Genomic DNA, 142,146 nt, shown 5'->3' with positions numbered 1-142,146 from the left:
ATGTGAAGCATAACTATCCAGAAATACAGTGACTAATCAAAGATTAGTGATATTTACTTGGAAAATGTCTTTCTCGCAGCGGAGCGTGCTTTGGACACCATGAATTTTGATGTTATAAAGGGCAAGCCAGTACGCATCATGTGGTCTCAGCGTGATCCATCACTTCGCAAAAGTGGAGTAGGCAACATATTCATTAAAAATTTGGACAAATCCATTGACAATAAAGCATTGTATGATACATTTTCTGCATTTGGTAACATCCTTTCATGTAAGGTAAGCAAAGATGCAACAGATCAATATTTGTAATGTTGAGCTACTTTTTGTGAGCATCTGTGATGGCTGTGTTAATTTCCAAGATAGCCGGGTTAGGTCACTGCCATCTCTGCACCGTAGAAAAGCAATAGCAGGTAACAAAAGTGAGCGTGTCTTCCTTCCCCAGGTGGTCTGTGATGAAAATGGCTCCAAAGGCTATGGGTTTGTGCATTTTGAAACACAGGAAGCAGCTGAAAGAGCTATTGAGAAAATGAATGGGATGCTTCTAAATGACCGTAAAGTGTAAGTATAGCTTTAGTCTGTTTTTAAATAGTCCCACCATTGGTTTGAAAAGTAATAGGTTTTTACCCTTAAGATAAAATAGCTGGAGCTGGACATAGTAACACAGCTTTAATTCCAGCATTTGGAAGGTAGAGGCAGATGTAACTGTACTGTGTAGAACCTGCAGGACAGCCTAAGCTACATAGACTTGTGTCACACACAAAAAAAGGAAAGAAAGATACAGATGGCTGACATAGCTGTGCATGTAATATCACTTGAGAGAAACAGGAGCACAAGGATCCACGAGTTTAAGGCCAACCCAGGTAGGCTCCATGAGAATGTATCAACTACCAAAGTACATAATGTAGCAAAAGCACTAAACCACATTTTCTAGGTTTCATACTGGTAGTTCAGTAATGTCACTCAACATTCAGACCTAAATTGAACCAGGTGAAAAGAGCTATAAAACTTGGTCAAATCAGTGCATTGTTGAACTGGGAATCCATGCAACCTTACTACGGAACTAATTCATTGGCCAGTTTCATATTTGGGGAAACTAGCCAAAGTCATTTGAATGGTAGGTGCCCTAAGACAGTAAACTATCCAACTGTACATACCTGTGCTCTGAAGTCAGATCGTTCTTGGTGTTAGGTTTTGTGATTAATCTTCCCTGAAATAAAATTAAGGAATTAACAAACTAAGGAATAACACTGAAAAGTAATATGAAAGGCTGCTTGTTGCCAATAGACTTATTGATCTGCGAGAATTTGACTATTCTATAAAGCCTTGTAGGAAGTGATCTGAGACGGGAGTTCTTGATGTGTAGGTACCGGAGTGGCCTGCAGCTTGACTTGACATCACTTTCTGTGGGTACTGGGACTAGATGAGCCTGGTTTTGTAGCATATACCCATAATCCCTGCTCCAGAGAAACTAAAGGGTTAAAGACCAACCTGAAGTTAGAGAAACCCTGTTTCAAAAACAGAAGAAGAGAAGCGTCCCTAGGACAGGTTCTCTGTAGCCCTAGTTGTCCTGGACTCGCTCTTCCCGTTCTGGCGCCCAAGTACTGAGGTCAAAGGTGTCACCACCCACCACCGCCTGGCCTGAACACTGATCCCAAATGTAGAAATCTGAAGCCCAGGTGTTCTCTGCCATCCAGCATCTAAAGCATCAGCATGACAAATGAGATTATGCAGATTAGACTTTAAGATAGAGGTCTTAATCAGTAAAGCCTACAGATTGTGAAATCCAAGACACTTGTGGCCCCAGGAATTACTCAACTGTTATCACAGTGGAAAACTTGATAGCGGTGCTAGAATAAAAATTAAAGGAATATCTCCATTGCAGGATCCAGGTGAAGACTGATTTGTTGCTGGTTTAAGTGCATATTGAGGCGCACCGTTCTGGGGAGCAGTTTGATATTTTTTTAATAATTTGTTCCTAAGAAATATTTGAAGCACTACTTGGGAGAGCAGGAAGTTTTATCTACAATGAAATAATTCTCCCACTGAGGTTCTTCAAACTATGGAAAAGACCCATGCTTTTGAGGATAAGAGCAAATCGTGTTTTCCTTGAAGTCATTTATTTGTGTGGGGTTATAGAAGCTGGTATGGTATTTATTATGAAGTCATTTTTTATTTGTGTGGGGTTATAGAAGCTGGTATGGTAATTATTATGTTTTTGGTTAATTATACAGTTAGGCCAGACTTGTATTAGTAGAGACAATTGGAAATTCGTAAGGAGATGGCACAGTTACAGAACCACTCTGAAACAACAGTAACAGAAGCATTTATGTAGATCTCTTGGTCAGCCCTGAACAATTCTGCTCACAGGAGTTGACCCCTTTAACCTGGATTAACTGGATCACAGTGTGCATTGGAAGGAAACTTCCATTTTATAGTGCGGAGACATTGTTTTAGAAGTCCCTGTTTTCAGTGAGGACATTTTTATTTTGTGGTGCACTTTTATAAACTATTGGCCTTAATCTAAGCTTTATGAGGCAGCCTGATGATAAAGTGCTGACATTTTCTCAGGTTTGTTGGACGATTTAAATCACGGAAGGAACGAGAAGCAGAACTTGGAGCGAGGGCAAAGGAGTTCACCAACGTTTACATCAAGAACTTTGGGGAAGACATGGATGATGAGCGCCTCAAGGATCTCTTTGGCAAGTTTGGTAATGTGTCCAAGTTATATCTTTATACTTAGAGGAATTGCCTGATGTTTGGTGACTGGTGCCTGACTGGAGAATGCTACAGTATAATACAGTAGAAGCTTAGAGTTTAATACAAACATCGGGTCCAAGGATGGCCGGCTGAGGAGATCTTTAAAGGTTTTGCTTCATTAGGATGCTTTGAACACAGAGTTCTTAGAGTTGTAGGGCAGCACGGGTGAGACTGTCCTCTAGTTACAGAGTGGAAAAGCTTGTTCCTTTTAGGTTCTGTTAGTGTCAGTAACATTTGAGCAGCTTCAAAGAATGTTTTCAAAGATCCAGATTCTTCTATCATAACTCCTAGGAAGATCTTTTCAAAGTAAATTCAGCTAGGCATGAGTGGTGCACGCCTATTTGAAAGTTGTAATGTCTGCTGGGTTACAGGAAATCCTACCTCAAATTTCAAAATAAATTGATTAAGCTCAAGAAAGTACAAAAACCAGCCTCACTTTTATGATTGGAGTAAAAGATGGGTAATGAGAATCCATCTATAGGCGATTTGCTGCTGTCTTTTTGTTAAGTTTCAGAATGGACTTAAGTTGTTTTTGTAGTTCAGTTACTATACCATTGTAAGGCCAGCCTGAGTTTGCTGCCTTGATTCTTTTTTTAAGGACAGAGTCTCTTTGTGTTGCTCTAGTTGTTGGTCAGCAGCTTACAAAAGCCCCCACCTTCCTCTAGAAACTGGGGCTAAAGGCATAAAGCATGCACCACACCTGGCTGAATCTTTTTGAGCAAAGAATTTTTATTTTCTACAAAGATGTGGGATGAGGAGATAAAATAACAGTCAAGTTGTGGACCTTGTTCAAGTTTTCTAGAAGTTTCTCTTTACATATCTTACCTATGTTGCATCTGAATGTTTTAAAAACCCTTTTGTCCTTTTTTTTTTCTTGAGGGTCACTATGTAGACCAGGTTGGCCTTGAACTTAGATCTACCATCTTCTGCCTCCCAAGTGCTGAGTTTGAGCTGGTTGCTTTTAATTATACCTCCTTTCCCACATCCTGGGTTGACCACTGTCTAGTTACATTTCTATTGCTGTGTTGAGACACAGGTTTATTGGGCTTGCAATAAATGGGTGAGTCCATGACCATCATGGTAGTAGGCAGGATCTGGAGCAGCAGCAGAGATGTTAACAACCACAAGGCAATTAGAGAGTTAATTAGAATGGTGTGGGCCTTTTGAAACCTCAACCCACCCCTAGCAGCACACCTCCTGATCCTGTTCAATTCTATCCAAGTGTATGAGCCTGTGAGGGCTGTTCTAATTGAGACCACTGCTTCCCGTTCTTACAGAGTAGGTGGTCTCTTCCACTTTGGGGAAGCTTGTCCTTAGAAATAACCTGGGGTAATTCAGTTGTCTCTCTCTGCAGAGCTGGTATTCCCTTTGCTGTTCAAAAGCAGATGACCCAAGAAGGTTTTTCAAGTTCATTCTTAGTTCTGAGCAAGAAAAATCAATCATATTAGTTACCTAAAGGGCTTCTCTACTTACTGAACTAAGAAAAACTGGGTTTGTAAGACATCTCAGTGTAAGAACTTCCAGGCATATATAAAATATTTATACAAAAGATATGTGAAGAGAACCGTAAAAGTCTTTGAGCTTGAGTTTGCTCAAAGTTTAGTTTGCTCTGAAATGTGGCGGTGGGGGCAGGGTGGCACACGCCTTAATCCCGTCAGAGGCAGGCAGATCTCTGATTTCAAGAGCAACCTGATGCAGAGAAACCCTCTCAAACAAAAAAAAAAAAGTGAAATGTATACTTAATTAACTGCACTAGTTTTGATTCTTCAAACTTTTTAGGGCCTGCCTTAAGTGTGAAAGTAATGACTGATGAAAGCGGAAAGTCCAAAGGGTTTGGATTCGTCAGCTTTGAAAGACATGAAGATGCACAGAAAGTAAGTTAAAGTTTTTTGCTTGTGTAGATTATGCAACATTAATGAAAGCTTTACATGTTGTAATCAAATATTTGTATTTTACGTGTTAGAGAATTTGGAGTGTATACTGCCCTCAAATCTGGAGATTGGGCATGTTAGAAATGTTAATGTTAGAAATGAATAGTTTTCCTTGCTAGTGCCTGTACCTTTACAAGTAACTAAGGCGTTTGTTTGATTTCTGTAAGGCTGTGGATGAGATGAATGGAAAGGAGCTCAATGGAAAACAGATTTATGTTGGTCGAGCTCAGAAAAAAGTGGAGCGGCAGACGGAACTTAAGCGCAAATTTGAGCAGATGAAGCAAGACAGGATCACCAGATACCAGGTCCGTTTTTATTTGAGTGAGCAAACTAAGATAGGGATGAGGGGAGAGAAGGAACACGGGCTAATAGGTGTACTTGGGTACCACAGAGGGCTTCCTACCTCTCTTCATTTGCTGTCTTTTCAGGGTGTTAACCTTTATGTGAAAAACCTTGATGATGGTATTGATGATGAGCGTCTCCGGAAAGAGTTCTCTCCGTTTGGTACCATCACCAGTGCAAAGGTAAGAGGAGCGTGTACGATATTAGTTATTTATAAAAGATAAGGGAGGCCCCAAATACTTTCTTAAGCTAACAGGTTGCTTCTTATTTAATGTGTGCTCTTAAATGTTACTAATTGCTGACAGCAGTTTGCTCAGTATTTAATATTAATTTGCCAAGCGGCTCAAGGATAAATAAGATGGTGGAGGTCCTTTGTTCTGGTCACAGTGCAGTCCAGGCGTCTTCCCTTTGCTGGACTGGAATTCTGGGGGTGATGCTTTCAGATGGAGACAGTGGCATCTCTTGGTCTAACAGATCGGTCCATAGAGTGAGAAGTAGTCTTGTTTTAGCTGGTGTCTGTTCCTCTGCTTAGTTTTTCTGTTTTGGGTGTCCTGAAGATTTAAGAACTCGTACATTTTATTTCTTAGTTATCTCAGATAAGTTTGTAATGACACATATCCGCACCTTGCTTGGAAAGTTGCTGTTGTATAGCTCCCTCTTCCAGCTGTATTTGCCTGCAGTGATGCATGTGTGCCCTGAGTTGATTGGAAGGAAGAACTCGGTTGATGCAAGTTCGTTCTGGCACTAACAGGATTACATGGCTCAGTGACTTCACCTAAATGAGAGCTTTGGTTTATTCTACCATTGTACTAACCTTTCATTTTTCTTTATTATTTTTCTTCATAGGTTATGATGGAGGGTGGTCGCAGCAAAGGGTTTGGTTTTGTATGTTTCTCTTCCCCTGAAGAAGCCACTAAAGCAGTTACGGAAATGAATGGCAGAATTGTGGCCACGAAGCCACTGTATGTAGCTTTAGCTCAGCGCAAAGAAGAGCGCCAGGCTCACCTCACTAACCAGTACATGCAGAGAATGGCGAGTGTGAGAGCTGTGCCCAACCCCGTGATGAACCCCTACCAGCCAGCACCTCCTTCAGGTTACTTCATGGCAGCTATCCCACAGGTGAGTGAGGAGGAAAGAAGCTCGTGCTGTGGTGTTGTGCTGAGCTGTTGTGTGTGCTTTGATAATAAAGCACTAAGTTTCTAGGATTGGGGAAATGGAAGGCGATGGAGGGTATCCATTTATAGTAATAGCGTGTTATGTGGAGGTTCAGCCCACCAGAGCTGATGTGCTTGCTTTCTTCCCACAGACTCAGAACCGTGCTGCATACTATCCTCCTAGCCAAATTGCTCAACTAAGACCAAGTCCTCGCTGGACTGCTCAGGGTGCCAGACCTCATCGTAAGCCTCTTTCAATTATGACAGGGATTGGAACGTGGGATGTAACTCAGAGATACAATACAACCTACCGTCTGCTAGGCTGTGGCTTCAATATAATGTATATGAGGCAAATTTATAATTTATGTTTGGGTGATCTTCAGTGGGTAGGTTTGCTTTTCCTAGATAAGATTGGGGATTTGTTCCAAATCTTTGTTTGCCTTGGTGACTGTCTTCAAAGCTCAGATGACTACAGGGGCCTTAGGGTTGTGACATTGATCTTTGCTCGTGTCAGTCTGGATTTCAGGAGTCCTTGGTGTTTTTCATTTTGATCCTATTGCATATCTCTTGGCATTGTGCGATTTAATAAGTTTGAAACCCAATATATACCAGGGTTTCATGTAGCTTTTTATACAAACCTCAGCCTTAGAGAAGCATTAATTTTGACCTGGTAAGGTTCTCAGCTCACGTGTGTTACCTTTAAATGCAGCATTCCAGAACATGCCCGGTGCTATCCGCCCAGCTGCTCCTAGACCACCATTTAGTACTATGAGACCAGCTTCCTCACAGGTTCCACGAGTCATGTCAACACAGCGTGTTGGTGAGTCTTTCTGTTTAAAAAAAGAAATTGATCTCCAATTTGAAATAGTACAGTACTCTTAAGATATTTCTTTTTCTCTAGCTAACACTTCAACACAGACCATGGGTCCACGTCCTGCAGCTGCTGCTGCTGCAGCCACTCCTGCTGTCCGCACCGTTCCCCAGTATAAATACGCTGCGGGAGTCCGCAATCCCCAGCAACATCTTAATGCACAGCCACAAGTTACCATGCAACAGGTGCGTTTTATCATTTGTGAGGGTCGTGGTACTTAGCTGAACTCAAAGGTGATCAGCTGTGTGACCTATGAGAGCTGAGCTGTCTGGACCATCTTACTAGTTGGTTATATGTGAGGAGGTTTTAGGACTAGAATGCAGCCAGTAGTCCCTGAGTTAATGTGCTGTTTTTGTTTGACGTGGCTATAAGGAAGATGTGAAGGAAAGTTTAGTTAAATGGTTTAGATGTCACCTTTTTCCTAGTCATGGAACCAAAACTGGATTGTATGATTCCAAAGAATTTATTTAAAATGTACTGTAGCTCAGGTACAGATATGTCATGTGATGGTCTATACTTAGTGCTTAGCCAGTTTTTCCCTCTGGATTTAAGTAGCCAGATCCCTGTGATTGTATGTTGATGGGTGGCTGGGTTTTGTTCCATTACTTTGGTTTCTTGTTTCATGTCCAGCCTGCTGTTCATGTGCAAGGTCAAGAACCTCTAACTGCTTCCATGTTGGCATCTGCCCCTCCTCAAGAGCAAAAGCAAATGTTGGGTAAGTAACTTTGTTGTCTTGGCCTTTCAGAGTCTGCAGAAGACAGGGGTCAGCAGTGTTGCAGCTGAAAGCAATGATGGAGGGCAGCGGTGTGAAGGAGTTGAGGGTGGGAGCTGGAGCTGGTGGGTAGGCTCACTGATCCCCACCCAGCTCTGCAACAAGGAAACTGACGCTGACATTTGAGAAGCCAGTTCCACCAGAAGTGATTGGCTTGAGACAGATTGTGTGCAGACGGGCGTGCATTAGTAAGATTCTAAACACCAGGTTGATAATGGCCATTGCTACTTTCTGATAGAATTTTTTGTTCCTAGGTGAACGGCTGTTTCCTCTTATTCAAGCCATGCACCCTACTCTTGCTGGTAAAATCACTGGCATGCTTTTGGAGATTGATAACTCGGAATTACTTCACATGCTTGAGTCTCCAGAGTCTCTCCGCTCAAAGGTGCTTTGTCATTTGTCTCACTGACTTTAGTTTTTGTTTTTTTGTTTTTTTTTATTCTACGGAACATTTACATGGTGTATATGGAGTTTTAGGAGCTTTGCAAATGGTGATACATACACCCTCGATAACTGTAGTGCCTGCTTTCTCAAAGCTCACACTGCTGGTAGACTGTGGAGCTTTCTTGGGTCTCTCGTAGCCAGAATGGTAACCACTGCGGCTTAGAGCTCATTCCGCTCTTCTAAGAAAAGGTCTGTTTGGGCGGGGATTTATCAATTTCTTTTCTTGAGCCAGTTTGTTTTCCCTTTTCTAGGTTGATGAAGCTGTGGCTGTACTACAAGCCCACCAAGCAAAAGAGGCTGCCCAGAAGGCAGTGAACAGTGCCACCGGTGTCCCAGCCGTTTGAGTGAGTGCTCCTTCCTCCATAGCAGAGATGAGCTTTGACAAATGCTAGGTTGTCAGAGGGGTCTCCTCACTGATAACTAACTGACCGGTACTTTAAGTCAATACTGTTTTGCGAAGTAGTTTGTATGAAATGGCCCTATAACAGAAGTTGGCTTTCATAATTAATACTTCTTCTTTTTGGGGGGGGGGTGTGGATGGTGGCTTCAATGTTTTTTTTGGGCCTCCCTCTGTCCCACCATCAGGGTGCTAAGATTACAGTTTGACAGACCCTTTTCCTAAAAATGACTAGAGCCCTTGGCTTGTGGGCCATGTTGTGTCTGATGTAGATACGGATGTGAAGGAGCAGGTATGGCTGTGCCAATAAAAGCAGACAGGCAGCTTACTGACTTGCTGGATTCAGTCAAGGACTTTAATTATGTGTTCCTATTGGTCTTATTTTATTTTATTTTTTGACATTTACAGATTGATCAGGGACCACGAAAAGACACTCGTGCTTCACCGAAGAAAAAATATCTAAACATCGAAAAATTTAAATATTATGAAAAAACATTGCAAAATATAAAATAAATAAAAAAAGGAAAGGAAACTTTGAACCTTATGTACCGAGCAAATGCCAGGTCTAGCAAACAGTGCTAGTCCTAGATTACTTGATTTAAAACAACAAAAAATACAAAAAAAATAGTAAAATATAAAAACAAATTAATGTTTTATAGACCCTGGGAAAAGAATTTTCAGCAAAGTACAAAAATTTAAAGCATTCCTTTCTTTAATTTTGTAATTCTTTACCGTGGAATAGCTTGGGATGTCAGCTCTGTTTTAAGTAGCAGAACTGATAACTAAGCAAGGAAACGTAATTTGGATTATAAAATTCTTGCTTTAATAAAAATTCCTTAAACAGTGGATGGTTCTGCTTTTATTTCCTTTGGTTCTCTTGTCAGTTGGCGTGTGTAGCGGCGGGTGCTTGCTGCCTTTTAGAAGTAGAGGGCTGGAAGCAGCTACCAAGTCTGTAAAATACGGGCTGTTCTCAGGGGTGTGTGTGTGTGTGTGTGTATGTGTTGGTTTTAGACAAGACCTTGCTGTGTGAATCAGGCCATCCTTAGCCTCCCAAGATTGGGCTTATAGGTGTGTTACCACTTTGACAACACTATGTGTATTAGTTCCCCTTACTTATTGAGCTGTTGCATATATAGTTAATTGGTTTTTAACATTTACACAAATCTGTCACTACTAGGATTTTGTACTACAAAATAATTAGCTTAAGCCCTTATTGGGGACAGGTAGCACTCAGTGTATTGGAGAAAATAGAAAATAGGTATTTGAGGCACTATGACTATCACAGCACTACACCTATCTCTTTGAAAGACTTGGTGTATTTACAGAATGTGACCTAATTTTAGGATACTGTGGTGCGTTGTCACCCAGACCACCTGCAAAATAAGATGTAGAAGCTTACAGGGCTTGGTGTACGGCATTTTGAAAGACATCTTTGTTTGGAACTTCATCTACCAATGGGTGCTTTTGGGGTTTTTGGGGACTTTAAAAAATTAAGGCAGGCTCTTCTGTCTAAAAAAACTTCAGACATGGCCGTTTAACCAAGTGCTGGGATTATAGGCATGTACTACCATAGATAGCCAAACTTGACAAACTGCAAATCTCATTTCATGACAGTGTTTAAGAGTGTGAACCTGTAATACCTATTGTGTGACTTCTGTGCCCAGGATGCTCTTAACTTGGTTTTGTCTGGCCTAGACTACATTTGGTAAAGTTTGAAGGGGGGAGTTTGGGTCTTTTATTTGTACAGGGTTTCTCTGTAGTCCTGACTGTTGTGAAACTAGACCAGGCTGACTTCAGCTCAGAGATCAGCCTACCTCTGCTTTCGGAGTGCTGGGATCCCATGTATTTCTATTTTGCTTGAGATTGATTACAGATGTCACCTAACTTGTTTTCTGGGGTGTGCTTAGGGATGGCAGAGAAACATGGTACAAACAGTTTCAGGTTTTGATGTTTGAAGTAGTAGGTTCTGTTGGAAAAGGAGTATGAAGTTGAAAATTTTAGGGAAATAAGGATTGCATGGGCTGATAGCTTGTCAGGTGGTCAGAATATCTCCTGGAGTAAGAATAGATGAGCTCTTAGGTGCACTTGCAGAGTGCACGTATTATGTTGATTGTTTTTCTTGAGAGGGGTTTCTCAGGCTGGGAGATGAGCCTCTCTTTACAAGGACTAGAAAAGAGAGATGCCCCTTCAGAGGGGTGGGGACAGTGGTGTTGGCTAGTTCTGTCAGTGTGTTACCACATTTCCCCCCAGAACAGTTTCTGCTTGTTCATAACCGATAGTGATCAGGAAGTAAGTACTGAGTGTCTGGTGGCTGGTGTTTCATTTATAATTTGTGGGTTTTTTGTTTATAATTACTTTCAATTTGCGTAACTCCATGTTAGAAGTTGAGCTGGACGGCAGAGGAGACAGCTGATTTCATGGTGCTGTGCTGGGGACACTTAGGTGGAACTGGCACAGACTGGTACTGTGTAAGATGCTTGGGAAGTTGTGGCTAGACTCCATTTCAGCCTGTGTACGCAGGCATGCACGGATTAAGCGAGTTTAGTGTGCTACGTTCACCTGATGCAGCCCGATTTCCCTCCAGCTCAAGTCGTGAGATCTGTAAGGCAGTGTAAAATGAGGGTCCAGGCTCAGGCCTTAGCTTTGGACAGGTTTAATGAGCCCAGCTCTCACAGGCACAAAGGAAAATGATCGGTCAGGGAGACCTTAGAGTAGACTTGTATTGGGACAGTCACCCCTTAGGGCAGTGCTGGAGCTTCACTGAGTACAGTTTCCTTTGTTTGGGGTTTGCCCACCCTCAAAAGTAATAGTGGCAGTGGCCTTTGTTGCTGTAGGTTTGTGTATTTAAGTTTGGGCAAGAGTGGATCCTCTAAAGGGTAGAGAACCATGCAAGTTACTTAGTTTTCCAGGAAAACTTGAGGTAGCTAGGAATCTCAAATACATTCCTACTATAGTAAAAAAGATTATACAAAAAGATGACCATGGATACAGCGTGAGTTAGATGAACGTTTGGCTGCATGTGTCTAGACATGCATCACAATAAGGCAGGCAGAGTGGGGTGTTGTGCTGCAGTGATAATTGCTGCTGTGACCGCTAGCAGACTGCAACTTGATTTATTGCACGGAGAGGAGGTCCGGAACTCCTGGGACAATGTAACATTGATTACTGCAGGACAATTAATGTTTTCATATTGATTTCCAAAGAAAGGAGACACGATTAAAGAATGTCTTGCAAAATCAGTCTTAAAGCGTGGGTTCTTCATGGATTATAAAGTTAAAGGTTGTAAAAGGTATCCTACTAGTTTGTGAATCTAAATCTACACTTTCCGAAAATTTGATTTTCTATTTTAATATTCATGTGAATGTTTTACGTACATCATGTCTCCACCACATCCATTCCTGTGTCAGTGCCCTTGGGCTGAGGGGTTACATGCACTGTGAGCTGCCCTGTGGGTGCTGGGACCAGATTTTGCTCAGTAAGAACTGTGTAGTGCTCTTGGCCCTGGGTCATCCTTCCTCCCAGCCCTAAAATTTAATGTCTTAAATAATAGTTTTTAATCTTACGGTATACATTAACCACACCCACTCCAGTCAGTTCCCCTTTCCAAATGTTAGGATGTTTGCTATCCTGGGGCTTTGGAATGCTGGGGTTCTAGCTTGAGCTTCCTGCAAGAAGCAGACATAGGCGCTCACCCAGCAGGGACCAAGGTCCCTGTGTAGCAAGTCCATGGGCAGCAAATACCCCAAGTAGCAAATACTGTTTATTGTAGGTGCACGTTTGGTTTGGACTTACAGAAAGTTTTAGGGATAGTGTTGAGAATTTTTACAAATTTAAAGATGTTTACCATTTGGCCATATTTGCTATTTCACTTGCATCTTTTTCCTTTCTACTTTTTGTGGAACTAATAGGGCCAACGTGCTATCTTTTTATTCTGAGACCCTGGCTGAGTTGGCCAGGTCAGCCTCATGCTTACTCCTCCTGCCTCAGTCTCCCCAACAGCTGTGACTGCATGAATTCAGCAGTTGGTTTTGCACAATTGTAAATTGGCTGGTCAGTGCCACGTCCGCTCACATCTGTGTTTCCTTTGGAGAAGGTGAATTCTTTTACACAGCACGGTATGTGTATGTGTATTCAGCTTTGCTAACAAAGCCAGGATAATGCCCGCTTTTGCTGTCCTATGTCCACTGGCATCTTTCCTTGCCAGGCTGACTACTTTTCCATTAGACTGTCTTCTCTTGCTGCTCCTCGGCTTGTTTTTTGCTCTCATGAAGCTGACATTTTATAAATGTTCTTCAGTTTGGGTTCATTGTTACGTCCTTAAAATTAGATTTCATGTAATAACATTCACAGTCTACAGGGTGGCTGTGTCCTAGGCTGGGTGCCACAGCCAGGGTCAGACTGCTTTCTTCTGGTCCTCACTAGTGACTGACCAAGATGCAGCTGGGTTTACCAACAGGACTGTTATTTGCTAAATTAACGATTTTTCCCCCAATCAGCAGTTTGTGGAGGAACTGAAAAATATTAGTACAGAATTATCAAACCCTCCAAGCTCCCCCACCAAAACAAAACACCGACACGTGATTCTTACTTGAATCAGCTGTTGGGATGTGGTGATTTTTCCCAGTTTCACAAGTCATGTTGGTTGCTGTAAGGAAAGGTATCTTCACAGTACTGATTAATTACCCATTCAAACCCGCAATTTCCCCTTTTAAACCCCGCTTTCTATCTGTTATGTCTTTATCAGACTTCGTGCGTAGGCGCCCTGGTGTCCTGTGAGTTCACAGTGATCCCTTTGTGAGCTTAGCTCGAATTCCTTGGCTTACCAAGAGTTCCAAGATTTAACTTGTACCTAATTAAACCAGACATTATACCATTCCATATCCGTCTGTCTTAATACGTTTTAAATAGTGTGTGGTGTGTGTGTGTGTGGTGTAAGGGGGCGTGTGCGTGCATGTGTGTGTGGTGTGAGAAGGAGAGTGTGCATGTGTGTGTGGTGTGTAAGGGGGCGTGTGCACATGTATCTGTCAGAAGACAGCTTTCAGGGGTTGAATCTGGGAAGGTGACTTTGCTGGCAAGCCCCCTTTCCTCTCAGCCATTGCACTAACCCCCACCCGCTCTGTGGTAAAGAAAGACTGCTCTTTTGAGACAGGGCCTCACAATGTAGCCCAGGCTGACCTTGAACTCACTGTATAGCCCAGGCCAGCCCTCAACTTGCTACCTCAGCTTCCCAAGTGCTTGGTCTCAACCTCAGGGTCACAACCCCTTGGGGTTGAACAACCCTTTCATAGGGGTCGTATATCAAATATCCTGCATATCAGATATTTACAAAATTGCAGCTATGACGAGTGATGAAGGAACTGTCGTTGGGGTTCACAGCATGAGGATGGCGCAGGAAGGCTGAGGAGAAGGAACTGTCGTTGGGGTTCACAGCGTGAGGATGGCTCAGGAAGGCTGAGGACCACTGCTCTGGAGGCAGCTGTGGCTTGTGTCCAGAGAGTTTCACCTCAGATTCTCACTTGTTCTGTGGGACTGTGCTGGTAGAACCCTCCCATGCACTGTAAGTAGCAGACGTGCTGGAGCTCCGAGCTGCTCCTGCCCTGGATAAGAAGGCCTCTGGGTCTCCGTGTCAGGAAGAGGCTGCTGCAGGGTAGAGATAGACAGCGCCGTACAGCACACGCAATTCGTGGAGGATGTGTGTTCAGATATAATCTGTGCATATATGTGAACTTAAGGAAAATAAGTGCTGTGTGCTTATGTGTATGCATACATGTCCACCGTGAACTGTGCTCTTAATTCATTTGAATCTTTGTGAGCCTATTAAAAAATAGATCCTTTACTGGCAAGTGAGGTCCATTCACAGATACTATTTGTTTCAGTCACTGGAACAAAATGGAATGTGGCATTTTTTTAAATGAAGTACATCTTCACCACATTAAAACACTTCTTTTGCTATTTGAAGAAGCATATGTTTTGATTCTTTATACAGTTTTTCTTGTTTAAACTCCTTTCCTCTTGTTTGCCGCTTTTTGTGTTTTTGAGTGTTGGTTTCCTGTAGACCCCAGGCCTCGAGCTCATTCTGAGAGCCAGGCCAGTCTTGAACTCACAGTCCTACCTGCTCCAGCCTCCCGGGTGCTTGAAGTACAGGCCTGGACCAATTTCTCTGTAGCTTTGGAGCCTGTCATGGAACTAGCTCTTGTGAGTGCTGGGATTAAAGGCGTGTGCCGCCACCACCCAGCTGGTCTGTCCATTTTAAATAGCAACTTTTGCTTGTATTTTAGGTCTCATGTAGCCTAGGCTGGCTTCACGTTGGCTGTGTAGCCGAGGCTGACATTGAGTTTCTGATTGTGCCTTCCACTCCCAAGCACTGGAATTACAGGCATGTGTTGCCGTGTCCGGCTCTCCCACCTCTACCCAACACAGGACTGTTATTAATGTGATATGATTCTTGGCAGGCATTTTATCTTGAAAAGTATAATAACCCAATTAACCTTTATTTTTTTTCTCTTTAGACATTATAATTAGAATATGTTAATTATACATAATTATAGGCTTTATCACGACATTTTCATACATGTGCACAGTATATTTTAGCGAAATTTATCCCCTTCCCAGTGATCCCTCCTTCCCCACTAGTCACTCTTTTATTTGTAAGTCTCTTTTTTAATGACCCCATGAGTTTCATTAGGGTTGCTTCTAGGAGTTTGTTTACAGGACATGGACACCATTCCCGGCATGCCCACATCTCAGCCATGCCTTCTGAGGTCTGTATGGCAACCATCCAGCAGTTACTGAATCTTACTCTACTTCTCTTTGGGTTCTTCCTTCACTTAGAAGGGTGTGTGCGTGTGTGTGTGTGTGTGTGTGTGTGTGTGTGTGTGGCCTTCATGTATGTCTTTACACCACTTGCACGGAGTATATGAGGAAGCCTGAAGAAGGCATCAGATCCTTTGGAACTGGAGCTCCACAACCATGTGGTTGCTGGTAATCCAACCCTGGTCCTCTGGCAGAACAGCCAGTGCTCTTAACTGCTGAGCCTTCCTGTACCTGCTTCCCCCTTCTCCCAATTTTTATTTTTGTTGTTTCTTCCTTTTAATTTGATATTTGAAAATACACGAAAGTCTAGGAAGCTGTACAGGACTCTGAAACGTTCCCTCAGCCACTTTCAATAGCTGCCAATGGTTAGTTTTCTTATCCCATGACCTACGCGTGCATAGATGGGAAGCAAATTCAAACATGGCGCATGCCTTTAATCCCAGCTCAGCAGAGGCCACCATGGTCTACAGGGTGAGTTCCAGGACAGCCAGGGCTACACAGAGAAACTCTGTCTCAAAAAACTAAAGGAAAAAGATTGATTTTTGACGGAGGGCAAGGGGGTAGGAAGGTCATTTGTTGTTAGTTTTATGGGATAAAGTCTCACTACACATCCTAGGTTGGCCTTGAACTTGTAGAAATCTTACTTAAGCCTCCCAAGTGTTGGGATGTAGGCTTATGACACCAAGCCTGACTAGACACATAATCTCCAATATTAATATCCAGTAGCCATACTTCCCCAGTTGTTCATGTATGTATCTAGTTCTGTGAGGTGTGTTTATGTAAGATATGTAAGACTTGCTTTGCTTTGCTTTCTTTTCTTTTTTCTTTTGACAGGGTTTCTCGTGTGGCCTTGGCTGTCCTGGAACCCACTAGTAGACCAGACTGGCCTTGAACTCAAGAGTTCTGCTTGCCTGGCTCCTGAGTGCTGGGTTTAAAAGCATGAGCCACCATGCCTGGCTTATTTTAGTTTTTAAAATTGCCGTTTGAGTTGCCTACTTGCGTCATTATTTTTATTGAAAGATCAATAAAAAGCAACAGGTGTCAAATGGATTCGCCCTGAGATTCAGACCAGATTTCCAGCACTTTCTGAGATGGCCCCAAGTATCTCCCTTACTACCTTGACCTACACATTTATGTGAAGAGGCTTCTTAGCTCTGACGACCATAAAACCAAAATTTGATTAACTCTGCAAACACTGAAGATGCTCTGGATCCCAAGGTATTAAATATTCAGCCAAGATTTAGTTTGTTATGGGAAAGTAAACAAGCATATAATCTCATTTTTAACAACTATGATGAACATATATGTAACAATTATTTTAGGATAAATTGATGATTTACCATAAATTTATTTAGCAGTGAATGTTGTTTTGTATAGTTGGATGCGCCTGTATTCCCAGGGATGTGCAGGAGTTCCTCAGTGGGAATGGTCATGAGTGGACAAAATCTTTTTTTTTTTTGGTTTTTTGAGACAGGGTTTCTCTGTAGCTTTGGAGCCTGGAGTGGACAAAATCTTAAGCTCTGCTCTAAGTGGTGTCTTTTAATGAGAAAAGATTTCATTTTAAAGCCGGGCGGTGGTGGCGCACGCCTTTAATCCCAGCACTCGGGAGGCAGAGGCAGGCGGATCTCTGAGTTCGAGGCCAGCCTGGTCTACAAGAGCTAGTTCCAGGACAGGCTCTAGAAACTACAGGGAAACCCTGTCTCGAAAAACCAAAAAAAAAAAAAAAAGAAAAAAAAAAGATTTCATTTTAATAAAATTCAGTGCATTGATTTTGGTGTATTTGGCTCATACGATATCCCGTCAGTATTCACTAAGGTAGGAGTGTTACCCCTCCTATGCATGTGCGTCTGAAGGTGGTCCGTGGCAAGCAGGACAGCGCTGGGGTTAGCCCAGCGGCAGCTGCAGAGTCTCTGCTGCTTTTCTCTCCAACAAGTAAAGCGCTTCCTAAAAATTAGTTCAGAGTACGTAGACAGCTCCTCACAGCTGGAGCTGGCGTGAGCTCCTCACAACTGGAGCTGGCGTGAGAACAGGGAGTAGGAAAGTAACATTCAAACGGCTCTCATGTTCTCCAGCGTGATTTTAGCTTTATTTTTTCATATTTTAAAATATCACGTGTATGAGTGTTTTGCCTGCGTGTAGTATGTGCACTACATGAATGCCTGGTGCAGATCTGCTGGAACTGAGGTTATAGATGGTTGTGAGCCACCACATAGCTGCTGAGGACTGAACCTGTAAGAGTAGTATTAGGGAGAAGGAACGGGTTGGTAGGTAAAATAAATGAAAAATTCTAATTTTAAAAGAGTAATATTATATCTTAACAGCTGAGCCAACTCTCCAGCCCCCAACCCAGTCTCTTAATTTTGTGAGTGCGTGGTGTGTGTGTGTGTGTCTGTGTGTGTGTGTGTCTGTGTGTGTGCATGTCTGTGTGGGTATGTGCATGTGTTTGTGTGTGGGTATGTGCATGTATGTGTCTGTGTGGGTATGTGCATGTGTGTTTGTGTGGTATGTATATGTGGGGGGGTATGTGCATGTGTGTGTCTGTGTGGGTATGTGCATGTGTGTTTGTGTGGCATGTATATGTGTGGGGGTATGTGCATGTGTGCACGTGTGGGTATGTGCATGTGTGCGTATGTGCATGTGTGCGTATGTGCATGTGTGTGTGCGGCGCTGGTGGAGTGCAGTGGAGACCGTCGGATCCCCTGAATCTAGAGCTGCCTGTGACTGAGCCGCCCACTGCAGATGCTGAAACTGAACAGGTACAAAGCAGTGTGTGCTCTTAGCCTCTCGCCATCTCTCCGGCCCGCGACTCTTTAAAGGAGGCCAACATGGTCAGACCCAGACGGCCGCGTCTGCATCTGAGCCTCACATTCCCCTGGCAGACTCAAAACATTCGCTCCAGGACAAGCAGTGAGTGACTTTTTTAAAGTTGAATTTAATTTTTTATTTGAAGCTGTCACAAAGATGTAAAAGAAATTTAGAAATGTAATACAAAGACTTTATTTCCCTCCTTCCCTCTCTCCCTCCCTCCCTTATGTAAGAGTGCTCTGCACATGTGCCTGCATTCCAGAAGAGGGCACCAGATCTCATTACAGACGGCTGTGAGCAACCATGTGGTTGCTGGGGAATTGAACTCAGGACCTCGGGAAGAGCAGCCAGTGCTCCGAATGCCTGAGTCATCTCTCCTGTCCCCAAGAATTTATTTTTTTAACCATTTGAGAGTGAGTCGCCAGCCTTATGCTTCATGCCCTAACCATGTGAAGGACAGTCTCCCAGGCACCCATAATCCTCTGTCCTCAGCTGTCTTGTAATGTCCTCTGGAGTGAGAGGCCTGGTTCAGAACTGACACACATCTGGCTGCTGTGACCGTTCATCTGTTTCTTGTCTGGAACAGTGGTCTAGTCTCGCGTGACAGTCTTGAGCACCGAGGACCAATCATCTGTGGCAGAGCCCTCCTTTGGGCTTCTGGTGTTTCCTCACTGCTCCAGTGAGTTTACAGGTGTGTTGGCGAGAGCATCACAAACTCTATGTGATTTCTCCGTGTTAGGTCATCAGTTTCTCTCACAATTTGATTTTTCTCTATTTCTGAGGACGTTTATACTGAAACTGTCACCTGCGGAGGTAAAATTGTGATTTTTCTCTGTCATCAATGGATGCTTCTCGGGACGTATTTGAAACAGTGAAATATGTCTAGTTCAAATAACTATTTTATTAAGTCATGCTTTTTCCCAATAAGTTATCATCTGTTACTAAAGAATTTTTCTTTTGGCAGAAAAGTCATTCAGAAGCTCAGGTCTGACCGTTGTGTATTGTGCATCCAGTCCCTTTCAGGCAGACTAGAGAGGAGAGGGAGAGCATCTAGAACCTTCTGAATCAGCCAGCTTCCTGGTGCATCTCAGGCAGCCTGAGAAGCCCCGCTCTCTGACTGAGTGGCCCAAGCAGCCAGAGGAGCCCCAGATTTTGCAGTGGATTGCAGGTACCGGAGAGGAAGATGGAAGCCGAAGGGTTAGTCTCCTTCTGTTTGGGTCTTCCTTTGAGTCCTGAGTCTCGGGTCAGTCCTGGCAACAACTGTACAAGGAAGGCAGGGAATCTAGGCCGGCTTTGAGAGTGGAGAGATTGGAGACAGCTCACTGTGTAGCCCAGCCTGGCCTGGAACTCATTACACAGCCTGGCCTGGTTTTGAACTTCTCATAATCCTCCTGCCTCAGTCAGATTCTGGGGCTGTGGGACTGAGTGATTGGTGGCAGTCTGATTTCTTGGCTGGGCTCTTTGCCCCGTGGGTTGACAACATGGGTGATATCAACTTGGTACTTTATGAGAATTCGGTAGCGGCCCTTGTATCTTCTTTGTAGACTGGCAAATTGCTGGTCGCAGCAGCCATCTCTGCACCAGGAGACCATCAGAATTAAGGAGAAAAATCCCTAATCAAGTGCCCCCTTTCATGTAGACTTTCTGCCAACCACACCTTAGCCCCAGTGTGGAGCTAGGGCCAGAATTCAGAGAGCAGCAAGATCTTTTGGGAAGACAGTAAAGCATAGTAACTCAGGGTCAAGTCCCAGCACCAACCACTGCTTATTGCTGCAGCATTGCAGGAAGCGCATCTGCTCAATGCCAGAAACTGTCTACAGTGACCTCCCAGATTGTCACCATGATGTAATGGAAATAACTATTATACCAAACTTTGAGAGTTGAACATCGTTTCCTCAGCAGAGTGGAGCTCCACCGGCAGGGGCAGACCCTCCTCCTGGAGCCAGTGCAGCTCTGATGTGGGGCTTGGACCAGGGAACCTGTTCTACAGGAAGTGGGACAACCATGGACTTGAAGTATCATCAGCTTAGCGCTCTGAGGCCACTGTTTCTCCAGCTTAGCGAAGGGCACAGTGGCTATTGGCACTGTCCCTCCCTGGGGCCAGTTCCAGGGTTCCTGATTCGCTGGGCGTTTGTGGGCAGTGTCTTTCATTACCTGAGATTGCCTCCACTTCTCAGTGACTTTAAAAATAATAATAATTTAAAAAAACATTTTATTTTGAGAGCAGAAAAAAAAACAAACTAGCCCAAACCAAAACCCCATGAAACTGCCGTGATTTTTAAGGCATTCACATCGTCTCTGAGATAAAAACCTGCAGCCAACATGGTCCGTTGACAAGCCCACACGCCACCCCCATCACCGCTGTGTACAGAGCAACACTAGGTTGTCTTAGACAAACATCCGGGTAATTTGGCTGCTTTTACTGGTTTGAACACAACCTGTTGGCCTGACTACCCAGGGGATCCAGAAAGACCAGTTCTTGTGCTAAGTTTCTCCCTGGCTTCGCATTTCACTTAAAATGTTAGCATACTTGTCAAAGACTTCTAGGTACCACCGAGGAAAAATATCTAAGAGACACAAAGAATTATTTTTCTCTTTAAGATCCAGGACTCTTAGAAAGAGTGGCATCCTGGTAAAACACTTTCAGGGTGCCAAGAGTGTGTACATGCTTGCGTCTTTGTGTTTATTCAGGATGGAAACTAAATACTCCGGACTGCCCTGCTCCTCTGCCCCTCGCCAGCTTGGCCGACGCTCTTGGCAACAATCCCTCTACCTTTTCAACTTCTGTTTTAACTGGAGCCAAGATAACACTTGACAGGCCATCTCGGAGCCCGGGCTGAGAATCCTGGCAGTGCAGCACAGCTGTATGCCCGCATCAGTGAACTCAGCAGTGAAACACCTCACTTAGGGTCTCTGGAAGCAGCAGGATTGCCTGTCCTGGCATCTTGCCTGATGATAGTCAAGATTGTGGTAAATGGCATCTTGCTGGTCTTCTTGGGGGCTGGAGACTGGTCCCCTTTCTATCTCTGCAGTGGACTGTGGTATCTGAAGCTGGAGTCAGTCTGTAACCCCCTTCAGGAAAAGTTCCCCAGTTCTAAGAAAATCTCATGAATTTGATAAGTCACAGGGCCTGACTATTTCCCTGGGGGTGACAGCGTGACCCATCCAGATCTATCAGTCCCATATCCCTGTGGGAGGCATTAGCAAGTCAGAGAGTTAAGGAGCATCCCTGGTGACAGTCCCAGCCAAGCATAAAGCCCCATCCATTCTAGACTTCTTGGACTTTCGTCCTGTTTGCCTCCCCATCAGCCTGGGACCCAGGTACTGACATTTTCCTCTGAACGGTTGTGTAGCCTCCTCTGTCCAGCCACACAGCTAGGACAAGTGTGGTCACGTCACCTGCGCCCTCCATTTCCATCCTGGCTCCCCACAGGACTCCTCCCAAGCTCCACGGACCTCTCTCCGCTCTCCTCTGCTCTACTCTGTGCCACTTTCTTCTGGATCTTTCCATTTGAGCCCTTTGCAGGCTCAGGTCACAGACCCGCCCCACTGCTTTATCCCCAAGTCTCCTTCCATACGGGAAAACTGTCCCCAGCTCTTTACCTGGGGATGCTTTGTGTCAGCTCTCATTTCCCTAACTCCCACATCCAGTCTGTCATAGGGCAGGCCACACTTGCTGGTCAGTGGACTTAGGATTATGAACTCCACGAGGCTGGACATGTGTCGTAGACACTTTCCCATTGCTGTGACAAAGCACCATGGCTTTGTAAACTCCTAGAAGAAAGCCTTCAACTGGGCTGGCCATTTCAGAGAGCTAGAGTCTGTGATGGTGGTGCATAGGCATGACAGCGGGAACAGCTGAATGCTCACATCCTGATCCACAAGTCGGAGGCAGAGAGGACACACTAGGAATGGCTTTTGAAACCTCAAAGCCCACCCCTATGACACAGCTCCTTCAACAAGACCACACCTCCTAATCCTTCCCAAACAATCCCACCCTGGAATGCTTTGCTGGGGAATGTTGCCTGGACATAAATGGACAGAACATGCTCAGAACTCTGTGAGGGAGCTCAAATCAGACAGGCTGGACAGGAGTCGAGGCAGCAAGAGAACAGGAACACTGCCTTGGTCCTTGAAGACCGGAGTGTGGACTCCGGCTCCAGAGCCCACGCCACCCAGCCCCACTTAGTGTCTTCTGCTGCAGAATGAGGATCATCACACCCTGCAGGTCACTGGGAAGATTCATGAAGACGAAATACCTAAACTGCACAGTAGGGAGGCTTGCGCTAGCTTGAACTAAATGTCGTTATGTGCGCCGTGCGGAACTATGAGGGCTACCGGAGGGATCCTTGCCTAAATCACCCACCTCTCACCTCCTTGGAAGCTATTGTACTTAAATGGTCAACATTCAACATTAGGGATTGGGCTCAAGATTTATGTTTTGATTTCAAGAAGACCCATGTCAAAGGGCAAACGCACCACTTGGAAGTACAGTGAACCATTACCAAAGCCTGGTCCGGTCCAAGTGGGCCTGGTGCCACGGGTCTGCCCTTCCAGCTACTTAGGAAACAGAGGCAGGAGGATCAAAAAGTTCAAGGCCAGCTTGAACAACCTATTGGACCCCTGTCTCAAAACAAGCAGATTAAGGGGGGGGGGGGTGGCTCAGATGTGAAGTGCTTATTGTGCCCATGTGAAGATCTGATTTCGAATCCCCAGCACTAATATAAACTTCTGGGTGCACTGGTGTGTGCCTGTGATCCCAGCCCTGAGGAGGCTGGGATGGGAGGACCTCTGGGGGTCTTTTGTTCTGTGGCAGCTGTGCTAGCCATCAGTGACTTCCAGACTCAGTAAAAGACCCCCTTCTCTGCAGAGGAAGATATCTGAAGAGGAACTTTGTCCTTCCCACACGGACGAATATACACACGAACACACAAACACACACACAGCCTAGATGTACTCTCACTGGTGTGGTATTTGATTAGGCCTGGGTTCAATCCCCAATACTGGGGAAAAGAAATCAATTGATCGGCAAAGTCTAGACTTGGAGAACAAGGCAAATGACATTGTGACTCAGCTTCTGCTGTATGTGTGCCATGTGCTTGTTATGCCTATCTGACCATGGACAACCGACCTATGCTTGGCGGCTCGGACTCCTCTCCCAGTGACCCTAAGAACAGGGTTTGGGCAGTTAGCAAGAGCAGTGTGTGCAAAGGACAGCCACCTGGGCAAGCTGGAGAGAGCCCAGGCTTGTCTGGCTCACAGCCGGGGCCTATGCTGGAAGGAAGAACCCCGAAGGAGAAAGAGAGGGAGGGGCTCCGGTGTCTTGAGGCTACTCTAGCATCTGACAGGCCAGCAATTTACCTGGGTGCTGCGCCTTGGAACCCAAAAGAGGAGGGTGGCGCCAGACCTCACTCACCAGTTATGCAAATGCCCCCTTTAAGATGTGTTCTCTCCCAAACTTCCCAGGGGTCTCCAATGTGCTGGCAGAAAGCCTGAAAACAATGTGACCGCAAACCTTCCGCACTAGTCCACTGGGGGGCACCGCATGCCAGGCCGTAATCTGTTAAATGCTGCGTTCCCTTCGGAGGCAGAGGTTCTCTGCGCGGCAGAGACCGGTTTGCTGCCGCTTGCCGCAGTGGGGAGCCCTGCCGGGCTTTCCGATCAGAAGATGAGGACCGTCACCCTGTATGAGCCACAGAGTCCAGCCGCACGATCCCGCTGCGTCAAGATCTTGCAGGAAGTGTCGACACCCGCCCGGTCCTCAGGGCCAGCCTCATGGAGGGCCTGGGTTGGAAGGCATAGAGTAGGTTACAGGGGCAGAGCAGCTAGAGTTAATGAGTTTTAATTATTAACATTAATAATGTTAATCCTTCCTCTCGGATGACATTTTACTGAGTTGCTGTTTACATATGTTACTATACACCCGTTTAAAGAGTACTGTTGAGTGGGGTTTGCTGTACCTATGTGTGGTTATGTAACCACGGCCCCAGACAATTTCAGAACATTTAGCCCTCCCCCCCCCAAAACCCTCTGAGCCTGTGATCCTCACTTCCCAAAGCCCTACAGAGTCCCCTAGTCTGGGGGTTCATATAAATAAAGCCCTGGGTTTTGTGCCTTTGTTTCTGGCGTTTCACCCTGGGCTGCAGCTTCACCCACACGGCTCTTGTAGCACATCTATTTCAGTGTTGTTGGATTTTTTTTTGTTTTTTTTTTTTTTTGTTTTTTGTTTTTGTTTTTCGAGACAGGGTTTTGTTGTAGTTTTAGAGCCTGGCCTGGAACTAGCTCTTGTAGACCAGGCTGGCCTCGAACTCACAGAGATCCGCCTGCCTCTGCCTTCCGAGTGCTGGGCTATTTCAGTGTTGTTAATGGAGAATGCTGTTTCACTGTGTGAGCTTCCACGTTCTGCTTTTTGGCTCATCATTTGGTGGGTTTCGGCTTTTTCTGTGTTCTAATGTATGATGAATAATGCTGCTATGACGATTCTCTTTGAAGGAAACATTTTGTTTATTATTATAATACATGGGTGCAGGGGCCAGAGAACCCCGCAGAGCTGTTCTTTCCTTCCACCTTCCTGTGGGCTCCAGTTATTGAAGTCAGGTGTTCAGACCTGTGCAGCAAGTCCTGTTACCACTGAATGACCTCAGCAGCCCTTTTATACACACGTGCTTGTAGGGACAGGATTTATTGATGTGTGTGTGTGTGTGTGTGTGTGTGTGTGTGTGTGTGTGTGTGTAAACCGAAGGTTGCCGTCCAGTGTCTTTCCCTGACCACCTTCACTTTTTTGAGACAGAGTCTCTCAGTGAACCTCAGCTCAGGGCCGCTGCTCCACTGGCCGGCAAGAGCTTTGGAGGCCCCGCCTCTCTCTGCACCCGCAGAACTGGGGTTACAGAAATGTGTCACCATGCCCTGCTTTTCATGTGGGCTCCGGGGATCAGAACCCAGGATCAGAACTCATGCTTGCGTGGCAGGCACTTTGCTGACAGTGACCTCCCCAGTCCAACAAGATCGATTTTTGAAGTGTTCTTCTAAATGACTGGTTTTTAGCCAAGGCTGATATTATTTTTCCCTCCCACGGACATTTGGCAATGTGGGGGGACATTTTGGTTGTTACATCTGGAGGACAGACGCTGCTGATGGCACACAGGTAGAGTCTGGGACCTATTAAACATTACCAATTGCCTGAGGAAGCCACCCCAAATGTCCTGTGAACACAGCTGACGTCGCAGGAGGAAAGTGTCCACCTTCAGGGACCAGACACGCCACTGGGAGGGTGCAAGGCTCCCTGGGTCTTTATTCTTCACTGGAACTGATCTACATAATCTCTCACTTCCTGGGCTGGTGGGATAGAGCAGCAAGAAGAAGCGTCTCTTGGCAAGCTTGGCAGGATAAATTCAATCCCCAGGCCCCCATGGTGGAAGGCAAGAACTGATTCATGAAACTTAACCTCTGACCCCCCCCCAGATAAAAATGACAGCTATTTTTACTTTCAAAGCCTCTCCAAAGAAATCAGACTCATTCGCGTTTCCTCAGGACTGGCAGAGTCTGAGGCTGACCATGTACGCAGAGCTTTTCAACAAAGGATCTAGGGCTATGGCGGAGTTACAGAGCGCTCGGCACAGCCTGCGCAATTGTGAGTGTGGACGCAATTACCTGGAGACACGGTCCTGCTCCCAAGTGGCTGACCAGTAGGATTCCTCATGACTTCAGAACCAACTCCTTTTTCTGGGTTCTCCAGAGCAACTCCCCTAAGGCAGATGATTGGTCGAGACTGGGAAGACAAAGGATGCTGCCAGGTCCATGGGATGAGGATTTGTCCAAAGCTACCCAGTGGGCTGATGGCAGATACAAGCTTAGACCATCCCTTCACCCTTCACAGAGGAGGAGCCGTCCGTGGAATCTTCTGGCAGGGTGAGAGTCTTGAGCATCCGAGTCAGGTGGCCCGGAGTGGATGGTTTGCCGTTGCTGGTGGTGTAACACAAGCAAAGACATTGAAGATCTTTATAACTGCACCTCTTACCTGAAAATGGGTCTGTGGGTGACAGTTAATGAGCAGGGCTTGGCTGTGTAGATTCAGGAGGCCACGGTGATGCAGTCTCAACATTAGGGCCCCGTGAGATGGCTCGGCAGATAAACACGCCTGCTGCTCAGCCTGATGAGCTGAGTTTGACCCCCAGAGCCAATGTTTTAAAGCCAATTACATTGGCATCTGTAGTTCTAGTAATTCAACAACTCCTCCAGCAAGCTGGGAAGCAGAGATGGGGCCTGGAGGCCGGTGGACAGAACAGGAGGGACCCTGCCCTGACAAGGTGGAGAGATTGACTCCTGACATCTGTGCTCAGAGCTCTACATGGCCACCCCGTGATATTTGAACGCCCTCCCCTGACTCAGTAAGAATAAATAAAAATTATTCAAAGATTAAGGTAAACTACATAGAAAGTTCAAGGCTATCTGAGTAACTTAGGGGAGATCTTCCTCAAAACCACCAAAAATCACGAGCTGGAGAGATGGCTCAGTGGCTAAGTGCACTGGCTGCCCTTGCAGAGGATCTGGGGTTAGATCCGAGCATCCACCGGGCAGCTCACAGCTGCCTGGAACCCCAGTTCCAGGGACTCACAGACTCTTCTGGCCTCCATGGCTCCCAGGCACAGATGGTGCACATGGATGGAAGCAGGCAAAACACCCCAAAATAACTAGAATATTTTATTTTAAAAAAGCTAACAGAACAGAACAAAATCTTTAAGGGCTGGGTTTATAACTCAGTGATAAAGTGTTTGCTGGATATGGGCAGAGTCCTGGGTTTGGTCCCTATACAGCAAGAAGGAATCAGCTCGGAGAGAGCGAAGGTTGTAGATACCTAGAGCCGGCCATTTTTGTTACCCATCTGATACTACTCCACACGAATAATCAGTGTTAAATACGCAGACACCTCAACACTGGGGCCACTCTAAATGGAGGGTCATCTCTCAGTGACATATCAGTGTGGCATATTGCCATACCTTTGGAGGTGATTTTGTGACCAGTACTTGGAAAACAGTTTAACTCACTATTCATTCTGTAGCTACATAATGAGACTGTCTCACAAAAAAGAAAAAAAATGTATATAAAATCCTCGAAACAATTTAAGAAAACTAGAAACTATGGACGAAGAAGTAGCCATCTTTGCTTTCACCCCAGCAGCCATTACGTGACTATCAGATAAAGCAATATTATCTCTTCTCCAAGACATTTTGAAGGAAAATAAATCCGGTTAGGAGACTGGAGAGGTGGGAGTGAAAGAGGGTGATGGGGTGAAGGGTCGGAAGGACGCATCACATATGTTTCTGATGAAAAACATCAAAACACAGCCGGGCGGTGGTGGTGCACGCCTTTAATCCCAGCACCCGGGAGGCAGAGGCAGGCGGATCTCTGTGAGTTCGAGGCCAGCCTGGTCTACAAGAGCTAGTTCCAGGACAAGTTCTAAAAAAGCTGCAGAGAAACCCTGTCTCAAAAAAAAAAAAAGAAAAAAAAAAAGAAAAAAAGAATTTGTATACTAATAAGATGGATATATTCATTTTTCATAGAGAATTAAATCTTGGCTGACTATTTGATACAGCAGACTGTAGGTTATCATCAATATCTTTTGAATTTTGATTGTCTACAATAAGAACACCGATTAGCATAAACATAAGGCAGAAGCATGTTTGGGGCCATTACAGAAATTATTGGAAATTCTGCACTAATCCCAAGCCAAATTCACTGAACAATTTTTAAAAAATATTTATTTATTTATTATGTATACAATATTCTGTCTCTGTGTGTGCCTGAAGGCCAGAAGAGGGCACCAGACCTCATTACAGATGGTTGTGAGCCACCATGTGGTGCTGGGAATTGAACTCAGGACCTTTGGGAGAGCAGGCAATGCTCTTAACCGCTGAGCTATCTCTCCAGCCCTCACTGAACAATTTTTGTTTTTGTTTTGAGATAGGATCTCTCATAGTCCGGGCTGGTCTTCGACTTGTGTGTCAGAGAATGATGGGCTGGCCTTGAATTTGTGTGTGTCAGAAAATGACAGGCTGGCCCTAAACTTGTGTGTGTCAGAGAATCACAGGCTGGCTCTGAACTTGTGTGTGTCAGAGAATAACGGGCTGGCCTTGAACTTGTGTGTGTGTGATAATGACAGGCTGGCCTTGAACTTGTGTGTGTGTGAGAATGACAGGCTGGCCTTGAATTTGTGTGTGTGTGTGAGAATGACGGGCTGGCCCTGAACTTGTGTGTGTAAGAATGACGGGCTGGCCTTGAACTTGTGTGTGTCAGAGAATGACAGGCTGGCCTTGAACTTGTGTGTGTCAGAAAACGACAGGCTGGCCTTGAACTTGTGTGTGTCAGAGAACAACCCTGCCTTATGATGCTACTGTCTTCATTTAATGACTTTTAAAATGAAACTCAAGTCAGTGATTTACATAGTATTTCAATTTTCTTGTTTATTTTTGAGACAGGGTTTCTCTATGCACCCAGTCTGGCCAGGAACTGGAGGTAAGGCTTCTGCCTCAGCTTTGTTAGTGCTAGGATGACAGGCCAGGCTCGGCTCAACCTCAAACCTCGTCTCTGTGTCCCCTCACCAGCCACATTTTGGCAGCCAATCTTGGCTCCCACTTCAACTTCCGAACTCAGTGTCCCTGGCTCTGGTGACCCTCCCTGTCCCTAGACACAGCTGCTCTGGCTTCCTTGTAAGACTGGATGTTTGGACAATGTGTGGCAGGTCAGCTGTGGGCCCTACAGCCCAGGCCAGATTCCAGACACACGGCAGATAGATAGATATCTGCTGTATCTACCACCCCTCCCTTCCTGGCTGAAGGCCAGGCCACCTTCCCTGCCCCTCACCGAGCAACCGCCCTTCCCTATGCCCCACCACTCCCTGCCTGAAGATGCAGAGAGGCCATTTGTACACAGTCCGTGTATATTTAGCCAAAACCAGGAATGCCAGAGCTGGACGGCACACAGGCTCAGCAGGTGGGATGTACGGCACATCCTCATTACGGCATACCCTGGCATGGTTGAAGACGCTGGGCCCTGGTCCCCAGACATGGAGTCTGGCTCTCATTTCTTTCTTTTTTTTTTTTTTTTTTTTTTGGTTTTTCGAGACAGGGTTTCTCTGCAGCTTTTTTAGAGCCTGGCCTGGAACTAGCTCTTGTAGACCAGGCTCTGGCTCTCATTTCTGTTGAAGAATCAAAATCCTCTTCATGGGATCCCTTAAATGTTGGGGTGCTCACGGCAGGGAGGGCTGCTTCTACTGTTTCTTGGGATGCTGTGGCCTCCTAACCTGGGAAGAGGAGCCAGACAGAGCAGTGATCTCCGAAGCAAGGAAGACCTTCTGAGAAAGCCCTGGGCCTTTGGCAGCCCTGTGGAGGGAGAGCTATTTCTGCCCTCTACCCCTCCAATGTACATGCTATTCATGGCAAATCACGTGTTCCTGATTTTCACTAATTTCTTTTTAAAAGCCAACAATGTTCCATTTATGATATTTTTAAAAAATTAGGCCAATTATGTTCTCATCTATTGTTAGGACAGAAACCAAACTCAACCCAGAAACACTGTCAGCAGCTGGATGCTGTGGAGTGGAGACAGACACCCGGAGGGACAGAGACAGAAAGATGGCAGGTAGAGGGGGGAGCTGCAGACCCACCGGGCACAGCACCTCACCCCCACCCCTGCACACCTTGTGGAGTGGCCTAGTTTGGTTCTCTCATCCTCCTCTGCATCTGAATAGCCCGGGTCCATGTCAGGTTCCTGAACTGCACGGTACCTCAGCTGTTCCACAGAAGGAGGCAGAAGCAAGCTCCCCTCCAGTCATGGGCTGGAGTGGCGAAAGACCTGAGGTATAGGTGCTTACAATAGTTGATAGTTGGGCCTAGCTTTTTTTTTTTTTTTAAGAAGTTCACAACGATGTGAAAGTGATTTACATTCAATAGAAACGCGCGGTGATAAAATTCCTTTTTGATAATTTGTCAGTGTTTTCGTTTTAGGTTTTTCCCCCTCATTTGCTGTGGTAAAAACACTTGGAGGATAGCGACCGAAAGGAGGTGGGCCAAGGCAGCACGACGTGACGCCGCTCATCACGCACCATCACGCACGTCCGTAACCAGGAAGCAGAGGATGATGCTTGCCGTCTCAGCTTGCTTCCTACGTTTTCTAGGGAATGGCGACACCCAGAGTAGGCAGGTCTCCCAACTCAGTTCGTTCAGTCGAGATGGCACCCCACAAGCTTGCTCGGAGGTCCCTCTCCCAGATGAGTTTAGATTCTGTCAACTTGACGACTAACACTGGCCATCAATCAGTGCACAGTCCAGCCCTCCCGTGAGACTGTGGGCAGTGGATGCTTGCAGTTGACTGTTGGATCTGACACCCTACCACATGCTATCTCTCTGAGCTAAGGAACACACTTTAAATGCATTAACCACTGACTGTGCTCCCAGCTTACCACAGATTCATCAGGAGTTAATCCTATCAAAAGCTGAGGAGTATCTTCTAAGTGTAATCTTAGAAAAATTGAAGAGTGTCAAAGGCATGCCTACAGAGTGATGATTCAAATTTGATTGTTTTTAATTTTTAAAAATTATTTTATTTTATGTATATGGTGTTTTGGCTGCAAATCTGTTTGTGCACCATGTGCTTGTCTAGAGCCCAAGGAAGCCAGAAGAGGGTTCAGACCCCCTAGAACTGGGGTTACAGAGAGTTGTAGCTGCCGTGTGGGTGCTGGGACTCAAACCCAGGTCCTCTACAAGAGCAGCCAGAGCTCTTCTGCTGAGCCATCTTTCCCGATTTCCGAATGTGGTCCTTGAGGAGGCCTCTCGGGCCAGCATGCCAGGCCACTTGTGACATTTTCCTGCTTTCTCCCTTGTAAATTCTGCGGTCAGGAGGTGGCGAGGGATTGGTAATGGTGGCGCGAAGCCGGCTCTTCCGGTTCGCTCCAGGACCCAGTTGGTGGAACGGTGCCACCTAGTCCATGGCGGCTGAGTCTTTCTGGCTCAGTTAAGACAATCCATTGACAGATGACCCTTCGCAGATGTACGCAGAGGTTTGGCTCCTAGGTCATTCTAGATCCCGTCTATAGGCAATAACTAGCAAACATCATAGTTAACATGAATGAGCGTCAACAAGGAAGAACTGAGAAGTCGTTGAAAAACTCTAGGAACAAAGATTTATATGAACCCAGCTACAGGGAGAGGTAGCTACGCAAGATCAGGGTTTCTCCTGGTAAGAGAGAGCCAGGCCACCTCCGTGTTTTTGATGTCCCTAATACATTAAGGAAAAAGAAGACTTCAAAAGCAAAACAAAACACCGAAGCAGGGATAAATATATATATATATATATATATATATATATATATATATATATATATATATAGTGGTATGCCATGATACACTTTTAACTAGATAAAGATGAAAAAATCAAGCAAACAAAAACCACCCAAAATAAACAAAACCCCTGAACCTAATATAATTGTGACGCTCATAGGGCACTTCCAAGATCTCCCTTTTCTTTCTAATCTTAATCCACAGCATACTGTAGCCAGTGCTGGGGTGATGCGAAGTTCTCAAATGGTCAAAGCACCCCTGCATCTGAATGCCACCTCCTCCACCCAACTCTGGAAGTGCGTGTTCTGTCAGTCACAGACACTCTACCCGGGCCCTCAAGTGGCCCCTCGGGGAAGCTGTTTTCCTAGGCAGGCTCCTGGCTCCGCTGATTTGGGGCAGGACAGGGTGTAGCATGACTTTCTGGCAACTATATAGAATGTTCACGCAGCTAGAGCCCGGTTCTTCACTTGTGCGTTCAAGGAGTCCTCTAAAAAAGAATTCGACGCTCTCCCTCCCCGCCCCACAGAGGCAGGCTTTCCTCTTTAAAAGTCTCTAAAATTCTGGCCTCTGGTTTCCAGGGTGACCCTGGCCAGAGAGGCTCTGGCGTTCCTCAGGGTCTCTCTATACCTTGATTGCCTCACTAGTCCAACCTGGCAGCTGGGACAGTGGAGGGGGCGAGGCCGGGGCGGGGCCAGGCTTCGGACCCCGCCCACTGGCAGACCTCTAGCAGCCGGAGCTCAGGAGCAGCCCAGACTCTAGAGCAACAGGTCCAGTTCGCCACGCTGTCTCCGGCCATCGCTAGAGCCATGAAGATGCATTTCTGCATCCCGGTGTCCCAGCAGCGGCCAGACGCGATGGGGGGCAGCTACGTGGTGGGTCTGGGGCCTGGGACCTTCTGGGTAGGGAGCGGTTCGGTGACCCTGCGAACCCCCCTGACCCCTACCCCCACCCCCGCATCATCATCGTCGTCTTGTATAACCCCGGGCATGTGTCTGTGCTTTCAGCTGTACTCCGTGTACCTGGACGGGTTCCTCTTCTGCAAGGTACGCTATAGCCAGCTGCACCGTTGGAATGAACAGGTGAGCCTGGTTGAAAAAGTGTGCCCGAGGACTTGGGTGGTGCCACTCTGAAAGACATCGGACTGTGTGTGTAGAGGGGGTGGGTGGCGTGTACCCAGCCCACTAATTTGTGAACTATGGACACTCTTTAAAACCCAGAGCATCAGGGCGGTGGTGGCGCATGCCTTTAATCCCAGCAGAGGCAGAGGCAGAGGCAGAGGCAGAGGCAGAGGCAGAGGCAGAGGCAGAGGCAGAGGCAGAGGCAGAGGCAGAGGCAGAGGCAGAGGCAGAGGCAGAGGCAGAGAGGCAGAGGCAGGCAGATCTCTGTGAGTTCAAAGCCAGTCTGGTTTACAGAGTAAGTTCCAGGACAGGCTCCAAAGTTTCCAGACAGAAAAACCCTGTTGCAAAAAGCAAAAACCAAGCAAGCAAACAAACAAACGTCCCAAAGCAATCTCCTATACCAACATCTCCAACACCAGCTTATACCAGAAACAGGATCCTCCCAGCCTGCTGTGAAAGTCACCCCTTCCTCTGGCTCACTGCGCCCACAGCCCTCGAGCCTCCCAGAGTGGGGTCAATGGAACAAGAGGGATTGTGAAGGGTGTCCTTTGTGCCGTCTCTGTTTCTAGTGTTGGCTCATCAGGATCACCCCTTTCCAAGCCCTTCTGCTAGCAAACCCAAGACTCAACAGCTAAGGGGTCACACTCAAAGCAGATTGAATTGTGGCACCTAAGCAGATAGAGTCACAAGACTCAAAAGCACCTCATGCAATCCAAGAGGACTTCTGGGAGGAGGGAGGCAGGGGCTTGAGAAGGGACTGGCTCCAGACGGTCCTGGAGCAGTCTTTGAAACAGATGATATGACAGTGGCAGACAGGAGCAGGAGGTGAATGAGGAGAGGAAGGTAAAAACCAGGAGAGGAGGCACATGCCTATAAGACCAGCCCACGGGGACAGAGGCAGGGGGATAGAGAATTCAAGACCAGCTGGACAACACAGTCAGGCTTGCCTCAGCCACAAAAGGAAGGGGGTGGGTGGGTAGGAAATTAGACAAGATTAGCTCAAAATGAGGAAGGAGCCAGGTAGACTGGTCCGTGGGAGGGAGGATCACCCTAACCGTGGCAGGGAGGAGCACCTTAACCGTGGTGGGGAGGAGCACCCTAACTCACTGTTTGAGAGGTTCTCAGAGTCCCCCTCCTGTTGACTATCCCTGTGCAACCCTGGGCCCTGCAAGCTGACATTGCCTTCGCAGACTTCTCTAAAGCCGGGAAACTAGCACAGGCTAGTGAGAGGACAGAGGCAACCATCAGACTGGTGACATTTCTCTAACGGCACAGAGAGCTGGCCAGGGCATTCACACAGCAGACATTAGCAGCAGAGGGGAGGCTGCCAGCCGCTGAGGGACAGAGGTGCAGCTGACGTCAGAGAACACAGGTCACATCTCACCTCAGAGACACGCCCTTCTCTTTCCTAGACTAGCCCTCCACATGCTCCGGCTGACAAGAGCTCATGGCCTCATCACCTGGACAGGGTCTCACTATGTAGCTCTGGCTGTCCTGGAACTCACTGTGTAGACCAGGATGAGGGACCTGTCAGCCTCTGCCTCCTGAGCGCCGGGATGAAAGGGATAAAATTTAGCTATGCCTAGCTAAATTCAGTTCTTACAGCCAAAAACCATGTTGCACAATTTGTAAGCTTGATTTAACATAGTACACATAATCAAAGCTTCATACAGAGCTCTTACAGAAGAGTTTTTCATATGGGAAAGGAATCTCTACTCCCTACATACATGTACAAGGCCTTTCCTTTTTCATGGTGCTCTGTATTCGGTCATACTAGGAATTAGGGCCAACAAGACGGCTCAGCGGCACCTGCTGCAAAACCTGCTGACCTGAGTTCAAATCCAAGGACTCCTGTGGTGCAAGAAGGCCACCAGCTCCTGCATGTTGTCCTCGACCTCGCACAGGTGCCCCTCCCCCGCAATGGAGTAAATGACATAAAAAATTATAAAAGATGTTGGAACCATTTCCCATCCATTAAAAAAAAAAGTAAAAATAAAAACTAAGAGAGAAGGATCTGGGAAAACCTTTCATGGAGAAAACACACACACACACACACACACACACATGTATACACACGCGCGTGCGCTTACACACACATACACAGACACACGGAGACATGCACGCATGCGCGCGCGCACACACACAAATGCACATTCAAATTCACACACCAGGCTGAGGATATGGCTCAACTGGCAGAGTGCCTGCCCAGTACCTTTGAAGCCCTGGGTTTGATGCCTAGTATTTTGTAAACCAGGCACATTAGCACTTGGGAATCAGAGGCAGGAGGATCAGAAGTTCAAGATCGTCTTCAAGACCAGTCCAGGAAACAAAACAAACACAAACAACAACAACAACAAAGCAAAAAGAACAACTCAAACAGAAATGCTTGGCCTAATCACATCAGGAGAGCTGAGCTTCCCCTTCTGACATCTTTCATGGGGGTTTTGACGGAGACCGAACTGAACTCTGGAAGTCTTGGTATGCTAGCGGCTGCAGCAGCCAAACTCCGCTGAACCCAGGCAGGAGGCCTGGACCAGAGAGACGATGGTTGACTTTTGGCAGAATTTACTCAGCTCCCTGTATATTCCTGGTCCCACACCCCCACCCCACACCCCCTCTTGGACTGCATTCAGCCTGAAAGACCAGAGATTTCTCGAGGAACTGGTTTTTGCTGTAAAACCTGCTGGGAGGAGTTCTGCTCTGTCAGGCCGCAGATTCTCAGTCCTGTGGACCGCTCCCACTTCATGGCCTCGGGCGGGCTCCCCTAGGTTGGGAGCAGGTGCTGTGACTGCAGTCAGCTAGGGAATGTCTGTGACATCTACGAACACATATCAATGAAGACAGTTCCCTTTCTGGCATCACTTAATCAGCCGTCATCTAGCCTAGAAATGCTTGCGTGCAGAGAAGACAGACTCTGCTTCCACTGAATGGAGTGAGAGAGATGGAGATCAGAACGTCCTGGTTGGTGGAGCAGCCTGGATGCTGCCGCCGCCGCCGGACCCACAGCAGGGACATATCCTTGGGTTTAAAGGAAACCTAATTGCAGCAATACTGTTTGATACCAGGATGGATGAGAGTTGGGTCTACAGGGGTCAGGCAGACACGAGGCGACGGGGCATGGCGGGAGCCCTTGGGCAGTCTCTGAAAGATGATGGCCTGAGGATGTGACCCTGTCACTGCCCGATCTTCCTACTTTCTGAAGAGAATCCAGAACATTGTGTTTTCCGTTTTTCTTTAAAATAAGCTCAATTTTTGTAACAACAGTTGTAGTTTATAATTTTTATACAGAGTTTCCCCATGTCAGGCATTCAGTTTCCTCTATTCTTCAAAATAATTTAAAAGATTTATTTTAAAAAAAATGTGTCTGAATGTTTTTTTTTTTTTTTTTTTTTTTTTTTTTTTTTTTTTTTTTTTTTTTTTTGTTTTTTATTTTTTTTTTTTTTTTTTAAATTTTTTTTTTTTTTTTGGTTTTTCGAGACTGGGTTTCCTTGCAGTTTGTAGAGCCTGTCCTGGAGCTAGCTCTTGTAGACCAGGCTGGTCTCGAACTCACAGAGATCCGCCTGCCTCTGCCTCCTGCTCCCGAGTGCTGGGATTAAAGGCGTGCGCCACCACCACCCGGCTTGTGTCTGAATGTTTTGCCTGCATGTATGTGCATTGTGTGTGCTGTACCGGAGTTCAGATGAGTGTCAGGTCCTTTGGAGATGGAGTTACAGATGGCTGTGAGGCACTGTGTGGGTGTGCAGAATCAAGTCCTGGTCCCCTGGACAAACAGCCAGCACTCTGAACACCTCCCCAGCCTGGCGTCCTCTGTCTAACACACCTTTAGTGTACACAGCTGTTGCACAGCAGGGACACGCTGTTATAACTGCACCCATAACTCATTCAGATGTGATTAGCTTTGATCTAATGTCCGGCTTCTGTTCGGGACCCAGCATTCCATTTCATGGCTGTGTCTCCTTTCAGTTCTCTGACGGTGACCGTTCTCTCGGACTCTCCATGTTGTTAATGACCCTGATGGCTTGGAGGGGACTGGTCAGCTCTTCTGTGGACGTGACTCTGTTTGGGATCTTTGTTTTCACATGATGAAGAGTGAGCTGCAGTTTTCAAGGGTGAAGGCCTCGCAGCAAAGCACATTTTGGCTGTATTGTCTCATATGTCTGCCACGAGCACGGCCTCTCTCTCACTGTGGATGGTGCCCGTCTCTTGGCTTTCCCACAGCAAGCGGTGCCCCCACCCCGATTCTGAGAAGCACTACGGGACCCTACATCATCATGTAAAACCCACCCTTAAGGAGTGGAGATTCATCTTTTCCATTCACATAAATTACCTGGAATTCTACCCAAGAGACTGGCCTGCCCTCTCCTGTTCATTCAGTAATTTAGTCAGAGCACTGTGGGTGATGGGTATTTATTGATCAGGTTGTCTGAGCTCTGGGCACAAGAGTGCTTCCGTAGCTCCTGTGTCTCCTTTACACTCGGCCATTGGGCACTTCCACTCTTGCTGGTGCTTCAAGCTGCTCCAGGCTCTGTCTTAGAAGGAGTCATTCTCCATGGATTTGTGGTGGCTTTCGTTGAGGGATGGCGTTAGACACCAAGATGTGCTCACTGCTCCCATTGTCGCTTCCAGGCCTTCACGCGCAGAGCTGGGAGGTAGATGCCCAGGCTCGCCTCAGGGATGTCTAGCGACACCCGACACCCACTTGTATCAGTGACTTTTCTTACCTCTGTGAAGGAAGGTCTCACAGAAACAACTTCAGTGAGAAGAGGTTCGTGTTGGCTCAGTTTCTAAGGGCACAATCCATCGTGGTGGGGCAGCGCTCATGATGAGAGGCTCGTTACACGAGAGGCCACAGACCCGAGCCACACATGTGTCTAGCCTTCAGAGCCTGTTCCTGGTGACCTCTTGCTGCTGGCTAGACCCTGGACTCCACATGTCCTATAACCTCACAAAGACTATCGCCGGCTGGAGACCGAGTCCTCAGGCACAGGCGCCAACGGGGGACGTTTCGCATCGACCATGGTGCCTGCCATCCGTGTGCTTATCACACTAGTCAGGGAGTCATCGTTTAGCGCATGCGCAGGACATGCTCTTAGCGGCGAACTCACTACAGCAGTGGGAATCCGACGCCTGCCACTCACTCACTTCATGGTTGAGTTTTGAAGGGCGTCTTTACAGCGTTACAGATAAAGCTGCCATAAACATTTACAAGCAGTTTTTAAAACATTTATTGTTATTTGTTTGTGTGTGAGATAGAGGTGTGTGTGAGAGAGATGGGTGTGTGCGTGTGATATGTGTGCAGGTCCGTTGGAGGTTAGAAGAGGATGTCAGAGCTCTTGCTGCTGCAGTTACAGGCAGTTGTGAGCTGCCTGACGCGGTGCTGGGCACTGAACTCTGGTCCTAAGGAAGCACAGCAGCTGAGCCATCTCCCCAGCCCCACGTGCAGACTCCGTGAGGACATCGTCTTGAGATCAGTTCAGTAAGCTGTTCTGATTCACTGACGGCTGGGGTCTATAGTGAGACTATGCTTAACACTGTAGGAAATTACCAAGCTCTCTCCTGAAGCGGCTGTGGTAGTTTGTAGTCTCTGCAGGATATGTTTTAAAATTTAAATCACAAAAGTAAATGCTGGCATTGAATGTGGTTCTCTAAGAACTGAGCAATGCCGCACAATAAACAGCAGGAAGCCATAATTTGTTCATAGCCCGACAGTTAATAACCTCTCTATATTCAGGCCAGCATTTGGCTGGTAGAAATTTCTGCGCCAACAGAGATGCTGTATATGTGCTCAGCCAATTTGGTAGCGACTTGACACGTGTTACAAACAAGTGGAATGTGGCTGGCATGACTTAGGAACCAATTTTACAATTTTATCTTATTTAATGATTTAAGCGTGACTTTCCTTACACGTGGCTAATTGTATTCATAATGGTGTCATAGTTCTAGATATTAGAACTATTTTGCCTTTGGCTGCGCAGGGGCAGGGAGCTGAGACACCCCAGAGAATTCTGGCTGAGGGAGCGTGATGATTCCACGTACAGTTTTGAAGTATTACTTGAGAGCTGTGTTAGAAGGAGAAAGGCGGTCACAAGAGAAGCAGAGACCGCCTAGGAGGCTGCTATTACAATCCAGAAAACAGATATTAAGTAGGATTGCACCTGCACAGTGGCGCTGGGGTGGTGAGAAGTGGTCAGCCTCAGCATGTGTTCTTAAGCAGCAGCCATATGAATTGCCAGGTGGGCACTGTAATTACGGCAACGGCAACCAAAGTTAAACGGGAATGGAAGGTTGTCTGCCGTCTCCTTTCTTCTGTGACTGGTTCCCCTGTTTAAACTGAGGGCTCCGCCAACAGTCAGGTTCCAGTCTCCCAGGACGCTACCTGGTTTCCTTCACATTTAAAAATAATAATTACAATTGCATGTACACGTGTGTGTGCGTGTGTGTCCGTGTGAATGTGGGTGCCTGCCGAAGTCAGCGGCATCGGATCCTCTTGGATCCGGAGTTACAGGCAGTTGTGAGCTGCCTGACATGGGTGCTGGGAGTTAAATCTGAGTCCTTGGTAAGAACAGCGTATATTCTTAACTGACAGGCCGCCTCTCCAGCCCTTAAAAGTTATTTTTATGTATCTTCTGTGAAAGTGACTGCCACCGTAGTTCTGGGTTCTATATGGTAGGTAGGAGGAAAGGCCTGCCTGGGATTCTATTGGCCTTCATGCCAGCCTCCTAGGACCTTTGTAATTAGCACTGTCCCATGGAAATGACACGAAGGGCACACATTATGTGTAGGTGGCCACATTCATTAGAGTAAAAAGAGCCAAGAATGGTGGCACACCTTTAATCTGACTTGGAAGGCAGACTGAGGAGGATCTCTGTGAGTCTGAGGCCAGCCTGGTCTACATCGTGAGTTCTAGGACAGTCAGGGCTACATAGTGAGACAAATCAAAAATTAAAAAGAAAAAATTCTGGCTATAATCTCTGATCATTCCAGTAGAGAATGAATTTAAGGAAATATGAGCGGTGCTCTAACTGTCTTATAATGAAAATATAGGCCAGCTTCACCAGAGCACGGCTGGAGTCAGCCATCTGTGATGTAGGAGATCTGTGGAATGTATACCAAAGGCTGTTCCTCCAAAAGGAACAGGGACCAGTTTATCTTTCCTTTTAAATAAAGTGCTCAAGATGAGGCTTCGAGCCTCCTCGCCCTTGAGCTGGTGTCTCACGTTGACTTGGGGCCTTTCAGCTGAGACGAGAGTTTGGAAACTCCCTGCCGCCTTTCCCGCCAAAGCACTATCTGGCAATGACGGCCGCCATGGCTGAAGAGAGGAGGGACCAGCTGGAACGCTACCTGCAAAATGGTATGTACGCGGACTCTGCTTCACAGCTGTGTTGCAGCATAAATTCCTCGTCACAAGAGCCACCTGTTTTAAAGTCCTTATTTGTCATTGTTAGCATAGCATTGTCATCACCACATTCTAGTTTTAGGGTATTACCATCGCCCCCACAGGAGACCTCACGACCATTGGCAGTTGCTTCCCGTTTTAGCTTCCTCCCATTGGGCCCATGAAGCCACCCCTGTAGTTTTTTCTACACACCTGTGCATTCTGGATATTTCTTGTGTGCGTGACTTTACAATGGCATTCTTTTTTTTTTTTTTTTTAAATATTTATTTATTTATTATGTATACAATACTCTGTCTGTGTGTATGTCTGCAGGCCAGAAGAGGGCACCAGACCTCATTACAGATGGTTGTAAGCCACCATGTGGTTGCTGGGAATTGAACTCAGGACCTTTGGAAGAGCAGGCAATGCTCTTAACCACTGAGCCATCTCTCCAGCCCCTACAATGGCATTCTTTATACTGAGTATTTCCTCGGGAGGCAGAGGCCAGCCTGGTCAACTAAGGAAGTTTCAGGACAGCCAGAGCTGTTACACAGAGAAACCCTGACTTAAAAGAACAAAAACAAACAAACAAGCAAACAAAAGAATATTTAAAATAGTTTAAGACGTACTCTGGACTGTTGTATATAGGTTTGACTATGGAACTGAAGAGTTAAGACAAGATGATGGGCTGATCTGGACCATATGTTGGGAAGCGTTTTGAGGTAGTAGTGCTGACTAACAGTGCTGGCCTGCTGCCTCAACCTCGGTCTTCCTCAGAGTTGTGTGGTGGCGCTGTGGATACCGGGAGAGCGGCTCTGACCAAGCTGACTGCTCGGTGTCATAACTCAAGAGTTCAGGCTTCAGAGCTAGACCTAGAATCAGATTCTGTCTTTGCTGTGTGGCCTTAGACACGGTACCCACCTCCTCCGATACACTAGGGACGGATTGGAGGATAAGCTTCTCAGTAGCTTTCTATTTCCCCAAGTCTGCGCTAAGGAACACAAATCAGTTTCTCTCTACACCACAGCTACCCCTCTGTACTGTCACTCAGGATTTTGTTTTTGAGAAAAGTCTTGTTATGAAGCCCGGGCTAGCCTGAAACGTAAGACCCTGCGGTCTCTGCCTCCCAGGTGCTGAGATTACTAGCACATACCACCCTACCAGGCTAGTCATACCCTTTGTGAAGTTCCTCAGGTGGAAGGATAGTCCAGACGGCAAGAGTGCTGGCCATATAAGAACAGGGATCCACATTCAGAGCCCGGCACCCATGTAGAAGCTGCTGGTGGCTGTGAGCCTGTGGAACTGGGAGGGTGGAGACAGGAGGAAAGGGTGAGCTCCAAGTTCACTGAGAAACCCTGTCTCAGGGAGTGGGCTGGGAAATGACAGAGTGGGACACCTGCCCTACTTTCGTTCTGTTGCTGGAATGAAATACACTGAGTAAAGTGAATTAGGGCAGAAAAGGGTTAATTCCATCTAATACTCTCAGATCACAGATGACGTTTAGGGAGGTCAGGCCAAGAAGAAGAAGCAGAAACCATGGAGAAATGGTGCTTGCCGGCTCACTCACACAGCCATACTGAGCTACCTTTCCTTCCTTCCTTCCTTCCTTCCTTCCTTCCTTCCTTCCTTCCTTCCTTCCTTCCCTCCCTCCCTCCCTCCCTCCCTCCCTCCCTCCCTTCCTCCCTTCCTCCTTCCCTCCCTCCCTTCCTTTCTTTTTGTCCTGGAACTCCCTTTGTAGTCCAGGCTGGCCTCAAACTCACAGAGATCCTCCTGCCTCTTCCGCCCAAGTGTTGGGATTAAAACTGTGTGCCGTCACTGCCCAGTCTGAGCTCTCCTTCTTCTATGACCTTTAGAAACACTTGTCTTGGCATGGCACCACCTGCAGTGATCTTGATCCTCCTCCATCAACTATTAATCAAGACATTACCCCACCGTCAGGCTCACAGATCAATCTGATCAGCTGAGATTCTGCTATCACACAACTGATGATAGTTGTGTTAGTTACCAGTGTTAACTGATAGTTGTGTTAGTTAGTGTTAACCAGGACAACACTCAAAGTCCGCAAATGTGTGGACACATGCTGGAACATACATATACAACACCTAGACTCACATGCAATGAATATTTTCAAGCATGTATGCTTGCACGCATGATCACACATGTGCACACACATGAGCACACACACACACACAGGTTTCTCCCATTATCCACTCTGCCTCTTTTAGCTTGCGTGGAACACATGGCCTTGCTGAGGACAGTTCAGGTCTGTGCTAATGTCTAATGCTATGGAATGTTGTTGGGCGAACTTTGGAAAGAATGACAAAAAGAAAAGAGGCAGAGGAAGAATGTTTACAGAGCTGTAAAGATGTAGGGGTGTGTGAACTTAGCTCAGGCAGGTTCAGGAGAGGGCCTGAGGGAAGCAGACTGGTTCCTTGGTGATGTGGGGCCTCAGCCTTCATTGGCTCTGTCTGGCCCCGCATGGCTGTTGCTGTCTAGAGCATTAAGGCTAAGGGGAGGAAGGAACATTTTGTGTAAGTCAAGAATGAGACACTTTAAATCTCCCTGGGTGCTTGTCACTTAATTTGTTCAAAATGATTTGTTTTTATTCTATGCGCATTCACGCTTTGCCTATTTCGTATTTATGCACTGTATGTGTGCCTTGGAGGTCAGAAGAGGGTGTCAAATCGCCTGTAACTCAAGTTGTGCATGGTTGTGAGACACCGTGTGGGTGCTGGGAACTGAACCTGGGTACTCTACAAGAGTAACAGTGTTCTTAACCACTGAGTCATCTCTCCAGCCCCCTACCTTGACACATACACACACACACACACACACGTATTCATATATGTGTGCACATAATGGAAACTGAACCCAGAGCCTTGCACACTCTACCACTGAACTACGCTCCTGGTAGTTCATGCTGTCCCTCTGGGGTTAACCTTCTGAGAGCCACTGTGTGATGAGATACTCTCAATTGGTGCTTTGGGCAGACTTAGAAATTTCAGATTACCAAGTGTCTTACCAAACTGGTTGTCTAGACCCAGCCTGTAATATATTTTTGCTTTTTGTGATAGTTTCATTATCATCGCAGAGGGTAATAAGGTGGCTACTGAGCGATGTGGGTAGCTTGAGCGAGCGAGGGTCCCAGGAACACTGTGGTCTTGATGGGCTCATATTGCCCAGACACCTCAAGGGGGCAGACTCTGTCAATTGTCCTGCATGGAGAACTCATGCTTACATCCTGGTCAACTCACTACTAGGGCAAGATCTCAGAACTCCTGACAGAGCCGCGCGCGCTCTTGCTGACCGGGCTTGCTTTCCGTGTTTTTCAGTAACTGCTGACCCCCGCGTGATGAGAAGCGACGTCTTCACCAAGTTTTTAACGCTGGTGCAGATGGTAAGCCTCCTTCCTGAGCCATGCCATCAGCCTCTGCAGAGCCTCCCGCTTTCCGAGTGCACAGGCTTTCTGGACTTGGGTGAAGTAGAGTCTTTTCTAGTAAGTCTTTTCTGCTTCCTGTTCGGGTCCTACATGGGAGATGAAGTGTGTCACTCACATTTTGGCTTACGGTTTAAGTAGGTATTTGTTCTGTAGCCTGTGTGCTGGTCCCAGGAAAGGCAAACAAAGAGCCGGAGTTTTGGAGTTTCAGCTCTCAGGGACCCCAGACTGAGACGAGACCAAACGGCTGTAGCCAAGGTCTCGGAGAGCACCATAGTGCAGCCATTGGAACAACGGGCCCTGCCAGCTGCTGTCTGTCTGTCTGTCTTCCTAACTTTCCTGTCCGTGGAGAACATCCAGCCTGAAAGAGTAGCATAAAGCGGCCCATTTCTGTGGACCAGGGGCCACACCCACTCCCCGCCTAGGCTGAAGCTTTGGTAATCCATAGTTGTTTAGCACAGCTTTCATTCCGTTTGCGCACGTGGAGACATTTGTGCTTGGGACCTTGACTGAACAGTTTCTTTCTTCAAAGATTTAAAGTTCTTGTCATACAAGTCTTCCACTTGTTTGGTTAGAGTTACTCTGGGATATTTTTTGTTATTTGTGGCTATTGTGAAGGGTGTTGTTTCTCTGATTTCTTTCTCGGCCCATTTATCATCTGTGTACAGGAGGGCTACTGATTTTTTGTTGTTGTTGTTGTTGTTGTTGTTGTTGTTAATCTTGTATCCTGCTGTATTACTGAAAGTGTAGAAGTTTAGAAGTTTCTTGGTAGAATTTTTGGAGCCGTTTATGTAAACTATCATATCATCAACAAATAGTGACAGTTCAACTTTTTTTTCCAATTTGTATTCCCTTGATCTCCTTTTGTTGTCTCATTGCTCTAGCTAGAACCTCAAGTACTATATTGAATAGATATGGAGAGAGTGGACAACCTTGTCTTGTTCCTGATTTCAGTGGGATCACTGTGAGTTTCTCTCCATTTAGTTTAATATTGACTGTTGGCTTGCTGTATATTGCCTTTATTATGCTTAGGTATGTTCCTTGTATCCCCGCTCTCTCCAAGACCTTTATCATGAAGGGATGTCGTATTTTTAAAGATATTTATTTATTTATTATGTATACAATATTCTGTCTGTGTATATGCTTGCAGGCCAGAAGAGGGCACCAGACCTCATTACAGATGGTTGTGAGCCACCATGTGGTTGCTGGGAATTGAACTCAGGACCTTTGGAATAGCAGGCAATGCTCTTAACCTCTGAGCCATCTCTCTAGCGTGGGATGTTGTATTTTGTTGAAAGCTTTTTTAGCATCTAATGAGATAATCATGTGGTTCCTCAGAGATCCTAGACTCATGGCTAAACCTGCAGAGGTCTTTGGCTCTGGCCCACTCCCTCAGCAGTTGCTCCCCTGTACCTGCTCCTGTGGAGTTCGCTGCCTCAGGCTTGCTCTGGCCTAGGTCGCTCTCACAAATGTCCCTGGTATGGATCTGCTCCTGTTCCCATGGAGTTCACTGTCCCAGGCCTGCTCTGGTCCAGGTCTCTGATTCAGTCCTGCTCTGGCCCAGGTCACTGGCTCAGTCCTGCTCTGGCCCAGGTCGCTGGCTCAGTCCTGCTCTGGCCCAGGTCGCTGGCTCAGTCCTGCTCTGGCCCAGGTCACTGGCTCAGTGCTGCTCTGGCCTAGGTCGCTGCCTCAGGCCTGCTCCTATGTAGTTTGCCCTAAACTTGATTTTTAAAAGTTGAAGTCTGGCATTGGGGGGTTGACTTCGTGGTTGAAGACTGGTTGTTCCTCTAGCAGAGGACCCTAGTTAGGGTTGCAACACCCATGTCAGATAATAGCCTGTAACTCCAGTTCCAGGAAGATCCAGTGCTGCCTCTGGCTTCTGCACATGTGTGTGCGTGTGTGTGTGCTTGTGTGTGTGCGTGTGTGTATGCACACACACGCACACACACTCACAGAGAATTAAAAAGAAAACAATTCTTTAAGGTATTGTAAGTCTTGTGGTTCATTGAATGCCAGTACACATGAAGATAAGTTTGACAAGTTCTTACGGGAGTACATTACAGCTTTGGCTTTCATGATTTAAGAAAATATCTCTTGTGGGCTATAAGTATTGTAGAGTTTTGTTTTGTATTAATTCTTCCAGCAATTTTAAAGGATTTTGGCCTAGTTTTAGGGCCTTGGAATTTTGACTGTCTAGCTTTGTATAAAAGCTTTCTGCCTCATAACTTTGTTCTGTGGTATCTCTTTTCTGGGTTCTAATGTAGTGTTCACTTTGGTAATGACGTTATTTTTCTTTTCCATTGTTTGCCCATGAACTTTGTGAGCTCACTGTTGCATTCATTTTCCCACCTCTTAGCTGCGCTCTCTCTCTCTCTCTCTCTCTCTCTCTCTCTCTCTCTCATTGAGATCTTCATACGGAGACACGTTCCTTTATTAGCACCACCACCATCCTTACCTGCAGGGCCTAATGCTTCCTCTGCACATGTATGTCCATGCATGCATTGGTCATGCTTTCCCCTCTTTTGTAGTTGTTTTTTTATTATTGATCCACTTCTTGACAGTTCCTTGGCCCTTGCCTCCTGACACTGCTGGAGAGGGCTGGCGTTGAGTCCCTGGAATCTGAGTTATTCCTGGATCTTGGGTCTTGTCTCTGGGCCTTTTCTCATTAATCCTCCACCCTATGACCCCGCAACCTGCTCTGTCTAGCGGTGATGCTTAAGCCACAGGGCTTTTTCCAGTGAGCTGGTATTCTAAATGTTTCTATCCATTCAGACAAGCTGCTGCAGATCTGGCTTTGGTGATGGTGAATCTGACTCAGGAGCAAGAGGCGATATTTTGATTTCTGTGACTCGGGATAATGCATTCAAACTCTCCCCTCCCCCCCTCCTCCTCTCCCCTTCCCTTCCATTTTCATTGACTTTTTCCTCTCCCTCTCCTCCTCTCTTTCCCAGTTCCTGTTCTCCTTTCTTTTCTACAGCACTCACTATGTATCTCAGATTGGCCTTGAATTTGTAATCTTGTTTTCTCCAGCTGCTAGAATTATACATGGCAGTGACACTGAGTTTATTTAGTTTCTTTACATACCAGTTTCTCCGCTGGAAAATGGGGAACAGAGCTCCTGTTTCTGGCTGTTTGGAGGATTAAACCAAAACCCTTTGAGGACTGTGGCACATTGCTGCCTCGTAGGAGGTCAGCACTCTAGTGGCTGATGCCAGGCCCGTTCCCTCTTCCCAGTTCTACTGGAAGGTAGTCTTTAGTGACCACGTACCTCTTCAGATGGCTCCTGAGTCATGCTTGGCTAAGCCCTTGGGATGAACTTCCCTGAGACAGGTTATGCAGAATGGACTGAGGCCTTCGGTCGCGTCGTGACCGGGTCCATTCTGTTATGCTGGACAGACGCTCAGAGTGTCCTGGGCTTAGGCCTGGGACTATTTTTTCCAATTTCCAAAGATGGCTTCTATTTATGTTGTTTTCATCTTAGCTTCAAGAGGCAAACAGGGCAGAGGAAGTCTTACGGCGGTGTCTTTAAAAGAGGTTTATATTAGAAATTTGACAAGGAAATTCAGCTCGACTCGGGAAGGTGGTCCTGTAAGGCACATGTCCTGTCTTGTCTCGTTTTATGTTCTGCACTCAACAAGTATGCATTGAGGGGTTGCTGTCAATCAGCACTTCACGAGAGAGGCGGAAGTACCAGCAAATGATGCTCAGATTGGCTTGTGGATGCTGTTGACTTGAGGTGACAGAAAAATCTCTAGGTATATAAAGAAACGTACCAGACTGCGCACTGCAGTGTCCCATGATGAGAGACAGCCTTGCTAAACCTCAGCACGTGGGTACCCTCTCCTCAGTCCCAGCTCCCTGCACACGGTGGGGCAGGCAAGGATTGCTGGCTTTCTCTGAGATGGGTGTGAAACTGACGGCTGCCTTTTGCTCATAGCACACATTGAACGTCACCACCAAGCAAGCCACTTTGGATGTGTTTCTGCCCAATGGAAAGAGCGTTAACGTGGAGGTTCTAACGTCAGATACAGCCGAAAGGGTCCTTGAGGTAAACTCAGCTTAGCTTCAGCTCCAGGGGATGCAGAAACAGGTCTTACGAGGTGGAGACTTGAATATGATTCTTGCCTGTCGCTTACTTTGTGGATGATTTATCTGCAGAGGTGACACATAGAAATCATCCCCAAAGAGAAACTGACTGAGAAAGCCAAGGTCTAGCCCATCCTTGGTGGGACTGGCAGAGTCTGGAACAGGGCATATCCAGTGTGTATTGGCAGGCGAGCCTGGCAGAGAGTGGCTGGGCACTTCTTTTTTTGACAGGGCAGGCAGTCTTTCTTGAAGACTTCACCTCTCACACCCGGGGAAGCTCCAGAAACTGCATTCCATGGGATCTAATGCTGGGCACACCCAGAAGCTGCTTTCCATGGGGTCTAATGCTGGGCACCCCCAGGAGCTGCTTTCAGATTCAAACCATAACAAATATGAGTGAATTTTAAATTCCAGAACGTTTCTCTGAGTGTTTATTGGCCTGCAATGCACTTGCTGCCCGTGTGTACTGGTCTTTTCCAGTTCTGCTTCCACAGCCTGAAGCATGGCCATTGCTGAGTTCTCCCCTTTGCTTGTTCCTGGCGCAGGTGGTGGCGCACAAACTTGGCCTGTATCCGGAGCTCTTGGGGTACTTCGGCCTGTTCCTCATCCGGAGTTTCCCGGGGGGCAAGCTCTCTGGTAAGACGGAAAGGTGCAGCAAACAGGATGGGCAGGCGTGAGCAGGGGCTTTCTTTACTCCTTATCTTAATTACTAATATTAACTCTCATATCATACACCCAACAGAACATGGTTAATACCTCTCTGTGCGTTTTTCTATGTGTGGTTCCCATAATGAATACAGGTGAAAGAGAAAGCAGGAGAATACAGAGGTTGAAGAAATGGGTAACAAAAACGCCGTCGAGTCAGTGTCGTTAAAGATTCGACCTGAACCAGCAGAGGGAGGAGGCTTTGCTGTAGACCAGGCCTCAGGAGACAGGGCTGAGAGTAAAGATGTAGTTGGCTGCAGAGAAGGAACGGCAGAAGTGGATCCAGAACCAACACAGGAGGTCCAGATGAGCAAACAGCGTGTGGACAGACAGACAGCAGCCGAGGGGACTCCGTCGGCCTCGGGGAGCCAAAGCATGCTGATGGCTTAGGGACAGTTAGCTGGGGGTATCAGGTGACAGGTTGGTGTGGGGCATGCCATCAGTACTGAGAGACATTCATCACTTATGGGACCCAGGTGAGGGACTTCTACGCATCTATTAAGTTTCGGAGCTTTGTTTCCCCAATGTGATTTTAATATACACTTGTGCCCCTATGACCTCAATTCATCCTGATAGGGCAGCCCCCTTTCTACTATGAAGAAGTCATTTCCCAGTCTATGCTGGATGGGTGACGTAAGACAGATGGCTGTGTGTGGTCTGCCTTGACTTTGTCAATGTCCACCCTCGAAATGAAGTAGACAGCAAAACAAACAACAAAACGCTGTAAAATGGAGTTTCTAGGAGCAAGGCACGGGCTGAAAAGAACAGTTTTATACAACGCGGGGTAACTCGGAGCAGGGCATAGCCTGATCTCCACGCTGCCTTTCCCTCTCTAGTTGTGAAGAAGCTAGCTGACTTTGAGCTACCTTACATTAGCCTTCAGAGTTCCCAGGTGGAAGACTGGAAGATAGGACTCAGAAAATGGTGAGTACCTGTGAGAGAAGCCACTGTGTGAGAATCTGTCAGTCTCACTGGCTTAAGACGCAGGCAAGTGGGGGTGGAACAGCCTGAAACACGGTGGCCAGAAATTGCTGACCATGCTTTGCTGAGCAACTGGCTACTGGTTGCAGTCACGGAAGGATGTGTTGATAATCCAGGCAGATCAGATGTCTGTTAACTGTGATATTCCTTGAAGGCAGAGGGGGGTGGCTCAGCCAGTTTGGACTGAATTTGACCCTCTTAAGCATTCAGCTCACATTCCTGAAGTGTGCCAGGGCCACCCATATTTAATTCCCAGATTAGAAGGACACAGTGTCTCTGCAGAAAATGCCGTTATTTTGCGGGGAAATGGAAGTCCCACCAAGAACAAATCAACAGGAAATCTCAATAAAGGCAGAGTGCCTTCCCAGCCTCGTCCGACAACCTGCCACCCCAGCCTTCATCACCATGACTGTGTTGAGTTGCTGCTCAAGTTGACTCTTCTCATCCTAGTTATTCTGTAATCTGGGGAGACAAACTTTAAAAACAAAAAAGGCGCCTTGAAATCTAGGAATAGTGATGTATTTGACCCAATGAGACCTTGCTGGGTCTAGCTTGGGGCTTTGAATTCTAAAGGGTTAGCCCCAGCTACTCAGAAACGTTTGAGAAATCACTAAAACCTCTTGGATTGGATATTTGAGAAGGGGAAAGGACTCTGCTCCATCTAAGGGGTTAGACTATCCCGGAGCTGCTTTCAGTACTGTGCGTCTGAGTGTGGCTGTTCTTCAGTCAGAGGATACACGCTGAGACCCAGTTCTCCACGCTTTTAGCCAAGTTATTTGAGCTCCTGAAGCATCAGTTTACATTTGTGTAAAACAGGAGAACAATCCTAGGACTGTTGTCGATATTAAGGCAGCCCCACATACTCAATACATTTTGTTAATGTTTATTGTTGGCATATCGATAAGAACGATGACAGCGGCAATAACGGAAAATCCCTGCGGCTTAGACTTCCCAAGTTCACACACTTTCCTGAGAACTGACGTCAAAGGGCGGTGAGAATCCTTCCCCTCACCTAGAAGCCCGCGTTAGACATTAGGCTGTACCTCAAATCGGTCCATCTTAGATGCCCAGATGCTAATGCAAGATAAACCCACCACGTCACCAGACTGCACCCTATCCAGCAGATTGCTGTGGCTTGTGGCTGGGAGAGGAACACTGCCGTAGTGGAGCTGAGAGTCAGATCCCCACGAGGGAACAACATGGTGGAACACCCTGGGGTGTCCTGCCCACTTTCCAGTGGCAAGGGGGGAGGGGAGGGAGCAGCTCCAACAGCGGCTTGATTCTGATGGACGAGGCTTTGCAGAACGATCCAGCTGGAGTTTTAAGGATTTTTCTTCATTCTGGACTTGTCTGACAACATCTTTCTAGGGAGGATATGACAAGGTGATATTCCTTCTAGTTCAGAGGGTGCTGGCCAGGCAGCTCAGAGCCCAAGCCTGGAATGTGTCTCAGGGCTATCCAACTGCCACGCAAATCTGAGCCGCACAGGGCCTTCTGAGGAGTGTGGACACACGGCTGAAGGGAGGGAGAGTTAGCTAGAATGTTTCAGCTGCTTCTCTCTGCCAGGATGAGCTTGACCTTCAAACCCCACTCTCATCCTGCTGTGGTCTGACCAGTTCTCTCTGCAGTCACACCATGGTCTGAACGCAGTAAATGGCTTGCCTCTGCCTTCTGATGAGTTGTACGCCAACTGTATCTCCTTTTGCGTTCCTGTCCCTTCTCAGAGTGCCACTGTACTTACAGTGAGCCTCTGTTTATCTGGTGGGTCCTGTCTCACAAAGAGACATGGATCCCCCAACACCCACAAGTCACTCTCTGGGACCCAGAAGGACATCTCTAGGCTCGAGGGCCAGAGTCTTCACATCTGGTGTCAAAACAAGTTGATCAAAGCCGTGGTTGGGAAAGCCAAGTGCTGAGGAAGCACAGAGGAGGGGTGCAGGGCCCAGAGAAGAGGAGCCTGCAGAGGAGGCTGTCAGAGAAGAGATAAGTCAGGGCAGGACGGTGTAGAGGCAGCGGCCTTGTGAGAGGGGGAGGAGGGGGAGGAAGGAGAAAGCACCTTGGGTGTAGAGTTGGCACGGGGATGCTCAGGAAAAGTCACAGCAGAAGGAGCACAAAGCAGGAGGATGAATCAGAAGGCCTGGTCTGGGACTTTTCCTGAGCAGCTCCAGAGCAGGAGGAGGTGACCAGGTGCACGGTGGGCAGAGTATGGTGGACACGTGTGGGCGGGTGGATGGAGTATGATGAACACGCATGGGCGGGTGGACAGAGTATGGTGAACACGCGTGGGCAGGTGGACAGAGTATGGTGAACACGTGTGGGTGGGTGGGCGGAGTATGGTGAACACGTGTGGGTGGGTGGGCGGAGTATGGTGAACACGTGTGGGCGGGTGGGCGGAGTATGGTGGACACGTGTGGGCGGGTGGATAGAGTATGATGAACACGTGTGGGCGGGTGGAGAGAGTATGATGAACACGTGTGGGTGGGTAGACAGAGTATGGTGAACACGTGTGGGGCGGGTGGCTGGGCAGGTGTTACACAGGGGGGAATGGACTGTGGGACTTGGTGGCCAAGATAAAGTGTGAACAGGAACACACACCATTCCCTTAAAGCGCTCTCTCTCTCTCTCTCTCTCTCTCTCTCTCTCTCTCTCTCTCTCTCTCTCTCTCTCTCACACACACACACACACACACACACATACACACACACACCTTTACTCTAGAGCGTACCAGCTAAAAACTCACATTCAGAGGAAGCAGGTCAAGGACAGAGAAAGGACACAGGAATACATCAGAGGTTAGGCATGAACAGAGGTATAGGTTTATGGGAGAAGGGGACCCAGTTCCCAGGGTGGAGCATTGAACCCTGGATACAGCCCGAGGTGTTCACCCAGGATCATGTAATCGTGCAGGTACCTGGACCCGGTCCTTGACTCCATGCTGATGGACTGCAGAGCGGCTAGAGACCTGTTGTACATGCAGGTGAGGTTGGCGCTGGCCACTGGGGCTGGAACTGCACATTTCCCTAGCAGTTGGGGATCTGTGTAGAGCAGATGACTCACAGAGACACTACACAGAAGTTTCCCGGGGTTGGGAGCAGGGATGAAAGGACAGCTATTGTTTAATGGGGTGCAATGTTTCTGTTTTCTTTTGTCACCCTTGTTTGGTTTGTATTACATGAAATAGAGCCTCACTGTAGAGCCCAGGGGAACTTGATTTGTCTGCCTCACGAGTCCCTCCCTCTCCCCTCCCGTTTGGAGTCTTTATCGGGAGCCATGAAAGGTTTTGCTGTGTACAGTGGTAACGGTTATACAACATCAAATATATATAAAGGCCCTCAATTGTACACTTAAAAATGGTTAGAGTAGGGGCTGGAGAGACGGCTGAGGGGTCAAGAGCATCCGCTGCTCCTGTGGAGAAGCCAGGTTGTTCCCAGGACCCACATGGTGGCTGACAACTCAAATTCTACATTCAGGGATTTGACAACCTCTTTTGGTCTCTGTGGGCACCAGACACACATATGATGTACACATGCATACATAGAGGCACACACTCATACACAGGACAAAACAAACCAAGCAGGTGTGGTAACGCATGCCTGGGATTCCAGCACAAGGGAGGTAGAGGCAGGAGAATTAGAGGCTCAAAGTCATCTTTGACTTCCTAAGTGGAAGTTGAAGGCCAGACTGGAACACATGAGACCCATTTAAAAGATTTTTTTAAACAATTTTTGTATTTTCATTTGTGGGCATTGGTGTTTTACGTGCATGTATGTCTACATGAGGGTTTCAGGTCCCCTGGAACTGGAGTCATAGACAGTTGTGGGTGCTGGGAATCGAACCCTGGTCCTCTGGAAGAGCAGCCAGTGCTCTTAACTGCTGAACCATCCCTCCAACCCTAAGACCCAGTTTTTTAAATTGTTGTTTGTTTGTTTGTTTATTTGTTTTTCAAGATAGGGTTTCCTTGTGTAGCCCTGGCTGTCCTGGAGCTCACATTGTAGACCAGGCTGGCCTCGAACTCAGAGATTCTCCTGCCTCTGCCTCCTGAGTGCTGGAATTAAAGACAAGTGCCACCACCACCTGGCTCCATTTTTTTAAAAAAAGAAATTGGAGCCTGTTACTATACTTGTTTATAACTTAGTATTCTTATCATGTATAAATAGCATGCTGCTTTTCCTCATGTTGTTAATTATCCTAGATAATTTTAAAAGCTAGCATAACCAAACATTTGATTATATACCAATTTGTTTTCCTATTTTGGGGTACTTTATAATGCACTACCTCACAGGGTAGAGAAGGACTTGAAAACATAAGACTATTGCCTGCTGCCTAATCGGTACTGTCCAGCTATCCTTCGGTGTCCACGGAGGACGCTACCGTCTCTCCAGCCGACGCCAGACTCCAGCGACCGTCAAGACCCTCCTATAAAATGGGGTGGCATTCCCGCAGAAGTCACACACATTCTCCTGTGAACTTTAAACCTTTAGATTACGTACAACACCGAGTTCGTGAAAACGCCATACAAGTAGTTGTTACCTGATTTGTTTAGGGAACAGTGATGAGAAACGGGTGGGTGCACATCTGTGTAGACGTGCTTTGATTCCACGTCTCTGTCACCCCCACACGGTGGGTGCACATCCGTGTAGACGTGCTTTGATTCCACGTCTCTGTCACCCCCACACGGTGGGTGCACATCCGTGTAGACATGCTTTGATTCCACGTCTCTGTCACCCCCACACGGTGGGTGCACATCTGTGTAGACATGCTTTGATTCCACGTCTCTGTCACCCCCACATGGTGGGTGCACATCCGTGTAGACGTGCTTTGATTCCACGCACGTTCAATCCAAGGATGTGGAACCCGCGGATTCTGAGTGCGGACTTTTGTGCGTGTCTGCTACTGACCATAAGTTAAACTATCTCATTTTTATACACAATAGCAGTACTAACTTTATCGACATACTTTCTCCCACCGTTTTTTGTTTTGTTTAAGACAGGGTCTCACTGTATCGCTTTGGCTGGCCTGGAAGGTGCTATGTAGGTCAGACTGACTTTGAATTCGCAGAGATCCTCCTGCCTCTGCCTCCTGAGTGCTGGGGTTATTGTGTTTGGCTCCTTATATTTATGAATCTTACATGTGATTTTAGATTTGTATTGCCAGGTTACTTCTAGAAAGTTGTATGAATTTAATCTATTGCGTATCACACTGTTTCTCTCAACCCATCGGCTCTAATTGTGCATGTTTTAGCCTTGTCAAGTCAAGAGGCAAAAACCTCTGATTACTAGTGAGACTGTGTATATGTATGCATTTGCCATCGGAAATCCTCTTGGTCAACTGTCAGTATTGATCTGTGGTCCGTTTTTTGGTGATTTTACGTGTGTTCTGTTGTTCTCTGTAAATGTTAACCCTTTGCCTGGTTTAGTACTTGCTTTTTAGTTTTGTTTCTGCTGTTTTTTGTACAGAAATTTGTATTTACATATAACTATATATGATTATTTCTGCATTCTGCCATCGTATCTTAAAAAGATGGTCTTTCCATCAAGATAAACATATTCATTTTTAATTTTTTACTTTAAAAAAGATTCATTTCTTAAAATCATACATGTGCATGTCCGCGTATAGGTTTGTGCATGGACTTGCAGATGCCTGTGATGACCAGAGGCATTGGGTCCCTGGATCTGATGTCACACGTGGCTGCAATGGCCAGAGGTGTTGAGTCCCTGAAGCTGGGGTCACAGGTGCCTGTGAACTATCTCATACACTAAAGACCAGCATGTGTTCTTAACTGCCAAGCCATCTCCCCCACCCCTTTTCTGCCTTTAATGGTGTTTTATACCTTCATCTCTTTTTGACTGGATGGTACTGAAGTTACTCTGACTTTCTTTGCCAAGTATTCTTATTATCCTAACTGTAGAGCCATCTTTCCTCCTTGCTAATTTAATTGACACTAGGCCAGCTGTGGCCATGCATTCCAGTTATCCAGGCACTTGGGAGGTGGAGTTTGAGGCCAGCCTTATTTATATAAAGAGTGCTCAATATTAAGACCTTATCCCAGGCCTGGAGAGACTGACTGCTCATCCAGAGGACCTGGGGTTCAATTCCCAGCACCCACATGGCAGCTCACAACTGTCTGTAACTCCAGTTCCAGGGGATCCAACACCTTAATTCAGACACACGTCGGCAAAACAATACCAATGCACATAAAATAAAAGTAAATTTTTGAAAAGACCCCGTCTCAAAACAATACAACAAAAAGACAATCTTTATAATTTGTCAAATCATTATGTAGATCCATTTGGGTCTAGGTTTTTAGCCCTTTATATAGATTAAGTAATTTTTACTAAGGTTGCTAATTATATAATTATGCTGTTTTTAAGGCAGTACAGGACATTGAAATTGAATGGGTGAAACCCACACAGGTTCAGAGGGAGGAACTGAAGGCACTCCAGGAGAAAGGGAATCAAACAGAGGTGAGTGACGCAATGTACCAAGAGCTGTGTCTTGGGAGCTCCGGCACGTGCTAGCCAAGCTCCAGCATGCGCTAACCGAGCTCCCGCACACGTTAGCCCGAGCTCCAGCCTCCCACACACGCTAGCCTGAGCTCCAGCCTCCCACACACGCTAGCCCGAGCTCCAGCCTCCCACACACGCTAGCCCGAGCTCCAGCCTCCCACACACGCTAGCCCGAGCTCCTGCACACGCTAGCTGAGCTCCTGCACACGCTGGCCAAACTCCTGCACACGCTAGCCCGAGCTCCAGCACATGCTAGCTGAGCTCCAACCTCCCGCACGCGCTAGCATCGAGTGTTGCTATCAGTCACAAACCCATCAAGTCCTGAAAACGGGAGTTCCTCCCCTGATCTTTCTGACTCTATAATTAGCAAAAGTTTGCTGTGTAAGGACTCTGAAAACATACAGTATATCGAGCCTTTGGCCCAGTTAATTAATATAGCCCCTCCACATCATTATGTAACGGTAGAGTGTTCTCCTTTGGGGTCGAGATATCATGCAGCCAGCCGGTTCCCTTTTATTGGAAGTCAAGCCGTTAGCAGCATTCTCTGCTATGAATCTCTTCGGCAGCAAGCACCACATGTAGACCCAGGACTGCGTCTGATTTACACTGCCTCGTCCTACTCCTGTGCGAACTCCCGGTGATGGGACAAACACGTCAGCTAGGACCTTGTGCTCGCGCAAGGGGGCTGACCCGAAGATGAGTGACGCAAGGGGGCTGACCTGAAGATGAGTGACGCAAGGGGGCTGACCTGAAGATGAGTGACGTAAGGGGGCTGACCTGAAGATGAGTGACGCAAGGGGGCTGACCTGAAGATGAGTGACGCAAGGGGGCTGACCTGAAGATGAGTGACGCAAGGGGGCTGACCTGAAGATGAGTGACGCAAGGGGGCTGACCTGAAGATGAGTGACGCAAGGGGGCTGACCTGAACTGAAGATGAGTGACGTAAGGGGGCTGACCTGAAGATGAGTGACGTAAGGGGGCTGACCTGAAGATGAGTGACGTAAGGGGGCTGACCTGAAGATGAGTGACGCAAGGGGGCTGACCTGAAGATGAGTGACGAAAGGGGGCTGAACTGAAGATGAGTGACGAAAGGGGGCTGAACTGAAGATGAGTGACGTAAGGGGGCTGACCTGAAGATGAGTGACGCAAGGGCCCAGAGCGATTTGATATAAACCAGAGATGAGCTCACTGGGACTCTGGCCCGCTGTTCTTATAAATAAAGTTTTGTTGGCACACGGTGGCGCCTTTTCATTTATGTGTGTCTAAAGTCACTTTTGTGCTGCGGTGAAAGAGGTATGGTGTTGCTATAGAGACAGTAGGCTCCCTAATGGCCTTACGCGTGCTAGGCTAGTGTTCACACTGGACCACCTGCCCCAGTCTCTAGGATGAGTTTCCTTAAAGAACAGTGTGTGCATCTCAAGTGAAAATAAGTAGACATGCTATGTGCGTCAAGTTGGCTTTTTAAGGTACTTTGTGTTACTTAAAAAATCTGTTTTTATTAGTGTGTGTGTGTGTGTGTGTGTGTGTCTGTGTGTCTGTGTGTGTGCGCGCGCGCACAGAGGCCAGAAAAGGGCATCAGATTCAGGAGTTGGGGTTAAACAGTGGTGGGTTGCCTGGTGTGGGTGCTGGGAACAGAACCCCTATCCCCCCTGTAAGAGCAGCAAGTGTTTTAACCACTGAGCCATCTCTCTGGCCCCAGATATAATGTTCTTAAAAGAATGGCATCTCCAACTGTATAATCCTTAAGATTTCTACCTCCTGTTTTCCGCGGGTTAGCGCCTCCTGTGGAATGGCCAGGGCGCCTGGAGTAAGTACACTGGGTGCAGTTAATATTCGTTAACCGTTTCACGGCATAGCTTTACTTTCAATTAAATACGTTCACTTCCTTTAATCTACAACAACTAGAAGTTTATTGACTTTTTAAGGTCTTCCTTCCTTCTTCCTTTTTTTCTTCGGTGCTGGGGATTGAACTCGAGTCTCACACATACTGGCAAGAGCTCAGCCTCTGAACCATCCGGGCCCTTATTTCAAATTTTTAGAAAAAGGAACAAGAGTTGTGCCAGGAGATAGCTCGGTGGGTTATCTTGCTACTCTTGCAGAAGACCCAGGTTTGGTCCTCAGCACGTGCATGCCGGTTCACGGCATCTACAGCACCCCCCACCCCACCCCAGGAGATCCGCTGTCCTCCTCTGACCTCCATGGATACACACAAGATGCACAAACTTGCACGCAGGTGGAACCCTTCCTATTGCTATAGAATCACATCCACTCTTTCGTTTTCTCAACTCTGCTCTTCGTTCATTAGCTGAGTGTGTTGGCTCCAAGGTCTAAACAGGAGTAGGATTAGGAGTAAGAGCAGGGGAGAGAGCGGGGGAGAAGTCAGGACTAAGAGCCTCATTTGGACGCTCTAGAGGCAGAGAGCTTTATTGTGAATCCCCCTCCCCCACCCCCATGAGCTCTGTATCTGTAGAACACGCTCTCTTGTTTCCTTCTCCCCACCTTGGAGTAGTTTCTGGAGCGGTCCCAGAAGGTCTGGCACTATGGGTACATTCAGCTGGATCCCTGTACCTGCAACCACCCCGAACCCGGCTGCACGGCTGTACTTTCCATCGGCAACAACGAGATCAGCTGCTGTGTGACGCTGCCTGACGGCCAGACCCAGGACGTCGCTTTCCAGATGAGCGGAGTCAAGTGCTGGCAGGTCACCTTCCTTGTGAGTATCTGGCACCTCACTTTGTTTAAAGTTTTTCTCTGTGTGCTTCGTCCTGGAGATGCAGGACTGGTCTCAGGGCTTCACACCGCGTGTGCACGGATCACTGTGGGACAGACACTTCACAGGAGTCCTCCCCCTTGTGGTGATCTGCTCACAAACCCTTACCTCGGCTTCATGCTCCTCCCCTCTCGCCTCAGGAGGCTTCTGTCTTCTCTGGGCTCTCTCGCCCTGGGGGTGGAGAGATTGTGGGGCTCACTTCATTTATTCCCTTTCTCTGCAGACAGTTATTGCCCAGTTTGCTCTCCACGCAGATGCTCTGAGGCTAACATCTCTAGGACATGAATGAAGCCTCATTATCACTTTGCTTCCTCAACTCTCTTAAGGAATTGCCCGCTGTCCTCGGGTGAAGTCTGCAGTCCTTAGCTTTGTTTGTAAAGCCATGAGAGTCAAGCCCTTCGCTAGCCAGCACTAGACCCCTGTACACCCAGTTCTAGTAACCAAAGGACTCGGTGGAAGGGTGAGTGTCGACCACTCACATGCCCAAAGGAAAAAGGCTTAAAGTCGGGAGCCAAAGAACTTAGGGTTTCCAGGCAACAGTAACTTTGTGGGGACCTTCTACTTTGGCATCTCAATTCTGGAGTCCAATGAAAACTGAGTATTTGTCCAGTTGACCTAACCTTGGCCATGTGCCTTTTTCTGAGGTCATTCTCTGAGGGGTTTTCACAGCCTACAGTGGAAGAGGAGGCTTTCCTAAGGGAGCTTGAGTCTCCATTACTAGGAGAAACAGGGATAAATGCTGTTTACACAATCTGCATCCTTCAGGATCTCCCTCTAGCCTAACTCTCTGGGCCTCCTACTCACCGCCCGCTTGCTTGGAGCCCAAGCCACAGATATGCCCAGTCCCTCACAGCATCTCCAACCTTCAAGCCTCCTTATGCAAACTCAAGGGTTTGACCTCACTCTTTATTCTACCAGGAACTGCCTTTCATCTTCCCTTCTTACAAGATAAAGCCACCACGACAAACTTGGACAGCGCCTACTTCTGCTTCAAGCCCCTCCTTCCAGGAAGACTTCCTCCACCCTTCTAGCCTGGGCTGCACTCTGCTGCCTTCTATAACCCACACCTGGCTCCTTTCTAAGGCTCCCTGTGTCATCTCTGTGCTCATTTCCTCCCATGGTCCCTGGGAGATTGACAGCTTTGGGGAAATGACGCTTTCTTCACATTAGTCTATTCCAAGGTACCTTGGTGATCTTTCCTCTCCAGGGAACTCTGCTGGATACAGAGGGACCCCAGCGAACTCTCAACCAGAACCTGGAGCTGAGATTTCAGTATAGTGAAGACAGTCGGCAGCAGTGGCTTGTCATTTACACCAAACAGGTGAGTTCTCAGGACGGGGCGTGAAAGCCGGTTGTGCCTGAGTGGCTGGCCTGCTGGTTGGCATGCACAAAGTACAGCCAGAGGGGGGGTCCTCCACTGGCACAGGACCGAAATACTTTGTTTCTATTTTGCTTTATTTTCCTGGTCACTATGGTCATGAATTCAATGAATGTAGTTGATGTGATGGGCAGCTCTGAGTTGAGATAAATCACACAAAAAAAGGTTAATTTCAGCTCTCAATTCCAGAGGCTTCAGACTGTGCTGGCTTGGCACCATCACCTGTGGCGAGGCAAAGAGAGAAATGTGTAGTGGGGCCAAACTGTCTCAGGCCCAGCGACAGGAAGTAGAGAGAGAGGGGTGTGGGTCCTGATGTGTCCTTGAAGGTCAGCCCCCATGATGACTTTCTTACACTGGGCCCTCCGAGCTCCCACCATCTCCTGTCTGAAGCTAGCCTGAGGCTAAACAAAAAGAAATAAAAGGAAAACAAGGAGTGGGGTGGATTTTCCCCCTCATCCCTGGTTAAATCTTACAGATGATTGTTATCTTAATACCAACTCTGAAAGTAGGGACTTGACATCTCTGACATTCCCTTGGCTTTTCTCAGGAAGGTAATTTATATGACTCTGACCTAGGTCCTCCGCATATATGTTATGGTTGTGTAGCTTGGTTTTCTTGTGGGACTCCTAACAGTGGGAGTGGGGACTGTTTCTAGCTGTTTTGCCTGTTCTTGGAACCCCTTTCCTCCTACTGGGTGCCTCATCCAGCCTGATTGAGGAGAGGTGCTTAGTCTTATAGTAACTGGATGCCACCTTTGGTTGTTATTTCTGGGAAGCCTGCCCTTTTCTGAAGGGAAACAGAGGAGATTCAGAAAGAAATCTGGAGGAGAGAGGAGGTGCAGAGTAGGAACTGGGAGGGGAAACGCAGTCAGGAGAATAAAGAAAAGGGAAAAAAATATTGCCTCTCTTGCCAGAAAAGTAAACTGTTTCCAGCAGACTGTCCATTTGTCTCACTGGCTAGAAGAGAGCCCAGGAGGACTCCTAGCTGCAAAAGAGCCAGGAACCAAGCAGCAAGGGAGGAGGCATAGAATTCATAATGGAGATGGAGAAAATGTAAACCCTTGCCTGGGGCCAGGCACATAGCATCCCAAACAAAACCAGGGTCTCTTAGAAAAGAAAAGGGCAGGACCGTCAGACCACTAACATCCAGATCTTACGTGTCCAAGTAAAACAGAGACCCCCCAAATGGAAAGGAAACAATCACCAACAAAGCCAGTATCTTAGCTATTTCAAGTTAGAATCAAAAGTCCAGGTGAAAAGAAAATACTTTAATGAAAAAAAAAAAAAAACGGGACTGGAGAGAGGGCTCAGCAGTTAAGAGCACTGGCTGCTCCTGCTAAGGCCCTGGGCTCAGTTCCAGCACCCACAGCCACCTGTGACTCCAGCCCCAGGATATCCAACACCCTCTCTGGCCTTTGAGGTCAGCAGCATGCAGGCAAAAACTCATGTACATAAATAAGAAAATAATAACTCTCTCTCTCTCTCTCTCTCTCTCTCTCTCTCTCTCTCTCTCTCTCTCGGTTTTTCAAGACAGGGTTTCTCTGTAGCCTTGGGTGTCCTGGAACTAACTCTTGTAGACCTGGTTGACCTTGAACTCACAGAGATCCGCCTGCCTCTGCTTCCCAAGTGCTGGGTTTAAAGGCGTGCCCCACCACTGCCTGGATGAAGATAATAACTTTTAAAACAGGCAAATTACTCCAGGTGTTCTAAATTCTAATAAAAATATCAAGGTAAACTTTACATTGATGTTGTATTCAACTTGAGTCCTGCTTAGCTCCACAGAGAATGTTGGTTTCTGGTCACCAATGAATGTCTATCTTGAATACCGATCTGGTCATGATGTCCGTCCTCTAAAAAACACAAAGTACTAAACTGCAATACTAAGTGAAGGAAATGGTCCTTAGGGTGTCCTAATTAGGGTTTCCATTGCTGTGATGAAACACCAGGACCAGAAGCAACTTGGGAGGAAAAGGTTTGTTTGGCTCACACTTTCCCATTACTGTTCACCCCCCAAGGAAGTCAGGACAGCAACTCAAGCAGGGCGGGATCCCGGAGGCAGGAGCTGATGCAGAGGCCATGGAGGGAAGCTGATTACTTACTGACTTGCTCTCTAAAGCTTGCTCAGCCTGCTTTCTCATGAACCCAGCACTAACAGCCCAGGGATAGGGACAGCACCACCATAATGGCCTGGGTGTTGGTATTCAGGCATCTGTCCTGGCCTGTCCTTGGCGTCCTGACAGGATCCGTCCTCAGCTGCAGCTACTAAGAGCACCTAAAGGTGGACATACCCACCTCCCATCTCTTCTCTCTCTCTCTCTCTCTCTCTCTCTCTCTCTCTCTCCCCACCTAAGCTCTGTCCCATGGCATCCTTCTCTCATGCACCACTTTTTAAAAAAAATTTCACACTGGGTCCTCCCCTATCGACCACTAATTAAGAAAATAGGCTACAGGATTGTCCCATCTTAGGCTTTTTTTTTTTTTTTTTTTTTTGGTTTTTCGAGACAGGGTTTCCCTGTAGTTTCTAGAGCCTGTCCTGGAACTAGCTCTTGTAGACCAGGCTGGCCTCGAACTCAGAGATCCGCTTAGGCATTTTCTCAGCTGAGGCTCCCTCCTCTCTGATGATTCCAGCTTGTGTCAGGTTGACATAAAATGGTCCAGCATGTGGGTCTCCTTCAGGATGAAGCATCCTTAGGGAATAGTAGAAAGAGACAGATATTGGGGTTCAACCTGGAGCTCAGAAAAGCAAAGCAGCCAATCACTAGAGAGACCTTTTTCTCTACCAAATCTTCAGACCAAAGGGGCAAGATCCTGTCTCCATGAATCCTTAAACTCCATATTCCACACTCCAGTGAGTTCCTGTCTCTTCCCCTTTATAGAGAAGACTATAGTCTTCTCTCCACCCAGACACATGGCTCCTGTCTCCACCTCCCTAGTGCATGTGATCCCAAGTCCCGAGATCACCTTCGTGTGAATTCTGTTTTTCTTTTAGACAGATTCAATCTTGTGTAGCCTAGGGTGGCCTTGAACTCAGTCTGCCTCCTGAGTCCTGGGGTTAAAGGTGTGTGCCACCACTCCTTGACCTGTGTGGCTGACTAGTGTGGCTGCTTTGCCCTCTGATCTTCAGGCATGCTTTATTTATTAAAATATAAATAATTCACTACTCTAATAGGAAAATAATGGAAACAGTCCATATCTAGAGGAACACCATTTAAACATCCAAGTTGACTGCATCCGCTCAGGGTTATTGTTTTAACTCATATCTTGATTTTGTAGAAGTTACATCTATGTACAGATGCACGGGGCTGGTTATCACAAATCAGGATTGTACACACCACAGCGATTACTCTTGTTCTATTGCTTTCTCTCTTCCCTCCTCTCGCCCCTGGGGGAGATTTCATCCTTCATAGGTTCTGTAGCCATGCAAGGTGTTAGACATAGACACCTGCTTTCCCGCTAATTCTGCTGTCTCTGTGGGACCCTCTGAGACAACCACCTTAGCCTGGTTGTCTCTTTCTCTCCAGCAAAACAGCTGGTGCTGAACTCAAGGCAGGAGGAATGACTAGGAGCTTGGGGTGGTTTGGAAGAAAATGGGCCCCAAAGGAGGGGTGGCCTTATTGAAGTGGGTGTGGTCTTGTTGGAGGAAGTGTGTAATTTTGGGGGTGGGCTTTGAGGTCTCTTTTGCTCAAGCTTCATTCAGTGTGACACTCAATCCACTTCCTGTTGCCTTCTGATCAAGATGCAGCAAACACCATGTCCACCTGCATGCTACCATGCTTCCCACCACGATGAGAACATGTTGGCAGAGGTTTCCGTACCACCCGGTCCCGCAGCCATTTAGCCCCAATAAGAAACACACAGAGGCCTACATGAATTGTAAACTGGCTGGCCTAGCAGCTCAGGCTTCTTATTAACTAATTCTTACATCTTACATTAACCCATTATTCTTCTCTGTGTTAGCCAAGCTTCTATGATGAGATTTTTCCCTTTTTTTTTTCTTTTTTTTTTCTCTTAAATTTTGTTTATTTTATTTGGGTGGGAGGTTGCAAGGGCAGAGGGGGAATACAAAGGGGTGGAAACTGAATGGGATCAAGATACCTGATGTGACAGACACAAAGAAAAGATAAAAGGAAGTTAGAAAGTATTTCTGTATGCCAGGCATGGCGGCACATGCACTCAGGACAGCCTGGTCTACAGAGTTCCAGGCCACACAGAGAAACCCTGTCTTGAAACTGAAACAAAAAGCAAAAGTTTTAATATCTTCTTCCAAATAGTCAGGTTAGTACTTATGCCTAATAATGAGTCTCTCAATAATTGTTATACCATTAAATTGAAGATTTATTTATTCGATGGCTAGTGAGTTCAGACTGACCTCAAACTCACAGAAATCCTCCTGCCTTTGCGTCCTGAGTGCTGGGATCAAAGGCGAGCACCACCACCGCCTGACCTAAGAGCAATCTTTATTTCTGGGTTTCGTAGGCTTTTTTCCTGAGTAGCTGCCTGAAGAAGATGATCTCAGAGAAGATGACGAAGCTCGCTGAGGAGAACCCAGAAATGGTAAGAACTCGGATATATTCGCATGTGTGCTAACGCATGTAGACAGAATTCACCCCAGAAACCCAGAGTTTGAGGGTCTTGTCCTCCAGGGAGGCAGCCCCAGATCACAGTGGTCCTCTGATTGTGTTACTGGACTTGTTAGGGGAGAGCCTGAGTCCTGGCAACTCTCCCACACTGGCTTTTTAAACAGTCAGCAGTGGTGAAGAACAGGGAAGGGAGTTTATCCCACCCTGTAGAGTGGGTCTGAAATCCAACCAGAAAGCAGTAACCTTCATGTTACCAGTGTACCAGTGGGTATGAGGCCTGTTTTATAGCAAGCAAGGCTCACTGATGGCTTTTCTCCCCCAATGACCTACATAGCTCCTCCTGACACCATGGACGGTAGCCAGTGGGGAGGAACTTTGAGGTCAGTTCTAGGTTGACTTCTCTATATCCTACAATGGAAGTGCGTTGAGTCTTTAGCAATAGGGTCGCACTATCTACCTATGGTGAGCATCCAGAGGCAATGGCGATATCCTCTGCTGTTTTGGGTGCCTCCAGGGCCCTTCTGGCCAATCTCACAGAGAACCATCTACTCCTCGGTGAGATTTCATGTAATTATTACCCAGATCTTCCAAGGGCAGCTTGTCCACCCATGCAGGATACATTCACTCAAATGCCCTTTTTTCTTTGAATTATACATTTTTTAATTAGCTTAAAAATTGTGAGTTTTGGCTGGGTAGTGGTGGCACACGCCTTTAATCCAGTATTCAGGAAGCAGACGCAGGTGGATCTCCATGAGTTCGAGGCCAGCTTGGTCTGTTCTACAGAGTGAGTTCCAGGATAGCCAAGACTACACAAAGAAATTCTGTCTCAAAAATAGAACCAAGCCAAAAAGTTGTGAGTTTCATAAATATTTTTTATACTTTCTTCATTTTTCTTAATCCACTCAGTTTCCTCCCTGAATCCTGGCTACACCTTTCCTCCCGGGTCTCACATCACGTGTGTTCTGCTTTGCCCTCTGCTTTAAGAACTCCCCCCCCACCCCATCTAGTGTTGAAGTCAGGAGTTTGAGGGGATCACTTAACTCAGCAGGGGTGATGTTCAGCAATTTCCCCAGAAGGAATCCATAGCCCCTTGACACTTCCTGTCTGGAAGCCACAGAGTGAAAGAGACTCTGAGGTCAGTTGTTTTTGTTTGTTTGTTTGTTTTTTCCTCCGAATTAACTTTATTTTTCTGGTCTGCATATTTCCACCGAAGGCCTAGTAACTTAGAAAAGCCTTGGTCTATACGCTGTAAAACAAAATAAGAACAAACCTGCGATTCTAGACTTTTCTGATTATCTTATCATTACGATATGACCATGTTCCAAATAAGATAGGACAGGTGGGTGGGCATGTGTGTTGATAAAGTTAATATTTTTACAGAGGATTACATTGATCCTTTTTTTAAAAAAAAAAAGATTTATTTTATGTGTGTGAGTGTTTTGCCTACATATATGTAGATGTATCATGTGCCTGCCTGGGGCCCATGGAGGCCGAAACAGGTCATCAAATCCTAAGGAACTGGAGTTGTAGATGCTTGTGGGCCACTGTGTGGGCGCTGGGAACTGAACCCCAGTCCTCTGTAAGTGCTTTTAACCACTGCGCCGCGTCTCGAGCCCATGCAGTCATCTTTAAATCACAACAGAAAGCGTTGGAGCACCTTCCACAACGTTTTTATTTAGGTTTAATTCTCTATAAGCGGACGGGCGGCATCTTCACTATAACATTAATCGTTACAGCTTGTTTCTCTAAGAAACCAAACGTGCTTTGGACTTCATTTCTCTTCTGGATCCAAAAATATCTTTTTAGGGCAAACCAATCCGCTGTCTCCTGGTGACTGAACTATTCAAGCTGCGCTAGAGAGCAGCCCGTGAAGGAGGCGCTTTGCGGAAAGAATAATGAAATCCACCCTCTCAGGCCCGGCAGTCTCTCCTAGGCTTTGATTATCGTGTGCGTATAAAAGAAGAAAGAAAAGTAATTAACTGAAGGAGGCTTTTTTAAAAAGAGTGACATGCCCTCAGATGCAGAAGAATAATACAGCCACTTGATACAGGAAGTCCTTGGACAGCGGATGGCTGAGGAACCAGCTCAATAAAATCCACACAGTCCACACGCCTGCCTCTCACACGGCGCTTGACGCTTCCATTCATTTCCGCGAACGACATCAGAGCAGGCAAAGACTGGTTTCAACAGGTTTTGTTTACGTGAACTCTTCTTATTTATTTATGGCTTGTTTATGTCTACGGATTATTCTGGTTCTTGGAAAGACATTGCCTTCAAAGACAAACCACATTTCAAGCTGAATCCTCCCCACAAAACCTTGAGTAAAAGGAAATCTGACGTGGAGGCTGGCTGAGCCCTGTGAAATCACAGCTCAGTGCCGGGCCTCTTGAGGACCGTGGACTAAAGTCATTTGACCTAAAGTGGCGATAGAAATGTAAGGCAGTGACATTTGCTTGTTTTCTAAGCAAATATGCCCTGGGAAGAACACACATCACTTACAGAACTCTGTGGACTAAGGCAGACGGTCTCTATTTAGTGAGGCAGATTCTGAGTCCAAAGGTTTGATAATGTTGAAGACTCTGAAGCAAAGGGGGAAACCCTGGAGAACTTTAACCAAATGAGCCCCCACAGTTAGTGCTGACAGCCACCAGAAATACTGGGCTTTCCCATTCAGATGGGATGAATGAGGGAAGACATTTGGTGTCAAATCAAAACTCATTAGTCTTGTTAGTTTACACAATGATTTCAAAAATTAAGGCTCAAGAAAGGAAGATGGCTCCGTGAGCTCGGATCCCCATCCCCACGGAAAAGGCAGGGTGGGAGGAAGGAGACATAGAGCGGAATTACAAAGATGTTTTATTTTAAAAGAGAGTATATTAGGGTAAAGTTTAGCTGCATGTAAACAGGAAGCAAAACAGTGTCTTAGCTACATTTCTGTTGCTGTCCTAGCACACTGACCAAAAGCAATGTGGGGAGGAAAGGGTTAGGTCAGCTTACAGCTTACCACGGTGGAAGCCAAGGCATGAGTCTGTGGGGCAGGAACGAAGCAGAGACCACGGAGAGCACTGCAGCACTACGTGCTGGCTTGCTCCCCACGACTTGTTCAGCTTGCTTTCCTATACACTCCAGGAACACCTGTCCCCAGGTGGTACCACTCACAATGGTCTGGCCTTCCCACATCAATCATTAGTCAAGAAAATGCCCCACAGGCCGGTCTGATATAGGCATTTCCTCAACTGATGCTTCCTTAGACACGTCTAGGTTCCTGTCCAGTTGACAAAAAGAAAAGGAAAAGGAAAAAAACCAAAAGCCACAAAACCAAGCCCAACCAAGTCAGCAAGTATCTGAACAGAATAGAAGTGTGCTTTTCTCTTGTCTAGAAGCTCAGGTGGGCCTAGTCTAGGGCGTGGCTGTGGAATCACAGTGTAAGTAGAGACTTTCCTGCTGTTCTACCGTCAGCTGTTGGCCCGGCCACTATGTCCACGGTCTCAGACTGCAGGCCTGGGAAATATGAATGGGGACTCCTGTCCTTCAGGCGGACTCTCAGAAGTCTCCCGTAGACTTCGTGCCTCTGGTTCAGCAGCCAATCACCCCAGAGGCTGTTGGAGTCTCCGGCATTTTCCTTTCTGCCCATCGTCCTAAGCAATAACAGTTTTCTTTGGAGAGGCAAAACACCCAGTTAAAAGTTACATTGACCAGAGCCTTGAAGGCAGGCACTGGCCTGTGGTGTGAGGGACTCTTGGCCGCTGGGCAGAGGTGTGAGCTGGGAGGCTTCTGACAGCCCTCCTTAAGGATGCAAGTTACTCTTCAGACCTTCACTAGAGTGGGGTGCTGGGCCCTGCTGGGAGGGGTACAGTACCTGGTGTTTAATAGTTCGTTTTCTTCCCATGAGGAAGAAACATCCAGAAGCCTCTCCCAAACCCCTGACTAGCTAGGTTACACTCACCAGGGTTGCCAGGCATTCTCTGCCACCCTGGTCCGTGCCCACGGAGGACCGTGCCCACGGAGGACCGTGCCCACGGAGGACCGTGCCCACGGAGGACCGTGCCCACGGAGGACCGTGCCCACGGAGGACCTCTGGGTGACTTTGTTTCCCATGGTTCAGCAGGTGGGGAAGACATGACCTGTCCTTGCTAGGGATACGTACCCAACCTCTTTTCCCACCTCGTCTTGCCAGGTCTCTGTGGCTTCATAAATCCCCAGTGAAGGCTACCGCTGCTATATAACCCCCTTGCTACAGTCCTTGGGAGCCCAACACCCCTCCATCAGATATTCCCCTGCAGTGCCCGGTGTGGTGGTACCCTAGATCTGGTAATCTCGGGCAGGAAGATGGAAAATTTTAGCTCGATTAACTGTACAGAGCAGAGAGCAGCCTAAGTTAAATGGCCAGACCCTGTCTCAGAAAAGCTCCGGGATTTAGGCCAGAAAGATGGCTCTGTGTGTAAAGGTGCTTGCTGCCGGGTATAGCAACTTGAGTTCTATCACTAGGACCCGTTTGTTGGAAGGAGAGAAATGAATCCTCAGGGCTGTGCTCTGATGTGCCATGGAACACACACACACACACACCAAGTGAAATATATATTAAAATAACAGCTAAAGGTTTGGGATGTAGCCCACTGGTAGGGGGCTTTGCACAAGACTGAGATCTACAAGAAGCGATATAGTAACTATATTATTCATGACGTCATTGTAAACCCTGTCTTCAGCCCAGATTGCCACCTGCCTCCTCTGGGTCCCTAACTGTTATACCTCATGCACTGGAGGCCCAGCCCAGTCGAGTTTTAGTCAGATGCTGTCTTGATTAATGGCGCCTTTTGACTGTGCAAAGCCCCATCTGGCTGTTTCAGGGCATGCATCCGTGCTGCATGGAGGATCTCAGGATTTACAAGTACATTTATTTCCTGTAAAATCCTTTTAAAAGCTGTGTTAAGTTACAGGATCCATAGGCAGCCACCAGTGTTAGACCTGAAGCTCCCTGTCACTTTAGTGACTTCATTCCTGCCACAGGAAGGGAGGGTAAGCAGATGAGAGGTAGGTGTACAGATGCCAGACAGGTGTGCAAGTCACAGACAGGTGTGCAGGTGCCAGACAGGTATGCATGTCACAGACAGGTGTGCATGTCACAGACAGGTGTGCATATCACAGACAGGTGTGCAGGTCACAGACAGTTGTGCATGTCACAGACAGGTGTGCAGGTTACAAACAGGTGTGCAGATGCCAGATAGGTGTGCAGATGTTCAGGCAGGTGTGCAGATTCCAGGCAATTGTGCCTGCTGACTGGCAGTTGAGGGGTCATTGGGGGCATGACTGTGGAGGGGGAAATGTGTTGGTTAGTGGATTATTCATGTGCTGGCTTCCCTGAGCTGTGCTAACATTTTGCTAACCCATTTAGCAGATCGAGGTTCCAGAACAAGGCAGAAATAAGAAGCAGCTGAACCAGGTCTGTGAGTAAAATGATGTCATGAATGTGTTGTCATTGATGCCTTTCCCCCACTGGCCATTAAAGTCCTTGGCATTCAAACTTAAGTAAGATCGCTGGCTGCTTCTTAGAAGCCCCTGTACAGACCGAGCGGAAGCATAACCAGGTCCAGTACCACCTGTTTCTTCAGCTGGTCTTGCTTCAGGTTCAACGAGAGACCCTGATTCAAAAAATAAAGTGGAAAGTGAGGAACACATCTGATATCAACCTCGGGTCTCCACGTGCTTGCACACACACGCACACACTTGCATCAAGAGCTCATTGAGCACTGATAGCAAATAAGTTCTTAAAATGATTTACATGATTTTTTTAAAAAAATTCTGTGCTTCTGTGAGCAAGAAAATGAGACGAAGAACTAAAATTCACAAGGAGTAGGGAGGAACGGGCGGGCAGGGAGGAATAGGGAGGCAGAATGTTGGTTCTGGGAGTCAGAGCTTCCTGAGCAGGCCAGCAGGGGGCGCCGTCCTCAGGCCTACCCCAGTGCAGGATTAAGGTACCATTTAAAGTAATCCTTGCTTACACAGATGTAAACTTTTGTAGCTTTTGTAGCCATTTTGATACTTTTCCAACTTCCTTGAGGTTTTCTTGTTCTTACGGAAATTTCTTCCTCTCCTTCACATTTCTGATCTCTCTGTTTATTTTCCAGCCGAAAGACTATTTTAATTTTCTGAGAAAAAACAAGAAGAAAGTTGAGGACTACTGTGTTTGGGGGACCCTCGCGGAAGGAGGTCTCTGAAGGGAGTCTCGTCAACTGTCTTAAGTCAGTGCCAGAGTTTGGGAGATGGCCTTCCCACCGTCGGGAAACCTTTAACCTCACTTTCTTTGACATTAAGGTGCCCTGTGTCCATCACTTTGACTGTAGTGCTCTGTAACTCTCAGGATTAAACGGTGTAGAAACCAGAGCTATAGCGTTGGCTGAGGTGGCAGTTGGCAGGTTCAAATCCACCAGCGGAAGTTTTGTTCTGTTCTCCCTCTAAGGAAGATACGAGTTTGGCTCCTTGAAGCCTTTTGTATGTTCTGATTTTGAAGGCTTAAAATGCTTATTCTAAACGATATTAATGCGTTTATCACCTAGGTAGATTCACCATCTCAGAAAAATATGGCTTCTCTGACCTCATCAGAGAGTAGGAAGAGGTGGCAAAATTCTGAACCACTTCCTCACCTGCTCGTGAGTTTACTAACACAGGTGATCCTAAAGTAACAGCTGCCCTGGCCTAACTCCCCTCACGGCATGGCTGTAGTCCACTCTGCTTTGTTTTGTTTTTCCTCTGTGTAGCCCTGGAACTTGCTCTGTAGACCAGGCTGGCCTCCACTCACAGAGATTGTATTCCACCCCTAGATTGGACTCTGGGCCTGTAAATATGGCTCAGTATTAAGAACACTTTCTACTTTTGCAGAGGACCTGGGTTCAATTCCCACAGCGCACATAGTGGCTCACAATCACCTGCAACTCCAGCTCCGGAGAAGCCGACATCTTCTGACTCCTTGGGCACCCCCCCACACGTGACATACATACATATAAATAAAAACAAACAAAACTGAATTCTACCCAATAATTATGCCAATTTGAATAATTTTTCTTTTGGAAATCAAAAAAGTCCTTCAGGGACATCTAATATAAACCTCTTAGCTTTACAAATGTAAATAACTTTTCCTTATACAGTTTCTGGTATACCATAGTAATTAACATAATTATGTATGGAATTAAGAGCAAAGTAAAGAGGGAAAGATAAATATGCAAAAATAACTAGGTAAGAGTGTAATATTCTAATGTTCTTTTCTGAGTTAGCTAAATATGAAATAAATATAAAATCTAATGAATATGAAGCTTGTTGATGAAAATTGTGTATTTATTTTGAAATGTAGAATCTATAAGAGTTCTCTAATATATATAAATCAATGCTTACAGCCATAACTTCATGGACGTTAAAGATTTGAGTTTGTGTTCTAGGCTGTAGTGGGAACTCTGCAGAGACATTCTGCTTCACCCCTACTGGGTGGATTAGTGTGTTGCGATCACCCTCAGAGTCTGATGGAAGCTTATCACCAACTAAGGAACAGTCAGGATCCATCCAAACCTGCACAGTGTAAGGGACCATCTCAGACCCATGTAAACCTGCACAGCGTAAGGGACCATCTCAGACCCATGTAAACCTGCACAGCGTAAGGGACCATCTCAGACCCATGTAAACCTGCACAGCGTAAGGGACCATCTCAGACCCATGTAAACCTGTGCAGTGTAAGGGACCATCTCAGACCCATGTAAACCTGTGCAGTGTAAGGGACCATCTAAGACACTGGCACAAAGGGTTTGTGTTTGGATTAGATTGAACACATGTGATTACTGCTTTTATAGGTTAATCTGATGCCCATTTTATGTTTCGGTTTGACATATGAGAATAAGTCATCCTCGAGAAGATGTAGTGACCCTGAGCCAAGGGCAGTTGGGAGCTCTCAGGCAGGCTCTGAGAGAGACCTTGGAGAAAGAACAGATAGTGGGGAGGGGGAGGAGTCCCCTAGCAAAAGGGAAGAAGAGTTAGCGATGGGCAAGAGAATGGTGCTTAGGAAATGGGCAAAGCTGCTATTCTCTGGTGGAGCTTCAGGCTAAGGCTGGGCAGGTGGTTCTCATCTGTAATCCCAGCACTCGGGAGGCTGAGGCAAGAAGATCACAAGTTCAAGGCCAGCCAAGTGCCTGTCTCAAACAGAGCCTGTGTGGTTTTATGTTAGGGTAGTCTATAGTAAGAGGAGACAGCGCCTGCTACGCTACGCCTGCTTCCCAGCAGTGTGAGCCAAGCTTCTATGATTTCTGCCCTGAGCGCTGAGTTATCTGCATGCAGCACCTGCCTGGAAGACAAAACCAGAAGCATCACAAAGCATCCCAATCCCCAGCATCCAGGACTTGGGAAGTTCAGCTGATTTTAGAGTCTAAAGACTTGGTCATCATTCATGAATCTGCACCATAGCTATTGGAGTGGTCAGTCCTGCTGCAGGGCCCGGGAGAGCTGTTGAGAGAGCTAAGTGATCACAATTTGTGGAAAACCCAACAGGATTCAAGCTGTGGTGAGAAAACATAGAAGAGAAAGATCCTACAATAGCAAATGGGAGAAAACCACGGAAACCTCGTGTGTGTGGTGCCAACCGGGCAAGCAGAGAGAGCGGCTGTAGGAGACAACAGTGGAGATTGCCTTTCCTTCAGGGACGACATCATGCTTGTCCTCGGTGAGCCAGAAGTGCCAAGGAAAAGGTGAGTGTGCTGTTGCACAAGACTAAAATGTGCTGTGCGAACTTAGAAAACACTAGAGTTCGTGATCGTGGCTTTACTCCAACCTTTACTGAGGTGCAACTGTGCTTTGCTGACAAGTTTATCTTTAATATAAGAAAATCCCTGAGACGGGATCATTTATAAAACACAGATGTGTCTTTTCCAGAGTTCTGGAAGCTGGGAAGATCGTTTAAAAGATGTTGACAGTTCACCATCTCCTGAGGGTGCTCTCTGCATCCTAGAGGGTACCTCCTCCCGTCCTCACACAGATGGGGGAGTGTTATCATTTATAAAGACATGTGAGTGACCCAAGGCCAGCTGGCAGGGCACTGGTGGGTCACCTGAGGCCTCAGTGTATCCCTGGCGGGTGGCCTGAGGCCTTGGTGGGAGACTGACAGATACACCATGAAAAGAGAGTTTGGGTATAGAATTTATTTAATGTTTTATGGAGGGGAAAGGGAAGAGAGAGAAATGGAAGGAGAGAAGAGGGAGAAGAAGAGAGAGAGGCAGTAGTTACCTCTTCAGAAGGGGGACATTAAGAGAGAGAGCAGGCTGGAGAGGAGGCAAGATCCAAGAGGGAGGTTGTGAGTAGGTGGGGCTTGTCTCTTAAAGGGACAGGGTTCCCAGGTGACAGATCAGGTCTGTAGATTATAACCTGTAATTATAGATTATAACCTGTCTACCTGTAACCTATCTCTCATCTATCTATCACCTATTGTGTGTGTAGGCAGGTGCATGTATGTGTGCATTGCAAGGTTATCTATCTATCTATCTATCTATCTATCTATCTATCTATCTATCTATCATCTGTCTGTCTGTCTATATATCCATCCATCTATCTATCATCTATCTATCTATCTGTCTATCTATCTATCTATCTGTCTATCATCTATCTGTCTGTCTATCTACTATCTATCTATCTATCATCTGTCTGTCTGTCTGTCTGTCTATATATCCATCCATCTATCTATCATCTATCTATCTATCTATCTATCTATCTATCATCTATCTACCTATCTGTCTATCTATCTATCTGTCTATCATCTATCTGTCTGTCTTTCTGTCTGTCTATCTATCATCTATCATCTATCTATCTATCATCTATCATCTGTCTGTCTGTCTGTCTATCTATCATCTATCATCTATCTATCTGTCTATCATCTATCTATCTATCATGTGTGTAGGTAGATGCATGCATGTTGCATCACAAGCTTTCAGAGACAGCTTGTGGAACTTGGTTCTTTCCTTCCACCCCGTGAGTCCTGGGGTTGAACTTAGGTCAGCAGGTTTGGTGATAAGGGCATTTTTGTCAGCTGGTAGTTAGCTGTTGCTCCCCCGACACCCCCTTCCAAACCTTCACTTCCCGAGCAGCTGGCACAATTGCATAATGCAGCTCTCAGAACAAATCTTTTTATCTTATCGACATGTATGGTAGTTCTGCACCCCCGCAGCCCAGCATCTTTGGCGTCACCTGTAAAGAGTTTGCAGGGTGTTGACTTAAACGTTCCCAGAAGGAACTTGCTCTTAGAGGCGTTTGGGTAGCCGTGGGAGGGAAGTTAATTAGTGCCAGACACTTCTGTGTTTTTATAGAATCGTTTTGTCTGTGGTGAAGATGTGGATGGTTCTGGTGTGGCAAAGAAAAACGTTCTTTCTCTTCCCAGGGTTCCAGCTGTAGTTTTGTAATTTAAAAACAAAATCAAGACCCAAGATGTTTATTTTGTAATTAATAAGGGAAAGAGGTCTCATCTTGAACGTTTGGCTTGAGGTATTTTCTAGTTGCTCTGGTTCCTGGAGGAAAATATTATTTTCTTGGCTTTGAATCTTCCTCAGTTTTGCAGAGATGCTGCCTGGCATATATATTTTTTTCTTGTGGTTTAAGTGTTTCAGAGCGCTGGGGGATGGAGATGGATCCAGGTTTGGTGCAGACAAATGCATGCCATAGTATGGCTTTCAGCAGCTTGCTCGGGCTGTGGTTCTGAGAATCCAGGAACCTTCACACCAGACTCAGCCTGATTCACAGTTGGTTACACCTGTGGGAGCTACTCTTTTCAGGAGCATGTCTCCCTCTCCTGGCCATTCTGCAGTACTACAAGAAACAAGACGACCTGGAACATAGACATGGGCTCTCTATGTAGCTCTGGCTGCCCTGGAACTCACTATATGATGAGGCCAGGATGGCCTCGAACTCATGATAGCTGGATCTAAAGATATATGCCACAAAGTCTACCTAAGGATGGGCCTCTTCTTTTCCAAGTCCTCAGTGTTTTTAAAACACCTCCCATTTCTAAACACACCTCTTTCTGCACAGAGAACTGGTTGCAACAACCAGAGGATTGTGCTTTTCTAATAATCAGTGTCATTAGTATTTTAAAAGGTATTCTGCATTTTCTGAGACCATGTAAAAAGGCTTAATAAACACAGCACAGACTCTTATTTCCCCTAAGAAGAGGGAACCTCCTTTGTGAAAATCCTGCCCTGAGTATTCCTCCATCTATTTCCTTGTCAGTTCAAGTACAGCAGTCATTGCTCAACCCTGTTCTCTGCTCAGCCCTGGTCCCTGCTCAGCTCTGGTCCTGCTCAGTCCTATTCTCTGCTCAGCCCTGGTTCCTGCTCAGCCCTGGTTCCTGCTCAGCCCTGGTCCCTGCTCAGCCCTGGTCCCTGCTCAGCCCTGGTCCCCGCTCAGCTCTGGTCCCTGCTCAGCCCTGGTCCTGCTCAGTCCTATTCTCTGCTCAGTCCTGGTCCCCGCTTAGCCCTGGTCCCCGCACAGCCCTGGTCTCTGCTCAACCCTGTTCTCTCAGCCCTTTCTCTGCTCAGCCCTGGCTACAAGTTAGAAGTCCCTGAGCAGCAAAATACAGACACCCAGACTCTGCTGCCAAACAGCTCTGAACTGGTCTTGACCAGGCACCCGTGGTTAGAATGTGCCACTCAGGTGGAGAGCCACAAGGCCACCCTTCTGAACACAGTCCATGTGCTGGCACTTGTGTGGACACGCTGAGCATGCCAGGGTGAAGATGCAACTTGACCACCCGGGTCCTTTGCCACCACCATGGTCTCCTTTAACTCCTCAGAGTAAACCATTTGAGTCTCAGAATAAGTGTTTCTCCACAGACATGGCTGCCCTCTGTTCTCAGGGGCAAAGGTTCCTCTTTTTCGTTTTCTTATTTGGTGAAAATTTTACAGTCAGAACTTGGAACAAAAAAAAAAAAGTCACGTTTTCCTGATTGGAATGAAGTTTAAGATCCAAGTCCTCATAATAAACAGAGGACAGTCTTTCAGATGCCCAGTCCCCCATCCCAGAACTTACACATACGCCACCTTGCCTAGGGCCTTGGCTGCTTTTTCCATCGCTGTGATAAACTAACTCGACAAAGGCTTACTTGGGCTCACAGCTCAGGGCACAATCCATCTTCTCCGGGAAGCCGAGGCAGCAGCAGTTGGCACAGCCAGTCAGAGCGTGTCCATGGTCAGGAAGCAGAGAATGCTTGGCCAAAGCCACTGTCACAGCCAGGGAATGGTGCCGCCCACAGTGGACAGCTCTGCCTTCCTTAGTTAATGTGATCCAGATAATTCTCTCCGGGCAAACCCAGGGGCCTAGATTTTATCTGGATACCATCACTCCCGGGAAGAGGGCATTGCAAGAGTGACTCTCCAAAGATCTTGAGATGTGGGGTGGGTGGGGTGGAGGTAAAGTGGGGGGGTCACTCTAGATTATCGAAGTATGACCTTCTGACCTGTAAAATGACTAATGCAATTGCTTCAACAGTTAGATTTGTGGTGGTTTGTTACCATGACAGTGGGAAACTGAGGTACAGTCCTCTCTTACACAGACCCCACTCTAAGCCCCTGAAGGGATTCTGGAAGTGTGTTCACATAACCATGTGTTTTGTGAAGTTAATAGTTCAGCTCCCATTAATTAAGATTGCTACTTGCTGTTTAGACTTCTGAAGCAATTCTCCCTGGGGAATCAGTCCCGGGTGGGTTCAGACATTCTGGGACTTGACCGAGCAAGAAAATGGTAGGAAACTCTTTAGTTTGCATTTAGTAGAATGCAATCTTATGCTTAATGGTCACTTCCAGTAAGTATCAAGATATTTCTTGGGTATAAAACCACACCTATGAAGACATTCAGCGTCCACTGAGTACCCAGCCACGGTGATGTGGAGGGGTCGTAAAAGACATGCAACTTGCAGTCCCTTAATCCATCAGAGGAATTAAAAAAAAAACCACCTGTTTTCACCACCCCTAAATTCCTCCTACTGAACAGAAGCCATAATTCATGAAGAAGAAAAGTTAAATTAGAATATAAGCAATCAATAAACTCTCAGGTTGTTTGATGAGCCCACTAGGGAAGAATAAATTATATGAATATAACTACCATTTAAATTACCCAATGATTTGACGCAGTGCGCGGGCATACATAAAGATATTATAAACTCAGTCACTGACAAATTGATGAATGTGTCACCAATTTAAAGAATATTTATGATTAGTCACTGTACAAGTGTAAGTTAAATATGCTAAGATGATTTGTAGCTCTGGGAATTGCTGAGCTTGGCCTGCCCTGGTATCTTAGGATCAGTGTGTGTGTGTGTGTGTGTGTGTGTGTGTGTGTGTGGTGTGTGCTGAACTTGGCCTGCCCTGGTATTTTAGAATTGTGTGTGTTTGTGTGTGCACGTGTGTGTGCACACGCACGCGTGCATGTGTGCACACAAATACTTACGTGTCTGTGTGTACATGTATGCACACTTGCACATGGAGGTCAGATGTCAGCCTCTTTTTTTTTTTTTTTTTTTTGGTTTTTCAAGACAGGGTTTCTCTGCAGCTTTTTTAGAGCCTGTCCTGGACCTAGCACTTGTAGACCAGGCTGGCCTCGAACTCACAGAGATCCGCCTGCCTCTGCCTCCCGAGTGCTGGGATTAAAGGCGTGCGCCACCACCGCCCGGCTCTCTGCAGCTTTTTTAGAGCCTGTCCTGGAACTAGCTCTTGTAGACCAGGCTGGCCTCGAACTCACAGAGATCCGCCTGCCTCTGCCTCCCGAGTGCTGGGATTAAAAAGGCTTGCGCCACCACCGCCCGGCCAGATGTCAGCCTCAAGAGCCAACCATCTTGTTTTTGAGGCAGGATCTGTCACTGAGGCCTGGAGCTCCATGAATAGGCCAGGTTGGCCAGCCAGGGGACTGTTGGGATCCAACTGTCCCCCACTCCCCAGAACTGGGATTATGGCATGTGGCCACCATGCTTGGCAGTTTGTGTGTGTTCTAAGGAGTAACCTAAGGTCCTCAGGTTTGCAATGCAAGTCCTCTACCATCTGAGCTCTCTCCATAGTCCTTCAGTGAAGGACACGGGAGATGTCCTCAAGCCAGGCCATAATCCCAAACATTTATTTGACATTGCCAGGAAAAAACTTAGACTGACTTGTGGTGCTGATGACACCTTACAGGGTCCTCAGGTGGAATGGATGGTGCTGGAATCCAGAGGAGAAACGGTGAGTGTCTAGGCGTCACCTCGGCTGTAAGACTGGAGCGGATACACTGAAGAAAGGAGCCTTGTGTGAAAGAATGTTCCAGTAAACGGTGTGTCACCACGTTTCAGGTTTGGCTGCACACAGGACATGGTAAGTCAAGTGTAAGCATTCAGTCCGAAAAATAAACAACCCATCAGGGTCCTGTCTTAGAGCCGGACCGTTAGTCAGTCCTTATTGGCTAATGTGTGGGTTTGGATTTTAAACCTCTCCTCCGCAGTCAGAAACTAATCAGCTAATGCGTGTGGCACTTAATACATTTGGTTTTGTCTTCGAAATTTCTACTTAGTGGAGGGGGTGGGCGTGCATTTAGGTGAAAGAGCTCAAACTGGAAAAAAACAAAAACAAAAACAAAAACCTCTCTGCGCAGCAGCAGCAGCAGCCTGATCCAGGGGCGGCCGAGCCGCCGCGGGAGCCTCCCGCCTGCAGGGGGCGCGCTGACACGTGGCGCGAGGCCGCTCTGCCCCGCGCGGGCTCCACCTCTGTGTCTGTCCGCGCTCCGCCCGCCGCCGCTGGAGAGGAGGAGCTGCTGCCGCTGCTGCTGCTGTCGCCGCTGCCTCGGGTGCAGGTACCAGGGCCGGGGCCGTGGGCAGCCGCTGGGCGGGAGCCAGTGACACCTGCCCTCCGGGTCCTGACGGCCGCTGGAGCCGGGCGCGGGTCCGATCGGCTTCCCCGCGGGCGATGCTGGCGGGAGGGCCCGGGCCAGGCCTGAGGGGTGGCGCCGAGTGTGCCCGCGGTTCTTCGGGAGTCCCCGGCACCCCATGCCCCACCCCAGACGGACAGCGACACCCCAGCGAGCCCCCTCGGTGCAGAGCATAGTTAGGAAAAGGAAATCCTTAGAGGGTCACAAAGGAGTCCGCAGTCTGGGCGAGTGCAGGCGCCTGTGAGCTGCCCACGCTGTCACTGCCCAGGGTACCCAGGGTAAGACAGGGTTTGCACCCTTCCCGCCTGGCCTCAGGTGATCATGAACTTTGACACTCGACACGCGTCGTTAAGAAAGCAGATCGTTTCGCTCCAGATTTCCCAACAACTGCCGTGGGGAAGAGATTTATTTATTCCTTACAGTGTTCCACAGAATTTGGAATTGGCTGCAGAGTGTAGTGATAAGCATGCACCATTGAAGGGAGTAACACTGCTTAATTCTGCAGAATGTAGCATTGGTACCTAGGCACTTCCTAAGGCCAGCTCAGTGCTGTGATGGTTTTTGTTACAGTAACAGCTGGCTGTCGTAGTCAGGTATAGTGCCCAGTGATGTCCCTTTTTTAACATCTTTGCCACAACCCTAACAAGTAGCATTTCTAATTTGCAGATAAGGAGACTGAGGCACGGAGTCTAAATCAACTTGTCCAAGTCCAGACAGTTGGCACGGGATCCGAGTCTCCCAAGACCCCACCTCACATCCACATTCTCATTACCTTCCTTAAGATTTTTGTTTGTTCATACAATTTGTAGTCTGAAATGATTTATTTAAGACTAACTGTGTGTGGCAGTGAACTCCTTTTCGTTTAAAGGGAGTTTGGTGAGGAAACAGGTTTGTCCTGTAAACCTTGTAGTGATAATAGAGTTAAACATCCCTGGTCCCCCTGCTTCAGTGTAGTGTGGTCTGAAGGGAAGCGGGTCTGTTTTGTGTTTACACACGATAGTTGTATTTACACACGATAGTTGTAATTTTGTCTCCACAGAAGTTCTAGTGCGTTTACCTGGCACATGCAGTATTATGCCAAACCGAAGAATTTTTTTCCCCTCCCACAGTAAGCTCATGTTTTCCAGGACACTGGGGAGACGTGGGAGAGAAGCTGCCACGTGAGGAGGCGGGAAGGATTCAGGGCACATTCTGTGGAGCAAGGTCAAGGGTTTTCCGTGTGAGGCTGGAGATGGCTACTTCCCAGTCTCAGAGAGTGGGGCTTTTGAGATAAAATACCCCGACAATGCAACGTGAGGGAGAAAGGCTCGTCACTCCAGGGTGCAGTCCATCCTTGTGGAGTCCTGAGAGTGGCAGGGACTTGAAGCGGCTAGTCTGTGACAGCCACAGTCCAGAGCAGAGAGAGGTGATGGGATACACGCTAGACTTCACCTCCCTTCCGTTCAGATGCTCAGCTCCTGCAATGGTGCTGCCCACAGGACGGGTCTTTCCATCCTGATTGACCTAACTGAGGAAATCCCTCACAGGGATGTCCAGAGGCCAACCTAATCTAGACACTTCCTCATGAGACCCCCTTCCCAGGGGCTTCTTTCTTGTGTTAAGTTGATCACTAATGCTAGCCATCATGGGGTCCCGACTCCATAGCCGTACCAGGATTTAAGAGTGTTGTCAAGGTTCATGCAGCACACATACAGCCTGTCTTCTGTGATGGGGCAATTCTAAGACCCAGAGACATGAAGGTAACTCAAGTCCTTGATCTAATGGAGCTAGCATTGTCTGGGAAAAATGGAGATATTTTATTATGGGGATATGGAAATGATGATTTATTAAATATGGGGATATTTATTAATGGGGAAATATGGGGATTATTTTAAACAAAATAATTTGTTTAAAAATGGGAATATATTCAGTTGGATGGTAACATTTACTAAGAAGAAAACAAAGCCGTGAGGGAGGAAGTGCTTGGAAAGGAGCTGTGGTTTTACAGGAAGAGTCAGCGCCCAGAGGGGCGCAGAGTGGGATTGAAGGCGTGCAGGGCAACCCTGCAGCCATCACAGGGGCCCAGAGGTCTGCGCAGAGGACGGGAGAAAGGGACGAAGCCTGAAGCCGAGTGGATGCTGGGGAAGGCTAGCTTTCACTCATGGAGACAGAGATGCTCAGAGGGATTTGAGCAGAAGGATGAAAGGTCCCAACTTAATGTATTCAGGCCTGACTGTCAGAGCAAAGGCAAAGTCAGAGAGGCCAGGTAGGAGCTACCGTAGTCATTCATTGATCCAAGACCCCCTCCTCCATGGATGCCTGAAACCCTCAATAATGCCGAGTCCTGTATACAGTGTGCTGTTTCCCTTTATACACATCATATGATAAAATTAACAAAGTAGGCGCAGTAGTAGATTATTAACAGTAATAAAATAGGACAGTTAATAGCATTATGCTACAATAATCGTTACATGCATGGGCTGGAGAGATGGCTCAGTGGTTAAGAGCACCGGCTGTTCTTCCAGAGGTCCTGAGTTCAGTTCCCAGCAACCACATGGTGGCTCACAGCCATCTATAAGGGACCCAATGCCCTCGTCTAGTGTGCAGATGTACACAGATGTAGACAGAACATACTCATGTACATAAGTCCATAAGTCTTTTTAAAATATGCATGCGTATGACTCTGCCTGTTTAAAAGTCTAAATGTGTTCGCCGGCTCCTTGTGGGGTCTGAGGTGGTAAAATGTCTGCATGATAAAACAAAGCAGGGTGGAGGTGAGGCTGTGGCCGTTGCAGCATGGGCCACAGGCATTGCGATACCCATGCCGAGGCGATCGATCTACGCTAGCCCAGGTGGCTGCTAAGTGACTGCCGTCAACAGGACCTGCTGAACAGAGGGGTGAGTCATGCCTAGGCTGGGTCAGAGCTGGATGTGTAAGATTTCATCACACTGTTTGGCATGGTGTGTGGTTTAGAACTCATGAATTCCTTCTGGAATTTTCCATCTCACAGAAGTTTGGTAGTTATAATTTTGTTGACCAATTTTTATTCAATACGACAAAAATTTCTGATATTTAAATAAGTTGAAAAGAGGAAAGACGTATTTTATTTCCAGCTTAGAGATTTTAGTCTGTCGTCTTCGCTCTGTGACTTCTAGGGCCTTTGTGAGACAGAACATCACAGAGGTGGGAGCAGGTGGCAAGGCTGCTCGTCTCGTGGGGACAGGCAGCCGAGAGAGAGCCACACGCTTGCAGTGACTCACTTCCCCAGCTGGACCCACGTGCGGAAAATCTCACACTCTCCCCAAATAGCCCATCAGCTGGGAAACCGGGCCTTGAGCCTTGGGTGGGAACACTTCATGCCCAAACCATGACAGGTTAGCATCAGGAGGCTGTGGCATCTAGACTAAGGAAATGAGAATGGAGCCGTGGAGCCTTTTATGTTCAGTGATTGATGTGATTAAGAACATTAAAGGCACCAGGGAGGAGACGCTTTGGAATATTTGAGGGGCAGAGGGTAAGTGTAGGGGCCGGGGAGAAAGTGATCAGCCGTGACGTCCACTGATTTGACAAGCCAGGGGGATGGAGTTGAAAAGGGCAGATGCCGTGTTAAGGTCACGGCTGAGATGCTTTTCCCACGAGAAATGAAGGAGTGTTATGGCAGAGGCAGCTGAAAGGCTGAGCACCCGGACACGTGCCACCCTGTAGCCCTGAACAATGTGGGGAGTGGGGACAGACACCCGCAGTAATGTGCAGTGCGCCAGAGCCGCGCTGCCTGTGCAGCAGCTGTGCTCATACACATCTGTTTAAAGATTAGACATGCGTCCTGGCTGTGGTATCTGTGCTGCACAGCCCTCAACACTCTGATGCTCTGGGGTTCACCAGGAATCGCCTAGAGTCTGTCATCTAAGTTATCGCGCAGGTAACTAGAAGAAAGAATTGGAGCAGAAGCCTGCAAAATTGAAAATGAGACGTGAGTATCCAGGGACCCCAAAGCTGGTTCCTTGGAAAAATCAGTAGAGTCAATAAGTCTGTGGGCAGCTGAAGGAAAAGAAAGGACCGAGATTGCTAATGTGAGTGAGTAGGCCTGGTGGCCCATTCTAGAAATCCCAGCACTTAGGAGGTGGAAGGAGGAGGATTGTGAATTTGAGGTCAGGCTAACCTGGGCAACACAGAGACACTGTCCAAGTATATACATGAACAGAAGGCCTTCGTCACAGATGCCATTACATGAAGAAGAGCCGTACTGTGCCCACACGTTGTATAGTCTAGATGACTGACAGCCAGAGCTAACTTTCTAAACTAGCCAGATGGATGCATGGCTGAATTCTGTCAGACATTTAAGGAAGAGGTTAACCAGTTCTGAGACGCCTCTTTATGGTGAATGCCTACCTCATTCTATGAGACCACTATTCCCCTGCCAAAACCTCACAGCAATTAGGAAGCTACAGGTGTATGGTGTACAAATCCTCCGCAAGTATTAGCAAATGAAATGATCAGCTTATATAGGATTATACAGCAACATCATTAGGCCAGAGAAGGGAAGCCTGGGGTCCCAGTAGATGTTTAGCAATGCAGCCTTCATTGGCTGAAGCAACCTCTTTGGCAAACTCAGTAAAGAGTAAAGAGGAACTTGTCAGTTTGGGAAGGAGCATCCATACACCCTTCGGCCGCCGTTGTACGCAGTGGTGAAGCTCTCCCATGAGGTCAGACACAGGCAGACATCTCTCTCCTCCGCTTTTCAATACAGTGGACATTCTGCCTGGCTAGCTACGGTAGGACATACAGAGTATAAAGCACAGGAAGGAAGAAATGCAGGTTCTGTGGTCATCTGTGCAGAGACTCGTATCAACCAGCTCCTAGAAGTGATGCGCAAAGCTGGGCTGCGGCCTCCGTACAGGAAAGCTCTGGGCCACCTTCCAAAGGCACAGCATGGAAGAAAGGAGTATGAAGATGGATTTTATTAAAATTAGATTTTTTTTCCTGCCCTGGGAAAGATGCCATCAAATGAAAGGCAGGTGGGGAAGGACGGACTGGAAGGATGTATTTCTAAAAGATGCACGTGATAAAGGGCTGTGACCCAAAATGTAGGAAAATCTTAAAACTGTACGATTAGGATGTAACCTAGTTGAAGGGGCTAAAGACTGTGGCGATTAACTTTGGTTGTGTGTGTGTGTGTACACATGGCACACCTGTGGAGGCCAGGGCACCCCTGGAGCTGCTTTGGTTGTGTATGTGTACATTTGGCACACCTGTGGAGGCCAGGGTACCTCTGGAGCTGCTTTGGTGGTTGTGTGTGTGTACACTTGGCACACCTGTGGAGGCCAGGGCACCTCTGGAGCTGCTTTGGTTGTGTGTGTGTACACTTGGCACACCTGTGGAGGCCAGGGCACCTCTGGAGTTGCTTTGGTGGTTGTGTGTGTGTACACTTGGCACACCTGTGGAGGCCAGGGCACCTCTGGAGCTGCTTTGGTGGTTGTGTGTGTGTACACTTGGCACACCTGTGGAGGTGTTTCTCCCATTCTGCCAAGTGTGTCTGGGGCTCGAACTCAGGCTGTCAGGTGTGGCAGCAAGTCCGTTTACCAAAACTCTGACTGTCTCCATGGCCCTGCCTGAGTAGTTCTGTTGTTTCCTCTGAGACTGGGTCTCTGTGCAGCCCTGGCTGTCCTGGGACTCCCTGTAGGCCAGGCTGGCCTCGAACTCAGAGATCCCTGCCTCTGCCTCCTGAATCCTGGGATCAAAGTCATGATGGTTAGTGGCATTTATTTGTTTGTTTTATGAGACTGTGATATAATTCCATCATTTCCATCTTTCCTCCCTCCAAACCTTCCCTGCTCTCTTCCAAATTCATACATACACATGCTGAGCCGAGGGCATGTTCAAGGAGCATTAGATTAACTGCGGTAGGAGGCCCTCCCTGTTGTGGGTGGCACCATTTTCTAGGCGGATGCTCCTCCATGTGTAGGAGTGGGAGAGCCTGCGTAGTTCACTGCTCCTGCTCATGGCTGTGGGTGCGGTGTGGCCAGCTGCGCCAATCTGTCCTGGAAGTCGCTTCAGTCAGGGTTTTATTCCAGCACCAGGAAAGGATGTCGAGGCGAAGACCTTAGCAAACACCATCCAAGAAGATAGAAACGTCAAATGAGCATAGCGTTGTCAAGGGAATGCAGCCCAAAGCAAAGCTTAGGTGCTGCTCTCCACCTAGTAAAATGCTTAAAATCCAGAACGTGAGTAGCATGGGATGTTGTTGGCAGGAGTGTTTACCAGCTGCCTGCTATCATGGTGTTTGGTTGTAACCCCACCATGATGGGAGCCACGGCAGAGACAGGAGCACCAGGATGTCGTGGCCAGCTTCCACTGCATAGTAAGGTCGAGGTTGACTTGAGCTACGTGGCAGAACATTGCCTTAAAAGACGAAAGGCCAGGAACGAAGTTTAATGATGGCATGTTTGCCTGCTGTGCAAGACTCTGCACCACGAAACAAAGTATAAATTGCCAGAGTCGAATTCATTACTGATGGGAAAGTAAAATAGTACAACCCACACCGCAAGACCGTGTGACAGTTCTTACAGAACCCACACCGCAAGACCGTGTGACAGTTCTTACAGAACCCACAACGTAAGACCGTGTGACAGTTCTCACAGAACCCACACCGCAAGACAGTGTGACAGTTCTCACAGAACCCACACCGCAAGACAGTGTGACAGTTCTCACAGAACCCACACCGCAAGACCGTGTGACAGTTCTCACAGAACCCACACCGCAAGACCGTGTGACAGTTCTCACAGAACCCACACCGCAAGACCGTGTGACAGTTCTCACAGAACCCACACCGCAAGACCGTGTGACAGTTCTCACAGAACCCACACCGCAAGACCGTGTGACAGTTCTCACAGAACCCACACCGCAAGACCGTGTGACAGTTCTCACAGAACCCATACCGCAAGACAGTGTGACAGTTCTTACAGAACTGCGTATTTCTGCCACACAAGCTAGAAGTATCCTTTGGTAGGACTCCAAAACATGTCCACACAAAAACGTGGACATAGGGATTTACAGCGCCATTGTTCAAACGTGGGCGAATGTGGAATCAAGCAGTATGCTCTTCAGTAAATGAGCGGATTAGCTGACTGTCCATCCACACAATGTCCTATCACCCGGTGCCTTAAACAAGGGGACCAGTGACCGGGTGAAACAATAGAAGGTGCCAATAAGTGTGGAGGACCGTGCTGACCCTCAGGTGCCGGCCTTGAAGCTGGCTGAAGAGACTTAGCACAACTTTGCTGGCGGGTGTCCTGTTTGGGGGTGTCCGGGGGGACTAGAGCAGAGACTGAAGGATGTAAAAGAGCCATCTGTAAAGTGGGGAATAGGAGTGCTGGGTTAGGCCCTTGTGGGTTAACCACCTTGTGGGTGGTGGGAGTTAAGTCCAGGAAGGGTATCGAAGATGGGGATGGTGACGTCACACGCCTGAAGTCAGCTGGTAAACAAGAATTAAGTGCTAAACAGAAGCCTGGTGGCAGGGGGTCTGTGAGCGCTGCGGGAGGGGCTTTTCCTAGCTGCCACGACCTGAAAGCAGGCTTTAACCTGTCTGTCTCCTCCGAGCCTCTGTAGACGAAGGTACAAAACATTCTGATTTCAGATCATTTTCCAAAATCCAAAACTCGTGCATTTAGAGATGTAATTTGTTCCATGTATTCAAAAATAAGAATGTATTATAACTTTTGAAGCCTATGAGGTCATCGTCTTTTGAAAGCCTTTTAAAGAACAATTTTCATGTCACAGTGATCTTTTCCGAACAATGTGGTTCTCTTGAGCGCCAGAACAAAAGTTCAAAGGAGCAGTTGTTCAGACTTTTAAATAAAGAGCTGTTGAGTGTTTTAGTTTGTCACGCCCCTGGTGACAGGTCATACAGAACATTTTAAAAATGAGGACGTTTACCACGTTACCGCCGGCCTCCTTAGTGTTAGTCACAGTGCACGTGACTAAATGCTGGCTTTAGGAGACTTGGGTAAGAGCTGGAAGAAAGCTGAGGTGTGTAAGGTAGCTCTAACTGGTGTCCATGCGGCCGGGGCCGTTTTCCAGCACTGGGGGGCGCTTCCTGCAAGACAGTGCCTCTGGCCTCGGTACACACACGCACACACGTCAGTCCAGGGATCCAGTGCCTCTGGCCTCGGTACACACACGCACACACGTCAGTCCAGGGATCCAGTGCCTCTGGCCTCGGTACACACATGCACACCTCAGAACTACCCCACCTCATGTGCGGCGTTCCTAGAACTAGTCTAGGAGCCTGCCAGCCTCTGCTCCCGTCTCTGAAAGGTTCCCAGAGCTTGTGGAAGGAAGATGCCCCCTTCCTTCGTGTCATTAGGATGGAGGCTTTGCATGAAGGAGGGGACCTCCAGCACCCATGCGTGTGAACTCTGGATTTTCACATTCACAGTAAGAATTACGCGTTACTGAGATGGACAGACAAACCCAGAGGCTCTTCCCTTGCTTTATGCCGGTGCCAGATGTAAATGTGAACTTGAAGATGAGGTGGGTGGCATACCACAGCCCTGGGACTCAGGAGGCAGAGGCCGGAGGATCTGGGGTCTGAGACAAGCCTGGTATCTAAGGCAAGACTCTGCAAAACTAAACTAAGAGGAGGACTAGATGGCCCACAAGGTGGCGCTGTTGGGCCGTATGCGCAATGCTGTTAAATCGCTGTTGTCTGCAGCCTGACCTCCCAGGGCCGTGTAAGTGCAGATCATGACCTGAAGGGAGTCCTTGCTGTGAGAATTTCAAACACCACATAATTGATTACATAGTAACGATTCTAGAAAACAAAGGTATTAAACGGTCCAAGCTAGCAGTGATTACTTTTATGAGAATTTATTTAGAACTTATTTAAATCTATTATCTTTTCTAAAAATTGAGTTGTGAGTAAACTCTAGTCATTAAAGCAATAAATACTATAAATATTTCCAGAACACATCAGACATCCCTGGTTAGTGTTTTTGGTTTCTTGTTGGAAGAGAAAAAAAAAAAGTTGGGTAAGGGTTCAGTTGTCATCCCAGACAGTGAGAAATACTTGGGAACAGCAAGTCCAGGAATCCAGTCACTTCCTGTAAAGCAGAGGATATTTCCAAAGGTTTTTAGCTGTTTTTCCACAAAAACTTACTTTGTATTCGGTGACAACAAGGTTGCTTCGGAACACTGGTGCCCGGGCGCTTCCTGCGGAGCAAGGGACAGGCAGACCTCCATTGTTCTTGGCGGGAGGGAGTCCCTTTGGAATGTGGAGGTCAGGCTCAGACTCTTGGATGGGAGGGATTGCCAGTTCGCCATGTGAGAAGGGATCCCATGATCAAACACGGTGACCTGATGTTTTATCAGACAGTGAAGCCTGTTTTTCCAGAGGTCCTGAGTTCAATTCTCAGCAACCACATGGTGGCTCACAGCCATCCATAATGAGATCTGATGCCCTCTTCTGGTGTGCGCAGATGCATCCAGGTAGAACACTGTATACACAATAAATCTTTAAAAATATCATTCAGTAACTTATACATTTCTAGTTAATCTTTCCCTTTGCTGTGTTAATTAAGTTTTAATTGTGAAATAATTGATGGGATGGCACTGAGGAGGTCACAAAGTTTGAATCTTAGGGCTAGGCTAGGAAGCAGTGCAGCTGGGAGAGTCTCACCTCGACGGGGGAAAGCCCTGGCTTTGCTCCTTAGTTCTGCACAGACTGGGTTTGGTGGCACACACCAGCTGCACAGCCACATTCGAGGCCAGCCTGGGCTACACGAGGCCGTGTCTCAGAGGGGAGAACAGACTGAACTCCACACGTTTGGATGTAGAGTGAAAACATGTCTTGGCCGTAGATCTGCGTTCATCTAAACGTTGCTTATTTTGAATGTCCGTCTTTAACGTCAGAAAACAACGCCAATGTCTTCCTTCAGTGCACTGCGCTGTGCTCAGAGGACTGTCCAGTTTCTTCCCCAGCGTCTCATACCAGAACCTGCAGAATATGGTCAGCTGTCCCTCCTTCTGAGCGCCCACAGTGGTGGCTGCTCTTGCAGAGGGCCTGGGTTTGGTTCCCAGGACCGGCTCAGGAGACTCACAGTCTCCTGTAATTGCAGATCCAGGGTACCTGACAACCTCCTCTGATCTTCAAGAGCACCAAATACATATTTAAAAACTGTTTTTAAAGGAAAAAAAATGAACCACAAATGAGTATTTGTATAATTAGCTTTATTTAGGAGAGATAACTCAAACCTTACAAATCACATTTTAACCATCAATAGGGTCGATCAAGAGTCCTAAAAATAAAAAAATAAGCTTTTAAATCAAACTTGGTTTAAGATGAACCACACACCAGACTTGAAGCTTTCACAGTGACACCAAGCTTGCTGTCATTGTTTTGGTTGAGCCTTAAAGAGAGGAGCCGCGTTCACAGGTACAGCCAGCCTCACCTGGGCACCAAGCTGAACACTGAGCCTCTGCCAGGATATTCAGACAAATGGCACCCATTTCTTGCCCACTAGAAATGTGGTCTGAAGTTGTACGACCACCACGAGCTAGTTGCAAAGTTTGTTGTTCCTTCCACAGAACTTGCTGGGGTTCGAGTCGGGGTCAGCACTCCCCCAGGGACCCCCATTCCCTAAGCATGAGTTTTGTGTGGATGGTTTGCTCTGAATTTCTTGACTGAATGTGCAGAGTTGCACGGGCAGTTAGAAATACTGTAGCCTAGGTCTGAAGCTCCACTCTGCCCCAGCAGGGCAGTGATGGGCCCACCAACACCGCTGGGCCTTGGAAATGGTTAAAATCACTGTTGGGAAAAAGAGCCTGAGGCGATCGTGGGGTCCCCTACACGTTCCCTTGCCTGAGATCTGTGGATCTGTGGACTTGGGTTAGGAACAGTCGCTGCTCACTGGGAGATCTGTGGATCTGTGGACTTGGGTTAGGAACAGTCGCTGCTCACTGGGAAATCTGTGGAGCTGTAGATGCAGGGTTATGGGCAGTCATTTGCTCATTTGTTGAATTATCTTGGTTCGTGAAGTAACCAGACTAGCTAACAGAGAAAACAATTATATTTTTATTTATTATAAGGGGCAAATTCACCAAACTGGAATGAGAAGTCAGGTCAGCTGTGCTGCTAGGAAACCACTGAGAGAGAGAGCACCTGGGTCCCAGAAAACCACACCCTAATTTGGCCCCACCTCTTAAAGATAAAGGTTGACCAAGATTCCCCATCAGTCATTGCACACAGTGTCAGGATTTGATGGCTTCCTCAAACTCTTGCTGTGTGGCTCATTAAGGTTATATTCTATCTGGAAGCCCCTGGATTCCTTTACAGAGATGACAGTAACCAGTAGGACGCAGAAAATCCAGGTGGGATCCATTTTCCGCAGCGCCTCTCTCCTCAGCCGTAGACAGTGTGGGCCCCTCCTGGCCACCAGTCTTTGTTTACATTTTGCTCCAGTGTCTTAGCTTTAATCTCTCCCCCCCCCCCCGCCCTTGCAGTTGCCCCGTAGGTATGATGTCATCAGAGCATTTGAAACCCAGTGACTTTCAAAGTGAGAAACAAATCGATACAGTATGTAGGTTGTTGGCATTGGATATGGAAACAGATTGAAGGTCATCAGCACAGTCCGTACCAAACAGAGCATCTTCCTTTGCTGCCTGACCACCGAGAATTTGATCCCAGACTTCTCCACATTGATCCGAGGCTGCGGGTCCAGAGTTTGGGATATAAATGGACAGGCATGGTGGGTGGAACTTTCCGTCACGTGAGCGCCTCTCAGGCTTCCGCCCAGGACTCCTTGCTGGGTTGTTGTTTGGGTTCAGGGTTCAGGTCAGAGCTGGTTGGCATGGGAGACGGCCAGCTGACTGCTTCACCCCAGAGTGAGAGGCGGTCAGCACTGCACAGGCACCCCACCCCACCCCAGACTTGACCCCGTACTCCCGTGACAGTGTCCACATGTCCGTGCCCATCCATGGACCAGCCCTTTAAACCAGCGCCCTCTTGAAGGGCGGGGTGCTCCCTGGGGCTCGACGGCCTCCACCGCAGCTGCTCATGTTTTCAGGCCACCATGTTTGACTCTGCAGAGCCAGTTCTCCCCACACACACACACATTCCCCACCCCTGCCCCCACTAGAAGTCACCTCATTGCTGGAGGCCACTGTTACCAAGAGACCAGTGTGCTTTGCCTCCACATGGAGAGGGCCCTGTACTCAGCATGGTGTTGATGTGGACTGAGGGCTGAGCTATACAGCTAAGGAGCCCAGCTGGCTTTACTCTTACTCCCAAGCAGCGTAGTGCCAGACACGTTCCGCGGTGGCCAAGGCAGCTTCTAGCAGAAGGAAACCTGGCTCTGCAGTTGTGCGATTGCCCCTCACGTGAGCCGGGCTTCACGTCTCCCCTCCTGCCTCCTCCACCTCAGAATCAGCCCTCCTTGTGTGGGCTTGACTTTCAGGTTGGCGTTGAGGGGGTGGCATTCGAAAGCTGCGAGTCAACTGTTCACACCGAGTTAGTGCTCCCAAACTTTGCACTGGGATGGGTCTTGTCAGGTGACCCTTTGGTACATCCCAGGCCTTCTGGTTGTCCTTCCAAATGCTTGGTCGTACAGAGCCCTATAAATAGCTGGACCCTCAGAAAAACGACTCCAAAGATGACTTTGTTATGTTCTTTTTTGCGTGTGAAAGAAGACACCATTGGATCCAGCAGTCTTTCAAAGTTTTTAGGTTTTCCTACACATCAGTGGTTACGTTCCTCACCATTTATCTAAGAGAAAAGAAGAAGCAGCTTCACACAACCTTTAACCAATTCTTCCAGCAGCTCCAGCGTGCGGGTGGCTCCGTAAGTGAAGGAAGGGGCTGCTGCCCAGCCTGACGACCCACGTAGCTCCCTGGTGGAAGGAAAAACAGAAGTTATCCTCTGCTTCCCTCTTGCACGCCATGGTGCTCTGTGGCAGATACAAACAAGGCGACACCTCTCCTGAAAAGCTCTGCTGTGACCACAAATCCTGCCGCAAACCGAGTGTCCTCCAGGAGGACGCTCACTGCGAACAGCCATGGTCTGTCCGTCACAAGGCACAGCACTCAGTGAAAGGGCAGCCGCATGCACAACCTTACATGAAAGAGACGTGTGCCGAGTGAAAAGGAGCCAGGCAAAGGCCACGTGTGGTGCTGTGGTGTCACTCACGCCGTCCTCTCCAGTGGTTCCAGAGGTGGAAGGCACACAGTGGCTTCTCAGGGCTGAGAAGATGGCAGGAAGTAGGAGCAGGCCGGGCCCAGGGTTAGGAGCACTTGCTGCTCACACAGAGAACCACGATTTCATTCCCAACCCTGTGTGACAGCTCACAACCATCTCTAGCACCCTCTTCTGGCCTCTGTGGGCACCATGCATGTAGGTGATGCTCCAGCATGTATGTGTGCATACACGCACACGCGTGTGCACTCAGGCAAAAACACTGATACACATAATAAAATAAGTGAGCCTTAGAGACAAAGCAAGAGCAGCATGCCAGCCCCTAGTGTTGTGAACACTGTGTTTGGGTGTGTCAGTGCTAACTGTAATGTCCTGCATCCTGGGCGAGATGTTCCATTGTGGGTTTGTGAGGTGCTGCCATCGGGGACGCTGGAAGGAGACACGGGGGCTCCTGAGTTATATTACAGGGGTCTGTAGGTGTCTTCAAATACATTTTATTGTAAAGTCCCAACCCCTGGGGCAATAGTTAACTTGAGTTCTGGTTTTTATTCAGTTTAGGGGAAGGTCTAGATTTCTAGTGGTTGATGTATGAGTTGAGGTTGTTGGGGCAGCTGTTCTGTAATTCAGGCTGATGTGTTCATGTAACATTAGACATGGACTCACCTAGCTCTGATCTGCAATTTGGACGGTGTACTTGGTTACCAGCACTGGTATGACAGAAAGGCTGAAGCCTGGCTTTTCCTGTAGACCAGAGGGGACAGTAGGATGTCTGGGATGTAACTGTGTGGTTTGTCATTGTACTCCGCAGAAGGAGCTCAGAGTGCTCTTACGTGACATGAATTCACTTTAGAACATCCCCTCTCACCTTTCATCCTGAGAACTCAGGCCGAGTCCGTGCTAGAGAGACCACAGGTGACAGCCTGCTTCGCCACTCAGGACGAGAGGTGGAGAGCGCTCAGAGCAGTTGTGCGAGAGAATCGAGTGAAGTGGAGCTGATCAGACGTTTGTCCAAATTCATACGGAGCCCAGAAAACTAGAAGCAGCAGAGGGCCCTGTGCATTAGCGTGTCTTTAGGGTGCCTCTTGATACCCTGTGGTCCTTGCATGCAGCCCCCCAGCTCCAGGCCGGCACTGCTGGCTCCCATGCTACAGTCTGATATTCACATTGTGAATAGAGCCTTGCTGGACACTGTTAATGGTTTCTCTGTGTGCATTTATTTAAAGGTGCTGGATAGTAGTGTTGCATGACCAGTAAAAGATTAATGCAAGTTTCACCTTCATGGTGACTCTGAGATTTGGACTTTATATGCAGCCGGCTCACATGATGCATTTTAGGCACACGGTGAATTGATTGATTGGTTGATTGATGCTCTTTCTGTGATCCAGACTGGCTGCACAGCACCCTGTTTTCACAGTTCTTCTTAAGAACTGGGTGATCAGTCAGGGTATACTGGTGTACAGAGAGGCCACCCAAGCGGGCCCAGGGGAAGCTGAGGGTGGGCTGGCAGCAGAAAGGACAGAGAGTAGAACACTGAGTTAAATCCAGGTGGTTTGCTTTAACGACAAGCTTTGGCTGTTTGTTTACCTTTTCCCCTCTTATTCTCTTTCCCAGTGAGCTTTGTCCAGTGGGTGATCCCTTGCTTAGCTTGTGCAAAACCCTGGATCCAAATTCTGTGGCCCTGCAACAGTGAAGCCAGAGTTAAAGGTTAGCCTCCATATATTTTGTGGAGAAGATGCTTTCAGAGTTCCAGAGGCTGAGTGTGACTTCCAGAACCCTGTTCGCTCCCTGTCGCTAACCCCCGTGACTCTCCACACCTGTGCTTTCTTCTCAGCGGTCGCAGCTCCACTCACACGTCCATTGTCCCTTCTCAGTGCTGGGGGTGGGGGTCAGGGGGCTGGCACGTTGCTGCTTCACCTCAGGCCATCTGTGGAATGTGCACGGCCCCTTGACCTGCTTGTGTGTCCCGGAACTCTGCGTTCCTTCTCACGCTGCACCGTGGCTGTAGGGGAAGCTCCTTGTCATTGTTGATCCTTCTGGGTTCATTGCTGCTGAACCTTATTAGGAATTCGACACAGCTTTGGGGCCACCAAGGAACTGTCTTACCTCTCCCCTGAGGTGTGTTCTGGGGCAGACTCCTTCACAGCCTGTGAACCCTCACTGACTGCAGCCTGCACTAGGGCAGGTCCCCTCCCTGACCGAGGGGAAGGCGCTTTCTGCCTGTGGAGTCTTAGCTGAGGCTGAGGTCCAGCAGTTCCTCCAGGACAGAAACCGACTGACTTCCCTTCCCACCCAGCAGATAAGAAGGGCCACATCCGAACCCAGCCCTGGGCCACTCCGGAAGATTCCCAGTCTGCATGCCTGAAGGCCTAAGTCAAAACACCAGTAGCTAGGTTTTAAGGATCATTTCTTACAGGGTGTAGCCAACATGTCTTGGCTTTGGACAACACTTGGAATATGCTCTCTTGTTTCCCAGACAGTTTGTGTTAGGCTTTGTTTGTTTCTGTGACTAGTGCAGAAGAAACTAGAGAATGCGCCCACAGAACTGTTAACTGTTTTACTAAATGAATTCTTATTTATTTACTTATTATGTATACAATATTCTGTCTGTGTGTATGTCTGCAGGACAGAAGAGGGCACCAGACCTCATTACATATGGTTGTGAGCCACCATGTGGTTGCTGGAAATTGAACTCAGAACCTTTGGAAGAGCAGGCAATGCTCTTAAACACTGAGCCATCTCTCCAGCCCATTAAATGAATTATTAAGATGGAATTACATCTTTCATCTGAGTGAGAAGACAAGCACTATGTGGAAACTATGCCTTTTTAAGTTTTTAAAATACTTTTCTAGACCTATTTTGAGTGTGTGACTGTTCTACTCCTGCGTTTGTCTGTGCACCACGTACGTGTCTGATGCCCACAGAGGTCAGAAGAGGGCACTGGGTTCCCTGCAGCCGGAGTTCTGGATGCTGTGAACCACCACGTGGGTGCCAGAACGGACCTTGGTTTTATTTAAGAGCAACAAGTGCTTTTCTTAAAAAGTGATTTATTTATTTTTATTTTAGGTGCTTGGTGTTTTGCCTGCAAATGTGTCTGTGTGAGGGTGTCGGATCCCCCAGTACTGGAATTACAGGCTCCTGTGAGCTGCTGTGTGGGTGCTGGGAATTGAACCCAGGTCCTCTGGGAGAGCAGCCAGTGCTCTTAAATGTTGAGCTAAATCTCCAGCCCTGGGGATTAATTTTTAAGAATTTATTATTTCATCAGGGTGGTAGTGGCGCACACCTTTAATCCCAGCACTCAGGAGGCAGAGACAAGTGTATCTCTGGATTTGAGGCCAGCCTGAGCTGCATGCGTCACGAGCCTCTGGTCCTCATGCTGTGTTATATCAGTGCTCTTCACCTTGACCTCTGTCCAGAGCTGTCCTTACCAACTGCTCAACCTTGGTGTTGTTCAGCGTCCCTCTCCAGGTCCCCTCTTCTGTCACTGCTCTAGGTCAAGATCCCATCATTTCCTGTCCATTGACTGACTGACTGCTTGCCTCTAGTCTTTCCTGTCTGACCCTCTACATTCCTGTCCAGGTCATCTGTCTGAAAGCCCAGGAAGACTGCCGTCCCTGTAGGGACTCTCATGGGAAGTCAGGTAGTGAAGCTTTACCTTGATGTTGCTATGGTTATGTAGCATTCAGTAAACACCCCATGTTGATATCTGCTCAGAATAAGTCCTGAGGATGTATGGGCTGATGCCTGCCTCAGAGCCAGGGGCAGCCGCAGAGCTCTGGAGTCAGGCAGCCCAGGCTGGAGAGCTGAGAACCCTGGCAGACTCAGTGCCCGTGGGAGGGGGGTTACAGTTGGTCGAGTACCCTGTGCCATTCCTGTTCCAGAAAGGCTTCACCTGGGAAACTGTGAATGGGCCTGCTCTCCAGGGGCTGGCCAGATGCTTCAGAAGGTCAGGGTGTGCACAGCCAAGCTTGGTGACCTGAGTGTGGCGCCTGGGACTCACGTGGTAGAAGGAGAGCACCTACTCTCACAAGTTGCTCTCTGACCTTTACACATGCACCATGGCATGCACACATGCATTGTGCACAGATATGCACACATGATAGATAAATAAATTTTCTAAAAAGAGCCTGCTCTGTAAATGCCCTGTCTGCCTGTTTTCTCTTTAGAAGTTCAAAGAGTGAGGCCAGAGCTTGAAGCTGAGTGTCACGTGGCTGAGGCACACCTGTGGCCGAGGCACACCTGTGGCCGAGGCACACCTGTGGCTGAGGCAGGGCAGTGCTGGGCTCGGCTTAGGCTTTCTCAGGCGTGGTGTCTCTGGAGCACCAGTGGGACTTGGTGCTGGAGCTGCCTGCTGCGTGCCTGATCTCCAGGAGATTCGGGCTGTAGGACCACGTGGAGTGGGGATTTGGGTGGGACTGGGAACAGCTGCTGCTTTGGCCTCATTGCTGTTCTTAGATACCAGGAGTGTGACAAAGTCAAATACTCAGGTGACGGCAAAGCAGAAGATGGTTCATTCTGCAAAAAATCTTTGGGCTTAATGATGTTTTTAAAATCTGTCTGTTAATTCCTTTAACTTTTAAAATGAAGTCTTAAGTTTTGCCTGAGATCCAATGTGCTCTGGGTTAATGCCGTTACTGTATCGCGTCTCCTGGAGGAAGCAGGCGAGAAGAGCAATCACCGCTGTTGGACAAGGCGCCGGCCGCAGTGCTGTGCCTGTGCGGACGGCTGCAGCAGAGCTTACAGCTCACGGGTGTCTCTGGCAGTGAACTAAATCTGAGCAGTTCTCTTTTAGCTTCAAAAATATTTCAACACCTTTTTGAGATTAAACAGTAAAAGAGAACTTTATAGTAATTTAACACCATTTTGATCTGGCAGATGTGAAAAAAAAATCTTTTAGTGGGCAATAAAACATAATTGGTGATTTTGTGGTTGTTGTCGTCTGGTGAGGAAGAGGCCAGGAAGCGCAATTGTCTCTGACCAGCTGTCTGTCCTCAGCAATGTCCCCTTCCTTACCTCTCCCTGCAGGACTGTCCACCTGCCACATCCGGCCATGTCCTACGTGTTTGTCAACGATTCTTCACAGACTAACGTGCCCTTGCTTCAAGCCTGCATCGATGGGGACTTCACCTATTCCAAGCGGCTTTTGGAAAGTGGCTTTGACCCCAATATCCGAGACAGCAGGGGCAGAACAGGCCTGCACCTCGCCGCGGCCCGAGGGAACGTGGACATCTGCCAGCTGCTACATAAATTTGGTGCTGACCCACTGGCCACGGATTATCAAGGCAACACTGCCCTCCACCTGTGTGGCCACGTGGACACCATCCAGTTCTTAGTCTCCAATGGACTCAAAATTGATATTTGGTGAGTTCTTTGCACCTCTGAAGGTGGGCCATTTCTTCCTATGAGCTGGGGTCTCATCATCTGCTGGTCCATTGTAACGATGAGTTCAGAAAGGCATTGAAGACTGAAGCCTTTATAGGGGAGTGTGGGGATACCAGGCCAGCCCTGGAGCGTGTGTGCGTGTGTGCTCGTGTGTGTGTGTGTGTGTGTGTGTGTGTGTGCGCGCGCGCATGCGTGTGTGTCTAAGAAATAAGCTGGTTCCTGTTGACTAACTGTAAAGTGTAAGCCAACAGAAGCAGGAAGAGGGCTGTTCATCAGCCTGTTATAACTCACAGCAAGTTCTGTTCCAGTCTCATCTTCATTTTCTATTATTTTTAATTTTTTTCATCCAATTATTTCTATGTTGAGCACTTCCGCCCCTGCTCCAACCTTCCCTTTTTCATTTTACACATGGAATAGGTAGGCTAAGAGGTCACACAGGTTGTAAAAGGATGGGACTAGAATTTGACCTAGTTCCTCTGCAGAGCTGGCCTCATCGTAGCCCTGAGGCCTGCATCCTCCTCAGTCTGTAGTTTGACGACACTGTGCAGCTTTGGTTCCGTTTGACCCAGTGTGTCTGCTCTCTATGTGGGAAAGGCCAGCTCATCTCAGTGCCGAGCTTGAACTTTTAGCTGCAAGCTTCTTGCTGCCCTGGCCATCTGGATCAGCATGCCCCCAAATGTTTCTGTGACGACAGGCAGAATGGGACAGGAGCCAGTGTGATTTGAGGTCTGTTCTGTTCCTCTTAAGCATTTTATATATATGTATATAAGCATGTATGTGTGCAAGTATACATGAATATATATGCATAATGTGTACAAAGACTGAGTCTAGAGGTATGTGTGTGTACACATACATGTCTGTACGTACACATGAATATACTTACAACGTGCACAAAGACTGATTAGACTTTCCAATTCATCCTTAGGGTGTTCTCTTTTCTCTTTTATTTACTGACATTTGTTCTTTATTTTTTCTAAATGTTCTCTTTTCCTTTCCTAGAAGGACAATCCAGTAGTTCAATGATCCGTTTCTGGCTTGCTTGGGTCTGCTCTGGGTCTGACTTGTGAATCATTGGCCCACACCTTTCTTGCTGGTAGCGGCCAGTGGGGGCTGGCCGTGTGGCGTGGCCACTGCACTGACTTTCTCTTTGTGGCTTTTCCAGCAACCATCAAGGCGCCACCCCTTTAGTTTTGGCCAAGCGCCGGGGCGTGAACAAAGACGTCATCAGGTTGCTGGAGTCTCTGGAAGAGCAGGAGGTAAAAGGGTTTAACCGAGGCGCACACTCGAAGCTGGAGACCATGCAGACCGCGGAGAGCGAGAGGTACGGAGGGCGCCCTGCTCGCCCTCTCTGCTCGGGCGCAGAGCTGCTTCTGAGCTGCTGCCTGTTACTTCATCCATGTGCTGTGGCTTCAGATTACAGTTGCAAAACTTGACCAAAGTATCCGTGGCCACCGTGTTCCGTTAGCTACGGCACAGTGCCCATGTTGGAGGAGAGACAGGGAAAAGCAGGGTTAGAGGGAAGGGGCTTCCGAATTTTAAGTGTGGGTCACAAGAGTGGGGTTTATTAAGGAGAGGTAGACAGACAGGCGGGGTAGCATCCCAGGACGGTGGCGAGCGATGGGAGCCGAGCAGGGAGACTGCGAACACTGGCACTCCTGTGCCAGACGCACACCTGTAATACTGGGACTCGGGGCTGAGGCAGGGGAATTCTAAGCCAGCCTGGGTGACATAGTGAGACCCTGATATGTGGGTGTGAGGGTCTCAGCTCCCCTCACGACTGTACACAAGCGCACATAACTCAGGCAAATGAAGAGAGTAACTTTCGCATGAGTTGGAAGCGATGAAATTTGGGCTTCTCTCTATAACCAGAGCTCAGATGTGGGGGCTGGCGAGGTCCTCAGATCTGACTGCTTTTCATCAGTCATGGAGCAAGGTGAGGGCAGTGAAGGGCTGCAGGGTGGGCTGCCCTCTGGCCCCAACACTTGGTGGGCAGAGCCAGTAGCCTGACCATGGAGTGCCGTGGAGTCTGGTGGGCTGCCGTGGTGTTTCGACTTTTTGAAAGTGAGGTCAGTGCTGTCGATGGTGTAGTACATGCTATCCCTTCCCAGCGTACACGCCGTCCCTTCCCAGCATACACGCCTTCCCTTCCCAGTGTACACGCCGTCCCTTCCCAGTTTTCAGAGGGAACACAGCTGAGAACTGGTGTCCGGTCACCCAGGCCTCCATTGTGGGTCCCATACACCATTGGGCCACAAGGGCCAGCTCTGACGCCTTCGCAGCCAGGCCACCTTCCTTCTTCCTGTGCTGGCCGCTGGGTTCCACTGTTGCTTAGCTCTGCTCTGTTACTTAAGTCTTTCTGTTGTCCTAAAGGAGCTGTGGGTCCTCACTGAACTGGTGAAGCCCCGAGCTTTCCTGAAGCCGACAGGCAGGGAGCCGGGAGTCAGACACGTCTCACTCTGCAGGGAGGAGAGTCCACAGGCCAAGGGCACTTTTAGCAGTGGTTAACTCTGCCTCTGCAAAACAACGGGAAGCATAATTTCATCTTCTGTAAAATAATAGGTTACTTTAAGCTTCTTTTAAAGATTTACGTGTGTCCCTGTCTGAGTGTGTGGGCATTTGTGTGTGCTGCTCTGCGTGTCTGTGCTCTACTGGAGAGGCCGGAGACTCCAGGTGTTCATCAGTCACTCTCCGCTGAACCCAAGGCTCGTGTTTTCTCCACTTCTCCCCTCTCTCGGAGCTGGGGTTACAGGCACATGTGGGGTACCTGGCCTGTTGGTGGGTGCAGGGATCCGAGCCCCAGTCCTCATGATCGCACACAGTGCTCAGAGCGGCTGTACACTTCTCCAGCCCGAGCTTCTCGACGGTGAGGAACATCCAGAGTGCACGTTTCTCTTGATGTGTTTTGGAGAACCCATTTTTGATACTGGCTAGTAGGACTCTTTATCAGAAATATACTTGGCCTTGTTTTGCCTGTCCTGATTGCTAATTAACTAAGGTGTGATTAGTTGTGTGGGCAGTGCTGATCGTCAGGGGGTCTGTGTTAGCCCTGTGGACACGAAGCTCCCGAGTGTAGGTTACTAACACTACTGCACGGTTCTCCTTCCTGCTCCTCCCCCGGTGCCACCAGAGCTGAGATCAGCTCATTTAAAAACGACTTTATAAAACGCAAATCAAAAGCACAGGTTTTTTGGCATAGTATTTAACTTTGCAGACAGCTGCAGTGGGCTGTCAGTAGTACTGTGGAGGCTGTGGGAAAGTAGACCCTCTGGAGACAGCATAGAAGAGTGGGCCACTTTGGAAACCAGTCTGACAGCTTGTTAACACTTACACAGTTACCATGTGACCCAACAGTGCCACTTCTCAGCACACACCAATTGCTCATCAGCTAATGGAAGCATAAGCATCACCTGTTTACCCAAGGGAGTGTTACTCTGCCGTAAAAGTGAGTAAAGTATTGGCAGATGCTAGGGTTGGGATGGATACCGGAAAATGCTCTATGGGAGAAGCCAGGCATGAAAGGTCACAGCCTCTTTATTTTGTTGGTGTACAGTGTCCCAGATAGGGAAATTCACAGGGGAAAAATAGGTTAGTGGTTACGAGGGTCAGGGAGAACAATGGGTGCAGTCTGCGACTAGCTGTAGAGACTTGCTAGGGTTAGACCCTAGAGATGGTTCACACCTTTGAAAATCTCAGAACCACTGAGTCGCATAATTAAAAGATGAATTTAATTTAGCCAGGCAGTGGGGCCATGACTTTAATCTCAGCCCTAAGAGACAGAGACAGGAGAATCACTGTGACTTCCAGATCCTCCAGGGCTGCATAAAGAGAAGAAATTTTTAGCATGAATCATGTCACTAAACAGAGTAGAGGAAAATACAAAGGGATGAGCCAGGCAGGTCGCTTAACTGTGACCACCTCCAAGACAATGGATTTACTGTGCTGTTCTCCACGGGCTCTGGGAGACATAGGGACCTAAAAATCAAGTTAGCTCCCCTTCTCTGTATATTATTATAAACTCAGTTTTCTTCCTTTAAAAAAGTATTTTATGTGTATGAATGTTTTGTCTGCATGTATGTGTGTACATCACATGTGTGCAATGCCAGCTGAAGCCAGAAGATCCCTTGAAGCTGGAATACCAGCTGCTGTGAGCTGCCGTGTGGGTGCTTCTGAAACAAGATAGGCTTGGGTTAATGTCTTGATGGAGACAGGCATTTGACTTATTTCAATGTCTCTGCTTGGGGATCTTTCAAAATGTTTTTTTTTTTTTTTTTGACAGTTTCATACATGCTTGCAATGTATCTTCATCATACTCATTCCCGGGTCCACTTCAGTAATCTTTCAGCTCAGGCGGACGAAACTTCAACAAGGCCAAATTTAGGGTCTTTGTTTTGACTTCTCAAAGTGCTGCACTCCCCCCACACCCTTTGGGACATCCTGACTAGGAGTTTTAACTTGCCTGCTGGAGCGAACCAGGGATCCAGTCATTGCGGTTATCAGTTTGTGGTCTAAGACCGATACACGAATTCTCAGGAGTTTGTAGACAGCACTTTGCTGGGCCAGGGTATCTCTGCAGGAAGTTCTCCAGTACAGCACCAGAGGGCTAGCCTTCTTGGTACTGGTACTGTAGCTTGTCTTGCTCTGTGCTTTACGGGTGAAGTGTGTTTTCACGCCCCGCCCCCTTCTCTTCCTCCTGCAGTGCCATGGAAAGCCACTCTCTGCTCAACCCCAACCTGCAGCAGGGCGAAGGCGTCCTGTCCAGCTTCCGGACCACATGGCAGGAGTTCGTGGAGGACCTGGGCTTCTGGAGGGTCCTGCTCTTGATCCTGGTCATTGCTTTGCTGTCCCTGGGCATCGCCTACTATGTGAGCGGGGTACTACCCTTCGTGGACAACCAGCCTGAGCTGGCGCACTGAGGGCCAGAGAGGAGGCAAGGCCGTCAGCACCGGCCTTCTGTTCTTAGAGCATGCGGGCTGGTTTTCGTTTTGGATTTTTACTTAAAACGTGACTCTTTCAGGAGAATGAAGTGTTCCTTTGAACTCGTCCTGTGGTGGGTTATCCTGCATCCTCGGACTGCCACAGCCTGTGTTTAAAGAGTATCTGCCCCAGGCCGAGGCTGGGGAGGCCTCACAGCGGGGACCCCACCCTGAGGGAGGAGCAGTGACCCCCCGGAAAGCAGATTGGTTTTTTCTTTGATTCCGTTTTGTCCATGGATTTTGTCAGAGCCGAAAGTGAAACTTTCAACTTAAATTTTTTTTTTTTTTCTCACAACCTAAATGGCAAATTAGAGCTGTCAGACTGAGTTTTAAAGACTGCTTTCAAGCTACTCACACGGCAGACAGGTCTTAAAAATTAACAGTCTTTAACATGGATGGTTTGATCTAACATTTGGTTGCTGTGGGACAATTTTGATTCATTCTAAGCTGATGGCAGCATCTGTAAAATTCAGCCTGTAGAGTTCACTCCTCAGTCCCCAGACTCCTCCCACTTTATTTTTGAGATGTCCTACTCAGAAACTATCAGGAAACCCTTTGTAGTGCGTGGGCACTAGAGAAAGGATCCTGTCCTCCACTGTCACCCGTCAGCCTGCTGCGTGTCACCGTTCATTACAACCCTTGGTCCCGGAACGCCGTCCACATCAGCTAGTGTCCGACAGCAGAGGTGGAGGAGTCCGTCGCCTCAGGAGCCCCGAACAACGTCATGCTGGAGTCACGGTTCCTTTCTGCTGTGTGTAGGTGCATGATGTGATAGGGGTCTGGACCCAACTACACGGTAGCCTCTTAGAGTGTTTGGAAGCCCTGTGCCCGCAGTTCTGTAATATACAAGTCATGTTTTATGTTATTATGGAGGCTTAATAATTTTTCATTAAGTAAAATCTGAAACCCACAGTAAAGACTTGGTGGTTTTGCTTTCTGTAGCAAAGACGCCAATAGTTGACTCTTTAAAGTGGATCCTTCCGCCAGCCTCTGGCTTGCTGGTGTTTTCTCCTCTACTTTTAGACACCAGGTATCGACACTTTCTCTCACGTGGCTGTGTCCTAGCTGAAGGAACTGCTTCCCAGCCCCTGACGTCAGAATCAGCCTGCAGAGGCTTACTCCAACTTGATCCTGTTTGGTGGAATGCAAGGAGGGAGAGCAGGCGTCTGCCTGGAGACCAGTAGAAGTCAGGTTCAGAGTGTGTCCAGAACAAAGCGCTTTAGAAGTAGCTTCCCATAGATGTGGATGTCTGGAACGTGTAATGCCCTGCATCTGAGTTCCCTGCTTCCCGCCCTGTGCTGGTTTCTTTGCATTGTGTGTTCTGCATTATTTGTTCAGTAATAAATAATAAATTTATTGCACCAATAAATGAAGTTATAAGTCCTTGATCACCACCCATTCTCTCAGTGTATCACGTTTCAGGATTCTATAATAGATTGCAGTTAGCTGTTTTAAAAGCCAAGCGTTTCAAGCCCTGGTGTAGACACACAACAATCGTAACTGCCACAAGTGCTCCTTCAAACACAGCCTCAGTCTGTGGCCTGTGTGTGAAGACTGTTCATGGAACAAAGTATGTTCAGCCACAGGAACCAAAGTCCAAATTGAAAGCTGCATGGATCAGGAAATGTATCAGTTCATGTCACTAGAAGGCCAGCAGCTGGGTAACCCCCAGCGCGTGAACACACACGCGCGTGCACACACACACAAATACACAAAGAATCTTTAGCTTAGGTCCTCTGTGCTCTGGGCTCTGCCTTCCTGTTGCTGGGTCTTCGGGCTGGTTCTGGGGTGTGGGTCGAATTTTCGGGTTGCATCCATGTCTGAAACTAGTCCAAACTCTGTTTTACTTTTAAATTTTTATGCATATAGGTGTTTTGCATGCATTTATGTCGGTGTGTCACATATATGTCTGGTGCCCACAGAGGTCAGGAGAGAGCACTGGATTCCCTGGAACTGGAGTACAGGTTGTGAGCCACCATCTAGGTGCTGGCAATTGATCCTGAGTCCTTTGAAAAATCAGCCAGTACTGTTAACCACTGAGCCCTCTCCAGCCCCAGTGGGGTATTTCCTTGCACACCTTAAGCTGGTTAAGAGCCCTCTGTGGCCCCATTCCAGTTCCTGCCTCAGCTTCCTTCATTTATGGGTTGTAACCTGCAAGAGGAAACAAACCCCAGGACTGAGACAAGAGGCTCCCAAGTCCAAGGCTAACCAAGTAGCATCCTGAGACCCAGACAGACACCCACTGTCCAGGCCTCCATTGCACCGCAGTGCCTGGCAGAGCCCTTCCTTGTGTCTCCCCGTGTCCTCCACAGCTTTTCCTGCCTCTGAAGAGACTGAGTGGAGAGTGCAGCACACAGCTGGCTTGCTCAGCAGCCACTCCTGGGGGTGGGGGGGGGAGGGTTACAACAGGCTCCTCCTCCTCTCTGTAAAAGCACATTCTTGTTTTTACCTTTTCTCTGTAAGGATTTATTCTCCCTCCCACCTCCCACAATGCTGCTACCTTGGCTTGGGCATCGTTTTAAAATGTCTGATTTGGTTTAAGGATCAATTTGAAAATAATTTTTAGGAAAATGATTTTCTGGAATTATATTTTGCTGGTTGTGGTGGCGCACACCTTTAATCCCAGTGCTCGGAAGACAGAGGTAGGCAGATCTCTGAGTTCAAGGCCAGCCTGGTCCATAGAGTGAGTTCCAGGACAGCCAGGTGTTGTATGTTTTACTCCTTTGACTTTTTAAGGGGCCCACCACCCAGCTCCCAAATATAAACGCCCAGCGTTAGCTTGGCTTGTTTCTTACCAGCTTTTCTTAAATTATTCCGACTAACTTTTGCCTCTGGGCTTTTATCTTTATTTCTGTAGACCTTTCTTTGCTTCTTTCTCTGTGGCTTGCTGGGTAGCTGACCCCTGACGTCCTCCTCTCTTTGTTCTCTATTCCTTGCTTGCCTTGGTTCTCCTATTTATCCTCTCTGCCTGCCAGCCCCGCCTATCCTTGCTCCTGCCTGGCTATTAAACCATCAGGTGTCTTAGACAAACACAGTAACAGCTTCACAGAGTTAAACAAATGCAGCGTAAACAAAAGTCACACACCTGAAAATAATACTCCCCAACAGCGAGGGCTGCGTAGAGAAACCTGCCTCAAAAAAAAAAAAACAAAAAGGAAAAAAAAAAACGGCATATTTCAGCTAATTTCTATTCTTTTTCTCATGCAGAATCCTTTTATGTCTGTTTAAAGTATTACAGCACATGGGCCGGTGAGAGGGCTGGGGGGGGGGGGGTGAAAGACTTCCTGCGTAGGCTTGGACAGCATGGTTTGACCCCAGGAACCCACACAAAGGCGGCCAGGCGGTGGTGGCGCACACCTTTAATCCCAGCACTTAGGAGACAGAGGCAGGTGGATCTCTGAGTTCGAGGCCAGCCTGGGCTACAGGGTAAATTACTTCTAGGACAGCCAGGGCTACACACAGAGACCCTTTCTCAAAAAAACAAAATGAAAAATTAAAATGGTGAGTAGAGTCTCTCCACGGACTGTCCTTTCCTCCATACACGCGTGTGAGCACACACGCCGTGCACACGGTAATAAAGCATCGACATCCCGTGGCATGTGTGTCCATACACACAATAATAAAGGATTGAGATATGCCGTGGATGTGCGCCCCCCCCCCCCAATAATAAAGCATTGAGGCATGTAGCACCATTCTACAGAACTGTTAGGTGTGGGTGCATAAGACGTTTGGAGATGCGGTAACAGAGCCAGCCCACGTCCACACCTCTGCTTTAAGCTGAGAGCAGTTTTGAAGGTGCTGCATGGTCGTCATTTCCTCCGATTGCTGTGATCATCATTTCACGTGTTCAGGGTTAACTCTAAATATAAAGACTAAGTTAGAGCTGTGTGGGCTGTTACCGAAACTCCGGCTCTAGAAAATAAAAACAAGTTTTGCAGTAGTTTCTAGGTCGCTGGCGCTGAAAGTGGCAGAGGGCTGCAGGCTAGAACCCTGGCTAGTCCACTTCCGTGGGTTCAGGCTGTGCTCTGGGCTGCGACTCCTTAGAGCAAAGACGAATGCAGGGAATCAGACACATCTCCCTAGCCCAGAAGTCCTTCCCATTCTTACCTTACACTCCTGGGCTCAGGAAAAGCCCCTCCCATGTTAGCTGCTGTCCTGACTTAGAAGGGGAAGAGACTTAACAGCTGTCAGGTCTGTGTTCCCCTTCATGGAACCTACGGCATTTATTTATTACTTTCAGGAATTGTGATTTTGGATCAGCCAGTGGGAGCTGTGGTTTCTGCCGCTGAACATGTAGACCCGGTGCCAGCAGCTCCGGCGCTACCTAACATGAACTGGCCGTGTTCAAAAACATAAACTCTCTGTGGAGATTCTGTGTGTAGGACAGAAATAGCGGCCTCTCAGCTGAGTTATAACTAATAGAAACGGTGACTAACTTGTTTCCGTGCCGAGGGCATGCCGTGCCCTACAGAGGGCTGAGACTGTTGTTACCCCATAAAGAGAACAGTCCTTAAAAGGTTAAGTGTGGGCCTGGGGAGATGGCTCTGCGCATAAAGTGCGCATTGAGCAAGTTTGAGGAGCTGAATTTGAGCCCTCTAGACCCGTCTTAGCAGGGTGTGCATGGCGGGTGGAACCAATGTTCCTGCAGGGAGATAAGCAGAGACAGGGAATCCAGAAGCTCTGGGCCCAGCGAGCCACATGAACACTGCAGCAGGGACCCACCCACACTTCATAGACACACACACACCATCTACACATAACACACAACTCACACCATATACACAACACACACACACCGTCTACACATAACACCACTTATGGGATAGGACAGCCTGGCTGTCTACACTACGGGTCACTGTTCTCAGCACCTGCCTAGCCCAGAGCAGAGGGACACAGGCATCGATGTCTGCAGGCAGGGAGGCTGAAAGCTTTCTGGTGGCCACAGTCTTTACTACGTGCCAGCCAGAGAGGAAGCAGAGGGCCCCTACCCTGTCCTATCCCTTAAGTGCTGAGGAGGAAGGGCAAGGAGCCCTGCTGTGCAGAAGGCTGGGCACCTGCGGCCCCTCCTTGGATTCCCAGGTCCTCCTCTGCCTGTTCCTCTAGGGTGTGAGGCAAAATCAGGTCCACTTGATCTTCAGCGAAAGGCTGCTTCCCTGTCTGGAAGGACAACTCTCAGGCTGTTTTGTCTGTCCCCAAAGACAGCGGGGATTCAATCTCAGTTGAGGAGAAAACAGTCTAGGCACAAAGGGTATTTGCTTCATTTGGAAAATTTCAAAAGGCCATAAATAAGAGTGTGCAAAAACCAAGGTGCCCCGGAGCGAGCAGGCAGGCTAGGGTGGAGGCACCGAGCTCCAGCTGCAGCTTCCATGATGCCTGGCCAGAGGCTGTTCTGGCAAAGCCAGCAGCTGCAGGCCACAGGGAAGACCCAGTGAGCTTGGTGGCTTGGTAGGTCCTGGAAGGAGGGGCTGGGCTAGGGAGGCTCCCTGCTTTTCTCCTGGATTCTACAGTCACACCACACCAATATTACATCTGGGGACTGAGCTGAGATGCTGGGAGAGTCAGCAAAGGGCAGCTTTCCCAGCATCTCAGCTCAGTCCCCAGACTGATTCATGGATTCATGGCATCTTTGCCCCTTCCTCTTGGCCCACAAAGTGCACAGCTTACCACTGTCCCACATGGTGCCTGGGCACTGTTGGGGCGGAAAAACCTCTTGGGTTCAGAGGGTTGGTTAATCAAACAGAGAGAGATTAGCAGAAAATTTTTATTCCTATATGTATCTATATGAATGGTCAGCACCCCCCCCCACACACACACACTCACACACACACATACACACACACACAGAAGTGACTCAGAGGTAGATAGAGCTGGGGTCCACACACCACTTTAACACAGGTGAGGGGCATAAGAGGAGCACTTGCAAGAGGACAAAAGACTTAGGAAAAACACATGGTTCTATAGGGGTCGCGCTGGGGAGCATGGCGGTTTAGTCAAGGTGATTTCTTGATCCTGTGCTGTCTTCTCCTCAGGGATAAGAGCCCCCCATGTGCTGTCTTCTCAGGGATAAGAGCCCACCATGTGCTGTCTTCTCCTCAGGGATAAGAGTCCCCATTTCCTGATGGCCTTTGGAAAGAGAGTCCTGTAACTGTTTCCTTGAGGTGGGTGAATTGGCTTCTCTGAGGGCAGGGCTTCCCAGAAGCCTCTGTAGGGACCGCCTCTCCGGTCAATGCACTTTTAAGGGGCGTGCCCCATCCAAGCTCCCAGAACCTCAAGGCCACATGACCCACGTAGCAGTGGCAGAAAGTGGTGTTCGGGTACTCTGAGGCAAAATTATGGAACAATAAAAACAAAACACTATTAGCCCAGTTACAGAGCTCCCCGTGGGTGGGCTTTTGTGATAAAAGGAACCTCAGTTTGAACTTAGGGAAATGTGAATTTTTCAAGGTCCTGGGATTTGAATTTTAGATGTGTGACTATGTAACACAAGCCACGTATGCCGCTTGAGTTTTCTAGTTCCATATGTGTGTGGCTCAGTATGATAGGCAGGTGGGGCAGCCGTAGGCAGATGCCGTCCATATGCTGTTCCTGGAGCATACAAGAATCCCTGTGCTTTACCCTGAGAACTCAGCAGTGACCCAGCAGATTAGAGACTGGGTCTGTCTGAGATCGTAGGGTGTTTACCGCTCTAGTAGGCGGTGTGAACCCAGGAGAGCAGGGCCTAAAAGTGATGTGAACTGAAGTCTCAGGCAATAGCCAGCTTTTTTCAGAGCATCAAACAGTTATATGCTCTGAGAGTTAAGACGAATCACGTGAGTAAGGTATTTAATCACGAGGACAGACCACACGTGACAAACGTTTTCCCGAGAGGCACACGAATAGCAACAGCTGAAGTAAACTCACTCCAATCCTCTCACCTGGAGGAGCGCACAAACACTCCAAGGACAGTTCTGTTTTGGAGAAACTGAGGTCCCAAGACTTATTCTTTTGGAGGCTTCCCACAAACTCTTAGAATTCTCCCACAATCCCATTCTTGGACTGTTCCTACAAGGGGGTACAAGTAAAAACAATCCCAAAGGAGTCCAGAGCTCTCCCAATTTCCTATCCTGAGAAGGGAGGGTGCTGTGTAGCTCCCCCCCACCTCGTGGATATAGGTGTCGTGTGACACTATTCCTGGGGAGACAGGAACAAACATTCATTCATCTAAGAGAAGGAACCTACAATAAATCAAAATAAGGACACTACCCAAGGCCAACCTGGTGGACCAATGTGTTCTATTGGGGTTACTTACGAGAGTACGGGTTGGGAGTAGAAGCAAGCCTGACTCGAAGACAGCTGCATCCCTCAAAGCCCACCCTAGTGGGTTGAAGAGTGTCTCTGTCATGCAGCTCACTTGCTGACGATGTCTCTCAGTGGTCCTACTACATAGTAAGCCTAGGGAGGAAGAAAGTAGAGAGCCTGGTCAGTTTCAGGGACTTCCTGAAACCTTTGAGCTGGTTACTTCCTGCACCGAAGGAGCTTCCCCGCAGGACAGATGCTACACACGCACACGTCTCGTAGAACAGCCTGTGTCTTGATAGGTTTCCCCTCTGGAGAAACGGCTGCACATCGATAGGGCAAAAGAGGAAATGAGGCAACTCTTAGACGTCATGAAGCAGCCAGGTGAAAGATGATGCTATTAGACCAGGTGGGAGCAACAGAGGCATCAACAGGTGGCCCCGACTGTGTTCTGAAGGTAGAACAGTGAGATAACTCAGGATTGTTTCTTTGTTTTTGAGCCCAAAGCAAGGCATCAGGTCATCTTCAGGAAAGATGAGGTTTATGGTATGTTAGCCTTTGGTAGTAAACATTCCCAAAGCCATGTGCCAAAAGCTTGGTCACCAGCCTGTGGTGCTGTTGGGAAATAACGGAATCTTTAGGAGGTGGGACTACCTGAGAGGGAGTTAGGTCACGGAGGGAGGGGACTTTAGGATTTAGCTGCTGCAGCAGCTTTTCTCTGTGTGTGTGTGTGTGTTTGTTCATGTATGTAGCTATTGTGCAAGTATGTGTACTGTGTGCATGTGTATGTGCATATGTGTGCCGTGTTAGATGGTGCAGGAGCATGTGTGGGTGTGTGTGTGGGGGGGTGTGTGTGGTGTGTGCATGTAGGCACATGACATGGTAGGCATGTAGAAATCAGAGCACACCTTCCTTGTAGGAACCACTTCTCTCCTTCTATCCTTTGGGTTCTGGGGATGGAACTCACGTAGCTGGCTTTGGCAGTGAGTGTCTCTACCCACCAAGCCTTCCTGTCTAGGGATTGGTGAAGAACATAGGTGGTTGTGTCTTTGAGGGCACGCTCAGAGGTGACTGGCATGGGAACAGCAACTGAGGAGAAAGACATGGCCTGACTGGGCAGCACCACCCTAGAGGCTGGGAGCCCGGACAGACTACAAGTCACCACAAGCTCCCTGCTGCCGTGAACACGGAACTCCAGCCTCCTAAGTCTTTCCACATGGACTCACACCAGTGACTCTCCAGGGAGCTGCCAGGCCTCCAGCCTCAGATGGGATGAGAAACATGCACCTAGCTTGTCACTTTTCTTACAGGCTCTTTATCGTAGACCCAGTTTTCCCTGGTATCTGTTATCTTATGTGATGCTGGCACATTTGTCAAAAGAAAGACAGCAACAGGTTCTGATGTGGGGTACGCAAACTCTAGCTAGAGCGCGGCTGTTTCTCACTAACACTCCTTTTCTCCTCCAGGAAATCCTTGCAGCTTATCTCTGTGCCTCTCTCTGCCTTGCCATGCCTGGTTTCTTCTGGTTTTTTTTTTTTGTGTGTGTGTGTATGTGTGACCTTGACAGGCATGAAGTGTCAGAGCTGTAGGGTGTGGGACTGGGGAGAACACAGCAGGAAATACCCCTCACTGGGACAAGGTGACCTGTTGATGCTCCCACATGGTGGTGTGGGAGGCACCTTCATGGCTGCTTCTCCAAGGCCTGCATTCTTCCTCTTCTGTAAGCTGCTCTCTGGGAGCAAGTCCAGGCCTTCTTTTAGGGAGAATGGAAGCTCTGCCTTTGAGGGGAAGGGTAGAGTTCTCTTGTGTTGTAGGAGGCTGCTTGTTTGTTTCTCGCTGCTCAGCCCCGAAATAATCACACAGAAACCATATTATTTACAATATTGTTTGGCTAATAGTTTAAGTGTATTTCTGGCTAACTCATGTTTTAAATTAACCCATCTATTAATCTGTATATTGCCATGAGGCTGTGGCTTACTGGGTAAAGTTCTGGTGTCATTCTCCAGTGGGACTACATGGCTTCTCACTGACTCCGCCTTCTTTCTCCCAGCATTCAATTTAGTTTTCTCCACCTAGCTCTGCTCTACCCTATCACAGGCCCAAAACAGCTTCTTTATTAACCAATGGTATTTACAGCATATAGAGGGAAATCCCACATCACCCTTGGAAGGGAGATTCCTCTCCTTTTTTTTTTTTCTTTTTTTTTTTTTTTTTTGGTTTTTTGAGACAGGGTTTCTCTGTGGCTTTGGAGCCTGTCCTGGAACTAGCTCTTGTAGACCAGGCTGGTCTCGAACTCACAGAGATCCACCTGCCTCTGCCTCCCGAGTGCTGGGATTAAAGGCGTGCGCCACCACCACCCAGCCGAGATGGAAATTTTTAATAATAATAAAAAAAATCCAGGCTGGCCTCAGACTCAAAGAAATTCTCCTGCCTCTGCCTCTGCCTCCGAAATGCTGAGGTTAGAGGTGTGTGCCTGTTGCTGGCCCTTTTGCTTTACTGGAGAGGTGGCTCAGTGGTTTAGAGCACTGACTGCTCTTGTAGAAAACCTGAGTTCAGGTCCCTGCACCACATCAGGCAGCTCACACCTGCCTGAAACTTCAGTTGTAGGGGGAGCTCACACCCTCTTCTAGCCTCCACAAGCTCTTACACTCCCATACCCATACCCTACAGAGACACACGTGTACACACCCCTACAGTGACACACGCACATGCACACAGCCCCACAGAGACACACACATGTACACACCCTTACAGAGACACACACACACATGCACACAGCCCTACGGAGATACACACATGTACACACCTCTACAGACACACACACATGTACACACCTCTACAGACACACACACACGTACACACCCCTACAGAGACACATACATGTACACACCCCTACAGAGCAGAGACACACACATGTACACACCCCTACAGACACACATACATGCACATACTCCTACAGAGATACATATACATGCACAGAATTAAAAATGAAGTCATCTTAATTCAGTATTCTTTGGGGCTAAGGATCACTCTCAGAGCTCCGGGACTGATTCTCTATATAAACTGGGGATGTGTCACAAACCCACAATCTCAGCACTTGGGAAGTGGAGGATCAGAAATTCAAGGTCATTATTGGCTTCCATGGTCAGTTTGAGCCAGTCTGGGATACAAGAGAGCTTATTTTGTTAAAACAATAATAAAATAAACTTCATTCTTCCCCACGATCTAGTTTCCTTTGGCCCACGAGAAGTCGAAAACATCTGGTGTGGGGCAGAGGTTCTGTGGGCCAGCAGAGGCCCTGGAACTTGACACCCCTCCCCCAGCTTCCCCCATCCTTCCCACCGTCCACCCACAGGAGCCCAGAGGGGAACCCCAGGGCCGGAAAGAGCCCATGTTTTCTCTTATGTGGAGAAAAGCAGGTTACCTTTCTGGGGCAGCTGGGCTTCAGGTGTGGACTTGGGGGTGGGGTTCGGAGGAAGGAGGTTGGACTTGGGGGTGGGGTTCGGAGGAAGGAGGCTGGATTTGGGGGTGGGGTTCGGAGGAAGGAGGTTGGACTTGGGGGTGGGGTTCGGAGGAAGGAGGTTGGACTTGGGGGTGGGGTTCGGAGGAAGGAGGTTGGACTTGGGTGTGGGGTTCGGAGGAAGGAGGGCACAGCTGCAGTTCTTGGCTTCAACTCAGAATCCAGGACAGCAAGGCTGCAGAGGGCAGAACGCTGGGGCCTGGTGGAGCCCTGGGGGATGGGGCGTTGCCGTCCCAGTGGGGCCTGTGAAGGGAGAGCATGGACGATCTCTACGCAGGAGCTGGGGACCCCCCTTCCCACCACAGACCTCCAGTTGGGAACACGCAGCCCAGTAGCATGTGGGTGCAACAGAGACTGTACTGGTGGTGGCACGGTCTGAACTGGGTGGCAGAGGATCCCAGGCATGTGGCCAGCTGTATGTGTCTACCGTTGACACTAGACACAGCTCTCGCCTCGAGGGGAGTGAAGATGGTTCCTTCTGTGCCATCCTTGAGTGACTGTGGCCCAGGAACACAGACTTGGGTCCTGAACTTTGTATAAAGCTACAAATAAAAGACAGTCATAAATCTAGACAGGTCTTCAAATACATTATGGGAGGCCACAGGTGGTCACAGCGTAGCAGGGAAACTGCCGTGAGTTTCAGGTATCACTGGATGACAGTTTTGGGTTTGGTGGCCATTAGAGTTCTGCTAATTCCGAAACGTTTTACCGGACCACCAAAAAGATGTTTAGTCCATCTTGGAGGTGAGGGGACTAAAGAGACTAAAGATTCCAGTTCTTCACAAGCACGGAATCCGAATCACTCAGCGTGTAGAGGTTTTCACCCAGACGCGGCTTCCTTTCCTGCAAGCGCTCTATTACATGAGTGTATATATCTGTATATGAATCAGTCTACGCCCCGCAGGGACACCAGAAAAGCCGTCACCACTGAGAGGAAGGTGGTAAAGCTCTCGTTCCGAGCCCACGGGTTTCTCATGAAGACAGTAATGCATCCTGCAAGGACTGGGACACTCTGCAGAAACTCGCACTTCCTCCAGAGGACGGCGTTGAATCTCCCTCCTCGCAGCTGTCTGACCGCTTGTCGGTACAGAGCAGGCGTCCTCCACCACGCTGATTGGTTCCTAGCTTTCGGTCTGTTTGTTTTCCTGCCCAGTGTCCTTTCCCCAGCCTCCTTCCATCTTTCCTGGCGCGGGGGGGGGGGGGGGGGGGGGAACAGCTCTTCCTGCTGTCTGTCCTAGGCGTTCTGTCAGGGAGGGATGCATGGCTCAGGACTGGCCATCACAACTGTGCATCTGGCTAGAGCACCAGAGAGTTGGGCCACAGCCCAGGCCAGCCCTGTCGAAATCACCTTCAGGCAAAGCCACTGAAGCACAGAGCTGGTGTGGAGACATAAATATCTATAGTATCCTGAAAGCAGCTTTGGGGCTCTGGAGTCCAACACCCCATGACTGCTTTTGGTTACATACAACGTACAGGAGGTAACTGAGCTGAGTTTCTGCCCTGACCACCACGAGCCTGAACAAAATGGAGTTGCTCACATCAAATGCCACGCACTCAAACCACCTGAGAAATGAGGCAGCTGCACAGGCAGAAGGCTGCCTCTCCCGTGCAGGTGGAGATATCCTAGGCCATTCAAACAAGGCAAGGCTCAGAGGACGGCCGAACTTTCCACTTACTGTGGTTTCCTAAGCATGAGTCCTTGTGCCCATGGCTTTGTGAATGGCTGCATGTTCCTGCATTTCCACAGGGAAAGGCGGGGTGAGCCAGCACTCCCTGCCTTGGCCCCTTAGCAGCAAGGGTGTGAGTGACAGCCCCTCCCCTGCTCTCCCTGAGTCTTAAGTGACTGGAGGAGAAGTTACAGCTTTTCCATCCAAGGGTTCAGTGATAGATCAAACCAAGCATGGAGCCTGCCTTCTGCAAGCTAATGGCTTGTGCAAAGAACAACAAATTGAGACATGGTAACCAGCAAGGGTGTGTGTGTGTGTATGTGATCTGCCTGTCTGTGTGTGTGAACATGTGTATATGTGCCTGTCTGTGTGTATGTCTGTATGTCTCTGTGTGTATATCTGCCTGTCTGTGTGTAACTGTGTGTCTCTGTGTGTGTATATCTGCCTGTGTGTGTATGTCCATGTGTGCATCTCTGTTTGTATGTGCATATATATGTATGTATGCCTCTATGTATGTCTGTCTGTCTATGTGGTGTGTATATGTTCGTGTGTATGTATATCTGTATGTCTCTCTGTGTGTGTATGTCTGTACATCTGTATGTGTGTCTGTATGTCTGTCTGTCTCTCTGTGTGTGTATGTCTGTGTGTGTATATCTGCCTGTCATGTGTGTATGTCTATATGTGTATGTGTATGTCTATCTCCATGTATGTGTCTGTGTTTGTGTGTACATATATATGTATGTATGCTTCTGTGTGTGTGTATGTCTGTGTGGTGTGTGTGTATGTCTCTCTCTGTGTGTGTATGTCTATATGTCTGTGAGTATATGTATATATGTATGTGTCTGTATGTCTGTATGTCTCTGTGTGTGTGTCTATATGTCTATGTCTGTTTGTGTCTGTGTATGTATCTGTATGTGTGTATCTGTGTGTGTATCTGTATGTCTGTCTGTGTGTGTCTGTATGTCTCTGTATATATGTGTGTGTGTGTGTCTGTATGCCTGTATGTGTGTATCTGTGTATATCTGTATGTCTCTGCATGTGTCTGTGTATGTCTATATGTCTCTGGTTGTGTGCCTGTGTGTGTCTGTATGTCTGTGTGTGTGTATATATATGTCTGTATGCCTGTGTGTATCTGCGTGTGTCTGTGTATGTCTATATGTCTCTCTGTGTGTATCTGTATGTCTGTGTGTCTCTGTATGTCTGTGTCTGTCTGTATGTCTCTCTGTGTGTATCTGTATGTCTGTGTATGTCTATATGTCTGTCTGTATGTCTCCTGGTAGCTCAGAGAAGAGGTACAGGCCAGCAGTGGGAGGCATGCCAGCCAGGACAGTTAGAGATGGAATTCCTGCTGAGGCATAGCAAGGGCAATGCCAGGAGGTGCCATCAGGGATACTGTGGAGGACATGGGTGGAAGGGGAGACCAGGCCAGGCAACCCAGGTGGAATGCACTTAGGATGCCCTGAGATCTCTGCTCCTAAGCCAGCTGGGGGATGGGGAGGATTTCTGGCTGGTTCACTCAGTGGAATGGTGTGGTTTCTCTGGCTCCTCGTCATGTCACTGCAGACCTAAGCGTCTGCTCAGCTGGTCTCTGTGGCTGGGCTAGGCCAGTGCAGATGGCCCGGCCACTGTGGTGACTCCTGCATCTGGAACCTTGAAGGTCAAGGGCAACACTTTGCTGTGGTTTGACGGTAAAACAAACCAAATCCAGAATCAGTGCTTCAAATGAAGGCATTTTCACTCTGCAGACTGCTCTTGGTTCCCCATGGTCAAAGTTAAGCAAAGGGAAGCCTGGGACCCAGCAGCCTGGGCCTTGCTGAGAGCTTGCTGCTCACAGAACCAGTCCTGCTCCAGCCCTGTGATCCGCGGTCACTGTCCCGAGGGCAGATCTGCATGCCTGTTGTCACTAGCTTTGGCGAGGGAGACCACCCAGACACAGCTTGTCAGTGCAAGGTGTTTGGAAGGCTGCCTAGGACTGGGCGGCTCTGCTTAGATCAGTCAAGAAGGGTGTAAGGAGGCCAAGTTTGTTGTCTGAAACAAGACAGTCCCAGGAAGTCACATTTTAGTAACAGGAGTCATCAAGGGCAATCAGAGGGAGGCCAAAGTTGGAGATAAAATTGCGACTCTCAACTGTCATGGTTAATCAGAAGGGGCGGGGTGGCTTGTGTTCTGTGGGGCATTGTCTGTGCTAAGAGGAAGCTTAGGAAGTTGTTTCCCATTAATTGCGGAGGGGTCTTGTCTGATGGTGGCACTGGGTGGGGGGATCAGCAAAGCAGCCAGGCTGTGCTCTGGGAAGACTGCAGAGATGCTGGTCCCGCTCTAACTTAGTTTGTGCCTTTTCAAGGTTGCCGTCTGCTTCCCTGCGACTAAAGCTCCAGCCGTTACATTTTTGTTCTGACGTAGAGAGGGGGTAGAGAGGTAGATAGCACATTTCCCAGAGTCCTCCGGAAAGCCTTTTAGAAACCCCCTCTCCCAATCACTTTCCTGTATATACCTCACTGGCTGTTCCTAGTTGGTTTATTTTTAAGGTTTATTTATGTTTGCTTTATGTGTATGTTTGCCTGCATACATGTATGTGCACCACACATACTTGGTACCTGAAGAAGCCTGAAGAGGGCATCAGGTCCTCTGCACCTGGAGTTTGGGATGGGGTGTGAGTTGCCATGTGGGTGCTGGGAACCAAACCCAGGCTCTGTGCACAAGCAGCAGCCAGTGCCGGCTGAGCCATCTCTCCAGATCCTGTACAGCCCTGGGTTTAGGGAGTCGAGCAAGAGTGTTTTAGCTGAATGCACTGGCTGTCTTACCCTTCAAACACGTAAGGCAGGAAGGAAGAAACTGTCATCTCGAGGGTAGGGCAGCCAATGCTCAGAAATGGGGAAACAGCTGGCCTGGGAGGGTGGCAAGCGTTTATCTTTTCTTTATCAGCTCCAGCAGTGGGGGGAGGGGAGCAGCGCAGGCAGAAGCCTTTGCTGGCTTAGGAGGTGCAGGAGTTTCCTATTGGTAGAATTGCCTCCCAGGTAGTTCTGATCTTGTGTGTGTGTGTGTGTTTGTGTCAGAGGTGTCTACACACCCAAGTCAGCATGGCCTGCAGCGCAGCTGTGGAGTGTAAAGAGGCCGGGTTCTGAAGAGAGCTTGGAGAGGATGAAGGGATTTGAGTCTGGAATGTTGATATCTTGAAGGCTTGGTCCCCAGCAGGTAGCACTGTGTGAAAACTTGAAGTCTTCAGAAAGTGGGCTCGGTTGGCAGAAGTAAGTCACTCGGGGCAGGCCTTTGGAAGCCGCGTCTGCTTCTGAATGACTCACCCGAGCTGTCTTCCTTCTGACGGGGCCACGGGAAGAAGCTAACACTATGGATATGGCTGCTCCTGCCGCAATGGAGGAACTGAAATCCCTCTGCGATTGTGAACTAAAACCCATCTTTGTTCGGTGTCATTTCTGCCAGGTATCTCCTCACGGCTGAGGCAACAGAAGAAATTCCTTAGAACTGAGGGGTAAAGCTGGGAAGAAACATGTCTGTTCCTTCCCATACACAATGGCTGGGGCCAGGTTGTGTTATAGCCCAATGTGTGTGGCTGTCACATGCTGTACCACACAGGACCCCAGCTCAGACACAGTTCTATCCCTTCAGTTGTCACCATCTTTGAGCCCCCACAGGGACACTGACTGTGCCTGTATAGAAGTATGCTGCTTGCCTGGCTCATCACCGCACTGAACACATCTATTGAACACTTGTGAGGTCCTAGGTCCTATGGGTTCTGACAAAAATTCTCTCACTAGCCAAACTCTGTTTGGGTCTCCTGAACTATTTTTCAACTAGGCCTGAAGGTCTGGGGACATCCGTAGTCCAGATTTAGCATAAGTCTCCCTAAGTCAGTATGACCAGAAATTTCTACCCTCAGTAGCATGTCCCCCATACCATAGGTCTGATCATCCCCTCATGTCTCCTCATGATGATTCAGGATGATCTCTGTTAGATGGGGGTACCTCAATCCCTCCTGCCCCAAAGGTTTCTTCTTGGTACCTTCCCTGTTACCTCCAAACATGGTATCTGAGCAACAGGGCAAACAGCAGAAGCGGGGACATTTTCACCTCCTTCCTGCCATTCCTCCACAGAGGCCATGAAAGAATTCTCAGACTTCCTTCTACACAGGTCACCAGAGGGAGAACATGTCTCCGTGTGTCGGAGCAAAGGAATGACACACAGGCTGGTTCCCCCAGTTTATCAACACAGGGCTATTCTTTGACCTCTCTCATACCTCTGCACAAAATACAAACAGGCAAGGCTGGGGGATGACAGCTCAGCCAGGGAAGTATTTGCCATCTGAGCGTGGGGACCTGAGTTAGATTCCCAGGACTCATGTAAAACAGACAAACAAACAAACAGGCATGGTGTCACACAGTGGTAATCTCAGCACTGAGGAAGTGGGGAAAAGCACTGGGACTCACTGGCCAACCTAGGTTAGGTGGTGAGCCCCAGGTCACAGCGAGAGACCCTGCCTCCAAAACACAAGGTGGCAACTCGAGAAGATGCACACCCTGCACTGTGTGTACATGTGCCCTCCAGTCCTGAGAGTGACTCCCTGCACTGTGTGCACCTGTGCCCTCTGATCCTGAGGGTGACTCCCTTTCTGTGTGCACATGTGCCCTCTGATCCTGAGAGTGACTCCCTATACTGTGTACATGTGTCCTCTGATCCTGAGAGTGACACCCTGCACTGTGTGCACCTGTGCCCTCTGATCCTGAGAGTGACACCCTGCACTGTGTGCGCCTGTGCCCTCCAGTCCTGAGCTTCACACCCTGTGCTGTGTGAATAGCACTCTCAGACACAAATACGCACACTCACAAACAGAAACACAATTCTTAGGCATGAAATCACATGATTCCCTTATTTCTTGGACTTCATTTCTGAAGGTTCTTGAGTCACATAAAATTTGTGTCACATGGATGTGTATGCTCATTTCTTGCTAACCATTCTTCTGGTGTGGAAACTCAGTCCTGAGCCTCGGGGGGTGGGAGGGACAGGTAAATATGACATACCCTCCTTTTTTCCCACCCTCTATATTTTGTCTCTGCTGGTCTTGCATTGACTCTAGTCTCTTTCCTCATGTAATGTCCCAAGACCCAGCCCTGAACTAAGACAACTCCCGGATGGGGGAGCCCCGGAAGTGTGAGCTGCCTGCATACTTCAGGGTACCATGCGGAGGACAGGAATGTGCCACTTTGCCTCCAGACTTTATCTTCCCCAACTCTGTCCACTTTAGCCTCCAATCCCAGGGCCACATGCCTGGTTCATAGGGCCAGAAGGGAGCCAATGATGTGGGCAAACCTGAGCCGTTCCTATGCCAACACTGTGTTCTGTTCACCCCACTACCTCTGTGTGGCCTCAGTGGAAGTGTTTACCTTTCCTGTGCCTTATAGGGAGCCAATGCCTGCCCCCAGTGCCTCCCAGAGGGAGTAGGTAAGACTCTGCTCCAAGGCACCCAGCCAGTGGTTGGCTGGAAGTGGGACTTCACAGACATCTGCAGGACAAGCCCCACCCATGGTCTGATACTAGACATGCAGTAGGTGGCACCCTGTGCCTGTACAGGTTATGCACTAGGGCTCTGGTCCTAACTCCCTGGGGCTCATCTCAGACCTGCAGGACCTCAGAAGCACAGATGGCTCAAGTGACCTCAGAGTACCCCACCTGATACTGTCACCACAATGTTCCAGTCCGTTTAGATGAACTAAATCGCACAGGGTTGCAGTGCTGGGAGGGCCAAGGTGACTTGGCGCAGAAGATCAAGGTGTTGGGGGGTGGTGGACAGAGCTATCTGGGGAACCCTGGAGCTCAGTCAGAGCTTTTGGCGAGTTTGACTTGTCCTAGGCCACAGTCCAGCCTCCAGCCGCCCACCTATGAACAGGACAGGCCATGTCTAGAATTCAAGAGCCTGATAGGAAAGCAGGAAGGCTCAGCCCTACTGAAACCCAGCTTCGTCATTTTCTCCATGGGGACAGGAAAGACTGCCACCCACTACCCAGGAGAGGTGGGTGTGGGACAGGAGACTACAGACCAAAGTGTGTGCTGGGTTCGGGGGCACTCACCTGCAATCCCAGCACTCAGGAAGCTGAGGCAGACCATAGTATGTCCCAGGCCGGTCTGGGTTACATGCTGCCATCCTGTCTCAAACAAACAAACAAACAAACAAACAGTACATATGCTTATAAAGAAATACAATTTTAAAAAGAAGAAGAGGAGAAGGAGGAAGTAAGAAAAGAAGAGGAAGAAGAGGCGGAGGAGGGTCTGGCTAACAGAATGGCCTCTTGCAGGAATTTGTGTCAATTTCCCGTAATTCAGAGGACTTCCTGAGAGAGGCACCCCTGAGCTCGTTACAGAGAGCGATTCTTTTGAACTGCTGATGGTTTTCTAGAAGTCACGTGACTATTTCACTTTCACCAATTAAAAGTGAAGCTTACATTCAACATATTCAGAAGCTTTCTGACGCAGAGACTGGGCTGGCTCTCAGGCCTGGACCATGGGTCACCACCCTGTGGAAGGAGTGCCAATGACAAGCTGCAGGCTTGGGCTCAGACCAGAAGCCATCCGAAAGGAAAAAGGCTGAGAGAGACCACAGGGAGTGATGTCTGTCATTGCCTCTGCTTTTCTGTGGGGGCTGCAGGTGGCAGTCAGAGCTCAGAGAGAAAGCAGACCCAGTCAGGAGAGAGTGACCCCTCCACATACACCATCCCTAGCTCCTGGGGGGCTCTGCTAGGTAGAGACCAAACCATCAAGGAGTCCCACACAGGGATGGAAGTCCCCATTGCTACATTCTCCAGCCCCTGGCTGCCATGGAAGTAGGATCTTTTTTTTTTATGCCCTAGGTGCAGAGGAGACCCTCTGTCTAGGGCCAGGCTCAGCACGTCCAGTGTCTCTGTGTATGTGTGCCTGTGTGTCTGTATGTGTATATGTCTGTGTCTGTGTCTTTGTAAGCCTATGTGAGTGTGTCTATGTGTGTATCATCTGTGTCTGTACGTGCGTGCCTGTGCTTGTGTGTCTCTGTGTATGTCCCTCAGTGTGTATGTGTCTATGTCTTTTTGTGTCTGCATGTATGTGCATCTCTGGGTATATGTCTGTGTGTGTCTGGGTGTGTATCGTCTGTGTGTGCCTGTGTATGTCTCTCTGTATGTATGTGTCTGTGTGTGTCTCTGTGTAGATGCCTCTGTGTGTGTGTGTGTGTATTTATATACCTGTGTGTATCTGTGTATGTGTGTATATGCCTCTGAGTGTGTATGTGTATCTGTATGTATCTGTGTGTGTCTCTCTGTGTATATACCTGTGTGTGTTTGTGTGTATCTCTGTGTAGATGCCTCTCTCTGTATCTGTTTATGTGTATGTATCTGTGTGTGTATGTATCTGCGTGTGTGTGTGTGTGTGTGTGTGTGTGTGTGTGCACATGCGTGCATGTTTAGGGACTCTGAACACAGATCTCTTTGCAGACAACAGGAAGTCTCAGAACCCAGCCTTCCTTTCAGGGTGACTCAGCAGTGCTTTCTTCTCCCAGGGAAGAGGACAAGTGAGTAGCACAGAGGCTCCCGAGAGGCCCTCCCTGCCCCGTTTGCTCTCCCTCAGCTCTGCCTGTTCAATCACCTGTTTCCAGACACTGCACAACCTGTGGTTCAGCAGAACAGACTTCAGTCGCTCACTGTACAGAACACTGATTGGGCACGGGGCCCCTACCAGGAGGCTGGCAGGAACCCTGACTCTAGTTCCAAGCCAAGAGGTGCTCTTAGCCGCAGCACAGGGGCATCTGGGTTCCTCAGATCCTCTCTCTAGCCCAGAGAGCCATGGACCAGGGGATGGCTTCTCAGAGCCCGGCTTCCTGATAATGTCTACCTTAGGCAGCAAATAAAAGCCAATCCCACTTGGCCTGTCGGGACATCACAAAGCCCACGATCTCTGCACTCTGCTCCCTGCAGTCCTGTTCGGAGGGCCAGGTGACACAGAGGTTTAGAGAGCCCTGTCTGGCTCACTGGGAACTCCAGGAGCTGAGCCAACCTTACCTTCTGTTTGATGGAGGATTCTCATTGGTTAATAAAGAAACTGCCTTGGCTTTTTGATAGAGCAGGATTTAGATAGGTGGAGTAGACAGAGCAGAATGCTGAGAAGAAGGGATGTTAGTCAGACGCCATGCCTCTCCTCTCTGGGACAGACGCCATGGAGCCAGCCAGCAGGTCAGACATGCTGAATCTTTCCTGGTAAGCCACCACCTTGTGGTGCTACACACATTACTAAATATGGGTTATAGCAAGATGTGAGAATTAGCTAATAAGAGGCTGAAACTAATGGGCCAGGCAGTGTTTAAATGAATACAGTTTGTGTGTTGTTATTTTGGGTGTAAAGCTAGCCATGCGGGAGCTGGGCAGGACGAAAAGCAGGCCTGCTCGCAGCTCCTTCCACATCTGTTCCCCCTCCTCTTCCCATCTTCCCATGACAGCAAGATCCACCTCTCTATCTAGTTCCCCTCCCTCCAGCACAAACGTGGCCTGTAGATTTACTATACCAGTAGATGCTCCCGGTCCACAGCAGCACTGGGCACACTGTCTGGATGGCTGAACATTTGCCTGGAAGCCACAGAGCAAATGCCCTCTCCCTGCATGGAATAGTGATTGCGACATCATGGGCCCGGAAGCAGGACCTGGCCCGTGTGCCAGCTGTCACTCCTTGTACTGTGCCCCTTGCTTCTCTCACCCTCACTTTTCTCATCTGTAAAATGGCCACAAGGCAGCTACTCAGCCACACTGGCTGCTGAGGGGTTAATGAGATCAAACCAAGCACTTTCTTTCCATAGTGCTTGCAGGGAGGAGTGTGTGGCAGACACATCCCAGCCCAGGGTCCTTGGAAATGGTCCTTCACACAACTCCATTGTCTTTCCAAGGGAACAAACCCAAAGCCGGTGTCCTCCAGCTTCGGCTTCCTTCCCTACTCCCTCTCTTGGGTCCCTCTCTTGAAGAGCCTGCATTGTCCAGGTCTCTGAGAAAGCCAGCCTGACTGTCTCAAGCAGCAGTTCCTGAGGCTGGAACGACATGAGGTCACCTGCCAGATGTGGAAACCTGGGTCTGACAACATTGGGCTCTTGAGTGCTCTATGCTCAGGGATGTAGGACCTCAGGCAAGCCCTCCCTCTGCTCAGTTACTAATCAGAGCTATGGGACCAAAGCTGTCTCCATGATGCTGAAAACCTAGCTGTGGCAGTTACCTACTAAGGATGCCAGCAAATTCCAGTTTGTCTCTCTACGTACTAGCTCTGCAGGCTTCCACCACAGAAGCTCTGTGGCACCCGGCATTAGTGAATACCCCAAACCTCAGCCACCCTCTTTGACCAGTAGGGCCGACCTCATACATTCCCTGGCCCAGACCCTGTAGAAGGACAATCAAAAGGGAATGGTTGTCAGTGGGCCTTGGCTAACTGAGGCTGCCTCCAAGGGCACCTCCCTCTGCTACTAGAAAGTTACAGATGTGCCCGGGGTTGAGATGGGGTCTCGGTGTTAAATGTCTCATGACTCAGTGTGGTCCTATGTCCCTTGGGCATGGGAACTGTTTTCCCATGATCTCTGTAGGTCAGCAACATGCTACATAAGACATTAATTCCTCAATGCCCTGTCTATTACCAAGTAGACATGCTCTATTCAAACCAAGCCAGCAGCATACATGGGCCCCTTCCTGTCTGGAAGAAATGCCCTGAAGAGTTTTATCAGGCTCAGAGCTTAGACAGGCTTCCCGACTGTCCGACTGTCGTCACTCTTTGGACACATTGTTTGCAAGACTCCCAGTGCCCTCAGATGCAAAACCTCCCCCACAGCAGCAGGAAGACAAGTCTGGCCACTGTCAAGCCACTTTCTAAACCCCTGCACTGCAGAGCTGAAACTGTCAAGGACACCAGGCCCAGCTGGCCAGACTTCCAGGTTATCTCTGCCTCCAGGGAGAGCCTGGTGAAGTGCAGGCTGCTGAGGAGGACAGATGGTCACTTGGGGAGGCCTGGCTTCCTGCTGGAGCTGTGAAGCCTGCTGACTCCCACTGTGAAGGGTAAAAGCCACCATCTCTTAGCTGAAACCGTGGCAATACCCGCAGCAGGAAGGCCCCTGTCCATCTTCGTAGAAGTTCCTGCTGGAGAAGGGTCCCAAGGTGCTAGTCACCCAGGGAGAGAGAGGCAGCAGCTATCTCAAAGTCCTGACTGGGTTTGGGGGTGTCCCTAAGTCATTTCTATCTCCATCAAAGCAACTGGAATGCTAATACAAATGGCATTTGTTGGTATCTACTTTATCGGTGAGTTTATTTCCTTATTTAAGAACTGCTCTCTTTCTGAACGCAGCCCAGAGGGACTCCCCACCCCCACCCTGGGGGTGTCATTAGGCATCTGCTCCTGTCTCTTGCTGTGTTAGCTCCACCCCAGTATGAGAAGTACTGTGACCATAAAACTGTTCCCTGCTCTGCTCTGCCAGGAATTTATAGGAACATCCTCCCCTATAATTTATCTCTTATCAGAATCAGTGCAGCAGGGGTCAGAGCTATAAGAAACCACCAACACTTGTGAAACTTTTCAAGTGTGCCTGGTGTGGTGCTCAGTACCAGAGACCCAATGCCTCCTTATTCCCCCAGAGACTCTGGTGAGGTACTGGGTCTCCTGTCTGCTGCCTCCAGAGCCTGTTGGTGTCCCCTTGCTCCCTCAGGTGCCCTGGGTTAGTTGCTCTCACGCATTCTCTGCCTGGGGCAGGCAAAGGCCAGGGTGCGAGGACCTCCCTCTCAGCTTGGGAAGTCAAACTGGTCAAACTTCCAGCAGACAAACCCTCCTGATGTCTCACAGTCTCCCTTCCAAGTCTCTGCCTGCAGTCACACCTGGTGCCAGTTTATATTCCCTAGTACAATTGCCAGGCTGTCTTCAGGGCTGGGCATTAATGGGTCACACTGGCTACAGCTGCTGGTGGCTCAGCACTATGAGCCCAGGTCCATGGACAGCTGTCGGAGTCATCCAAGTCCGTGGACCGCCTTTGGAGTCATCCAAGTCCACGGACCGCCGCAGGAGTCACCCTTGGCGGGATCTGGTGAATGTGTAATGACGTGTCTCTTTCTGTGAATGTAATCGAGCGGAGCACGCTTTATCAGACTCCCCAGCTCTGGAGTCTGTCAGTTCTTCCTCATCCTGACATTGTTTTGTCTCTGGACTGTCTCTCTTCTCAGCCCCACATCTCTGGTTTGGAAGCCAATGCTATCTTTTATCAACTGAGCAGGGCAGGGGGAACCCTTGTCTTTGTGGTACCTAAGGGAATGTTTACTCAATGACTGTTCCTTCCCCAAGAGCATCTTGGGTTTTTTTTTTTTTGTTTTGTTTTGTTTTTTGTTTTAGCTTTAGTCTGACAACATTTTTCCGCAGATCTTAATCTGTGGGTGTGGGACCCATGAGGTCATGGTTAATGTCGTGAGTGTGTTAACCATTAGCAAACTGATCTCACATTTATTTAAGGGTGTTTGTGGCTGGAGAGGGGGCTGGAGAGTGGTCAAAAGCACTTACTACTATTTTGACCCGCATTCAGGACCCAGCACCCATGTGGGGCATCTCACCACTGCCTGTCACTCTGGTTCCAGGGGATCTGACATCCTCTTCTGCACATGTACTAAACATTCTTGCACATACACATACACACATAAATAAAAATAACAGTAATAAATCTTAAAAAAAATAACCAAACTGATAAAATACTTATTTTCTTCACCAGTCTAGGGTCTTGGAAAAGACAACTGGGTATGAGCTAATCTTAGAGGTGAGTTGGGGGATGTGGTGGTTTGAAAGAGAAAGGCCACCACAGGTCATTAGTCACCAGAGAGTGGGACAATTTGAAAGGATTAGAAGGATTAGAGGGTGTGGCCTTGCGGGAGGAAGTGTGCCATTGAGGGGTGGGCTTTGAGGTTTCAAAAGCCCATGCCAAGCCCAGTGTCTCTCTTGGCTGTTGATGGATCAAGATGTAACTCTCAGCTGCTTCTCCAGCGCCGTGTGTGGTGCCGTTCTCTCCACTGTGGTGACATGGACCAACCCTCTGAAACTGTAAGCCAGTCCTTGTAACTCTTTAATAAGAATTGCCATGGCCATGGTGTCTCTTCACAGCAATAGCACAGTGAGACAAGAAGCCTCTGCCTTTTGTTGTTATTGCTGCTTTTCTTTTCTTTTTCTGTGTGCTCTATGAGTGGACTCTGCCCTGTGCTTTCAGTGAGAGCTTTCCACCAGCTGAGCATCTCTCAGACAGGTCTTTTGGTTTTTCTTGAGACAGTCTCATGTACCAACCACCGTCTGCTCAAACTTGCTACATAGCAGGCCAGGAACTCACAGCAATCCTCCTGCCTCACCCTCCCAAATGCTAGCATCACAGATGTGCCCCTACCACACCTGGACCCAGAGATCCTTTCGTTTTGTTTTGTTCTTGTTGTTTTGAGACTGTGTCTCACTACATAGTGCTGGCTAGCTTGGAATTTGCTACATAGACCAGGCTAGCCTCCCAAAAGCTGGCAATAAAGGCACGTACCACTACACCCAGCCAGAGCTCACTTTCAATGAGGCTGCACACTCCCATACTCCAAGGCTCCCTCCTCACCATCCCTCTCAGGTGAGACCCAAGGAAAACCTCACCAAGACCTTCATCACCTTAGGAAGGGACAGCCCCTCCCCCCCCAGCCTTATTCAGGGTCACTGGTTCTGGCACCCTGAGGCTTGAACAAATTCATCCTCTAAGAACCCCAGGTTCATCTGGACTCCCATCTGGAATTCAAGGTCAGTCCTGCTTGGGCTAGGAGAGGCTGGACTCGCAAGTTCACTGACTAACTCATGGAAGAGCCCTATCCCTAGATCAAGTTCTAGGACAGACTGTCCAGGTTCACAGGTGGGTCTGCCCTGCATGGTGCTTAGGTGACCTAGGCTCCTTCAAGCTATGGCTCCATCATCCGGAATGGGAACATGAGCTGGAAGGAGGTTTGCTGCTATTTCAAAGGCTCCTGTACTGTACCGTGTAAAGCTGAGTTCTGTGGCCACCTCTCACAGCAAGGAGGGCTTAGCAGGAAGGGGAAGCCAGGGCTGGAGAGAGGTTAGTGAGAAGAGCCAGGGCTGGAGAGAGGTTAGTGAGAAGAGCTCTTTCAGGTGAATCAGGTTTAGTTCCCAGCAGCTGCGTGGTGGCTCACACCCATCTGTGACTTCAGTTCTAGGGAATCTGTGCCCTTTTCACAGATACCAGGCGTGCAAGTGGCATACAGACATACTTTCAAGCAAACACTCAACACATAAAATAAAATGAAAATTAAAAAAATTATGAAGTTAAAAAACAGTGGAACCCTAAAACCCCTACCATAGACCCCTGTCCTTTCTCTTCCTACTGTCCCATTCACACCTCCTGCCAGGACTTTATAATTAACACAACCTAGAGACAACAACCTGTGGTTGCTTTTGATATAGATCCCTTGAATAAAAGTCTCCCACCTCAGACTTCCCCTCAGGCTCCGGGTGGGCAAAGATGGCAAGAAGCCCCCACTAAGATACCCTCAGCATGCCAGACACTGTCCAGAATGGAGCAGAACTTGGTGGTTACTCTGGGCTTTCTACATTTCCAGAAAGGTGTTGATGCTGGGTCAAGTCTCGCTGTGTGCTAGTCTCGTGGACTAGTGACATTAATCCAGACATGTGGGAGACATCTTTGGTTCTTACAAATCAACTGCCTCTGGCATGTGGTCGCTAATGGCTCTTTGCTTACTCACAGGGTCCCTTGGCATCCCCTTCATCTCCTCTGCTACTGTTCCATCCCCTGGTAGACTATCATTAGGACTGACCTCACACTCCAGTTTGGTTACACATCCTTGTTCTTTCCAATTTAATTTCCACAGACTTTGGGACAATGGTTTCTTGGGAAATGATCCTAAGAAAGAGATGACAGTTTTCTGGCTGGGATATGTTGGAGCATCATAGCAAGGATTGCTAAAGAAAGGGACAGAGCTGGGAGGGGCTGGGGCTGGAGCTATGGGGACAACCATCTGAAGGCCTGTGTGGTGGAGAGCTGGGAAGTGTATAAATTATTGTGGTCGCAGTGGCCATGTGGAGGGCACATGATGCCAGGAGCTCCCAGATAGCAGTGCTGCCCCGCCGGCTGAGATGCAGTTTGGGGGTATGCTCCGTCAGCTGGGAGGCAGTCTGGGGGAACTGACAGTCATTCCCCTGAAGCTTCCTTTATCTTCTCCTTGCAATGGTGTCCCCTCAGTTCAACAAACAAAACTCTTTGTCAACCGCCTCACCCATCAGACTTCATTGTGTGAACCTAGTCACTTCTGGATTCTTCTAGCACACCCTGTAGCTCTGTCCGTCTTGGTTTCTGGGTTGATCCTGACCACTGCTGCTAAGGATCGCAGCATCCGGTCCTTGCTTTAGGCTCCAGAGCTTGTGTTACTTTGGACTCCTGAGAGCATCTCAGGCGACAGCTTTTTTTACTTTTCCATTCTCTGGGCCGTGGAGTCAAATTTTTTTTTTTTTATTGCTGGAATTAAAATACTTAAGAATAAACAGTTTAAGGAAGAAAAAGGTATGGTTTCAGCATTGCCATCTGTAGTCAGCTGCCTCCATTGCTTTTAGGACTGTAAGGGGGAAGCATCATGATGGGAACATCGTGGAGCAGAGTGGTTCACCTCACAGCAGCCAGGAAGCACGCAGATAGGGGCTGGAGACCAGATACATCCTGTGAAGGCGTAATACTGTCTCCAGGGGGTTAACCCCCAGTCTACACCATCTCCTAATAATGTGACCAGATTATGACCCTGCCATGGATTCATCTTTGATTAGGTCGGAGCTCTCAAGGTTCCCTCAGCTCTGAATGACTAGATCCACTAGTTGGGCCCACGGTATTAACATGTGTGCCTCTTAGGGGGCACATTCTTTCCAAGCAATAACAGGAACGGATTTCCTCTATCTACACCCTGGGAATGCACTTTGACCCTAAAGCCAGGGCTGCCACATACATCTGAGCCTCTGCCTGCTTTTGCAAGTCACTAGTGCAAGATTCAATGGAGTTAGAATCTTGGTCTTTTGCTGGACATATGTCAGCAAAAGGTTGCCCATCCACAAATCGAGCATCAGTATTTCCGAACCCTCTTCAGAGTCCTCCTGGATTGCCTGATAGAGGTTCAGTTGGAAGTTCTCCCTCGGCAGTCCCATTCCAAACGCTGTCCCTCTCAGAAAGCCTGCCAACTGGCAGGCAGCTCCTTCCCCCTCCCCCTGAGCTACTCAAGACAGCTACAGGGTATATAAGCTCTAGCCCCTAGACCGGCTCCTCCCTCCAGCGCCTCATCTCTGGGGGCTTGCAAGTCACCCAAGAATGTTTTGCTCTGATTAAAACTGCTCCCTTACTTTTTAATTCTGCTTGATCTGGTTGACTGTATCAATGGAGAAACCCACTATACTGGAAACAAAAATACCCATCCATAGATTCCCACCCCTCCCACTGAAGGCCTGCTTTCTGCCACTGTCCTGACACCTGACCGTTGTTATGGACTTGGGGTAGCTCAGACATTCACCATGACTGTGAACACGTTTTAACAAATAAGTGGCTTTATTAAATACTGGCCAGGTACAAAGGACACTGGCCAAGTCCATACCCGAGAATCATGCCCAGAGCATCTGAATACCATCAGTCAGAGGTTTATAAAGGCAAGGCTCACAAGTTTACGTACTTCCTGCCTTCGTGCAATCAGAAGCAAGCACACATCCTGATGGACTTCCTGTTGTGTGATCAAGCATATCCTGTGTGGTTGGGCAACCAAGCTTGTTTACAGAAGCGAAAACACAGTTATCTTACATGAACAACAGCCCCAGCATTCCAGGAACTTGTCTGTCCTCGGACAAGTGCGGCTTACGGGCTAGAGGCATTTTTGTTGTATAGATCTCTTAAGTACAGTTATTTAAACATAATATTAGCCATCGAACCCTCAGTACACAGGGCTTGTGAGTCTAGTGACATTCTGGGGTCTAAGCTTTGGCAGGTAAAGGTTTCTCACCTCCAGATTCGGTGCTATCCACCCCGAAGGCGCTCTACCTGTGCCCCTCCATGTTCCCTGTGAGAGCCTCCCGCTGCCCCTCCTGTGAGCCTCTCTCTGCCCCTCCTGAGAGCCTCCTGCTGTCCCTCCTGTGAGCCTCCTGCTACCACTCCTGTGAGCCTCCCTCTGCCCCTCCTGAGAGTCTCCTGCTGTCCCTCCTGTGAGCCTCCCTCTGTCCCTCCTGTGAGCCTCCCCCTGTCCCTGTTGTCATCCCTAGACTGGGCCTTCATGGGCCCCAGTGCCTGGACCACCTCCAGCATCCATGCTATGGTGGCCTGGATTCCTGCAGGTTCTCCCCTCCTCCTCCCTGGCTCCTAGAGTCATCATCATTCAACTTCATTCTTTGCGCCCAGAACCCCTTTACTGTCTCTTCCTTGTCCCAAGGCAAGAAAGAGAAATTGGGAGGACATGAGAGGGGAAAGGGTCTGATGAAAGTTTTTCAGCCAGAGTCGATCAAAGTCTTTCATCAGCTGAGCACAGTCAATGGATTGCTGTGAAGGCTTCGGACACAAAGTCCTGTTTCTTTCACATGTAGATATAATTAAGCATCAGCCTCCAAGCTTAAGCCCCCGGTGTCTGAGCTTGGGTGGGGCCTTACTCCTTTTCTAGATCGTGCCTGGGAATCTCAAACAGAACTGTTTACTTTGTTTACACTAAAGATAACCTACTTCCTGTTCAGCCCAGGTACCAACCCTTTACCTACCTTTTCGTCTGAAATCCTTCCAGGAGCCTCTTAGCAACTACCTTGTGATCCCAGGTACGTTTTTTTTTTTTTTCTTTCTTTTTTTTTTTTTGTACCCCTTTAAAGATAGTAACTTCAGACCTTACCAAAATCCCGTGTATGACTGAAATAAACAAACATTATAAAAAGTTGTGACGTTGATTTGGGGAGCCCACACGGTGCTCTTGTTTATCTTACCCCATTCTGACCACCTCTCTTTTAATCCTTCTGCTTCAGCCTTTATTAAAAGTACCACTGTTAAACCTTCTGCTTCATGAACTGTCCTGAAATTCTTTCCTGTATCAAAGCCATGGATCCTGATTTGACCTGACTCGAGGTCCCTAAAAGTCTGTCAGGCCATTCCTGTGACATCCCCCCCCTCCTCCACCCCAAGTGCTGTATCCCTATCTGGTGGTCCTTCTGTGTACTTCCTTGACACTGGGGTACCCGTGGCTTATGAGGTCACTTCCTCTGTGCAGGTTTATAAGCATCTGGCTAATGAAGCTCATGGCCATCTTCTGAATGGACCAGGCCAGAGTCTATCATCCTGGCCAGTGTTTAGTTGGAGCTTGCTTCAAATTTGGCTCAAGACTGTGGTAATGGTCTTATTCTCTTCCGGTGGGATTTTAAAAACCTACAGTGGATTTGAATCCTGCCCGCTCAGGACTATTGGGTTAGCGACTATCAGGCCCAGGTGAGTAGATGGTGAACAGGGTTTTGAACGGGGACACTAACACTGGCTTTCCTGCAGTGTACAGACACTAGGAGTCAAGGGACACAGACCTCAGACAGTGTCATGACATCATAGCTTTGGAGGAATACCCTGCCCTTCCCAGTGACTTAACACGGTCTCTCCATTTCACTCTTAGTCCTGTCTTTGGTGGGAACAGTGGGGACTAAGCAAGTCCTCCCTCCACTGTCCAGTGACTAGGGACGGAAAAGTAAGCAGTACTTTGCTGTGGTGTGGCTTTCTGAGATGCATAGGTTTTTACCCTGGCCATTTCTAGAGGTGAACAGTGTTCCCGGGTGTGGTCTTTGGACCACATTAGAATGACGGAGCTGCTCGCTAAATACAGATCCCGGTCTTCCCAAAGTCCTACTGAGTGAGAAGGCCTGAGGGCACAGTCTGGGAATCTGTGTCCCTATCCAAAACTGGCTCAGCTGCAGCTGGGGGCTGAGCCCAGAATGATGGCCTCTGCCTTTCTATCCCTCACAGCAAACCCTGGGCTTCTCAGGATCTCACGGCTCCTGGTCAGTTGTTACTCCGTCCTCATACCTCTCTGCCTGTGTGGGCTTTCTTAAATTTTTGTTGCATGTTAGCGTCTTTGGGAGCAGCCTCCCCCACTTCTGTTTTGTTGCCTCGCTGACAGGTGATGGACGAGGCCACATCTATGAGAAGACGGAGAATGGAAGTGGGTGTTACCCTTACTGTCTGGCCTCACTGTCCCCGAAGGTAAACTGTGGAGGATGAAGAAGTCGTGCAGTCTATTCATGACACACAGGCTCTCAGTGATGGAGGAGAGTTATCTGTCTATGTTTCTTTCATTGGTTAATTAATAAAGAAAACTGCCTTGGCCCTTTAAGAACAGAAAATTAGGTAGGTGGAGTAGACAGAACAGAATTGTGGGAACAAGGAAGTAGAGTTGGAGAGACGCTTCAGGCAGTCGCCATAGGAGTCTTCATGCTGCTGCTCTCCGAGATGGACGCAGGTTAAGATCTCTCCTGGTAAGCCACGACTCGTGGTGCTACCCAGATTACTAAATATGGGTTAAAGGAAGATGTGAGAATTAACCAATAAGAGGCTGAAACTATGGGCCAGGCAGTGTTTTAAAAGAATACAGTTTCCGTGTAATTATTTTGGGCAAAGCTAGCCGGGTGGCGGGACACAGCCCCGCCGCTTCTCACTACATCTCAGCGAGTCAAAGGCATCCTCTGTGATGCAGGAAGGCCAGTGTGAGGGGAGGAGGATTTCCTGGGAGCCCAGGGTGACGGGTGCACAAAATTGACCTTGAGAGTTGCCCTGAGGAGGGATGGCTGGGCTGGGGCAGCTTGGTGTGCAGCTGCCAGGGTTCGTTCTGGCGATAAGAGCCACACCACTGTTCGTGGTGCTCCGTGGGTGATTGACAAACACTGGGAGAGGCCTTGGTCCTCATGAGTGTCACAGGGAGAGACTTCCATATCAGAGGTCACAGTGCCACGCATGATTCACAACTCCCAGGTGATCTATTGAGGTCTACGGTGACAGAAGTGGATGCTTCCTGTAGCTGGAATATAAGTTGAACATAAAAGGAACTTACACGGCCTGTGAGGGTGTCATCACCGGGGAAAAGCAAACCTCTTTCATTAGTGTCCTAGTCAGCCCATAGCTACTTATGCAGCCTTGGCTCCAGACCAGCCTCTGCTGGAGCACAGCATTCAAAACAGACCCAGGGCCTAGGTATTTATAGCATGGATGGAGACCTAAGACCAACTCTCAGAGCAATGCAGGTGTCAAAGTTCAGGGTTAACCAAGTGACAAGATCACCAACAATGAAAATGGTCTTTATTTTATGTTAATTATTAATTATACATACTATCTTTCATAGCATTCCAAAGAAGCAGGAAGCAGTTATGGCCTCATAATCCCAGCCCTGGTAGACATCAAGGGTCACCCAGCAAGACTTGAAAAACAATCCCCAGGTCCACAAAGCCCGAGGTCACCGGGGCTTTAAGAGGGGAGCTGAGATCAGCTGGGAGGGGACTTGCTCAGTTCGAAGCCTTGGCTTCAGTTCCCAGCACTACATAGAAGTAGACACATACCAGTAACCCTAGCACTTTGGGTAGGAGCTAGAGCGTCAGAAGTTCAAAGCCATCCTTGGCTATAGGAAACAAAGCCAGTCTGTGCTACATGAAACCGTGTCTTTCCAAAAGGAAGTTGAGATGTCTATTTTTTTAAGAGTCCCATGATATTTTCATGATCTATGAGAGTAAGAAACGATGTCCTAAACATCTCGATCTGCCTGAGTTCCCCTCATCCATTCCTTTGATTATAGAAATCCGAGAGTCCCTTTCACCTTTCTTTTCATCTTCCCTGATTCTTTATTCTTCTCTGACAAGATATTACTATGTAAAGTGTCAATCAAAGATTCTATCACTCACCTGCCCTGTCTCTCTCTAGAGCCTACACATATCAACATTTTATGTTTGCTTCCTCTCACATCTTTTCATCCATTCTTCCTGTCCATCTGTCTGTCCATCCATCCATCCATCCATCCATCACCCATCCATCCATCACCCACCCATCACCCATCCATCCATCCGTCCGTCCGTCCGTCTGTCCGTCCGTCCGTCCATCCATCATCCATCCATCCATCCATCACCCATCCATCCATCACCCACCCATCACCCATCCATCCATCCATCTGTCCGTCCGTCCGTCCGTCTGTCCATCCATCCATCATCCATCCATCCATTCAAGCATCCCTTCATCTTATTTTCTTTATTGCTTTCTAAGTGAATTGCAGACTGCAGTATCCTTTACCTATAAATGTTTTAGCCTGTATATATTAAAGCTGAGTATTAGCAGATAATTATGTTTGAAAATGTTACAAGAACCGAAACCAGACATCATTGCTCTTGTTTGCTTTGAGCAGTCTTACCATGTGGCCCCACTGGTCTGAAACTTGCTGTGTAGACTGGGTTCGCTATGATTCTGTGGGGGAGAGACCTTGGCGGGTGAGAACCCACGCAGCGGCAGGCGGGTTAGAGACAGACATGCCAGGCAGACAGAGCTTACGTGGGAAGTTTGATTAAGAGAAAGAGAATGGAAAAGGCGGGGAGGGGAGGGGAGAGACCGGCCTCTGGGGATGAGAGCAGCAGAAGAGAAGACAGAGACACACTGGGGGGTGAGGAGTGAGGTGAAGGGGTGGAGAGAAGAGGTAGAAGTAGGTGGGGTTTTTGCCTTTTAAAGGAACGGGAGACAGTGCTGCTGTCCTGCATGCACCTGTGACACAGGGGTGATGCTGTCCTGCATGCACCTGTGACACAGGGGTGATGCTTGCTGCAAGGTCGCCAAGGGGCGGGGCCAGGAGTGCCAGGATGCTAACAGCAGGCTGGCCTCAAATTCACATAAATGCACTACTGCCTCTGCCTTCCAAGTGCTGGGATTAAAGGCGTTAGTGTACAGCACAGCCCTTCACTATCATTCCCATCACCCCGGAGCTCCGAGCACCATCCCCACTCCCAGAACAAATGCCACTCTGACTTCTTTTTCATCTTAGATTAGCCTCTTCCGGAACCTCACCGAAGTCAGAAAGTACAGTGTGTGCTCTTTTTCTGTAAGGCTCTTGTCACTCAGCGTTGTACTTGAGAACCCTTCCTTTTGCGGTGCTGGTTAATTTCTTTGCCGCGCTGACTTTGCCCATGAGTGTGGGCATGCTGTGGTGTGTTTACTCATTCTTGACATTTGGGCAGTTTTCCATGTTTCAGCTTTTGTAAATAAAGGTGCTATCACCAGCAACAGGCTTTGTAGGCTAGCGGGGCTTCCGTGGGTGTTTTTATTTTTACTACATGAATACTTAGGGGTGAGGTTGCTGTCGTGTCAGGAGATCTAGTTTTACAGAAACCGCCAGAAATTTCCCAAAGTGGCTGCGCGGGGAGCGTGTGAGGCTCGTGGTGGAGCGACACCCTAAGGACACATGTTATTTTTGTTGTCCTAATTTTAGTCCTTCCGGTGGATATGTCGTTCTATTCAGCATGAGTTTAATTCTCATTTCTCCAGGGACTGGTGAGTATGATGTTAAACAAGCTTACACATGGGGCTGGAGAGATGGCTCAGTGGTTAAAACACGAGCTGCTCTTCCAGAGGACCCGGGTTCAATTCCGTGGCAGCTCACAGGTGTCTGTAACTCCAGTTGCCAGGAATTAGAGGCCCTCTTGTGTGTTCTGCTGCCATTGGCACTCACACAGGTACATCGTACTCATAAGCAAATAAATAAAATAAGTCTTTACAATAGAACAACACAATCTTCCACATGCGTACTGGACCGTAGTAAATCTTACCTGTGAACGTTGATGGTCTCTGCCCATGTAGAATGGAGCTGTTGGTGCTGCGGCCTTTGAATCTTCACTTGCTAACGCATAAGGATTCTTGCAACCATATTAATGAAGAATATTAGTGAGTCATTTATTTCATCAAACTAGCGTTCTTTGGTTTTGACATCAGGATCGTGACAATCTCATAAATAAATTTAAAAACACCCTCTCTTCTATAAACAATTCACACAATTTCTTTTCTATTCTCCTATTGACAACTCACCACTGACCTTGTATTCTGCTTCAGTAATATTGATGCTTGCTTTTTAAAACCTATCCTGATAACTCTTGACTTCTAAATGGAACATTTTAGTTTATTTTTAACATAATTGTTGTAGTTATTTTTATGCATCTGTTTTTTTTTTTTTTCAGCCTGGGATTCCCTCCCCCTATTCTCTCTTCTTCCTGCTTTCTTTGAAGCTAAATGATTCTTTAAAATGATTCCTCTCAATTTACCCACCCTCTTTGTGCCAAAGACGCCGAAACTGTAAATAGAAAGCAGACATTAGGCTCCCTGGCCTCTTGCTCTCTGCCTCCTCTGGCCGCAGCACCCGTTACTTAAAACCCTCCAGTAAATGTGCCTGCCTTACGCGGTTTCTCATGGACTCATCTCCTGCATTGAGAGCCCTGGATGTTGTGTTCAACAAGGGATCCTCTTGTGAAGCTTCCCGTGCCTTTTCTTGTTTGAAGGGACACAGCAGTAAAATAGCTTTGTGGGGAAAGCCAATGTTCTCAGTTACTTACCCAGCACTGAGTTCTTGTTTTGAGCGGTGGCTTCTAGGTTTTGTTTACTAGTAAGATTGGTTATGCACCCTGCAGAGCGTCATTGTATATTCCACAAAATTCAAGTCTAATACAGCTTCATGCGTAGGCAGCAACCGTAAAGAACATACCTGGGTGACTCTTGTGCGAGTTAGAAACAACAGACATGTCCTGAGAGAAATGGGGTTGAACTTCAGAAGCAAATGTGGAAATCCAGAGATTTCTGACCATAGGTCTGTGATAGGCCCTCATAGTCTCTCTGCCATTGCAATCAGGCTGCTCCCCTCCCCAGCCCCTACTTCTCTAGCTAGGAGTCTGTGATGCTGTCTGGATGGATCTTCAGTCACCATTTGATCATATCTCAAACTGTGTCCTCAGAAGAAATCTCTCTCTCTCTCTCTATTTGAGACAGGGTCTCTCTACAGGCCTGTAGCCCTGACTGCCCTGGAACTCGCTATGTAGACCAGGCTGACCTGGAACTCACTATGTAGACCAGGCTGACCTGACCTGGAACTCACTATGTAGACCAGGCTGACCTGGAACTCGCTATGTAGACCAGGCTGACCTGGAACTCACTATGTAGACCAGACTGATCTGGAACTCACTATGTAGACCAGGCTGGCCTGGAACTCATTCTGTAGCCCTGACTGCCCTGGAACTCACTATGTAGACCAGGCTGACCTGGAACTCATTCTATAGACCAGGCTGGCCTGGAACTCACAGAGATCCTCCTGCCTCTGCCTCTGCCTCCTGAGTGCTGGGATTAAAGTCATGAGTCACTATGCTTGAGTTTCAGAAAAACAATCTTAACTGAGTGTCTTCATTCCTAGGGTCAGCACTGACGGCACACACCAGTTCTCTACAGTCTGACGCCTGTTGGTCTGATTATCTGTCACCATGACTGGGTCTACACTTTAAAGGCAGGAGGGCTTGCTGCAGCTCACAGTGCAGAGGTTCTGGTCCACTGTGGTGGGGAGGGTATGGAAGAGAACAGGTACCAGCGCCGGGTCAGGGAGCAGAGAACCCCTGCCTGCTCTAGCTGCTTTCTGCCTTTTCACTTTGCCTTTCCTATGGGCCCCAGACTTCGAGGATGGCACCACAATCATTTAGAGCAGCTCACCCCAGTCCCTAGCTAAGTCTCTCTGAAAGCGCCTTTCACATACTCAGAAATCAGTCGAGCTGACAATCAAGAGTCACCATGGCATCCTGTCTCTCCTCTCTCAGACCCCACTGTCCTCTGCCATGCTGCTCACACTGCTGAGCTCCTCCCTCTCCACCCATACAGCCCCACTGTATTGGGTTCCTGTTGTTGCCATAACACACTTTTGCAAACTTGGTGGGGATAAAAGAAAATAAACGTATTTCTGTCAGAGTGCTGAAGGCCAGAAATCTTGAGGTTGGCTCCAGTGGCCAAAAGTCAGGGTGTTGCCTGGGATGGCTCCCTCTGGAGTCTTTGAGGAGAGAACCCATTAGCTGCGTTTGCGTCTTAGCCTGGCTGTGTATGTATGAATGTGAACATGTGTGCGTGTATATGTGTTTATGTTAATGACTTTTGCGTCATTGTAACAAAAATACCTGAGAGAGGGACTGGGTGGGTGACTCAGCACCTCAGAGCTCTGACTGTTCCTCCAGAGGGGCCTGGGTTTGATGTCAAACAGCCATACCATGGCTCACAAACCATCTGTGAAGGATTTGATGACTTCTTCTGACTTCTGTGGACATCAGGCACTCATGTGGTGCACAGACAGACATGTAGGCTCAATATCCATAGCCATATAATAATAATAATAACAACAACAACAATAATAATAATATAGTAATAATAACTCTACCTGACAGAAAGTATGTAGGGGAGGGTTTATTTTGCCTCATGGTTCCGGCCCATCATGGTGAAAAATTCATGGCAGAGTTCTGGCCATGCCAGGGCTCCCCACGTCACAGTGGACCGGGGAGTAGAGAGGTCAGGGATAGGCTACAATCTTCAATGTCCCACACCTAGAAACCATCCTTATCAACTAAGCCGCATCTCCTAAAAGCTCCACAGTCTTTCCAGACACCATCAGGGGGCAGTGGCAGAGAACCAGTGTTCAGAACACAAGCTGGTGGGGCTGTTCCAACCTAAACCATGGCACCATGATTACACCGAAGCCCAGCTGGATAATTCACACCAGCAAAGCCCAATTTGCCACCTAATAGCTGCACAGGTTCAGAGCGTCAACCTGTGTCAACCACACCGCCAACCTGGCAAACCCTGTCTCTTCTGTGTTAGACTTAATTTTTCTTCTCTGCAGGGCTTCCCTAACCACCAAGACTATGCTCTGGTCCGTTCTTCTCCCCCACGGTCTCCTATGCAGAGCCTCTGTTGTTGTAGCAGGAAGTATCCAGGGATGTAATTAGTTCCCATTGTCTCCCTTCTCTCAACTCGGACCAGCAACTGAGACGGAGCTCACCTTCCTCTTCCTCCCAACTCCCCCAAAATCAGGCACATTCGTACACGTTTGCAGGGAGGAAGGGGTATCTTCTGGTCAAAAAATTCCACCACCCCCCAAAAATGTAACCTAGTGAAATAGCAACAGAGGCTAGCTATTCTAGGTGATCCAGGGGCTAGAAGAACTGAGCTGTGGCTGGGTGTGCTAGGTAATGCAGGTCACGTGACATTCCAGTGGTGCACCCCTCCCCCCCCATGGCTGGATGCTAGTGCTTTGCAAAATGATGACCAGATCATCAGGAACAGTCCCAGTGTGTCCCTGGCCGCTTCCACCGCTCACTGTCACCTTCTTGTTGCCCTGCTCAGGGACAAGAGTTTGGAGTTCACCTTTCAGGACACTGATTCACTTTTCAGGAAAAGCACAATCGTTAGGCAAATCCCATACCCCTATCCAGGAAGATATAAACAGAAGCGAACATTAACCCAGACCTGTAGCTTCACAACCCCTAGTTGCCCTTGGGTGCATTGGCAGTGACTGCTTGCCTTTAGTTCGGGTTAGCTGCTTGGTAGAAGGGAATAAAACACCCAGTAAAAAGCTTTCGGTTCGTGCCAGCCGACATGGAACGTGACTCCTGCCTGGAATGTGGGGTTTATGAATCAAGCAGCAGACGCAAACACTCATGCCTCCCAAGGCTGTATCACATCATAGAGCGCATGGGTTTATCTGATGAGGATAACCTGGTTCAAACTATTTGCACTAAGACTTCGAGCTGCTGGAACATTCCTGCAGACTGGGCACAGAGGACAAGAGGGCTGAGAACCGGCTGTGTTAGGCAGTCTGCTCCTGACATTTGCTGCCCACAAGCTGGGTGTTTCCTGGGGTGTCCCCTTGCTGTGTGGTCACGGAAGAGTGGGTGCTGGAGGTGTCTGTGTTTCTGTTGGATGGTTAAGGGTGAGAACAAGCTGGGGAGTTTTTAGTCAGCCCTCAAAGACACATCCACCCCGTGGAGAATGCAAATGTAGTCTGACCCATGCCTGCAGGAAGTCCACAGGAATACCTCAGCTCTCCCTTAGAAGGCAGCGCTGACAGATGTCACAGTCTGGAAGCCACAGTCAAAGCAGTGGGTCTACCTCATTAGCCCCTCCTCTCTGGTTCAGCTACTATGCTCTCCCTACAAAGTCCTCTCCCACCCACCTCCCTCATCCCTCACTTCCCCAACTCTGCACCTATTAACTTCCTCCCTGTTACTTCCTGTTCTGGAATCCTCAGTGACACCAGCCGCTGGAGCAGGGGAGGAAGAGTAGCTGGGAACAGATGAGAACCCTGTACTTGATTCTGGCATGACGTGTGACCACCGTTGGTTATAAAGCTTGGATTTCAAGGGGCTGGAGCATGGCTCAGGGTTCAGAGAACTTGCTACTCTTGGCAGAGGACCCAAGTCCAGTTCCCAGCACCTACCTCGGGCAGCTGACAACGGCCTAAAACTTCAGTTACAGGGGAATCTGACAGCTTCTTCTGGCCCCTTCAGGCACCTGTGCTTACTTGCACACACCCTCAACACAGACACAAACACACATACACATAAATAAAAACACATTTTTAAATAAATAAAGTGGTGTTTTTGTTTGTTTGTTTTGTTTT

General features: G+C 48.1%; 3 protein-coding genes across 5 annotated transcripts in view; all 3 read left to right on the top strand.

The window, feature by feature from the left end:
* The window catches only part of Pabpc1 (poly(A) binding protein cytoplasmic 1), a 12,288-nt gene extending 2,777 nt beyond the window's left edge, over positions 1 to 9,511 (top strand). The window contains exons 2-15 of the mRNA XM_038342908.2: positions 80 to 273; positions 440 to 555; positions 2,566 to 2,705; positions 4,534 to 4,628; positions 4,853 to 4,990; positions 5,114 to 5,209; positions 5,874 to 6,146; positions 6,334 to 6,424; positions 6,891 to 7,001; positions 7,083 to 7,237; positions 7,683 to 7,767; positions 8,079 to 8,209; positions 8,520 to 8,612; positions 9,074 to 9,511. Coding sequence (XP_038198836.1) covers positions 80 to 273; positions 440 to 555; positions 2,566 to 2,705; positions 4,534 to 4,628; positions 4,853 to 4,990; positions 5,114 to 5,209; positions 5,874 to 6,146; positions 6,334 to 6,424; positions 6,891 to 7,001; positions 7,083 to 7,237; positions 7,683 to 7,767; positions 8,079 to 8,209; positions 8,520 to 8,612 — 1,718 coding nt within the window. The 3' untranslated portion in view covers positions 9,074 to 9,511. The remainder of the gene's footprint in view (positions 1 to 79; positions 274 to 439; positions 556 to 2,565; positions 2,706 to 4,533; positions 4,629 to 4,852; positions 4,991 to 5,113; positions 5,210 to 5,873; positions 6,147 to 6,333; positions 6,425 to 6,890; positions 7,002 to 7,082; positions 7,238 to 7,682; positions 7,768 to 8,078; positions 8,210 to 8,519; positions 8,613 to 9,073) is intronic.
* A 22,912-nt stretch (positions 9,512 to 32,423) lies between these two features.
* On the top strand, positions 32,424 to 70,766 carry Snx31 (sorting nexin 31). The gene is made up of 14 exons (XM_038343774.1): positions 32,424 to 32,489; positions 32,622 to 32,696; positions 39,972 to 40,086; positions 43,443 to 43,507; positions 47,484 to 47,594; positions 48,178 to 48,268; positions 49,174 to 49,261; positions 52,226 to 52,295; positions 55,690 to 55,782; positions 58,334 to 58,537; positions 59,802 to 59,915; positions 64,448 to 64,525; positions 69,944 to 69,991; positions 70,677 to 70,766. The coding sequence occupies exons 1-14, from the start codon at positions 32,424 to 32,426 to the stop codon at positions 70,764 to 70,766; spliced, it is 1,308 nt and encodes a 435-aa protein (XP_038199702.1).
* An 8,560-nt stretch (positions 70,767 to 79,326) lies between these two features.
* On the top strand, positions 79,327 to 104,339 carry Ankrd46 (ankyrin repeat domain 46). 3 transcript variants are annotated; one of them, XM_038343298.1, is made up of 5 exons: positions 79,363 to 79,380; positions 94,230 to 94,322; positions 97,641 to 97,976; positions 99,160 to 99,318; positions 102,694 to 104,339. In XM_038343298.1, exons 3-5 carry the CDS (start codon positions 97,666 to 97,668, stop codon positions 102,908 to 102,910), a joined length of 687 nt encoding a protein of 228 aa, XP_038199226.1. In that variant the 5' UTR covers positions 79,363 to 79,380; positions 94,230 to 94,322; positions 97,641 to 97,665; the 3' UTR covers positions 102,911 to 104,339. The 3 variants fall into 3 exon arrangements, with proteins under 3 accessions (XP_038199223.1, XP_038199224.1, XP_038199226.1); XM_038343295.1 differs by lacking the exon at positions 94,230 to 94,322 and having other exon boundaries at positions 79,327 to 79,380; XM_038343296.1 differs by lacking the exon at positions 94,230 to 94,322 and having other exon boundaries at positions 79,334 to 79,375; positions 97,636 to 97,976.
* The last annotated feature ends 37,807 nt before the right edge of the window (positions 104,340 to 142,146 follow it).

The sequence above is a fragment of the Arvicola amphibius genome, chromosome 9, assembly GCF_903992535.2.
Source record: "Arvicola amphibius chromosome 9, mArvAmp1.2, whole genome shotgun sequence".
NCBI classification, from domain to species: Eukaryota; Metazoa; Chordata; class Mammalia; order Rodentia; family Cricetidae; genus Arvicola; species Arvicola amphibius.
Note: the sequence above shows the minus strand (reverse complement) of the source record. Positions and strands in the feature narration are given on the sequence as shown.

Bases quoted from the DNA above. Each gene is read 5' to 3' on its own strand.
- Snx31 (XM_038343774.1), top strand. From the start codon at position 32,424: ATGAAGATGCATTTCTGCATCCCGGTGTCCCAGCAGCGGCCAGACGCG. The intron at 48,269-49,173 runs GTAAGACGGAAA...TTCCCTCTCTAG, and splicing joins CCCGGGGGGCAAGCTCTCTG to TTGTGAAGAAGCTAGCTGAC. The intron at 69,992-70,676 runs GTCTGTGAGTAA...TTTATTTTCCAG, and splicing joins ATAAGAAGCAGCTGAACCAG to CCGAAAGACTATTTTAATTT.
- Ankrd46 (XM_038343295.1), top strand. From the start codon at position 97,666: ATGTCCTACGTGTTTGTCAACGATTCTTCACAGACTAACGTGCCCTTG. The intron at 97,977-99,159 runs GTGAGTTCTTTG...TGGCTTTTCCAG, and splicing joins GGACTCAAAATTGATATTTG to CAACCATCAAGGCGCCACCC. The intron at 99,319-102,693 runs GTACGGAGGGCG...TTCCTCCTGCAG, and splicing joins CAGACCGCGGAGAGCGAGAG to TGCCATGGAAAGCCACTCTC.